At 33.2% G+C, this 106,394-nt stretch overlaps 7 protein-coding genes and 1 long non-coding RNA gene across 18 annotated transcripts; 2 read left to right on the top strand and 6 right to left on the bottom strand.

Annotated features, from left to right (window-relative positions):
• Positions 1–8,921: 8,921 nt before the first annotated feature.
• Positions 8,922–21,058, bottom strand: LOC135834316 (uncharacterized). Its single transcript, XM_065348171.1, has 4 exons — positions 16,437–21,058; positions 15,483–15,605; positions 15,142–15,315; positions 8,922–9,092 (listed from the first exon to the last, which is right to left on the bottom strand). Exons 1-4 carry the CDS (start codon positions 16,500–16,502, stop codon positions 9,033–9,035), a joined length of 423 nt encoding a protein of 140 aa, XP_065204243.1. The 5' UTR covers positions 16,503–21,058; the 3' UTR covers positions 8,922–9,032.
• A 1,304-nt stretch (positions 21,059–22,362) lies between these two features.
• LOC135834314 (trimethylguanosine synthase-like) lies at positions 22,363–27,124 on the bottom strand. The gene is made up of 6 exons (XM_065348169.1): positions 26,895–27,124; positions 26,614–26,736; positions 24,166–24,389; positions 23,948–24,088; positions 23,549–23,847; positions 22,363–23,452 (listed from the first exon to the last, which is right to left on the bottom strand). Exons 2-6 carry the CDS (start codon positions 26,733–26,735, stop codon positions 23,348–23,350), a joined length of 891 nt encoding a protein of 296 aa, XP_065204241.1. The 5' UTR covers position 26,736; positions 26,895–27,124; the 3' UTR covers positions 22,363–23,347.
• A 140-nt stretch (positions 27,125–27,264) lies between these two features.
• Positions 27,265–30,689, bottom strand: LOC135834310 (trimethylguanosine synthase-like). 5 transcript variants are annotated; one of them, XR_010556643.1, is made up of 11 exons: positions 30,527–30,689; positions 30,233–30,439; positions 30,087–30,144; positions 29,816–29,967; positions 29,550–29,708; positions 29,146–29,474; positions 28,927–29,058; positions 28,530–28,828; positions 28,240–28,445; positions 27,723–27,858; positions 27,265–27,449 (listed from the first exon to the last, which is right to left on the bottom strand). XR_010556643.1 is itself a non-coding variant. In XM_065348165.1 (9 exons), the coding sequence occupies exons 2-9, from the start codon at positions 30,334–30,336 to the stop codon at positions 28,320–28,322; spliced, it is 1,359 nt and encodes a 452-aa protein (XP_065204237.1). In that variant the 5' UTR covers positions 30,337–30,439; positions 30,527–30,689; the 3' UTR covers positions 27,879–28,319. The 5 variants fall into 5 exon arrangements, 1 of the variants encoding a protein (XP_065204237.1); XR_010556645.1 differs by having other exon boundaries at positions 27,691–27,846; XR_010556642.1 differs by having other exon boundaries at positions 27,723–27,846.
• Positions 30,690–30,786: 97 nt separating this feature from the next.
• LOC135834312 (uncharacterized) lies at positions 30,787–32,746 on the bottom strand. The gene is made up of 2 exons (XM_065348166.1): positions 32,234–32,746; positions 30,787–32,098 (listed from the first exon to the last, which is right to left on the bottom strand). The coding sequence occupies exons 1-2, from the start codon at positions 32,528–32,530 to the stop codon at positions 31,190–31,192; spliced, it is 1,206 nt and encodes a 401-aa protein (XP_065204238.1). The 5' UTR covers positions 32,531–32,746; the 3' UTR covers positions 30,787–31,189.
• A 135-nt stretch (positions 32,747–32,881) lies between these two features.
• Positions 32,882–34,325, top strand: ND-24 (NADH dehydrogenase ubiquinone). The gene is made up of 7 exons (XM_065348170.1): positions 32,882–33,036; positions 33,136–33,201; positions 33,272–33,334; positions 33,406–33,593; positions 33,668–33,875; positions 33,955–34,031; positions 34,121–34,325. Exons 1-7 carry the CDS (start codon positions 32,998–33,000, stop codon positions 34,212–34,214), a joined length of 735 nt encoding a protein of 244 aa, XP_065204242.1. The 5' UTR covers positions 32,882–32,997; the 3' UTR covers positions 34,215–34,325.
• Positions 34,266–93,015, bottom strand: LOC135834309 (longitudinals lacking protein, isoforms A/B/D/L-like). 7 transcript variants are annotated; one of them, XM_065348162.1, is made up of 4 exons: positions 92,300–92,992; positions 90,400–91,306; positions 82,972–83,034; positions 34,266–34,669 (listed from the first exon to the last, which is right to left on the bottom strand). In XM_065348162.1, the coding sequence occupies exons 1-4, from the start codon at positions 92,471–92,473 to the stop codon at positions 34,413–34,415; spliced, it is 1,401 nt and encodes a 466-aa protein (XP_065204234.1). In that variant the 5' UTR covers positions 92,474–92,992; the 3' UTR covers positions 34,266–34,412. The 7 variants fall into 7 exon arrangements, with proteins under 7 accessions (XP_065204234.1, XP_065204236.1, XP_065204232.1 ...); XM_065348164.1 differs by lacking the exon at positions 34,266–34,669 and adding an exon at positions 40,001–40,290 and having other exon boundaries at positions 92,300–92,993; XM_065348160.1 differs by lacking the exon at positions 34,266–34,669 and adding an exon at positions 40,950–47,229 and having other exon boundaries at positions 92,300–93,012.
• A 318-nt stretch (positions 93,016–93,333) lies between these two features.
• Positions 93,334–95,190, top strand: LOC135834318 (uncharacterized). The gene is made up of 5 exons (XR_010556646.1): positions 93,334–93,573; positions 93,652–93,776; positions 93,960–94,111; positions 94,458–94,675; positions 94,776–95,190. It is a non-coding gene; the product is annotated as an uncharacterized LOC135834318 (long non-coding RNA).
• A 303-nt stretch (positions 95,191–95,493) lies between these two features.
• LOC135834307 (uncharacterized) lies at positions 95,494–99,225 on the bottom strand. The gene is made up of 2 exons (XM_065348154.1): positions 97,928–99,225; positions 95,494–97,666 (listed from the first exon to the last, which is right to left on the bottom strand). Exon 2 carries the CDS (start codon positions 97,628–97,630, stop codon positions 95,642–95,644), a length of 1,989 nt encoding a protein of 662 aa, XP_065204226.1. The 5' UTR covers positions 97,631–97,666; positions 97,928–99,225; the 3' UTR covers positions 95,494–95,641.
• Between the last annotated feature and the right edge of the window lie 7,169 nt (positions 99,226–106,394).

Raw genomic sequence — 106,394 nt, 5'->3', positions numbered from 1 at the left:
GTCCGCTAGGAGCGGTAGTTTCGTTTTAATGATATAGTTGTTGTATTGTCCGCTAGGAGTGATAGTATTGATCTGTATTCATTTTAAACACAGTTAACGTATTCTTGAAGAGTAAAAATTCTCTTTTTTCCCTGTTTCTCGATTTTAACTTGAAAATTCCCTTTTTTTTTTCTCTTATTCCATGATTTTAACTTTATAATTGTTTTCTTTTGATTCAACATGATTGAATTATTCATTAGTATTCTAATGATTTTCCATCATGTTTTGTGTTATCATTGAAGAGAGAAATTTCCCTTTTTTTCTCTCTTAAGTTTCTTGATTTTAATTATTATTTTTTACTCAAACTGATTAAATGAAATGTCTACTAAAATCAATATTAAATCAATTAACGTGGTGATAATTTTTTATAAAAAAAATCTCATGAGGTCTCAGAGTTACCTATATTTATTGATGTAGTAAATCCATTTCTTGATCATCTTTATGTGAAGCCAAATTTTTTCTGTACATGGTTTCACATGAAGATGATAGAGAGTGGATTCGATCGCCTTACCTTCTGCTCCAAGTGCGACAACTCTATCACATAGACCAACATGAGAATTGAAATGAAGAGACAATTATTACAATTTAGCTGAATTGTATATCTAAGTATTTTCAAAATGAATGTGATAATGATGAAGCTTGGTAAAAAGTATAAATACAGAAGAATTGAATTTAAATAAGTCATTATGGTGTTATATTTCTTACAATGAGGTAGTTATGTTCATTCATCGTGATGAAAAAAATGAAGAGAATCAGTCAGCAGTAAAATATTATCAAGGTACTGGAGCAATTAATTGGATGATAGATAGATTACCCTTTGAATTACATGTACCAACTTACAGGTATGTACTAGTAGTATTATAAAAGGAAAATTTTTTCATTTGTCATCTCAACAAGTATACTAATCTTTCATATTTAATCATTTTAATATTTATTTAGATATTTAGGACCAGGAACTAAATTGATGGAAAAATTAGATAATAATATCCCAGGAATAAATCCTCTTGATGAAGCAGCCAAGCAGCATGATATAGCATATGCTCAATCATCTGATTTAACCAGCAGACATATTGCTGATCAAGTTTTAGAGAATCAAGCCTGGGAACGAGTCAAAGCCAAAGACTCATCAATAGGAGAAAAAGGTACTGCATGGATGGTTACCAACACTATGAAGCTAAAAAGAAAATTAGGAGCCGGTGTTTCAAACCGAAAAAAAAAATCTCAAAAGAAACCAAAACAAACTAAGAGGAAGTTAGGTGCTGGTGTTTCTAATCAAAAAAAGAAGTCTCAAAAGAAATCAAAACAAATGAAAAAAAAGTCAGGTGCTGGTGTTTCTGTTCGGAAAAGAAAATCTCAAAAGAAACCAAAACAAAAAGTGAAAGGTTGTGGAATCTCTTTTTCTCAATTATTAGCAAAGGCGAGAAAATCTATAAAAGGGAAAAAATTTAATCCAAAAAAACTAGAATCAGCAGTTAAACATACATTGTCTTCAATTAAGAAGTTCAAAGTAAAACCTCCTCCTGCAGGAAGAGTATTACCAATCCCAATAAGTGGAGGGGCAATACCTTTGATACCAATCTTATCAGCCTTAAAACACATTGGAACTATATTAGGTGGGATTGGTGCAGTGGTGGAAGGAGTTAAACAAGTGAAAGCGATTAAAGATCAGTTCAAAAAACAATCCTCAGTTCCAGAAACACGTTTAGGAAGTGGTGTATTGGTAGCTCCTCATAAAAAAGGTCTTGGTATTTTCTTACATTGAGTAAAAGCAATCTTAATCAAGAAAAAAAATGAGGTTACCACCAAGTAATAAACCACTGTATGATTTTCAAATCTTATATTATGTAGAAAAATTCAAAATTCCCAATTTTCGTGGTATTTTTTGTAGAGATAATTTACCCAAAGTACCTCGTTTTAAAGAATGTGGTATTATTAATCTAGATTCTAAGCAAGGAATTGGTACTCATTGGACTGCTTATTGGAAGATTGGATCTAGTGTCATTTATTTTGACCCATTAGGAAATGTACCTCCTCCTAAAAATTTTATAAAATACTTTAAGAAATGTAATATATATTATAATCACAATTCAACCCAGAAAATTAATGGTGTCAATTGTGGTCATCTCTGTATAAAATACCTTGTAAGCATGGTTAAAGATAAGAAAAAAAAACTATAAATTGAATTGCAATTGATAAATAAATATAGTCTTATTTCAGCTTTAACATGAGTTCATATCGTTTTTGTGTTCGAAGTGATCAAGCAAATATTCGTTATCAAATTTTTCAATCAATACATTTACCTCATCAAAAGTATGAACTTGGGTGTGTTTCATTCTCTGTGAAGAAAAACTTTAACAATGTCACTTTAGGTAATAATAAAATTTATTATCGTGATGGCGTGGATCAAGCTTTGAGATGTCTAACTCTCGAACAAGGTCAATATTTCGAAGTAGATAAATTAATTGGAAAAATTAATACTGAGTTTTCAAAATGGCTTAAAATTGCTTATGATGTAATATCAGAATCTTGTGTCTTGTTTTCTAATAAGCTAATTGAGTTCAATAAAGATGATAGTGTTTTACAACTGATCGGTTTTCCAAAAGATCACAATCAGCACTATACTTACACATGCTCTATTAATGACAGTATCCGCAGTAAATTAAATTTCAATTCATTTTCCAATCATACCACCGCTTCAACTCATTCAACTCCTCAGATTATAAGAGATGAAAACAACAACAATCTTATTTCAAATGAAAGTAATAAATATCAGGAGAAATATGGAAATCTTACCAGTATTATAACAGGAACCAGTCAGTTAACAACTCTAGATGATATGATAGCGAGTATGAAATATATATATGGAGGCACTGAGAAAACAAATTCTGTAAGATTATCAGTTTTTCCCAAGATTTTAAATATACATAGCAATTTGATTACAAATAGTTTCAGTAATCACGAAAACCTTCGAGTAATCCACTCTTTCCCAATTAATGTACCTCAAAATTCGATAATCAGGGAAGAACCGATCAATATAATTTACTTACCTTTGTCCCATGGAATACAGAATATTTTTGAAATCGATTTGGAACTAAGAGATGAAAATGGTAATTTCATCAACTTAAATCAAGAAGAAGCATTCATCACATTGCATTTACGTGAATCATCAAAAAAAATAATTTAAAATGATTCTCTTCAGTCATCCAAGAAAATTATCTAGACAAAATACAATGCCAAAACCCTATATAAAGGCTGGAAATATGATCAAAACTTCAGTTCGCAAGCGAAAGACAAATTGTAACAAAGTCTCTCAAGATAACAAAAATTTTCTTTCATCATTAGGATATCTTGTGAAGAAAGAATAATAACAGTTGTTAAAATGATTGACGAATTTAATTTGGATGTTTTACAACCTGTTCAATATGATACCAAAATAGAAGAAATATCTTATCACTCATACAAACCATTCAATCAATCTTGTGTGAATTATAATGACGAGATTCGTATTCCAATCAATAGTAAAGAAATCATTACTTTTCCTCATTCATCCTACATATTTATCAGCGGAAAAGTGGAGGAAGGAAATGGAACATTCGCATTTGATTATAATGGATTAGCTTATTTATTCAAGAGTTTATCATATGAACTGAATGGAGTATCAATAGATCATGTGACAGATGTTGGTATTACAAGTACTATGAAATCCTATTTATCCATATCATCTGTGGAGAAATCTTATTTCAACTCTTTGGGGTTCGATAGTTCCAGTACAGAACAATATACTGGAAGTTTCGATAAAAATAGTGGTCTTATCCAAATTCATTACCCTTTGAATAGATTGATGGGATACTTTGAAGATCATCGGAAAATCATTTTGAATGCCTCCCAGGAAATCATCATGGTAAGAGCAAGAGATGACAGTAATGTGTTTGTGTGGAATAGACCAGTTGCAGGAGCAGCAGCAGCAGGTGCAGACCAAGTAGCAGCACCACAAGGTATACCTCCAAAATTCATAATCAACGAAATTTCATGGAAAATTCCTCAAATCAAAGTTTCAGATGCAATGCGTATTCAGTTTTTGAGTATTATCAAACAAAACCGAGAATTATACATACCTTTTAGAACATGGGAGTTGTATGAATACCCTTCCTTACCTCTTTCAACCTCTCATACATGGTCTATAAAAACAACTACTTCACTTTTAAAACCTCGTTTCATAGTTGTTGGTTTTCAGACAAATCGAAAGAATAATTATTCATCATCTGCATCAAAATTTGATAGCATTAGACTACGATCATTTCAATTATTTCTGAATGATATATACATTCCTTATGAAACTCCATCTCTTGATACACAAAAAAATCAGTGTTCAATACTGTATGAAATGTTTGTGAAATTCTATTCTAGTTTCTATCAACAGTCTAATCTTTATCCATGTCATGATATGAAAACATTTTTAACAAATTTCCCATTGATTGTTCTAGATTGTAGTCGACAAAAAGAAACAATTTTATCAAAAAGTGTAGGAGGACCATTAAATGTAAGATTTGATTTTTCATGTGAAGACAATGTCCCTGCTGATACATCAGCAAGATGTTTAATTTTCTATGACAGAGCTTTTTCTTACAGATCCATGGATGGAATTGTAACTCAAATATTATAATTTAAAAAAATTGTAGATACTTTTATCATTATTATTAGGTATTACTGTTTATTTTTTAGAAATTATGAAATATAAATATTAGTTCATTCATCGAATGATTGTTATTTCTTTTCAAGCTTTGCTATAAGGTAGTAGTTCATTCTTGTAAAAATGAATGGGTTTGGTTTACCACCGAATGTTAAAATTGAAGAACAAGAACAAAAACTTTCTATAGATAAAAGTATATTTGAAAGTGTTGATGATCGTCAAGTTCATGGATCATTGTTTCCTAGTTCTATTCGAGGATTAATTGTGGGTAAATCTGGTTGTGGAAAAACCAATTTGATGATAACACTTCTTCATCATGCTAATGGTCTTAGATATCAGAATGTATATTTGGTTAGCAAAAGTTTGTTTCAAACAAAGTATGAAAAATTAAAACAAGCTTTCCAATTGGTACCTGAAATAGGCTTTTATTGCTTTACATCTTGTAACGATTTGAATGACCCTGAAGAATGTAAAGAAAACAGCATTGTTATATTTGATGATATTTCAGCTTCAAATGAGGGAAATGAAAAATTAAGAAAATTTTTTTCAATGTCAAGACATAAAGGCATCTCTTGTTTTTTATTGTGTCAAAGTTATGCAAGAATTTACAAATCTTTGATACGTGATAATGCAAATTTCATCATTTTATTCAGTCAAGATATGCTTAACATGAAGCATGTGTACGATGATCATTTGAGTTCTGATCTAACCTTTCTTTCTTTTCAGAGTATATGTAAATTTTCATGGAATAAGCCATTTGGATTTTTAATTATTGACACTGAAAAATCTATATATAAAGGAAAATTACGTTCTTCATTCCATCATTTCATTACTTTTGATTGAGAACATCAGTTGTGATTGAAGAAGATTGTCAGTCATGTCTAATAACGTAATTTCTAACATTGACAAGGAAATCAAACAAAAAGAAGAAATTGTTGAAATAGCGCAAAATATTCAAAAGAAATATAATGAGCTGAAAAGGTCTAAAGAAGATTCATATAGAGAAATAAATGAAACATTTCAACCAATAATCAAACCACTGAATGAAATTAGAAAAATTGGAGAATCAAGACTTCAAAAACAAACTGAAGAAGAAGAAGAAATAGACCATGTATATACTCAACCTCAACATAACATTCAAGAAGAATTGTTAATGAAACATGGTCTCCCGGCATTACGGGATACAATGTATGGTTTGAAAATTAGTCCCAGAAAGAAAATTTTTGTAATGGGAAATAAAAAAGTAGATGTCACCAAAAACTTTTTCATTTTAGGAAATCGATCTTTTCATCGTACCACTGGATTAGATAATTTGCTTACCCAAGATTATGTTGATAAAAGCTCATACACTAGTGAAGATCTGAAAAACTATGTTGAAATTTTAAAACAAACAAAATCTCATAAACGAAAAGACAAGTCTTGGAAATCATCAAACAGAGAAAAATATAATTTTTTACGAGACATTGTTAGACCAATTTTGGAAAAAAAAAACAACTTTTAATTGTTTTTCAGATGAAAATGAAATCAACTCAAATTCAAATGATGATAATTTGATACCAGAAGTACTTAATCAATCTTTCAAAACTAGTGAAATAAATGTGAAACACAAAAAAGGTGGAGGTATTAAAAAGAAAATGGAAAATCAAAAAAATAATAAAATTAAAACAAAAAACCAATTAAGAAAGAAACAGAAAAAAAAGTGTACTCCTCGAAGAAATGCTTCAATCCAGAACAAACAATTAATGAAACCATGTAATAGCAAATATCAAATAGTGTACTATGATGATGTCAATGAATTAATTGAAAGATTGAAATTATTAAAGGGTGAACAAATGGCTGGCAATGACTCTCCTCAAATTTTTAATGAAATACAATCTATTATTGAGGAGCTAGAAGAACGTAAAATAATTTAAAATAACTATAAATACATCTGTTTTATTACTAATATTTTCAGTCTGTTGGAGAGTATCATGGAACCATCTTTCAAAAAGGTAGTTGTACATGAGTTACACGGTCCAATTCGTAGACATTTTCCTCGTCGTAGAGTTGAAATTAGATCATTATACGATCTATTTGCTGCAGATCTTATTGAAATGAGAGAATATGCCAAAATAAACAAAAATTATAACTATATACTAGTAGTTATCAATTGTTTCTCAAAAATGGTATTTGTTGAACCTTTAAAAAAAAAACAAGGTAAAATTGTTTCGTTGGCTTTGGAAAACATTTTCAAAAAAAGTCCTCATCCACCAAAAAATTTTCAAACAGATGATGGTAAAGAATTTTGGAATAAGGACTGTAATCAAATTTACTCAAAGTATGGAATTAACCACTATAGCACATTTTCACCCATAAAATGTGGGATAGTAGAACGAGTCAATCGAACATTGAAGAATATGATATTCAAAGAGTGTAGTTTAAGAGGAGATTTTAAGTACCTTGATACTCTTCAAGATATTGTCAATAAGTATAATAATTCTTATCATCGCACAATCGAATGTAAACCTATTGAAGTAAATAAACAAAATGAGAGAGAAGTCCTTTCTAAAATTATTAAAAATACTGGTTCTCATCATCCATTAGAAAAGTTGATGAAAGAAAAATTTAAAATTAGTGATTTTGTTCGTGTAAGCAAATATAAAACAATTTTTGATAAATCTTATCATCAAAATTGGTCAAATGAAATATTTCGCATTGCTCATATCAGAAAAAGTATTCCTGTGACCTATTTGCTAGAAGATGAGCTTGGAGAACCAATTTTAGGATGTTTCTATGAACAAGAATTGAAAAAAGTTTCTTATCCTAATGTTTATTTGGTAGAAAAAATTATTAGAAAGAGAAGAGATGAATATTATGTGAAATGGTTAGGGTTATCTGAAAATCATAATTCATGGATTAAAAAATCAGATTTCACTTAGGTAATCATCTTTAAAACATATTTGATGACGGTCAAAGATATTATGGAAATGTCCTAGAAATACTCCTTAGGTAATCATTTTTTTAAAAAAAAGTATGTTTCTGAGAGATAATTTGAATGAATAATCATTTTTCAAAGTTGTGATGAAATGACCTAAAAAGAAAACTCCTTCATCATCAATTATTTGTAATAACCATCCATATCTGTTGACTCCTCTCACTCCAATAATCATTTTTAAATTGTAAGTGGGGATAGCATGAAAAATATTTCTTCTTCAATCAGTAACTGTCAATCTCAACTAAGCATTACATTGAGAAAGTGATTTATAATCAGTACTTACTTTCTATTTTTCAATTTTTTTTTTATCATTATTGAAATCAATTTTCCGAAGTAGTAAAAAATGAATTTTAACGATCTAATATGTGAAAGTCGTATCAATGTTGCGTGTATGAATTATTACATTGAAACTGGGATGTGTGTCAACTCCAGCTTTAAACCTATTATTCGGATAACCTCTTCTTATGGAAATCATCTGGACCAGATATCGTTATCAACAGATCAATGGCTTCTACTAATGAAACGTGAGTTTGGATCAATTTTCAAGTTTTTCAAACTAAAAGAATTATGTGATGAAAAAGAAAAAACTGTTTCCATTGATAAAAATCTTTCCATTCATTTCAACTTTGAAGGTAACAATGTAGTTCTTATGGAAGATAATGTTAAATTAATGATGATGACAGAAGAATTATTTCATGATTTGGTTCGATGGTATGATACTATCTCATTGAAACTTGAAATTCTTGGAAAATATCAAATCTACGCTGTTTATGTTTTTTCAAAATATGTTAATCATTTTGTAAAAAAAGTTGATATAGATGAGGTAGATGGTGCAATGACAGATTTAGATCATATTGATTATATATCCTCCCATGAATTACCAGATATTGATAATTTTTCTGTTAATTATAAACATTTGGATACACTACTCTGTATGATTATCCATTCTGAAATTCGAATTCTTTCAAAAGAAAAAATATTTGATAAAGTAGAGTTTATAAGGAAATTTCACTCAGAGTCATCTTGGTCTAATAGTAATTACTTACTTCTATGAGTTGAAATATGTGTAGAACATATGTACATATTTTTTTTATAAGTGGAAAAATTATTCTTCATTATAACTTAAGATTGTAAGACACCCTTTCAATTGAATAAATATAAATTGTTTTTTTTTATTTATTCTTTCCCATTTCTCATGTTGGAATAAAGAAATCACACTTCTCAGAAGTATTCATTATGTATTTTCAATGAAAAAAAAAAAAAATAATTTAAAGAAAACATGGAATTACAAGTTGAATAAAATCAGTAAGTAGATCAACAAATTTTTTTTCAGTTTCCATCATTGACTTCTTCTTCACCTCCTTCACGTATAAGCATTCTGTTCATCAACTGTAATAGAAACAATATCATAATGAACTTGACATAAATAAACTTATTTTCTAGGTATTTTAGGTATTCTAGGTTATGATATTGATAAACTAATATCAACAGGGATCAAAGTATTTGGAATTAATTTTTGGTAAGTAGCATAATTTATGTTTATTTGACGAGGCGGAGTAACATTTGTATACTTAAAATTACATTCTTCGATTAAAACTCCTTCCAGCCCATGAAGATTAATTCTAATTTCATTAGAAAAGTGGTGGAAAAGTCTAGAAGGTTCGTTAACGTTGTCGAAAGTGCAATTTCTCAAACAAATATATTCAACATTTTTATACAAACCAAGAATTGATAATAATAAATTCAAACCTTGAAACGAAACATGACGATATGAAATGTTAAAACAAATGATTTCGTATCCTCTTAGAAATTTTTTCACCACTTTTCTAATGGAATCTATTCCGCTAGAAAAATCAACTCCCTCGCCCTTTAACATCTTATCAATAGAGAATCCCAGGTGCTCTATTTCAAGTGATCCACATTGACCATGAAATAGAACCCGGGTATCTAGGTATAAATGATTGAGCGGGTATTGACCAAAAAGACGAATTCCAATAGAATAAAAGAGCCTTGAACTACAAAGAAAATTTACAATATCTATTTTAGATCTTAATATTCTTAATATATGATCATAAATTTCATCAGGTAATACAGGTATTACAATCTGAAAAAAAAAAAAAAAAAAAAAAAAAAAATTATACAACAAGTTTTACATCACAATGTACTACTCGGAACTGCTTTGAAGGAGTATTCATTGCAGTCATCATTGTTATTTTATAGTATACAAAATCTTCAAAGCATTTTTGTTTATAAACACAGTTTTGTATGTTAATCATTTTCAACAGATCATAATTTTTGAAATAACGAACTACTTCCCTCTCATAGCCATCTATTTCCTCAGTTGATTTTAATTTACAATTTTCAAATGTCAGAAATTCTAATTTTTGGAACAGAAATGTGTGCAAAATTAAAAAATCAATTATTTCTAAATTTATTCCTTTGGTTATGGAGTTATCTACCACCATAGAGTTAAAATTATGATTTTGTAAGGGTGATAGAATTCTATTTAATCTACATTTTATTTTCCGAAATGATGTGTCACCATATTCAATGTATTCAAAAATTGTTTTAAAACATTTTTCAAGGTTGATCGAGATATCTTTATATGATAAAATAAACTCATTTAAGATAATTAAGGATTCATTTTCTGGAATCTCCTGCAAAATAAAAAAAAATTGGGTTGCTAACAATTATGCATGAATCAAGTGGAAATGAAAAGTACATAAATCATGGAGAAAGTGATCTAAAAATTCAAATGTTATTTTCATAATCATCATCATCACAGTCACTATCTATTTGGTCATCAGAAGAAAGACTATCAATCTTATAGTGACCCCATGCAAAACTATCAATTTTGGAATGAAAAAATCGCTTATCACAGTGTGAATTTAAACATAGCTTCCTCTGTAGTACTGTAAAAATCTCGTGATTATGAGATCTAAAAGACATTTGATATTTTCTAATATCAACATCCTTAAAAAGAGAAAGTTCGTAGTCTGAAAATGTAATTTCATTTTTCAATACACTTTTTTTCACTCCTTTAGCTTTTTTTTTTACTTCTGTTTCTGATGTGGAATTGTTGTAGATTTCAAGAGCATAAACTTTTGGTCTTAAAGAAATAAATTTTGAACAATGATGAGATGACAATTCATTTTTGAAATAACCTGGAACCTGTTTCACTGTATTATTATAACATGCGTGATCTATAGGATAGTTGCTACAATCAAAAATTTGATTTTTTAAATATTGTTCAATATCATTAGTTGCAACAGAAAAAATGAAAGAATCTGTATCCATGTACAGTAATTTTGGAAATGAACAATCCGAAAAAATGTGACTTAATTTCTCATAATACACTTCATACATAAAATGACGCGAAATTTCCAAAATACTAATGCCTACAAAAATTGGTTTATTCAATTTAACAATACTTCTTAAGAAATGTATTCCTACTAAATTTTCGCTAAAAACAACTGATTTTTTGAAAGAAGATTTAGACACACTGGTGTAATATTTTCGAACATCATTTACTAACTTGAAATTTAATCTCTCTCTTTGATTTTCAATAAATTTTCCGAAGCAAGAATTGATCATTAATTTAAAAAAAGATTTATCAAACTCGTTAGTAGCATTCTGCCTCAGAACAGTATTTTTTTCAATATAAATTTTCAAGAAATCAGATTGATGAAATTGTATAGCCCTGTGTATTTTTTTCAAAATTAGACCATGATTGAGACATAATTGAAGATTTTTTAAATGAATAACATAATTTTTTTTATCTTCCAACGTACATAATAATTTTTCAGTTTTTGAATTTGGAGGACATTTCTTTTCCACACACATAGGAAAATCATTGTGTAAATCATGAATTTGTTTAGGATATTCCAGATCAACCTCAAAGTAATATGACAAATCACCATCATTGTTTAAATGAATGATGTAATCAGAAGTAAAATAGTCTAAATCATTTTGAGAAACCCATCGAAATTTTGAAGTTGGTAATTTTTGCTTCATGGCAAACCCATATAAGTTATTTACATCGATGTATAGGATGGAATTTGGAGGTTTATTTATATCATAATTAGGCAAGTGAATGTTGTTTCCTTCTGAAAATTTTCTTACTGTATTGACTATACCACCTCTGAGACCTCTTTCAAAAAACAAATACTGATCCATATCAGTAAGAAGTTCTAATTTTACTCCTGTCATTTTTAGCATTGCTTGGAAAGAAAATCCTGGCAATGAATAAAAGTGACAGGGGTCCAGACCATAATTTTTCAAACAAAGATTTCGAAAACTGACGAAGCAATCACATAAAAGAAGCACATCGGAAATGCAATAAACTACCAAATAATCTTCCAAAGTTCTGCAGTTAAATTTCTCCCAACAATTTTTTGCAAATTGATATTCTTCGTCAGTCAAGTCTGAATCATCTAAATCATTTCTAAAATAAATTTTTTCAGGAAGTTCTCTCAATTTAAGTTTTTCAAGATTGTCCAAAAAATTATAACAAAAATATCCTTTTTGGGTGATTATGTTTGTTAATTCTGAATTCTGAAAATATTTATTTGTATGTTTCAACTGTGTTGAAGGTAAATTTTCTGACAGTGTTCTAAGACCTGCTGAGAGAAATCTGAAAGAGTCTACGAATCGAATCCAAAAATTGTCAGTGATTTTTATGGAGAAGCTAATATAGTCTTCCTCAGAGTGAGGAATGACCGTTATATTTTCTGTTGGCAGAAAACATTGGAAAAGAAGGTGGCTATCGTAATGTGATAAATTATGGAAAAAAATGGGGAGAAAATTTGGGGTACGTAGTTTCAAGTTACATGAATCACAAGCTGCACCTATGAACATACCTGTTATATGGTCATGGTGTCTAACTTTTTTGTCTCCAAAAAAAAAACCATTTCCACAAATGCAACATTCTGTCGCATTTTTAAAATTTTGTATATCAGAAGGTGTCATAATAATTTGATTTTTATACTTTTGATATCTTTTGGCAATTATTTTACCAAATTTTGTTAATTTTTTGAAAAAAATTTCCACCGCATTAATTCCAGTGTAGGAAACAGGTTCCATAATTTTTGAATGATTTTTACCAACAAGGTAAAAACAAAATGAAATAGGAATGTGTTGGTTTAAAACCCTATTTTTAGATACCCAATCATAATCATTTTTGGACACTAACATAGTCTCAAAATCTGCGAATCCTATGTACTGAATTGGATCCATGAACTTAAATTGATCAAATTCCAAAATGTTTCCCCCCGCAGTTGGAAGAACATATTTAGCTGGTTCACTTATCATTTCAGTACACCAACGTTTATGATCTTCTAACTTAAATTCCTTGTTTGGACCAGAATAATGTATAAAACATCGTTTACACACTTCAATTGAACCATGGTGTTTCGTAATTTGTTCCCTTACTAAACTATTAAAATTTTTAATGTAAGCAAAATGATTTTTTTCACCTGAACTTAAAAAAAGTAGATCATAATGAAATCTTTTTTCAAGTTCGCACACCTTGATTGGAAATATTTCGTCGTTATTTTCAATGCCATAAACATTAACAGATACTTCATTGTTCTGTTTTTCAAATTTGGAAACATCACGAAGGGTAGTGGGAAAAGATATGTTTTGGAAATCAAATTTCAAGTTGTATTCCTTCAAAATTCTATTCTCAATGACAGGAAAAATATATGCCTTATATCCCTTTTCATTGGGAATTAGAAATTTTGCTAAAATACAGTACTTGAAACAAAAGTTATCATATGATTGAATGTTTATGATACATTTTTTATTTTGCAATTTTTTAGGGATAGGAATGTAGGTACCACATGATAATCTTAATGGATTATTTTTGTTTATTGTAAATTCAAGAAATTCGACATTTTTCAACACCCAACCACTGCCCTGCTTATTCAATTTTTCAAATTGAGGTAAAAATTGAGGAAAAAATTTATCTTTCAAAATTTTATGAATATCATCATTAATGAAGAAAGGTAATGTAGAGGTGCTTAAGAAGAAACACATCTCTTCTTCTACAATACCTTTCTTGCAAATAATTTTCATTTTCGAATGCATTTTTAATGCTTTGATTATAGATAATCTATCAGACAGTATACTATATATAATAGGTTCTATTTTAAATAAAAAACTTGTAATATCGAATATTATCTTATTTATAATTTTGATGACGCAAATCCTTTTTCTGAATGCTGATTTGCATTCGACAACATCAAACTCTTCTGTTGATACATTTTCTAGCTTTAAGAACAAAAAAAATTTAAAAAAAAATGAAAATTGAAACTAGAATTCTTATTTTATTGGGTAAAACCGCCACCAGAAAAAATTTACAATCACCATGGAAAAAAAAAATGAACAAGAAGACAGTTGGTTTGAATCTAGAGGACATGTTTTTTTCTTTTATGTCTTGAGTGTTACGTGTTGATTTGCGAGCACTGTTTTATTATTAGTTTAGACTTGGTTCCTGGATATTTAGAGAGATAGCGCTACATGTATGAATTCCCTTATAATTTGATAGTTATTTACATGGATATTATACTCGATCAACCTCCTGAGATCGAATTCTAACATTTCCCACTGATCTGTTGTCTCCAGCGTGATTTTAAAATTTCTCCAGAATTTTGAATTTGCTTCAGAAAGTATTTTTAGTTCAAAGTTCAATACTTACCGCTTGTATCTTGTTTTCACAACTTTAAACTTCGAAAACTTTGCACTCATTTTAAAGAGAATAAAAAAATACTTAGATATGTGTTCAATCTAAGTTTCAAGTATTCAAAGTTGACATTACGAAGAAACGGTGGATAAAAGTAATCATAATTTATAATCATTTTTTCAACTTATGCTGTTCGATCTAAGTTTTGAGTATTTTTAGATCAAAGTTGACATTACGAAGAAATGGTGGATAAAAGTAATCATAAAATCATTTTTTCAACTTAATCATAAAATCATTTTTTTCAACATATGAGAAGCTTCCCTTTTCGAGGAAAGTTTTGTAATTTGCACAAATCACTGTATTTCGACCACAACTAACCTTCCAAGATCAAATTCAATCATTTTTCCTACTGATCTCAATACTTCCATCTCTAACCAGATTTTTCAATCGCATACGGAAGATTTTTTGTTTGTATCATGAACCATTTTAAAGAGAATAAAATTATGAAAATTTTGCAATAATAAAATACCTATGTCTTCGATCAAAATTTTGAGTTTTTTTAGTTCAAAGTTGAATACTTACTGCTTGTATCTTGTTTTCTCAACTTTAAACTTCGAAAAATTTGCACTCATTTTCAAGAGAATAAAATTATGGACATTTTTATAAAAAAAATCATACAAAACTTTGAAACATTTAAACATGATAAGAAATCAATATCTTTTATTTACACATGTAGGCTAATACACATTACAATACCTTGCGTTTTTTTTGTTGCAGAGTTTTTAACTCTAAAAATCGTTTCCTGGACACTTCCGATACATTTATGGTATTAATTGATAGGTTTTCAAAACCTGCCTCTGTTACTTTTTTTATGACGGTCTGCAATTTAACCGGAAAAGGAATTGTAAATTCTACTGTATGTTCTCCTTTCTAAAAAATCAAAAAAAAAAAAAAAATGAACATTAATTTTTGAAACTAAGTATAAATGAAAAAAATTATGACTGATAAAAAAAAAACAAAAAAAACGAACATCAATTTTTGAAAATACATATAAATAAAAAAAATCAAAAGCAAGACAATTAAAAAAAAAAACTTACTTCCTCTATCTTGACATTCATCCATGACGATTCGTCAAATATATTTTCCAGTATGTAAATTATATCCTGCGCAACGAAATCGGGGCAGCTAGCAGTAAAACGATATTCAACTGGATTGTTTGTCTGCAAAAAAAATAACAAAATTTGAAAATTAAAAAATTTGAAAAACATCTTTCACTGGTAAGCATCCATTTTAAAGAGAATAAAATTACGAACACGATCATTTTGCAATAATAAAATACCTAAATCAATAGGGAAATTTCACTGTCTTTAATTTGAGACCATATTCAAGTTCATCAGGTAAGCATCCATTTTAAAGAGAATAAAATTACGAACCGATCATTTTTGCAATAATAAAATACCTAAATCGAAAGGGAATTTCATTGTCTTTAATTTGAGAACATATTCAAGTTCATCAGCATTCGCAAACAATCAAAAAAAATTGTATTTTTTTACGCAAAAAATTGGAAATCCATGTATTTTCAATAGCACAGTGATGTATGCTTTTTTTTTTTTAAAAAAAAAAAGTACGTACTTGATCAATAAAAAAAATGTTCAAAATAAGTCCTAAAACTGATGCGATCAAAATTTTGAGTATTTTTTAGTTCAAAATTCAATACTTGACGCTTACTTCTTGTTTCCTCAACTTTGAACTTCGAAAAATTTCGAACGGTAAAAGGTAGAGCTTTGGGTAAGCACCCATTTTAAAGAGAATAAAATTACGAACACCCGAACATTTTGCAATAATAATAATATACCTATGTGTTCGTTTTAAGTTTTTTTGCAATATGAGAAATGATAGAAATTATACATCAATCAATAGGGAATTTCACTGTCTTTAATTTGAGACCACATTCAAGTTCACCATCATCCGCAAACAATCAAAAAAGATGTAAAAAACCATACGACACAATTTTCAAAGTATAAGATAAAAAAATATAGGTATCTACTTACCATGGTTAAGCTTGAAGATGACGATGATGATGTAGACGTAGACGTAGAGGAATTATTTGAAGCCATTTTTTTCTTCTTCTTTAGAACACAGGAAATCAAAATCAAAAAAAAGTCGAGAAGAAACAAACACCTTCGATGAAAACAACACGAGATGAACCCTTGGGGAACAGGTAAAACAGTAGCAAATTTTCAAAAATGAATAATTCGCAAAATTCAAAAATCTTGTAACAAACGAAAACGTATCGAGATGAAAATTTTAAATAAAATTATCAATAAAAACGGAATCGATCAAAGCTTTGGTTTGCAAGCTAAGGACAAAAATTATTCTAATCAGTTACAATAACGAAACGAATACGGAGCGAGATGAAAAATGAAAATATTATAGTTGTTATTTGGACAAAAAAAATACGATCACAGTTCACAAGCGAAAGTCGAAATTATTGATGAAAACAGAACAGAACAACTGATATGAATTTCCGGGCAAATATCTGTTTTATAATGGTCAAAGTAACGGTTATAGAAAAAAAAAACGGTAAATATACATGCAAAATTTAATTTGCTGAATCGTCAATTCAGCATTTTAAAATCGAATGATGAAGCAAAACACTCATTTTACATGAATGAATTGACGATTAGACAAAAAAAAATTAATTTGAGTACCGTTATTTTTCCAATCACTTCTATTGTACCTACCTAAGCACCCACTTAAAAATAAAATACCTACCTATGTGTTCGATCAAAATTTCAGAGTTCGAAGTTCAATACACACCGCTTGTATCTGGATGAAGAACCATTTTGAAGAGAATAAAATTACGATCATTTTACAATAATATCGTACCTACCTAAGCATCCATTTTAAAGAGAATAAAATTACGTTCATTTTGTAATAATAAAATAGGTACCTATGAGGTGAATAACCATTTGAAGAGAATAAAATACCTATGTGTTCGATCAAAATTTCAATTATTTTTAGTTCAAAGTTCAATACCTGCTGTTTGCATCAGGATGAAGTACAGCTCCTATCAAAAAAAAATAAACACATTTTCTGAATCGTCTGAATTCATCTTCATATAGGATCGATCATGTATTCGAGTATGAAGATGAATTCATAAGAAAGAAAAAATAGTAAGAAGATGAATTCGTAAGAAAAAAAATAAATCATAAGAAATTCCTCCATCCTTCACTTCATTTATTTCTCACGATTCTAAGTAAAAAAAAAAATCAAATTTCAAGGGTTTAACGAACTCGTACGTGAAAAATAAACTCATTTTCCGAATTGTCATACATGAAAACATAACAATCGATATGTTGCACTTGCGATTTTTTTATGGTTTTAAAAAATTCAAAATTGATAATTTTATTAATCCCCCATCTAAAGAAAAAAAAAAAATCGTACCATTTAATTGACGTACTCGATGTACACCGCGTGGAGTATACCCCCCTCTGAACAACCAACACTTCCAACCCGCAAACCTCCATCGATCACGATCGTGATCGTAAAACCAACAAACGAAACTACCGCTCCTAGCGGACGATACGTGAAGGTGGCCAGGTTGCCCGTTTTAACCCTACTCCCACCTGACCTTAAAAAATGTATTAATTTAAGTACTTAGCCTCCAAAAAATATTTTTAAAGAAATTGAAAACTTCAATAGATACGTTGTTTAATTCGATGAAAGAAAAAAAACATTCTTAATTCAAAACTGGTAATTCAAAATCAAAAATTTTCACTTTTTTAAATTTTTTTTAGTATTTTTTCAGTTTTTGATCTTTGAAAACTGAATTCAAAAAGAGAAGAAAACATTTCATCGAAGAAAAATTGTTGGAAAAGTTTCGAGAATTGAAGCTTTTGAAAATTTACAATTTGAGAGGCACCAAAATAATAATTTTTGTTGGAAGGGAGGAGGTTTTAAGTAAATTTATTCAAGTCATAACTTTATCCATTTTCGAAAACTGGAAATTTTGGAAAAAATGAAATTTCCTTGACATAGAAAACCGATTTTTGTGGCAGTTTATGAGTTTAGGTAGGTATTGAAAAAAAACTTTATGAGAATTTTGAAGTAATGGTAGCTTTTTTTGGAGAGGGGAGCAATTTTGATTTTTTAAAAACGAGGGTTTCCTAATTATGCAACTTTGGAGAAAAAAACTGAACTTCTTGTTAGACAAAAATTATGACTTTTTTATGACAATGTTGATAAAAATTCCCGTTGATGTCTTGAGAATTCGAATGATTTTGGCCGCATAATAATTGCCATTTTCATTTTGTCAAGTCTGAACCGAGTGCAGAATCGTCTTGACAATCCTTGTTGATATCATTGTTGATATTATCGTTAGCATCATCGAATTTGTCATTCTCGAGCAAAGAACTAGGTATTCGATGATTTCGGTGAACTTTTCGGAGTTGATTTGGTCAAAGATTTCGACGTAACAGGCGATGACTTCGACATAGAAGGTGCACTTTTAGTATCCTTCTCATCGCTTATTTCGGTATTGGTATCATTATCAATCGGATCTAGCAAATCTCGATTGATCAGTAAGGTAACTCGTTGGTTGCAATCTTGAAGTTTCTTGTTGAAGGTGACATCTTTCGAAATAACAATGTCACATTTCGCTGGTATGTAAACTCGACATTGCTCGTCACCATCGTATCCGACGAGGTAACCTTCGAGAACCTTTTTATCCAGATTTTGACGTGACTGGATCGGAACGTTAATGTAACACTTCGAACTAACAATTCGAAGATGTTTTATTCGCGGTGGTATACCAAACCACATCTGGTAAGGAGTTGAACCATTAATCGATGATTTGCCTACTACATTCTGCAAATTCGAAGCAGATAATCGCGTTATGTTCACCAGTCCGAGATCGAAAAATGGTTCTCTTTTCAAAGCGTCGTTTGAGACCATCCGAATTCGAGGAAACATGATTAACGTTCATCATGTTAGATTTTTTGAGTAGTTTTGAATTTAGATTATTACTCGATAATTCTCGAATTAGGGAAAGTGTTGAAAATAATGTAAAATTCGCGTCATTATTTGTATGTATTTATTTATTTTGTCGTAAATACTCGTAATTTGTTGTATTATTGAGATACAATGTATGTATAAAGCCAACAAACATCAATTGTGACTTTTAGATTTTCTACTCAAATATCCGAGATTCTATTCGTTTAAGTAAGGTGCACCAGGGGAAGTTGGAATTCGGGGTAAGTTAGAAAACTTGCTCTAGCATGTAGAGGTTTATATCTGGCGAAGTGCCACTAAAGGTGACTTGAGGGTACTACCCCTACTTCATCACGGCGTACAAATTTTCGCGATTCAGTTTCATTTTAGATGTCTTTGGTTCAATTGTATTTTCTTGTTGTTTTGAACTTGTTTTGAATTTGTTCTAAAATGCAGACTTTTTATTTCTTAGTTTTTCGCATATAGCGGATGAACCGTGCGTCCTAGTGAAAATCTGATGAGAGTGATCTCAAAGAGAATTAAATTCTCTACAATTTTGTTTATATGCAATTTTTCTAGGACGCTCCGTTTGTGATCTACGCCTCTGCAAAGTTTTGCCTGTTCTGACTTCCCCCAATTGGGGGAAGTCAGAACCATTTATATTTTATTGCACTGGGCGAAAGCTACTGTGTCAATCGCGCTCAAATTTTCACCATAGGTTAAGAACCCTTATGGGAACCTACATAATAAATTTGATCCATATTGGTTCATTAGAAGGGGAGTAACAGCTGGTCAAAGTTGAAATTGCGAAAAATCATTCTGACTTGCCCCGGTGCACCTTATTACTGTTTATACGGTTCCGTTCGCATTACGGCGATTATATTTTTGTCAAAAAACCGGAATTTCTTGGCGATTTTTTAAAAAAATCAGAACTTTTTGACAATTTGGAGAAAAATGCAATTTTTTCGAATTTCATCAAAAATTAAGACCTTTTTTCAATTTTAGCAAAAAATGGAACTTTCTGGCAATTATTTGGTAATCTTGAAAAAAAACAAGACTTTGGAGGGAAAAAAACGGATTTTTTCAGCAATTTTGCTACAGATTAAAACTTTTTGGATATTTTGTCAAAAACGGGGTTTTCATTAGGCAATTTTGAAAAAAAACCTTTTCGAATAAAAATAAGGACTATTTTGACAATTTCATTAAAAACAAACAATTAAGGCAATAATCAATATTTTTTGGATAAGTATTTAGGCAAAAAATCAGGAATTTCTTGGCAATTTTGGTAGAAATTAGGACCTTCTGACAATTTTTACAAAAATGCGATTTTTTCCAGATTTATAAAAAATTAAGACTTTTGACAATTTTTACAAAAACTGCGACCATTTAGTAATTCTGACTAAAAACATGACATTCTAGACAACTACAATAAAAAATTACCACTTTTTGGAGAAATTTCCAAAATGGCACATTTAGAGCACTCTCCGAATACATAAGCTAAATTTCAGTAGGTATCCCGAGTCAATTAGGAGTACTGAGGGAGAGGGGCGTAAAACAAGGGGTTTCACCTCATATTCATTGATTTGAGAGAGAATCTCGTTCGAGTGGCTCCAGGTGAAATGTTTTTGAAATCCGAGGGAGGGAGAGAGAGCAGAATAAAAAAGTACAACTAAGTATGTACATATGTATAAAATATGATTTCACTCACCAAAATTTCACGTCATCGATTTTGAGTTTCTCGTGTCTACAACCGAGGTCAGCTTTTTATGAAATCATTGGCAGGAAAAGTTCACAGCTTAAACTGAAATCATAACAAAAACGTCTATATTGAGAACAGTAACACGAAATCTACATTACCTACGATAAAAATGCCTATAATAATGCATAATCTAATGTTGACGAAGTTGACGGAGGTGGGAGGGATTGTGCAAGTTTCGAGGTTCAGGTTTAGGTTAATCAGGTTAGGTTCAGTGAAAATAATTGGGATCTTTCGGGGTCAGGGTCGGATTCGGACCTCCACCACTAAAAAAAATATTGTATGGTGAAGATGCTGCCTATCTTTGAATTCGAAGGGGCAAATTGCATTCTACGAAACCAGCGGTCGAAATTATTCATTTTCAAGTACAGGAGTGTGAGCAGAACATCAAAAACTGAAAAAAATTACATATTATGATAATGACTTTTTGCCTAACTTGTAAATTGAAGGATGATCATTTCTTTTCAACTTTTAAATTTTAAAAAAATGCCAGAGCTTCAAAATAGATACATTTTCAAGAAATTTCAAAGTTTCATTTACATTGAAAATTTTTGAATTGGAAAAAATTTAATCGTACTTACCAAAATTTTTTCATTTCAAGGCGTATATAATACTATTCTTTTTCGTAATTACGTATTCAAAGAACGAAAATTTACCCTTCAAATTTCAAGATAGGCAACACCTTCACCTACATTTTTTTTGTGGTACCCGGTTGCATCCAAATCTGAAGTTTCGCTGACCACTCACTGGAGAGTGGACACCTTGCGTTGACAAAGATCGACGACATTATTTGTAAATAAATTTTTCCTCATTTTACAACACGTTCGATTCATCACCAAAATATTTATTCTGGTAATGAAAAAAGAGAACTTCAATTTGAATTAATCGAAGTCACCACACAAGACATTGAAAGAAGATGAAAGAGTTGAAAATTCCATTAAAAAGGGACATTGATCAGTATCGACTTTCTTCCGGAATGTTGCAAATGCATAAAAGGGAATAAGGAAATTGGATCCTTCTCCTGCTTCTCCATAGTTGATGACACATGGTATCAGGGGAAAAAATTCATTCCTGGGAATCCCAATCCTTACAGCACGTTGCCCGTGACATTGGTCTCCAGTTCCAAACCCAATAAAAAGACTGCAATATTATTGGTCGAAAACTCGATGATGACCTGAATCCATAGCTGTACCGGTCCATATCAAGAGAGAGATCCCTCCATACAAAAATACAACTCGAGGAAATATTTATTTGTAAAAAAAAAAAAACAAAAAATGTTAAAATATTACAAAAATCGTAATAAAAAGATAAACATATGAAATGTATATCTAAGCATTGGCACTATGAACTTGATAGGGATCAATAAACCCCCACTACTCCTTCATGTCACGCAATTTTTTCAATTTTCAGGAAATTTCGAAGATCGTTAGAGTTTTAGAGAGGTCGAATCAAAAAAAAATAATCTTAAATTCGTACTCAGCGCTCACGAAAACATACGAAACGATACGTCACACGATATTCAACCATTTTCTACATTTTGACCAGAATTTGGGCTCTTTGCACCCCTCCCCCCATTTTTTTTTCAAATTTTCAAACTATAGTTCCGAAATTCCGCGAACTTTTGAAAATTGATCATTTTAAAAAAGCTCAACTTTAAATTTTTGAAAATGTGACTCTAAAGCTGGGCACCACGACGAAAAATTTCAAGTTTTGCTCAAAGACAGAAATTTTCGATATATATTGCCAATGTCGTGCTGTATGGAGGGGTTTACAGGGGCGAACTAGCGATCTGAACATTTTTCGAGGACTATTTCGGACCACTAACGTAAAATTAACTTCCACGAGTCAATTTCGAAACCTGAGCAGGTGGCTCATTCGTCATTTTCAACAAGCTACGTTCATACGTTTTTTTTTTTCAATCGAAAACTTCAAATAGAAATTGATCTCTGTAATCTTCACCCAGACCAAACATTTTTTCATCAAGGATAACGTCATCAACACTTATCCATGTAGGAAATATCTAACTTCCTTATTCCTTAACATAAGTAATAATCATCTCATCTATACATGCGAGTAATGTTACGTACTCTAGAACATCGTATTAAAAATTAATTACATCTTACTATAATAATATGTACATATGTACCTGTCCAGGATCTACTATCGTCGACGAATCGTTGAAAGGAAAATTCCACTATAAACTCATACGTAGAATCAGCTCTTCGACCAGTCTCCAAAATACGCGTTAATGGCGAATAATTCGTCGTCGAGATAAATTCTTTCAATTTCAACGTGACCTTCTGGTTCCAATGCTTTTAACTAAATACATAAAAAAAACCAATTAATACCTCGGTACTTTATTGTCGGATGAACACGTTCAACATTACATTTGAAAAGCACGTTGAATTCACGTACCTCCGATATATCGATATTTCTGGGTAAAAAATAAATTATACGATCGCTGATTTGTTTCGCAGCTCTGTAAACGCGATCACCGCCGTACGGTTCGAAAATCTGACTCAACGAATAAACATCGTACTTCAGACAAGGGGGACCACCCCAAGGAGGAGACAGGAAAACCGCATCCGCTTTCAGAGACGACGCTATTTCGAAGAAATCTCCTACCATGAATTCTATTCTGTCAGCAACTCCGTAAATTTCGCTATTACGCTTAGCTAATTTTATTCTTTCCGGATCGATATCGGTAGTAATGACTGCAAACATTACAATCAATATACAAAATGGTTGAGTCGACGATCAAGATCAAAAGCTCGCCATCAAGTACGTAACTACGTATTGCATTCAGCTGCTTACCTTTTTTGCAAGTAAGTGCGAATTGAATCGCGTTTCCTCCGGCTCCACAAAATGCGTCGACTACAACGCTACACCCACAACGGGCAACACGTTCGGCGTGTTCTTTGGCAATTTTTTCCGGCGTTACCGAATACCACATTGCTATAAAAACGAAAGAAATTATTCGAGTTTCATTCTAAGGCATGTTTCTTACACGTTCGATTAAGAAACCAGCATACCTGTGTCTAATTTGATTCCTTCGTCGTATTTGGAAAACAATTTGTAACGATTTGCCCAATACTTTTCGTATCCAGGATTATTGCGTATTTCTGCGGGTTTTTCAGCTCGCTGAATTCTATCGACTACATCGGAAGCATCGATTGGCTGCGAAGTGGAATGATCTTCGTGACTAACAAGCTGCTGTTCGGAGACAGGATCGATAACAGGTGTATCCGCCGATTCGCTGAAAACATCAATAATACTGAGTTAATATTCACTGTTGGACGTTTACAAATCACAACGGATAGATCTAAACTGACGGAAATTTTTTAGATCTGGACAATGCTTAATCGAAAGAGAATGCAAAAATACACCACCAGCTAAAATTTCAAATACTCGATGCATTTTTCGATTTTTTTTTTTTTTTTTGGTAAATTTTCAAAAATACAATTTGAATTAAAAATGAAAAAAAATTAATATTTTAGCAAACTAACCTAGAAAGCTGGAATTTGGTGAGTATACCATATTTTCGATCCCCCTCCCCCTTCTTATAGTTTTGAGCCGTTTTGAGCAGTTCGGGAGTCGCTAGGAAATTTTTTAAAGTTGAAATTTCCAAAAAAATTGTACTTATGAACTTGGAAAGTTGAGATTTACTTTAGGGAGTTCTGGAACCTCTGGCCATATTTTGAAGAACCAACCAAAAGTGACAAGAAAAAAAATGACCAAAAAAAAACAGAACATTGCAAATAAAAATGTTCTAGTTTTGAACTGTTTGGGAAATTTCTGACAATCATTGCAATTCTTGGCAAAGAAATCAGGGCTGACAATTTTGACAAAAGGAAGAAATTTTTGGTAATTTCAGTCAAAAGAGCAAGACTTTTGGATAATTTTATGAAAAAAGTGACTTTCCGAAATTCTTTGAAAAAAACAATGACAAACAGACCACTTCAGGAATTGAAAGCGAGACCTAATTTGGGACAATTTTTGACAACAAAGATAGGCTTTCAGATAAATTTTTAAAAAAATTGAAAATCATTAGCAATGGCGAGAATGTTTCCAACAAGCAAAAAATTTGACACTACTTAACTTTTAGAAAATAATGGCAAAGAAATAATCACATTTTTTTTCAATATGTAACACTTTTTTTTGGTTGCAATTTTCAGGTGGAAGCACGACACTTAAAATTGTAATTCTTTGCAATTTTAGATGAAAAAAGATTGCAAAAAAGCTAGAATTTTCAACAAAAATCAACAATTTTGGTGATTTTTTGGAAAAAAAGTACAACTTTTTGGATTTTTTCGCAAAAAATCGAGAATTTTCGACAAAAAGCAATACTGACAATATTTCAGCAAAAAGCACGACTTTTTGGCAACTGTTGGCAAAAAAATGATACTTTCGGAAAATTTCTGCTCAGAAAATCGATCGAGGCTTTTGGATGATTTTTGAAAGTAAAGTAAAATTCTTCAGCAATCGCGAAGACTTTTTCAAAAAGCATGAAAATTAAACAATTTCAGCAAAAAATCAGAACTTTGTAGGAAATATTGGCAAAGACATAATCACTTTTTTTCGATAAGACTTATATTTTTGCACTTTTTCAGGTAAAAGGATAACATTTTATTGTAATTCTTGACAAATTTTGGATGAGAAAGGAATTGCCAAAAAGCTAAAATTATCAATAAAAAACACTTTGGATCAATTTTTGGAAAAAAAGTAAGACTTTTAGGAATTTTTTACAAAAAAAACGAGAATTTTTGACAGTTTTTGAAAAAAAGCACGACTGACAATATTTTAGCAGAAAGCAGGACTTTTTGGCAAATTTTGGCAATTGTGAGAATTTTTTTCAAAAAGCGAACACTTGGCAATTTTAGCAGAAATTAGCAATTTTGAGTTATTAAAATATCAACAAAGAGATTTGACATTTTTTTTTCTTTCGAAAAGCGACATTTTTTGCATTTTTTAGGACAAAGAATAATACATACTTTTTTGTAATCTTTGGCAATTTTAGGTCAAAAAACATTACTACAAAGTATTATGGCCAATTTATGGGAAAAAGTGAGACTTTTAATTTTTTTTTCACTTTTAACGCGAGAACTTTTGACAATTTTTTTTGGAAAAAGCAAAATATTGACAATTTAAAATCGACTCGTCATGTCGATGAGAATGGGGCATAAACTGAATCTCAGCTTTTACAAAAGTGGTAAATTTTTTTTAATGACACAAATCAAACAATCAAAGTCTATTCGTTAAAAATGAAAAAAAAAACTTTCTCTCTTCTAAACAATGGTAGTCTCCTTATAATATGTATTATTGAGCCTCCTAAAGTTGGAAAAATTGAAAATGAACAATTTTTGAAAACTTTTCATTTCTGGTCAAAACTCAAATAATCCATTTTTCAAAAAAAAACCTTACAGTTGAGAAAAAAATCAAAAATACAATAAATCTTTGAAATTTGAATGAAATAGATATACCTGCGTTGGATCGTAGAAGATACAAAAATAGCTTCAGTTTCACCATCGTTTGATTCGGTATGTTTCTCTTTAGGAGAGAACGTTTCTTCAAAGAATAGCTTTCTTTTCAGGGATCCGAACATTCTGCAAAAACAACCACACCTATCAATATATGAACCTATATTGTAAAGTCGAATATACATTTAAAAAAACTTCTGAAGCAAATAATGAGTAAGTACGTAATTCATTACAATTTATGATAATATGATAAAAAGCATTTTAAAAAAAGAAAAAAACCGTACCTAGATATACTAGAAAAAAAAAGTGCTTATCAGAACCGCACAAACGACATTCGACTACTAAGAGATCATAAAATTTGAAAGTTGAACTTCACCGTACAATCAGGAAATATTTAAAATTTTCCTATATTCGATTTTTTATGCAATCTGAGAACCTTTCTAAAGCTCATAAGACAAGCGCAGTGATAATAAAACCTGGTGTTCAAGTTTTTAAGATAACTACTTCCACAAATTATAGATTATTTTGTGAGTAAGTTTGCTATCATAGTTAAGATGAAGGCTGACGCTTTTGATTAAATATAATATTTCGTCCTACTTCTACTTTCACTAATTATATAGTAATTTGTAAATAAGTTTACCATCATAATCACAGATGAAGGCTGACGCCCTTGATTAGACATAATTTCGTTCTATTTGAACATCTCCGCTAGTCGTATTTATTCGCTCACATAATGCTCCAATTGAATCACGTTTTTTTCGAATGAGCATCGTCTGTACACGTGCCCAGATTTATAATAAAAGATAAGCAGAATCGCTCACTCAACGCAGATGGTCTTCCTGAAACAATAAATCACAACGAACTATGAATATTATCATCTGTACTACTTTGTTAGTCGTTGAGTAATATTTATGGGTCGTTATTTTAAAATGAATTCTTTCTTTGTGTTAAATTTTCAGAACGCGTCACAACCTAATCAATTTACAAACATTTCGAAAGATATACAGTAAGTAGAAATTTTCGCCGAAAATCAAAATTAAAAAAAGGGATAGATGAAGAAGAATGCCGAGCTAGACGCACTTGGGAACGATAAAATGATTCATTTCCCTTACTGAGTATATTTTTAATTTCTTTTGATCCTTTCCTCGGGTATCCTAGTCCACAGCACGTCACTCTCCAGGTCCAAACCAACAATAGTCAGTCACAATGTGAATCCACCGATGTACTTGTCCAGACCTAAAGAGAATGCTTTACACAAGTTCAACCCGTGGAATTGAAAACATTTATTTGTAAAAAAAATTAAATTCATACCCTTAGAAAAATGTATAAAAAATATCACAAAAAATCATAAAGGATAAAAATATGAATAGGTAAGCATTCGTATGGTGAAACGATATCAATAAAATCATAACTCCTCTGATTAAAAATGACTCAAAAAAAAAAGAGGGAAAAACCCCAACTAATAATGCAACAATAAAACAATCTCGTAAGCCATATTCTTAAAAATATTCAACTTCCTTAAGGTAGACTACTCGAGTAATAATTATCACATTTCCACGAGTTGATTCACTCTTAAGTAGTACGACAGTGAAAAAAAAATTATCATCGTTCAAATTACAACAATAATACCTGTACAGTATCGTCGACTCGTTGAAAGTTGATTCTGATAAATACAAAACCGAACGTAAAATCAGCAACTGCGAAACACCTCAATCATTCCATTCGTCACCGTAATCCTCGACCAAGTCACCAAAATACGCTGTAATCGCGATCAACCTATTATCAAGATAGTTCCGGTCAATTTTAACATACTCTTCGGGTTCCAGCGCAGTCACCTAAAAAACACGTACACCATTAAATCAATTCTAGCATAAAATTCACACTCGAAATTGACAATTCGAAACACGAATCGAAGTTACCTCCGGTATATTAATATTTCTCGGTAAAAAATAAGCGATATGTTCGCTAATTCGTTTAGCAACCGCGTACAAACGCTCTCCGCCGTACGGTTCCATAACCTGACTGAGTGAAAACTCACGAACAGCGTTGTAAGAAGGTCCACCCCAAGGAGGAGACAAAAACACCACATCGGCGTACAAAGATTCGGCCAATTCGAAGAAATCTCCTACGATGAATTCTATTCTTTCAGCAACTCCGTAAATTTCAGCGTTATGCTTCGCTAGTTTGATTTTCTCCGGATCTATGTCGATAGCGATAACTGTAAGTAGAACATAAAAACAAAAAACAGTCAAGAATTTCGCTGAATTGACAAGAGTAAAAAACATGCACGTGTTTGATGGTGTTTTCAATACGTGCCTCTTTCGCAAACGAACGCGAATTGAATTGTGTTTCCTCCTGCTCCACAAAATGCGTCGATTATAACGTCGCATTGGCAACGACGAGCTATCTCTATGCTTATTTTTTCCGGCGTCACCGAATACCAACTTTCTATCAATATAAACAAACAACAAACCAGGTTAATTATACGAAGGTATTCTTTCGTTTGATTCGAAAAGCTTGTTGAAGGGAACATACCAGCGTCTAATTTGATTCCTTCGTCGTATCTAGAAAATAATCTGTAACGATTCAACCAATACTTCTTCAATTTTACGTTATTTCGTATCTCTTCGGGTTTTTCGATATCGTCGGTGTCTATTTCCAACTTATTCTGCGATTTCTTCTTCTTCTTTTTCTTACGATTACGTTTTTGAGCTCGTTGAATTTCGTCGACTAGATCACAAGTATCGAGTTTTTCTTCGTCGTTTGATTGCGCAGACGTACGATCTTCGTGACTAACGAACTGTTGTTGTTGTTCGGAGACGACATCGACTACAGGCGTATCAGTAACGATGGCTACAGAATCGCTGAAAAATTTCGAACAATGTCGAATTTATTTAGAATATCATTCCATTATCATAGTCAGAATGAATCAAACATACTTGTTGATCTGAGTCGATGATTGAGTCGTAACAGACGAGTCGTTCGCTTCGGTTTTATCATCGTTTAATCTGGCACGTTTCGTTTGAGGAGACTGCGGCGTTCGTTTCCAGAATATTTTCCTTTTCAGATATCTGAACATGTTACCGAAACAACCAAATCTGTAATAAACAACCACGTACAGTCGAATATGCTATTAAAATTACTTGAGATCTCAACGAAGCAAATTACAGCAACTTTTATGTAACTAATAAGAAATAAAACGAACCTAGAACTCGAAGTATTCTCTGCAACTTCACTATCGATTAAATTCTCATCAGTATTACGTTCACCGGATTCACTCGTAACATTCACATCGGTGTTTAGCTCAGCTTCGAGATTATTCGCCGGATTCGTACACTTCGGTAGAACATTACCAGTCTACATAAATAAACACTCGTATTAGACATATATATGCAATTCTAGAACGTTCACACGATTAATGATCAAGGTCGTGAAAATTCATCGATATAAATAAAAAACAAAATACTAATATTTACATCATCACTGAGATGCTTCGAGTCCGGTGTTTTGCGGCGATTTTTTTGGCGGGATTTCCTGTAATAACGATCGAGATTAGTTAATGGTGCCATTTCTCAACTAAAAAGAATCAATTATACGGTTCTATAATGAAAAATAAACATACTTCGATGTATTAGAGCGTTTTTTCTGGTTCAAGAGTGTTTCATTGTCTTCGCATTTCGAAGATTGGGTTTCGTCAGTTCTGGATGAATCTTCTGTCGCAGACATTTCAGTTCACTACGAAGCTTTCGTAAATAATAATACACGTCCAACTTGCTCAGAAATTCAGCACGAATGCGAAACGAATGGAAAATCGCTTTCGAGAGCTAATCTGAATAGCGAATATCGTTAGAGAATTACATTACATGGTATTGACTATTGAACCAAAAGAGAAATAAAATTTGAACTGAAATCTCACCTGATGTGTTTCATAACTTAGCTGGACATCTTCGGATCGAATATACATTCTAATAACACTAAATAATCATAATTAATTATAATAATCTACCTTTACCGGCATTCTCGTCTCAAAAGTGAACAAGAAAAAGAATGAACGAGTCAACGAGATGACTAACGCAGTCACCACACCACACCGCAGACCGCATGTGAAAAGAAAAGAAACACCGTTGACTCACCACGAAAAAATGGCGACTGAAAAAATCAAAATAAAAATTAAAATATAACACTAATCGTTAGCCGCCGCAAAATTAGATTTTACTCCGACCAATGAAAACGAGCTGTACGTTTCCATAGCAACCCATTGAAAATAGTGATAACACTGTAGTGTGTTTGAAAACGTAGATCTTAGGATTGAGATGATTTTCACTTTCTATTTTCTACTCTATGAATTGTATGGAGAAAAGGAGTGAAAAAAGTGATTGTTTTATTACGAAAAGCACCAAAAACATTATTCATCACATAATGAATGGTAAAAACCTTACAAATAAAATATTTCAATAATACAACATGTCAAGAAATTAATATCTAAGACTCTAGAGTTTCTTTCTTTGGACTCTTTTTCATCAATCTTTTTCGTAACTACATAATAATAGGTACCTTAATACATATTTTCATCTTTTTTTCATTCATTCACATCTTTCTGACTTAGCAAAATTACGTTTCCAGTCTTCTGCGGTCCTTGAAGTGACGGAATTAAAAAATTTACGGAAGAAACAGCAGCTTTTTCTGCCAACGTTGGCTTTTTGATAATTTTTTTACGTTTAGATGTGGTTTTTTTCTTAGTAGAGTACAGTCGGCGCTGAGGAATAATATTTGAACTGCTATCGGCTTTCTTTTGAATTTTTGTCTTCTTTTCACCATCCGTTGGCTTCGACATCAGAACAGGTATTTGTACAGCAGAGTTTTTCAACAAGAAATGGTTTTTCAACTTGATCAATTCATTGGTAAAGTACGTGTTATCTTCCAGCGTTTTTATCATTTCCGTGATTTCTTCGATTAATAATGATTGCGCTCCGGCTGCGTCATTTTTCCGCAGTTGCTGTACTAGTAAGTCAACGCTAATGGCATCATTCTCATCTTTTTTCGAATCATCAATGGGAATTTTAAATTCGCGACGAATGTTGTACAGATCTTGTTTGGTCAATAAATGTACTCGTTGAATGTCATCGGTCACAGATTCTTGGATATCTTCGATAATAACATTATCAGGAATTTTTAGCAACATTTTTTGAGCTAATTGCTTCTTAGTATTGGGAGATATGGTCAAATGGGCCACATCGTGTTGGTGCCCTACATGAGTAGAAACAAATGTGACGTTGAACTTCCCACAATCCGATATTTTAGCACAAATCTTGGCAGGACAATAAGAACCAAATTTACATGAACCTTGGGTTTTCAAAAATCGTTTTCCTGTGCGTTCACTCGTAAATCGACCTGACCGATGGCAGTAATAATATTCATACTTCGCTGTTCGTCCAGTATGAATAACGAATCGACACTTATTCTGTTTCTCCACCGAAGATTTCCAGGTCTATAAAGGAGAAAACACGGATACATGAGAGAATTATAATTTTATTAGAAATTACTCCTGAAATGGAGGGGAAAACGAAAAAAAAAGTAAGTAAAGTACAGCAGAGTAAGAATACAAATCATTTTTCATTTTTACCATAAACTCTTCCACATTTTGAAAACTCATTTCTTTCTTATCAATTTCTAGGTTCGGGTGATCATTTGTAAAATGTAAATCAAAATTTTTGGTTTTATTGCCCACAAAATCACACTCTTGGATCGGGCATGAGTAAGATTCCGATGATTTATTTGGGTTTGCATGTTTTTCAGGTTCTTTCTCTTTATTATTGTTCTTCTGAGTTTGAAGAATTATATCATGAGCATTTTTACAGTGTCTTTGCAAGTTAAAGAATCGCGAGAAAGATTTACCACAATTATCACAAATGAATGACATGATGTCATATTTTAATTTTTAATCAACAAATTAGATTAGTACTCAACAAATACGTGAAATCGGGAAACTTGAATAATTTATTTTCAAAAAAATTGTAAGTTTGTTATCAGGAATCAGGATTTATCAAAACACCTTCAGCTGGGTGGTGTAGAGGGTGTGGTAAAACCATTTTGATTGGTCGGAGTAAAATCTAATTTTGCGGCGGCTAACGATTAGTAATATAACTTCCTGAAAGCGACCTCTAGTGGCGAAATTCAGAACTAATCTGTAAACAGAAAAAAATGAACGAATTTTGATTGGTTAACATTAACGTTACTTAGCGACCCTACAGGATAAAGTATGAACTACATACATACTTTTTTTTTCGAAGGTGAAATTCGATTTGTGATAAGCTTTATTGAAAATTTCGTTTTTCAACTAAATATTTCTTATTTTAAATACTTTCTTCGTTAATTAAATTAAATAAAATGCATAGTTTGAAGAAATTATCGTTCCTGAATAATTTGGTAATTAATATATTCTCGATCGAGTCATTTTCCCATCAACTTTTGTACCCATTTTCAGCAATCTTTTCAAACCGTAATTGTGTTTTTTCTGTCCAACAGGCTAAAAATATAAACTCAAGATGTATACAGACAACTGCCATCAGAGGTCACGATTCCCTATTTGTCGTAAGTACTCCCAGAGTAATTAATAACCCGATAATTTAGCAAACTCCTTCACCGATCTGTTTGATTACAGCATCGAGACACTAAAGAAAACAACCTAGATGTGAAATTCGAATTCACCGCCGAAAACCAAAAAGTACGTATATTCCAGCACATCCATAACTGTTCAGCTATGCTTTACTGTACTAATAAAATCTATCATTCTAGAGAGCTGAAGCTCTAATGGCTATATACCCCGAAGGCCACAAACGAGCTGCCATGATTCCGTTACTAGATTTAGCTCAACGTCAACACGGTTGGTTACCAATATCCGCTATGCATAAGGTCGCCGAATTATTGAATTTACCAAAAATGAGAGTCTACGAAGTAGCTACTTTTTACACCATGTTCATGAGGTAATCATAACCATTCTCTCTACTCATCTTACTCGATTTCTGTTACTTTAACGATTGCTGGGATCATTTTGCAGAAATCCTACCGGTAAATACCACGTTCAAGTTTGCACCACTACTCCGTGCTGGTTACGAGGATCGGATGAAATATTAAACTGTATCAAATCTAAATTGAATATCGAAGTGGGTCAGACTACCAAAGATGGTAAATTCACGTTATCCGAAGTCGAATGTTTAGGTGCTTGTGTAAACGCACCCATGATTCAAGTCAACGATGATTACTACGTAAGTTGATCTATTCGCTTCTCTGTATATAACTATGTTATCGTCACTGGTTCTGATTTCATTCGTTCATCGATTACAGGAAGATTTAACTGAAAAAGACGTCAACGAAATCATCGAAGATTTAAAAGCAGACAAGAAGCCTACTCCAGGCCCCAAGTACGTATATTCTTCCCATCGAACACACACCTTCGATCACTTCTACAACAACTCATTCTAATACACGTTTGTATTTATTTATTCCGCAGAAGTGGAAGATTCGCCTGCGAACCAATCGACGGTCTTACCAGTCTAACCGAAGAACCTTACGGTCCTGGTTTCGGAGTAAAACCAGATCTCTAGTTACGCTTCCCATTAGTTGAAAAAAAAATTGTTGAAAATAAAACGAGCGAGTTACGCTTACACGTGTATTTATGTTTATATAGAATAAAACGAAATTATACATACAAGAAATTCGTAATAATTATTTTAATAATTGGTCACACCTCTCTATTAACCAGCTGGATTTGATTCGTATTTTCTTTCGGTTTTTTTTTTCTTTTACCTATGCGTTCTCATATGCAATAGTAAATTATGTTTGTGTTTAGATTTCTTATGACAAATAGGACATTCGAACTGAGGATCGACTCCGCATTCGAATCGGATATGTCGGCTGAGGCTATGATGCCTGGCGTAACAATTACCACATTTGGGACACTTAAAAAACCCATTATGCGAGGATACTCGACTAATCGTCGTCACCGGACTAGAATATTGTTCGTAATCTTCTTCGTAAACCGTTTGATATCTTAGGTAATCTGAAATCATACCAAAATCGTTCGAATTTTATCGTCTTTCCGGTTAGATTCTCTCATATCGAGGAGGTGATTTATAAACTAAAACACTGAAGTAACTTAAAGAACATACTACATAGAAATATGGAAGACGCCAATAAAAAAAATGAAAAAATTCGAAATAAAAAATCACAATACAATTCGCAACTGAAGTACTACTAAGCGAAAATCACAGTGATCTGTCACATGCAGTACTACAGAGTAGCGAAAATATTTTCACCAATTCTACGATACGTACGTACGAATAAATAAAAAGATATTTCACGAAATTATAAAATAATGTGTATTCGGTATGATAGAGTAATCAACTGGTACTTACGTTATTGAGAAAGTCATTTTAAAAACAACACTCTTGATAATCGCACGTTATCAATGATTTTATTTTATTAAAGGTTTCATATATTCAGAATCAATATTCGAATGAACAAAAATTACAAACGAATATATTTAAAGAAGAATCATTATCCAATCTGAACATTGGATTGAAAGAAAAAATTGTGTTCACCAAGTAAGTATTATGAAATTCTGAGTATAACATTTGTATAGTAATTATGTTTCATACCAATAAACGAGTAATTTAATCATACTAATACTTATAATAGAAAAAAAAATTGCAAATAAAAACAATATTAATGATTTATAAATAGATTTTTGAACATTTACCTACACGTTTATTCTCAAAGTGCAAAAAGTATTCAATTTGGTAACATATTGATTAAAAAAAAAAATTTAAGGAAAAAAAACACACAAAAACGAAATTTAATACGAATTATGTTTCAATTTGCATACAATTTGATACTTCTTTCGTTCAAAATTATTCGATAAAAGGGAGGTTGAATAATGAATACTTTTTTGTTATAAAATATAGTACTTAATTATTAAAAAATAATGCTTTGTTCCGATGAGATCTTTATAACGATTATTGCATCTATTTAATTTGAAAAATATTATGAATTTAAAAAAAAAAAAAATTTATTCCTAAAGCAACAATCGATAACAAAAGACTAAAAAATACGATTCGAATAAGTCGATAAAAATAATTTTGGCAAAATTGTCACCGTTGTTCGTTAATAAAGATAAACAGCTTCAAAGTTTTCATAAAGCTATCGTGATAAAATAAATGATGAAATATTTTATGAAAAGAAAAAGATGTTCAAGGTGTTAATCATCAATTTTTTAAAAATTTTTCCAAAATCTAATTAATAATTAACAGTGTGGGCGCACTTTTTTTAAATCCTTTTTTCAGCAACCGATTTTCAAAATGGCATCTCAATAACCCTCTCAGAAGATGAAGTTAGAGGGTTCATAATTTTGATGAAAATTTGAAAAAGCCACAAAGTGAAATAGCAGATTGATTATCAGTTATCACTGATTCGAAGATGCTGAGGTCAAATATTCGCCTATTTTTCTTTGATTTGACACTTCTGCCCTCTCTTTCCCTGAGCCAAATTTGGTCAAAATTTTAAATAATAATGAATAAAATGGCCTCTGACATTTTTTTTCAAAGGTTTTCGAAGGTGTTACGTTCAAATATCCATATTCTTTTTGAATACATCCTCTCGGCTCTCAGAGCGACCTTCTTGACCCCCCCCTTAATTTTGAAAAAAAAGAGACAAAAAACGTTAGGAAAGTTAGGCGTGGCACATCGATTCCTGCTCGAGGAATCAAAATTGCAAGAAATTAACGTGCTAATTCATATTTTTGACATACTTTGCAGTTTTGCACCTTTTTTTTTTTTTTTTTTTTTTTTCAAAATTCGAGAACAGAATGCCAAAAAAATGACAGGAATTCAAAATTAACACTTTCAGAATTGGTAAAAATAATTATGTTTGTGCTTTGGAGCTTTGAGAGATCGTATAAGAAATGTAGGAGGATGTTCGAATTAGGTACTCCCCCCCCCCCGGGCCTCGAAACCCTATAACAAACAATAGATCACACGTCATTCAAAATTTTTGAATAATTTGATCATGTTCGGAGGACGGGGGGGGGCAAAGATGACTGCGGGGTTGTATTCAAAAAATTACTGGATATTCGAACTCAGCACCCTCGAAAACCTAAAAAAAAATGCGTTCACGTCATTCAAAATTTTTGGAAATTTTCGTCATTTTGGGGCACCGGGGGAAGGGGCTAATCTGAGAGGTTGGATCCAACAATTGAGTAAATTTTCGACCTCAGCACCCTTGAAAACCTAACAAAAAAAAATAGATCACACATCAACATCATTTTCAATTTTTTGGGATTTTGGGGAAGAAAGGAGGGGGGGGGGGTTCAAAATGGTCGTATCAAAAAAGTGAACAGATATTCGAACTCAGCACACCTGAAACTCTAACAAACGATATGACACATGTGATTTGAAATTTTTTGGGATTTTGGCCACGTTTGGGCACTGGTGGAGGGAAAGGGTGGTACTGAAGGGTTGAAGGGTTTTATTTAAAAAGTAAGCGAATATTTGAACTCAGCACCCTTGAAAACCTAACAAACGATACGTCACACGTCATTCGAAATTTTTGGGTATTTTTGTCATTTTGGGGCACTCGGGGGAAGGGGTTGATCTGAGGGGGTGGATCCAAAAATTGAGTAGATTTTCGACCTCAACACCTTGAAAACCCAACAAACAATAGATCACACATCATTTTCAATTTTTTGGGATTTTGATCATATTTGGATTTTGGATGAAGAAAGGTGAGGGGGGAGAGGGTTCAAAATGGTCGTATCAAAAAAGTGAGCAGATATACGAACTCAGCACTCCTGAAAACCTAACAAACGATATGACACATGTCATTGGAAATTTTTTGGGATTTTGACCATGTTTGGGACACTGGGGGAGGGAAAGGGGGGTACTGAAGAGTTTTATTTAAAAAGTAAGCGAATATTTGAACTCAGCATCCTCGAAAACCTAACAAACGATACGTCACACATCATTCAAAATGTTTGGGAATTTTCGTAATTTTGGGGCAACGAAGGGGGGAGGGGTTAGATAAAAAAACTGAGCAGATTTTCGACCTCAGCACTCTTGAAAACCTAACAAACAATAGATCACACATCATTTTCAATTTTTTGGGAGTTTGATCATATTTGGACTTTGAAGGGAGAAAGGAGGGGGGAGAGTTAGAATGGTCGTATCAAAAAAGTGAACAGATACTCGACATAAGCACTGCTGAAACCCTAACAAACGATATGACACATGTGATTTGAAATTTTTTGGGATTTTGACCATGTTTGGGGCACTGGGGGAGGGAAAGGTTGGTACTGAAGGGTTTTAATCAAAAATTAAGCAAATATTCGAACTCAGCACCCTCGAAAACCTAACAAACGATACGTCACACGTCATTCAAAATTTTTGGGAATTTTCGTAATTTAGGGGCAACGTGGGGGGGGGGTGGATCTAAAAATTGAGTCGATTTTCGACCTCAGCACTCTTGAAAACCTAACAAACAATGGATCACACATAATTTACAATTTTTTGGGATTTTGATCATATTTGGATTTTGGAGGGGGGAAGGGAGGGGGAGTTCAAAATGGTCGTATCAAAAAAGTGAACAGATATTCGAACTCAGCACTCCTGAAAACTTAACAAACGATATGACACACGTCATTAGAATTTTTTTGGGATTTTGCTCATGTTTGGGGCACTGGGGGAGAAGAAGGGTGGTACTGAAGGGTTTTAATCAAAAATTAAGCGAATATTCGAACTCAGCACACTCGAAAACCTAACAAACGATACGTCACACGTCATTCAAAATTTTTGGGAATTTTCGTAATTTTTGGGGCAACGAAGGGGGGAGGGGTTGGATCCAAAAACTGAGTAGATTTTCGACCTCAGCACTCCTGAAAACCTAACAAACGATATGACACATGTGATTTGAAATTTTTTGGGATTTCGACCATGTTTGGGGCACTGGGGGAGGGAAAGGGTGGTACTGAAGGGTTTTTATCAAAAATTAAGTGAATATTCGAACTCAGCACCCTCGAAAACCTAACAAACGATACGTTACACGTAATTCAAGATTTTTTAAATTTTCTATCATGTTTAGGGGATCGAAGGAGGGAGGGGTCAGGGGGTTTAGATCGAAAAAATGAATAAATATTTTAAATCTGTACATTTGAATTAGCAACAATCAATTTACTACTTCACTCTATAAGTTTTTTTTTTTTCATTTTCATCGAAATTGTAAACACTTGAATCATCACCCCCCCCCCCTCCCTCCAGCCTGAAGTATTGAAAATTGAGATATCTCATAATGAAAATTGGTTTGTCGATGAAAAAGTTTAAAAAATATTCAAACCTGAGTTTTCAGTTTCACTGTGAAAGTTCAACTGAGCATCGTCTCCCCCCCCCCCCCTTAACCCATAAAAATGTTGACCAATTTAACCACATCATTGAGGGAAATCTACTTGATAATTCTAGCGAAATCTCTTGAAACCGAACTTCATTTTTGATTTGAATTATTTCACATAGAAAAGCCACCAATTTTTTGGGATTCAAAAAAAATAAAATAAAATAAAAAAGGCACAGATTTTTTTGGGATTTAAAAAAAATAAAAAAGCCACCGATTTTTTGGGATTTAAAAAAAATAAAAAATTTGACTAAATTAAAAATAAATAAAAATCGTTCAAAATTTTCCAAAAAAAAAAAAAAAAAAAAAAATTGAAAAACTAAACATAGTATTCACACATTGAAAAATTGAATAAAATCTAAAAAATGGCCAATCAATAAATTACATACAAGCAAAATTCAACTAATAACAAATCACACACTCGGAGTAATAATGCTACATATTTATGTATCTCAAAAAAGGTTTTTTTTTGCATTTTGCCTCCAATTTTACAACTCTATTGATCTAAGATGACATTTTTTTTTTTTAATTTCAACGTTTTCGTTCAAAAACGCTGATTTTGTTAATTTTTAAAAATTTGTTCTTTCGAGACACAACATCAATACTCCAAGTGTGCAAAATAATTCTAAAAAATAAATTATAAAAAAATCACAAAAAACACACGAAACTTACGTACACACATTTTTCGCGTTTTAAAACACAATAAAAAAAATTATGTTCAAATTATCAAAATCTAAATAAAAATAAAAATAATAATAATAAAAATAATGGAAAACAAAAACAACGAACAAAAAAAAAATGATAAACACAGTTTTCGATAACATATTTAAACATTGAAAACACAACTTTTCAGCATTCTGCATTCATCATCATTGATTAAAAAAAAAAAGAAAAGAAAAAACAACACTAACGAAGGTAAAAAAAATTTCGATATCTTAAAACTCGAGAATTGAAAGCCACAACCCCCTTCCCTCCCTGCTATGCTAAAAAACCCACAACATTAAAAAGTATCTCGAGCATTTGATCGTTATTCTCGAAGAATATCTACATAGATAAATTAATCATTCGGCATTACAGTCTTGTAACATAATCTTTTCAGCGTCGAGAACACCGAGCACGTGGTAATATGTTCTTCCAGCTCCAATTTATGGCTACAAAAATCTATTTTGCAATACGGACATCTGGTTTGAACACACGTCGAACGTCCTTTGCAACAATTTTTTTTTAATATTCTCAATTTAGCTAAACCTGCAATAAGACACGTTAAAAAATTAACCTCGATTAATTATTACACAGGTGTCTCTGAATATCGTACTACCTACAGGTACTCGTATCTATCTATCTATCTATCTATACCTAAGGAATAATAAATTAAAGTGTAATACTTAAGTAAGAGGGTGATGAGAAGATCAAAAGGGAAAAGGGGGCGAGGGAGTGTGTGAGCTGAAAAACCGAACACATTCCATAGACTAGACCGTCTGTTTAAAAGCTCGACGCGCGTTAATTCCTCAAAAAATATAGTGGGTGCGGTATTAGTAGACATTAAAAGCATACACCATTGCCACAATATAAAATGATTCGCGTACATTAGAATGATGAACGAAAGTAGAACGGCCATTCGAAATATAATAATAATATTGTTATCGAGTAGGTAATAAATACTTGATCGAGTGTTCGATTTGTTAGCCTAAAAAAATTATACAAATATATACCTTTAAAAATATGTACTTACAATTTGTTACAAACGTTAATTCTGCATTATTCAAAGTAGATACTCGAAATTCAAAATGGAAAATTTATTCAAACTTAAACCACTACCACAAAAATTTCTACATTATTTTCTCGAACGGAAATAAAAATAAAAGTGCAAAGAGGAGGGGAGGGGACTTAAACAAAACAATCGAGACTCACTTTTCAAAAATTTATTACATCAAAATTCGTATTTATATAATAATTTGGCACACAAAAATGACTAATAAGTTTACAAGTAAATAAATAAATAATAAAATTAATCAAGCAATTGTATAGTAAGTTATTGCAAACTAAATTTACATTTTGTAAATGCAAACAAAATTATTTATCATTACATATTTTTTTTTTTTTTTTTTAATAATTCAATTTTATTAAATTAATTTTGGCAACAAGACAAGTGTTTAAAAAGAGAAGCACAATATGTCAAAAAAAAAAAATGAAAAAAAAAACATAATATAAAATCGAGTTAGTTCTGGTACACGTGAATAATCTTCTCATTCTTAAACCATATTTTGAAGACAAATAAACGTACAAACACTAGTATAGGAAGATGTTTACCAAGGAAATGGCATAATTTTTAAATAAAAACAAAGAGTTAGAGGTTGATTAAAAATGTACATTTTAATTAATCGTTTTATAGGTAGGCATAAAAAAATTACTGTTCTTATTGAACAGCACCTCAAAGGATACCAGTTTCGTTTTCAGCTTGTGTAATAATATCGTGTCTTTGCTTCAGAAACGTTTACTTTTTTCTTTGGTGAGGGGATGAGGACGAATCCTCTCTCTCTCCACTATACATATTATCGAACACAAGCAGCAGAATTGTATACTATATATGCTATTTCCTAAACTCACACAAACATTCAAAATAAGCTCCTCTTTCTTAAAAGAAAAAATTAATGATTTACATACGATTGAAATTCATAGACGAATCATTCACTAGAAGAGGTGGAGGGGGGGGGGTCGTCATATAAATTTGAACGGAACTCACTTAGGTAAGACTTGTACAACTTCAAAAAAAAAAAAAACACCCCGAACCGCACAAAGCATTCTGAGGTCAAAACTATTTTCTTTTCAGAACAGAAATTAATTATTAATGAACAGTCTCAATATAATCGTACTCAAGATTGTTGAAAACGAAGTCGAAAGTTAAAAAGGGAAGAGATCAAGATTAAAGAATCAACAGTTCAAATTCAAATGTAATGAATCTTCAGGTAAGCAGATGGATTTTGTCAACTATTTTAATGAATCTGTCAAGTTCCTTGGAACAAAAACCAAAAAAATGGGAGTGAAAAATTTTCTAGAGCATGAATATGGTTCTAAAGTACATTATGTATGTATACATTTTTCTAATAATGAATAGCTAAAAATAATCAGGAATATTTCCACCGGGGTGAGATTGAAATTGAAAATTTTGGTTGGAATGAACACCGTTTTGTACTTTTCAACATTCGTTTATCATCACAGAAAAAAGCAAGATTTTTGTTTTTAATGAACATGGTAGCAGAGCAGCGGTTTACAGGAATTTTGCAGCCTCTATAGCATTACTCATCAGTAAAGAAATAATACAAAATTCATCAATTTTTCAAGGAGCGAGCAGAATTTAAATTTAAAAAATAACCAGAGAGGTGTTTAAAACAAAACATGGTAGCAGAGCAGTGGTTTACCGGAATTTTGTACATCCTGCAGTACTTGTTATTTGCAAACAAAGGTAATCTCGTACAATATTTGACTACTTTCTTTCAAAATTTGGAAAGGAGCCAGAGGGGTTTGAAACATAACATGGTAGCAGAGCAGTGGTTTTCGCTGGTGTACAATATTTACCCATGTTAAATTCAAACAGTGCTTTTTAATCAGAATCTTGGAACCAAAAATTGCTTCAACTCGATGCATAACTGAAACCGAAACCAAAATCAGAACCATAATAGTTTTTTTAAGAAAGGGTTTGATTCCAGAATTTGTTTTTCAATGCCCCTCAAATTATAAGAAAACAAAATACAAGTTCTCAAAATCTTGGTGCCTACATATTTGAGAGTATACCTAAGTAAATTTAATCTCAACTTGGCAAAATTTTGCTGAATTTGGTAAAACTTTACAAGCTGACAAAAAATGGCACCCATAAAAAAAATAATAAAATAAAAACTAGAAATCAAATCAAAATGTTGAAATCAAAACCTGAACCAAAACGAGAGGAATCAGAACTGGGATCAAAACCAGGATCACAATCAGAGAATTGAACTTTTTGAGTCTAAACCTGAACTCTTGATATCAATTTGGTTTTACTTCCCTCAACCCTGCTTCAAATTATGCAGAAGGGTAACCGAACTACGCAGTTCCATTGATAAATTGTAACCATGAAGAAAAAACCACAGCTCTGCTACCATATTGCATTTGAAGAAAACCATTGCACTTCTCACTGTCGTACGAGTAAAAACAATAATTTCAAATTTTTTGGTATTAATTAAATTTTTTTTAGGACTTGGAACATTTTTTGGGAGTTGTTTTTGTTGAAAAAATTCCAAAAAAGATAATTCAATTTTTTTTCTTCAAGTTTTTCATTTTGGTAACTAACTAATTGAAAAAGAAAAATTTTGCACATCTATTAAAAAAATTTTGGAACGTTTATTTGTTTACTCATTTCAGAGAAAAATGTTTGTGTATTTGATTGAAATAGCTGTTGAAAAAAAAGGCTCTGCTACCATGTCACATTTGAAAAACCACAGCTCTGCTACCATGTTGCATGTGGAGAAAAACTGCAGCATTTCTTATGATCTTTTTTCGGGCTGTTTTCACTTGAAAAATTCCAAGATGCAACATTTTCATTTTCAATTTAGGTTATTTCTATCACATAATTATTTAGAAACAAAGTTTCAAAAACCCAAAAAATATTCTCAAACAAAAATTTTGCATTATTTTTGAAAATTATCTAAATCAGTTTTTTATAATCAATTTTAGAGAAGAAATTTTGTATTTTAGATTAAAATGGCCGTGTTAAAAAATAATAATTTATAACTCATGACTAAAAACAAAAAAAAACAAAAAAATTGAAAAATGTGTAATTTTTTTTTGGTTTTACCAGAGAAAAAAATAGGTAGCTTGAGGAGGACTATTTCCAGTTTTTGCTAATTTTTGTGGTTTTTTTTTTCTATTTACAATACTGGCTTTGCTACAATGTTTCGGCTATCATGTCATATTTGAAAAACCACAGCTCTGCTACCATGTTGCATTTGAAAAAACCACTGCTCTGCTACCATGTAACATTATCTTTTCCATTGATGGTAGATTTTGAGTAAAATTTTGTCTCAAAGTATGATATTATGAAGTTTCCAAATGATATCCTACTAATAGAAATGGGGTATAAAATCAAAGAAGTGTTTTTCTACAAAAAAATCACAAGTCGAAAAAAATTTTTAAATGAAAGAAAAAGAAACAAGATTCAATATTCAAGGTGGAAATTCGGATCTGATCAGATCGGGAAATCAAGCAGATCTGAGCAGATCTGATCAAACCTATCAGGATAAATTTGATCAGATCGAATCAGATCAGATCCCTGCACATTTCTGGGATTCAATTTGATCTGATCAAACCTCATCAGATTTAATCATATCCAAACAGGTTTGATTAGATTTGATCAGACCTCTTTGATGATATCAGATCAGATCAGATCCGGACATTTCTTGAATCCAATTCGATTTCAGTAGACCTGATCAGATTTGATTATTTTCCTCTTAGATCAGATTTGATCAGATCCAGATATATCCTGGATCCAATTTGATCTGACCAAACTTGACCAGATTCAAACATCTTCCCTTCAGACAATTAGGTAATACCTATTCAATCAATACAAAAGTTACCAAGAAAAATTAGTATAAAATATTGAGTTCAAAATTTTACAAGTTTTTTAAATGGGAAAGTCTTCCAAAACCTCAATTTTCAATTCGAATTATTCCTAACTAAACTATCATGAACCGTTAAACCAGTTTCAAAAACGCAAACCTGGTAAGAATTACAAGCTCAATACCTCTCTCTCTTCTGATCTGATGAAATAGGTTAAATAATTACTTACATATAAAGACGTGATTGTTACACAATATTTCAAATTCAACTCACCCCCCCCCCCACCAATATTGAATTAACAGATAAACATGACTATAAAAATTTGGCACATAAGTTCACCTTCGACTAGCGATAGGATAATATTTCCCCCATTTCAAATCACGAAGAATACCTGAAATACATTTATACAAGAGGGTAACACACAACTCCACTACCCTCGATTTTTTTCCTGCTCTCGCAATGACCAAAAAAAAAAATACTAACATTATCTAAATAACATTACATAATAATAAATACCTATATAACTTACACACGTAAAATATTTACATTTTTTTTTCTTTCTACAGATACATTATAGTAAATAATATCGCGAAGCTTTTTTTTTTTTTTCATCACTTCACTAACGAAAGTTGATTTTGCCTCGTTGACTAGATTTTTTTTTCTTTCAAATCATTCGATAATTTCATCTTCATCGTACACTTTTAGAGGAGGAGGAAGAGGAGGAGGACGTGTGATTTCATCAAACCTTATAATATTTATAAATATCAAATTCAGTACCCACAATTCTCCTCGTCAACAATTTTGTCTATCTTTTTCTCGACAGCCATGCTCGAAATTATACATTTAAAAATAGGTACATATAATTTATAAGGTAGGTAGGTAGGTAATGACTACATTTTTTAGGTAGGTAGAGGTATCGTGATAGCCGCTATTATGACTAGAAAAAACAGACTTGGCTAACAACAACAAAAAAAAAAAAATTCGTTAAATGTGATGGCAAAAAAATAGGAGGGGGGGGGGGGGTAAGGAAGTACTCTACGAGTCGCCTCACACATCACACAATAATCAGTCATAAAATTCAACTTTTCGGTGGGTGGGGGAGTTTTTTTTTCGAGATCATAATAGCCATACTTCTTAGGTATCGACTTTCGTTAATCAATTTTTTAAAAAAATGCTAATAATTTGTCATTTATATAAATCAAACATACACACACAGGGAACAACATACTCTTATTTACATTATTTTTAGTCGATTAAAAAAGAGGGTAATTTCTCAAAAAAAAAAACCACACGAACAAAAAAAAAATAAATAAATTGGTTAAATAGTACGAAGAAAAGGAAAAAAAACAAAAGCTATACATGTGGATGAAGAAGGTGGTGAGGTGATCCAAGATCGCCAGAAAGGGATAGTGAATTGGTTCAACAAACGAAAAATGCTGCGTGACGCCTGACTGAGACATACAGGACGGGGGGAGGGGCGAAGGGGTATGTGAGGTGGGCAGGTAAACAGGGAAATCTGTTTCCGAGGGGTAAATGTTTTTTCACGAAGCATAAATTTAGGTTTGTTGGTCTTGGTAGGTAGAGAAGAGAAAATGGTTGGCATATGTGCGATTACGACGTAACGACGTGGTGTGTTTGTGTGTGGTAGTAAAGTAGAGTAAAGCACAGCAGAGAGGTTGCGCATGTCGAGGGTCTATATGAACAAGAGTAAGAGCAAGAGCCGCAGCAGCAGTAACCATGGCAACACCTTTTGAAATAGCACGTTGCAGCGTCAGTGTGCACATTTCACATTTTCCGTTACACGGGTATCCTTTTTCGAAGGTTTTTATCTTTGCATCAGCCTCCTAGCCTCTTCATAGCCTCACAGATCGGCGCACATTTCTAAAAATACACCGGCTACTCTACTACACACACAGCACAGCATCTGACAGAGCCTGCGAATGAGGGAGAGCTAGTACAGTACGAGAAGAGAAGAAGAAAAATATGCTATACAGGGATAAGTATATTGTACTTGTGTGTAGAGAGAGGTAGGTACATGGTAAGAAGAAAAACAGACTGCAGACAGTGACAGTGAGAGTGAGTGAGAGAGAGAGAAAGACATCATCGTATGGGACAATGTAGACTGCTTTTACTTCACACACACACACACACACGTATCAAGTGCAGCATCATCATCATCATCATCATCCTCATCATCATCATCATCATCACACGTAACAACACAACACATACACAGTCACAGTCTCCTCTAAGATGAAGTGGTCGTTTGCGAGATGAATTGCGGCGGCGGCGACGACGACATAGGATCCGAGTAGACCTGAGACAATGAACTCTGCGTCTGCGAGATGATACTTTCGGCGACGCTGGCAACCGAGCTGGATTCGGTGGCGTTTAATTGGACGCTGGGGCAAAACAATATATGCCTGTTTAGGCGAGTCGTGTGCTTGAAGATGATGCCACACCGAGGGCACGCGTGCTGGGGACCTTTATCGCAGCGATCTTCTCGAATATGACGGGTTAAGCTTTGCTTCCATTGGTACAATTTGCCGCATAGTCTGCATACGAATCGGTGCTCGGCCAATGGATCCGTTACCGGTTCTGTAAACGAGAAAAAAAATTCGAAAACCGATATAGCGATGACTGCATTGTAGAGGTACATTGTACAACGAGGGGTGGAAAAAAAATAGCTATAAAACTGAGCCACATAATAGTGCCACGCACGCCCGTACTTAAGATTATTATTTTTAAAACATAATACAGCCCTCGATTCGATCGTTACGTTAAAATGTTACCATAATATCAATTCCTGTACGATGCTCACTGAGACATCTCTTGATCCCAATTTTCAAGGTAAAGGAACTGATTTAAATTTTTTTTACGATTTAGGTGTTCGTTTTTTTTTTTAGATAAATAATGAAGGTATGCTTAGCGGTCGCGATAATTTCAACGAAAAAAAAAAATAAAAACTCAAAATTTTATAATAGATACCATGTCAGCAGAAGCGAAGCGGAAATAAGGCCCAATAGCGATAACAAAATCGTTTACTATCAAAGTCCACAACATATAGATACTGGTACTCATCATTATTACTGCCTGGTTTATCATTTTAAAACGCAACACGATAACGTATCCTAACCCAAAATTTGCCCCAGCACGATTTGAAAAATGGGAAAATCGCAATTTAATACCAACTGGTTCGACTAACGACTATAAAAATACCCATCGATTGTTTTCGAAATCGAGATAAGCGAATAAAATCAAAAATATATACCAACAATTTCCCAAAATTAACCCAAATGATGCAATCCTTTGGCTAAATGACCACAAAAAAAAATCAAATCAAAATTTACATTAGCACGAGTCATACCTTACAAAATATATTCCATAATTTTAAAACTTGACTCATTTTCACAACATAGGAATTCGATACTACAGTCTCAAATCCCCCCCCCCACTTCAAAAAATACCCACATTTAAACGACTCTTCAGTACCTTGTACGACCCAAAAAAAAAATTATACGACAGTACAAATACAACAAACTTTCAAAAAACACGAGTTAATCGGCACACACACGATATGGTATGTATGATTTCATAAAGATTTCCAATTTAAAAAAAATAAATAATAATAATGAAAAAAAAAACCAAGGAAAAAAAGGCGATGAAACGAAACAAAAATATAAAAAATCATAAAAAACAAAATCAGGTATAAAAAAGGGGTAGAACCTAAGAAAATAAGTAATCAAACCGATCTCAACAACTCAACACTACTGTAGAAAAAACAAACTAGTGCACAAAAAATTAATACAAGCTAAAAATACGAATAAAAAGCTTAATCAGCGACAAACAAAAAAAAAACTACAAAAATGAAAAAACAACAACAACAACGGATTATTAAATAATTATTCATACTTACAGTGCTCGCGGCGTTACTCACTAGTGCGCATACTTTTTTTAATACTGGTTTTAACTAAAAAAAAACAACTGCTATATACCAAAATATAAAAAAATTAAACGAAATGAAAATTTACGAATATAAAATAATTTTATTAATTTATAAAATTATTGATCTAAGACTATTTATCGAGGAGGGTTTTTCGAAAAATCAAATCGAATGTGTAGTTCATTCACTCTCGAGTACTAAATATCGATTCCAGGATTATGGTGAGTGGGAGGAGAGCATGGAAACTGGTTCATTTGTTTATCGATCCCGCAAGTCGTTCACTTCTGGTTCAAATTGGAAATCAATTTCTCCACCAAAATAAACTACCTATAGTCCCATTCAATTTCTAAAAAAACGTTGTGACTGAGGCTGAGCGGAAGCTGAGGCGTTAAATCCAAAAAATATACAGATATTCGAACTCAGCGACCTCGAATTAATAAAATCGACATGTCACACCGTGTTTTCATAATTTACAAAGTGGGGGAGGGGGGCTTGGGGAGGAAGGATGGGGGAGGGGACCGCTGGAAAAAATGTTTGAAATCAGCGCCACAACGAGATCTCACATATCGTGCAGTTGGCCTCGATCAAACTCAAAAACCAGAAAAGAACGATATTTATCTTGGTCAAAACTCAAATAAATAAAAGTGACCTGAACCGGAAAAAAAAAACAAAAACAAATTGAACCCGCTTAAATCTTAAATCGAATCCTAACCCGAAATTCGAGCCCAATACCAAAACTAGGACTGTAAACCCGAAATAATTTTTGATTTGGTTTTGGTTTTGAGTCGATATTTGAAAAAAAGATGAAATCCATTTTACTGAAAGGGTTCGGTTTAGATTCATTTTGAGTTGTAATTTGAATCAGATTTCAAGAAGATTCAGTTCTGGGTCTGTTTTGGACCTACAGTCCAAATTTAAAACCAGGACCCCCCTCCCTACCACATTCTTGGTGAAATTCGAACCAATCAAACCAGACCAAAGCTGCATTAAATTGAACCATCTTGTCTAGAACTCACACCTGAAACAGAACTGGAATCAGAAGCAGAACCTAAAACCAAATCCGAACCCAAACCAGAGCCAAACCTTGAGCCCAACTCAAAGCCTGAATCCAACCCTGAACTGAACTCAGTACCATTGGCAGGGGAGGGGCAAGTGGGGCAATTTGCCCCATCTCGCGTTAAAACAAATGTATTTTATTTATGTACTTTATTTTTGGAGGAGAAATTTCAATTACCATTTTTGAAAATAATAAAGAAAACTTCATTTTTGGAAATAATGAGGAAAACTTTATTTTTGAAGAAGAATAAAAAATGAAAACTTCATTTCTGAACAAAAAATGAAAACTTTATTTTTGACAGGAAAAATATGAAAACTTCATTTTTGGAAAACACAAAACCATCATTTTTGAAAAAAAAACTTAATTTTTGAATGAAAAAATATAAAAATTGCATTTCTGACAAAACAAATAATATAAAAACTTCATTTTAGAAGGAAAAAATATGAAAACTTCATTTTTGAACAAAAAGTGAAAACTTCATTTTTGAACAGAAAATGAAAACTTCATTTTTGAAAAAGAAAAAATGAAGTTTTCATTTTTGAAGAAGAAAAAAAATGAAAACTTCATCTTTGAACAAAAATTGAAAACTTTAACTTTGAAGAAGAAAAATTGAAAAATTCATTTTTGAAGAAAAAAACTTTGCTCTTGAAGGAAAAAAATATAAAAACTTCATTTTTGACAGAAAAAATATGAAAACTTCATTTTCGAACAGAAAATAAAAACGTTATCTTCGAAGAAGAAAAATTGAAAAATTCATTTTTGAAGAAAAAACTTCGCTCTTGAAGGAAAAAATATAAAAACTTCATTTTTGACAGAAAAAATATAAAAACTTTATTTTTAACAAAAAAAAATATGAAAACTTCATTTTTGAAGAAAAAATAAAAACTTTATTTCTAAAGAAAAAAACAAAAACTTCATTTTTGTAAAACACGAAACCATCATTTTTGAAAAAAAACTTAATTTTTGAAAGAAAAAATATAAAAATTGCATTTTTGACAAAACAAATATAAAAACTTCATTTTTGAACAAAAAATGAAAACTTCATTTTTGAACAGAAAAATAAAACTTCATTTTTGAAAAAGAAAAAATGAAGTTTTCATTTTTGAAGAAGAAAAAAAAATGAAAACTTCATCTTTGAACAAAAAATGAAAACTTCAACTTTGAAGCAGAAAAATTGAAAAATTCATTTTTGAAGAAAAAACTTCGCTCTTGAAGGAAAAAATATAAAAACTTCATTTTTGACAGAAAAAATATGAAAACTTCATTTTTGAACAGAAAATGAAAACGTTATCTTTGAAGAAAAAAAAAAACAAAAACTTCATTTTTGAAAGAAAAAATATAATGACTGCATTTTTGGCAGACCAAATATGAAAACTTCATTGTTGAATGAAAAAATATGAAAACTTCATTTTTGAAGAAAAAAAAATAAAAACATTATTTTAGGAAAGAAAATGTTAATTTCATTTTAAAAATAAAAAGGAAACCTTTATTTCGTTTTCAAAGAAACAAAAATGAAAACTTTGTTTTTGGACAGAATTTTTAGGGGAAAAAATATAAATCATTATCTATTACAAAAAAAATTGCAACCTTCATAGTCGACGAAAAAAACCAAAAACATGATTTTTCAAGAGAGAAAAATGAAAACTTCATTCAAGAAATGAATAATGCAATCTTCACTGTCGAAAAAAAAATTGATTTTTAAGATAGGAAAAAGAAAACTTCATTTAATTTTTGGAAAGAATAAACTGACCTAGGTACATTTTAGAGGGGGAAAAATATGAAAACTTCGTTTTTGATGATGAAAAAAATAAAAACTTGGAAAATGGCAAAAAACCATTTCACATTTTGCTTTTAAAAAAAGTCTCCTGTAAAAAACGTTCTCAAAAAAAAAAAACAAGAGAAGCTCTTTCTAAAAATTAATTTTTGCGAAACAAAATCTGCTCCTGAAATACTTTTAATTTTTGAAAAACACTTTTGATTTCAGAAAACGTCTCCAATAAATCTTTTTTTTTATTGTTTTGAGAAAACGAAATTATGATTTTTTGGAGGGGGGAGGGAACATTCACACAAAGGAAAACTTGTAGAAACATTCTATTATGCAAGAAAATCATTTCAGACCGCATCTTGAAGAAAAAAACATACTACAGGAGGAAGCAGGTGTAAAGAATTTTCAGCAAACCCTCATCTTCTTCCCACCCTACATTATCTAAACCTGATACTCTTTGAGAAGCCTGAACCGAACTAAACCAAACCAAAATTGAATCAAATCAAACAGAACTGAACTGAAACGAACTCATCTCAAAACTCTAATATATTTTCCAATACTTAATACTTTGGTATTTAATCTGACGATTGCCAAGCCCATCTGGCTTGGAAAAGGCTCGAAGGGGGGGGGGGGGGTTCCCACAGGGATCAGATTGAAAAAGTTGAGCTTATTTCCTCCCCCCCCCCAGGGTATGTTGTTCAAATTTTCACCTCGATACTTTTCACATTTCAAATTCCCAATTTTCTTTCTCTGAAACCTCGCAAACATGTGTGACCTTCAGTTCATCTATAGTCTCAGAATATGATCCTTTCAAAGTTCAGAGCCTAATGAATCATTACGTACCGTACAAATCAAGAATAAAAAAGACAATTTAAAATGACAACAAACAACATTATAATTTAAGCTTCACCTATTAAAAGGTAAAATCACAACGCATTAGAAAAACATCGATCAAGGTTAAACATACCAGTATAAAAGTAAACGCGAATAAATGAAACAAAAAAGGGGATCCTTAAATACATAAAAAAAGTAACATACTTTTGTAAAAGTTACATGAGCTATATCGTAAGTTTACGAGAAATGCGAACAAAGATTTTGTCATAACACAGAACAATAATTTACTTTTTTTTTTCATTCTAGAAAATTATAAAAATACAAACAAACACTTCGAAATTTGAGTACATTCATAGTCAGACTAATTAAAGATCTAAAAACAATAGAAAAAGGGTAGGTAAGCTCGTATAGTCAGATCCACAGAATTTCGACACAGAAAATATAGAGTGGGTAAGTACAGTGAAGGAGGGGCAGTAAGTACTAAGTACAGTACACTATGTGATGATTTGAGGGGAAAAGACGAATGGGCAGGGGGATGGGGAGGGGGAAGAAAAATCACGAGTATATTAAAAAAAAAATAAGAGAGACTAGCATCATTTCGATGAGGTAAGATTAAGACACGTCGTAGTACTAGTTTCGGTTTTATGATAATTACGAACATGTTTCAACAGATTGGATCGTACTTTACATCGATACGGGCAATGCGGGCAAATACAACTCGGTTCCTTTCCGCACTCGTTTTGTAAATGACTTTTCAACGAGCTGCGCCACTTGTAGGTACGTCCGCATTTTGGGCACGCGTGTCTGAAGCACTCAGAAAGCCTTTTACTCGATCCGGTCAACGGGAACAGTAGAGCTGAAACAAACGCAAAATAATCCGATAGGTTTCACGCCGAAATTTTCCATTATTAAAATATAGCTTTTCCAACATAGGCGGTGGGGGGAGGGGGGTTTGGGGGCAGCAGGGTGAACACGACAGACATGCATGACCACGTGTCTACACTACGGGTTAATTATTGTAATTTTAGTTCCCAATTTAATAAGTGAAACAAAAATATAAAAAAAAATCGCTGTACCTGGGTTAGACATTATATCTCCAAATAAAAATGAAAAAATTATAACAAAATCTTTAATTTCACATCCAAGCTTGGTTAAATTTATACATGGAATTTGAAAATTGATTATGAAAATTCCCACAATTAGGTAAAGAAAAAAAATTATTAAATTACGCAATTATGACCATAATATATTTCAAGCCGATGATTTCGTTACAAAATTTTCCAATTTTTTTTCGCGCTTCGTCCGCATATTAGCTCGCAATTCGTCGATATAATTTTTTCCACTAAGGTTTCGTAACTCGAGAGTTCTCGAATCGCAGAAATGATATTGCCAAAGCTATGGAAAATAATAACTGGAATAAAGCATTTTTTTTTTGTAAATTCGAGTAAGTACTTACTTAGTTATTCGATTCTTTTTTTTTATTTTTCGCGTAACGAACACAACATAATGAATCACCGTAGTAAGTATATTAAACAAAACACACACACACACAGATGTCACATGCTTTGAAAAAATAAAAATGAAAAATTATAAAACCACAAATAATATCCCAGTTCACTTCGTACATATGTATCAAAATTATAAAAATAATGAACAAATATGAGAGAGTTAGATAAAAATTTAATCGTAATTCAAGATAATATGAGTGATATACGATCCTTAGGAGTAATTCGTAACTTGTGAAATCGTGATGGAAAAATTATAGGATTTTATCTCATACATATAAGCTTATGAGTTGGTATCTTCAACTTCAAATATGTATTTCAATCAAGTAAAATAATTTTTTCATAACAAAGATTTGTTGCTAACTCGAGAAATTGGCTGGGTTGAAAAATACAACGCGACGTTGCCAATATTCGACTTTTTAGGGAACAATGCGGTGTTGCCGATGTTTACTTTTTCAAAGAGCCGAATTTCGTTTCCAATTTTCATTTTTTTTTTTTACACACTCGCTTATTGCACAGTTTGTTCCGCTGTGATATATTCACAATTCAATGTTGATTCATATATTGTGAATCGAATTCTTGTTCGAATTGTAATTGATAAGAGGGAGGGGGTAATAGGGGGGCAGGGGGTAGGGAAAAACATCACTCAAGTTTTCAAAAAATATCTATAAAAGTAGGTACGTAGGTATGTTTGTTTGTATCATCAGCATAAAAACACTCCTTTAGTGACCGAGTAATGCGTTGCGGCGTTGCCAATATTCTGTTCCTTATGCAAATATACATAAACAATGTACAACCCCTTTTCCCACAAATAATAAGTTTTCAAAAGTTTGATACAGAGTTTTAAAATGATTGGGAATTTAAAAAAGGGACTTGAAAATGAAGATATTGAAAATTGAAAAAAGAAAATCAATCATATAAAACCCTCAGGGGAAAAGATTACATCTGATGAGGTCTGAACAAATCAATTTCAATCACCAAATAGCAAATTAAATTGAGGAATTCTTAGATTCCGACCTGATATGATTCGATCACACAGCTCTGATCGAAACCAAACTTATTTGATCAGATCATATCAATTCAAAATCACTGATCAGATCAAATCGAAACTTCGATCAGATCAGATCAGGTCAACGGGATAAAGTCAAAAGAAATGTCAGAATATGAGTGAACCTGACTTCGATCACACAATTCTCAGGTTTAATCAGATTAGATTAAAAACAAATCAAATCAGAACTCTGATCAAATTTGATCTGATCAACTACATACAGGAAATTACTGAATTTTTAGTAATCCTGATTTAGGTTGCACAGTTCTGATCAGAACTCAGATCAAATCAGATCAAAATCAGAACTTCAGATCAATTCCGGTCAAAACACTGATTTAATCAGATCAAATCCGGTGCACCTGAATAAAGCCAAAGGAAACGTCCGAATTTGAATAAACATTATTTCAATCACACAGTCCTGATCATTATCCAATGACACCTCTGATGAAATCTGATCAGATCAATCGGATTGAATCAGATCAAAATCAAAACACTGATCAGATCAAATCAAATCAGAACTTTAATCAGCTCGAATGGAAACTCTGATTCAATCAGATCAGATATCAGATCAGGTCAACTGGAAATAGCCAAAGAAAATGTCAGAATTTTAGTGAAACTTGATTTCGATCACACAGTTCTGTTCAAATTCAGATCAACTGGATACAGGAAATTCCAGAATTTCAGTAATCCTGATTCTAATTGCTCAGTTCTGATCAAAGATCAAATAAAAAACTCGAATCAAATCGAAATAAATCAAAACTCTGATCAAATCTGATCAATATCTAATCAAACCTCTGATTAAATCAGATAAGATCAATCGGATTGAATCAGATCAAAATCCAAACACTGATCAGATCAAATCAAATCAGAACTCTAATATCAGATGAAAACTCTGATTAAATCAGATCACATCAGGTCAACTGGATATAGCCAAAGGAAATATCAGAATTTTAGTGAACCTGATTTCAATCAACTCAGTTCTGCTCAAAATATGAGCTAATTTGATCAAATCAGATGAAAAATTCTTTAAAATGAATCAAAACTTTGATGAGATTGGATCAAATCAAAATCAAAACTCTGATCAAATTTGATTTGGTCAGAACAGATCAGATCAACAGGATACAGGAAATTCCAGAATTTCAGTAATCCTGATTTTAATTGCAGTTCTGATCAAATTTGAACAGATTTGATCAGATCAGATGAAAAAACTCTGACCAAATCAGATCAAAATAAATCAAAACTCTGATCAAATTTGATCTAGTCAGAACAGATCAGATCAACTGGATTCAAGAAATGTCAGAATTTTAGTAATCCTGATTTTGATTGCACAATTTTGATCAGAACTCAGATTGAGTCACCTGATCAGATCAATTTAAAACTCTGATTGAATCAGGCCACATCACGTTAACTGGATACAGCCAAAGGAAATGTCAGAATTTTAGTGAACGAACCTGATTTTGATCACACAGTTTTGATCAAATATGAACAAATTGGATCAGATGAGATGAAAAACTTTTTAAAATGAATCAAAATTTTGATAAGATCAGAGCATTATCAAAATCAAAACTCTGATCAAATTTTTCTGGTCAGAACAGATCAGATCAGAATTTCAGAATTTCAGCGATCCTAATTCTGCTTGCACAGCTCTTGTCAAATCCGAACAGATTTGATCAGATCAGATAAAAAACTCTGATCAAATCAGATCAAAATAAATCAAAACTCTGATCAGATTGGATCAAAATCAAAACTCTGATCAAAAATTTGATCTAGTCAGAACAGATCAGATTAGCTGGATTCAAGAAACGTCAGAATTTTAGTAAGCTCAATCCTGATTTTGATCGCACAATTTTGATCAGAACTCAGATTCAGTCACCTAATCAGATCAGTTTGAAACTCTGATTGAATCAGGTCAGATCAGGTCAACTGGATAAAGCCCAAGGAAATGTCCAAATTTGTGTAGACATTATTTCGATCACATGATTCTGATCAAATCCAAACAGATTTGATCGGATCATATAAAAACTCCAATTAAATCAGATCTGATCGCACCAAAATCAAAACTCTGATCAGTATCAGAACAAAAGTTTGCACACTTGCACAGTCTTCAGATCAACTGGATACAGAGGATGTTAGAATTTGAGTAAACCTGATTGTAATAAGATATCACACAGACCTAATCAGATCTGAACAGATGTACTCTGATCAAATTGGATTGATGGAATGTCTGAAATCATTTTCAGCTGATCCCATAAAAAAGTTGTCTTTTGACCGAAGTTTTGAGTACCTAATTCGCTAAAGGATTCTTTTCAAAAGATCTTCAATTCTAAACAGTAAACTCAATCAAGAAAACAATAATGCATTGTCCCAAGGGTAAAATGCAACGTTGCCACATTTCATTTTTATATGGGCTTTATCGAGGCATTTGAAACATGGTACCTAGACTACTTTTCTCCTCCCTACCCTAAAAAGCATTGCTTTTTCCAAAATTTTTTGCATCACTTCTGTGGTTTCAGAAGTGTTAGAAAAGCCCTCACACCATAAATTAGGAACTAAAAATAGTTGAACTCTAAAAAGAAGAAAATACATACGAGAAAACATGACTCGTTCACTTTAGTACCAATTATTGGAAATTTGAACAAAATTTGCTATTTTTGGACTGGATACCCAAATTTGAGGGCCTTTCATTACCTCCCCTCCCCCCTTTGCTCTTCCACCAGGTCATCTTACACAACCCCCAACACCCCAACATTCCCACACCCTGCAAAACATTACGTCGCAACTAAAAATAATATTTTTATTAACATAATACATTATAATATTGAAAGTAATGAAAATTAAACATAAATTTGATTTAAGTACAAAAAAAAAATGTATAAAAATTCAAATTCTAAACAATAATTACATTTAGGTTAATTTAAAATCTTACGTAAATAATATTAAGTGCTGTTTAAAGAGAAAAAAAAATTGTTTAAATGTTAAGTATACATGGTTAGGTAATTTTCAAGCGAAACAAAAATACATTTTTGATCAATTTCATCTCGTATAAAAAAAAAAAAAGAAAAAAGAAAAGAAAAAAAGGTACACTGATAACAATCCAGAAAATTCTAACAATAAAACAACAAATTTGAGTAAAAATTTCGCACAACGAACCGTTCGTTGTTCGTACAGGTAAGAAAGAAAGAAAGAGAAAAAACAAGCAGAAATAAAAAACAAAACTACATAAAAAATAGAAAGAAAAACTCTAACATTACAACAAAAATATTACATTACATCCAAGTGACACGACCTAAACACTGGGTAAAAAGTATGAAATTTTTTTTTCATAGTAACAAATTATCACTTCAAATCGTTCATCTTGCTACAGCCTTAGGTTTTCATGCAACTACTAAAAAAAGTTCATCATTCACTGCGAGAATACAAAATACAAACAAAACTCGAGAAAGATTTCGTAAAATATATAAATACGAGGTTATTTATAATGTATTACGAAAACACAACGAAACAAGAAAAAAATGGCACAATATATGACTAATAGCATTTTGAAGTTTTTTTCACTTTAAATTAACCGCAATTACTATCATATTACAATAAGAAAGTATACAAAAATTACATACGAAAAAAAGAAAAAAATTCGTAATATTTTGATATATTTTTACTCGCAACCTTATTTTTTCCCCCAAATTGCTAACAAATTTTACAGCAATTTGATAAACACGAGAATACTAATTCATGATGTGGTAACAAGGTGTTTGAAAAATTTTGATTTCAATTGCGTATTTTTAAAAAATTTTTTGAGGTGATTAGGTAAACAAAATAGACATAAAATAATATTAAAAGCACTTAGCACCAATCGCGATATTAAAAATCAAAATTTTTGATTATTTTGTACAAGTTTTTTTTTTTTTGATTGTTAATGTTGCGCGTTTAATCGAAATTACAGCTATTCCCCTTCAGTAGGGAATTTTAATCTTTTATTTCTTCCTTACACACAAAAAAAATAAATAAATAAAAATTACACTATATACAAAATTACAAAATAGAGGTTAAAAAAATACGAGAAAAAAAAGAATAACCTCGTTAAAATATATATATAATACGTATAAAAGAAAAAAAAAACCATTATGTAAAAAAAAGAGTAAGAAAATAAATAAATAAATATCTATATTACAAACACGAAAAAATATGGCAGTTTTACTTTGATTAAAAATTCATTCGTTTTAGTATTTTGATATCGAAATTACTTACAAGAAATAATAGATAAATTAACAGGCACTTTATTCTACATCACATTAAATGTTACGTCATATAGAAAGAGAAAAAAAGAAACGAAATAAAAACAAAGAAAGTTGAAAAAAATCGACAACTAACAACACTATAAAGGAAAAAAATAATTCTACAAAAAAATATATAAGGCACTATTTTGAGCCAATCGGCCTTGAGTAATTTTGTACATGAAGAAAGGGGGCAATACGTGATGAATTACATAAGAAAAGTGATGTTTCTCGAGAAAGAAAATAGCATCGAAAGTAAATAGAAAAAAAATATTATGATATGAAATGCATCGTTATATTATGTGACGAATCCTGCCAATGAAAATATTCGGCGATGGAAGGCAGTAAGAATGATTACAATGCTACGAGGAACTAAAGAAAAAATACAACACGAAAAGATCAACCTGTGAAACAAAACGCTAAATCTCATTCAGGGCAAGGGTTTTTTTTCGGTCATCAATCAAGATGAAGATAAATAAAGATAACACAGGCTAAAATGGTTCAACTATAATACTGATAGTGATAATGTTCCGTCAATACCTTCAACAGAACAAAGATTTTTTATCACGCGATTTTGAAATTGTCTCATCAAGAGATATATGAATAGAATAAGAATGGAAATTCATCAAAGTCAATTAGCCTCGATAGGAAACAAAGAAGATAAAAAAGAACCCCCGCAGAATACCTACAACTATTTTGATAAAAAATGGTCGAAGAAAAATCAGCATCTTGCTCGAATCTTTTCGTATCGATGAATTATTCGAAATTTGCAGACATGATGAGAATTTATGAAAACCACCGGTAGAACGAAATCCGTAATAAATTATTAAAAATATCCTTAAATTATAATTATAATACCGAAAATTTTCGATGAAAGTTACAGCGATGAATATTGTACGATAATGATTTCCATAAAACGGAATTTTACGATGAGTTTGACAATATAAAAGGTCAATTGAGTAAAAAGGAGAAGAGGTTTGATAAAAATGAGAATAATCGTTTGATTCAAACCATTAGTGTAACATGAGTTGAGGAGATGAAACAGAAGCAAGACAAGATCAATAAAAAGTTTCAAAAAGCTGGAGTATAAAATTCAAAATTGAAAAAATTGGGGATTTTATGCCTTAGACAACCTAGCAAAACTTCAACTATCTGACAACCCCCCCCCCCTGCATGATGACTTTGTGACGATCTTATTAAATCAGCAAAAAAAACTTAGGATTCTATTTCTCGAGAAATTCGTCATCTGATTCATGCCTCTGATAATCACAATTTGAGGATCTTATTTCCAAAACAATCTTTTTGAGATTTCGATGAATGCTTTCCTCAGGAATTGAATCCTGATTTTTTTTCTCTGAATTACCTAATCAGTGATGAAATCCTCAAATTTTAGATAGATGATGTCTCTGATGATCACAATAAAAATGTGAAGATCTCATTTCCAAAACAATCTTGCTGAGATTTGAGGATTTCATCGCTTATTTGACAATTCAGGGTGGAAAAAAAATCAGGATTCATTTCCTGAGGAAATTCAGTACAACATTCATCATCTGATTCATGTCTCTGATGATCACAATAAAAACCTGAAGATCTTCCTGAACAATTTTGCTAAGATTTTGATAAATAGTTTTCTGAGTTTCCTGAGGTATTCAATCCGGACTTCTTTTTGTTGAATGAGCTAATCAGGAATAAAATCCTCATATTATAGGTATATGGTGTCTCTGATGATCAGAAAAAAATTGGATGATCTCATTTTCAAAACAATCTTGCTGAAATTTGAGGATTAATTACCTATTAGGCAATTCAGCAAAAAGAAACCCGGGTTCGATTCCTGAGGAAATTCAGAAAAAATTCATCATCTGATTCATGTTTCTGACGATTGTCATGGAAATTTAAAAATCCGATTATCTTATTCCCAAAAATTATTAATCAACCAAAAATCTGAAAATTTTATTGCTCATTAGGCAATTTAGCAAAAAAAAATAATCAGGATTCAAATTCCTGAGGAAACTCAGAAAAACGATGTTTCTGATCATTTCATTTCCAAAACCATCTACCTAAAATTTCAAAATTTGGTTGCTTACTAGACAATTCAGCAAAAAAAAAAATCAGGATTCAATTACTCAGGAAACTCAGAAAAACATTCATCATATGAATCATGTTCCTGATGATCACCATGAAAATTGGATCTGATTTAAATTCCTGATGATCATTGTAAAAATTTCCAAATTCAATTCCTCAGACAATCCAGCAAAATATCAATCATCAGATTCATGGTCCTGATGGCCACCATAAAAATTCAAAGATCTTATTCCTGAGGCACCACAACGAAACACTGAAAACCTGATTCATGTGCATGATGATTATCATGATTATTCATCAGGCAACTCTAATAACACATCAATCATCTCAATAATAAGCCTGATGATCTCTCACACATCAGACAACTCAGTAAAAACAACTCAGGATTTAGTTCCTCACACAATCCAGCAAAGTATCAATCATCAGATTGAAGTTCCTGATGATTACTATACTTAAACTCTGAAGACCTTATCTCTCAGGAAATTCAGAAAAACATTAGGTGAGTGATTCCTGTCTCAGAATTCCTGATACTCATCAGAAAATTTCATCAAGGAAGATGACATCAAATAAGGCATCTTGTCAGGACACAGTTAAAAAAAGAAAAGAAAATAAGTAGAAAAAAAAACATAGTCATCACATAAACCTTTCGAAAAACCATTTCGAACTTTCAGATCAAAATCAAGAAAATTGTAAAATCTACAATCTTTCGCCTACAAGGCCCAATAAAATGATGGAAAACCTCCATGGAATAAAAAAAAAACCATGATCAAGTCAAAAAAAAAATTGAAAGGAAATACCTATCCCTGAGCTCATTTAAAAACCAATTATACGTTTTCGGGCGAGGTTTTGATAATTATTATTTTAAATGCCAAATTATCCGCAACAAAATGACCTAAAAATATACTCCGTAAAGAAAAAAAAAAAAGGATTCGTCACAAAAAAAAAGTCACATAAAGAAAAATGGAAAACTCCAAAATTAGTTACAAAATAAAAAAGAAAGTATTTGGTTCGCAATAACAGGCAGTAGGTATAATAGAGTTGCATGCAACAACTATGTAATAATAAAATATAAACGAAAATTAATGTAAAAATGACACATGCATTCTAAAATCATGGCAGCTTTAACGAATGATTAAGTACAATTTAAAAAACAAAAAAATCTCCCACACGATGATCATTTTTTTCTCAATCACGTCTATAAGCTCGCGTAAAAAACAAACATTTCGTTGCATACAACAACAAAAAAGGTCAATGAAAAAAAAAATAGAAAAAAAAACAATGAATAGGGAGGTGATGCATGCGTTGCCAAAAACAAAAAACCACAAACTTGAACAAACCAATCACTTACTCAAACAGCAACGTTAACAATAAGACATTTGAAAAAAAAATGTCTACGTACAAATGACAAAAACAGAAGAAAAATTTGAGAACGATACATTACTTCAAAAAAAAAAAAAAAATTTAAAAATTCTCAACAATACCATCGATTATCATATGGTAGCGTTGTTATTATTATTACTATTATTTATACTGTTATTATTGATCATACACGATTCGACCATTGTTAATTTTTCGCGATGCATACGTTCGATATGTCGAGCCACGTGCATTTTCTGTTTAGCTCGGTAATTACAGTACGGGCACTGGAATTGGGGCTCTTTACCACATTCCCACTTTTGATGATTACGTAACGAGCTTTTCAACTTGTAATGGCGACCGCAATCCGGACACTCGACACCTTTCGGATAATCCATACTGGTTGGCGAGCCTCCTCCAACAGAGAAGCCAGCCTGATTACCTCCTCCGCCGCCACTTTGTATCGGCGATATACCGGGATATTGCATTGACCACGATTCCCAATTACTCAGGTAATGCAATTTCCATTTACCTAAAATTAACAGAAAAAAACAAAAAACAAAAAAATCACCGCTCGTGTTTCACTCTTATTCATGGGGGGAGTGTAGGTATTTTAACAATCTATAGACAAATTTTCCGTTTTCACAAAAACCAATTCGCACCAATCCCCTTCACTATGAGGGAGTTTTTATTGGCGGTAAATGAAATTTCATTTTAAAAAATTTCCTATACTTTTTTTTTCTTTGATTCTTTTTTTGGTTTTATTTTGGTGAGTCATGCACAAAACGCAGCAGAGGTTAAGAGAAAGGATCGTCATCTTTCGGTAAGAAAAATGCTAACATTCTAAAGAAAAAAGATTCGAAAGAAGTATGTTAACATTAATTGGAAAAAAAAACAGTCGTTTGTCAGAGAGCAAAAAGACAAGCACAGTACTTGTTAAATATATAGTGAGAAGAAGCTTAACTGTCACCAAAACAATATATATAAAGTTATACAATACACGTTCCAAAATTTTCAAACAGTAGAAAATCCCCCATCCCTACAATCCTACCTATACTGAGACCTTAATTCAATGTCAAATTATCATAGCACATTTACCTCTTCGATAGATAAACCGATACTCATTTATCGAACAAATAATATTTCACGATAATATAATGATAAATCAGAATTAAAACTATAAAAGACCAAAAAATCATGTTCCTCGAATCAAAATCTTGAAAAGGGTTCATTTTTATAGCACTGAATTGAAAACCGACTCGAATTTTTCACAAAGATTCTCTCTAATACAGAGTTAAATGAAAACTACACCTAGATTTGCATTATGTGACATATGTTCACATCCTCATCCAAACTACGATAACTTTGTGTACTTAGAGTAATCACACGAGGTGATAATTTTGATAAAATTAAAACATTAAATCTCATCTTTGTAAATATTTTTCATAATGCCCAAAGATTTGGTGAAGGAATAATACAATTTTTCAATCGTGTATATACACTTTTAAAATTATTCATATTTTTTTGACGTTAAAGGAGACGTTATTTTTAAAAGAAATTATGTAATATTATGTACGCATATCAATATTAGGTAATAAAGTACTTGCACAAGAAAATGGTTAAATTCACGCTTCGTTTTAGTTTGTTAAAATCCATCACCAAGCAAAAATAGTTATGCTTTAATAATACATTTATATATAAAGAAAGAAAACATGCTTTAAACATTTCCACAACAAAATTTCATATGTAAATATAATCATTTTTTAAAATAAAATCAACTTCGGATGCGGAACGCTTAATAATCTGAAAAACTTTCATTTGTCAATAAAACAGAAAAAAAATTAATTATAAATATAAAACGAGTTAACTGATGAGGAACAAAAAAAGAGGTAAAAGATGAAACCGAATTAAAATGGAATTAAATTCCTGCTACGCTGTTCAGCGTTATTCAGTAAAATAGGAGCAGAACGTAACGGCAAGGCTCCTCAACTAGGTAGCTAATCCCCCTCTCCGCACCACACTGCTCACAAATGGAATGCCACGCCCACACCACTCCGTTTCCGTTGATCTAGGGTGGTATCAGACAAAGTGGGGAAGGGGTTCACTCCACTAACATGCGTAACACATCACAACGGATAATTCCATTAGCGTTACACTCTTTAGCATACTTCAGCGTTATTCCATTTTATTTTATTTCATTTCCATTTTTTTTTAATCAACTATTTTGTTTTAATTTGATGTAACTGAATCTCGAGAAGCATGAAAAAAGCAATGACTTTTAATTCATGGCAACCAATATTAAATTAAATAGGAAATAAATACGTGTAATATGTCATTAAAATAATTTCAAATGAAAGTAATGAAAAATTAACGAATATCGACAAAAATGAATGAAAAAAATGCTCTCAAAAAGTGAGATAAAAATGATATTCCCGTAAAAATTAATCGACGTTTATGCAGAAAACCTGATCTTTAGATATCAAAGACTCTTGTAACAGATCCTTAAGATTTGGATATTTGTTTGGTGACTTCCTCGTGTGCCATTCAACTGAACTTGGCAGCAGAGTACCATGCAATCTCCGCCTGCTTGCTCTGAACATATTCATTTTTGGTTTTTTTAATCATTCGAACAAAATGCATACGTTTTGTTACATGTTTACCAACCAATACACGATAAAAATATTCGATCTTTTACCACACATGAGTACGATTAACGCGAAATATGTTTACATAAAATCATTATAAAAACTGATTTACTTACCAGTTTATCGAGTAAGTTAATAAAATAGCAATAGCAACATAAAACGTAACATTATAACACCACTTTTTCTATATTATTCAAAATTGGAAGGAAAAATGTGAGGATTAAAACAAATGTAAATAATTCACGACCAATTTAATGAATAACATTTAATATAAAATTACAAAAAATTTGAAACAATCAGTAAGTATTCGATATTGCAGCTGAAAATTTTGTCGTAAAAATTTATAAAACAGTTGTCATTTCACAGAATAACAATAAAGAAGCATTTGCTGTCTTATATCACAGTCAATATAAAGTAAAGAGAGAGAAAACATTTATAACATACTACTAGGTAAGTAAAAAAAAAAAACAACGGATATTATTCGTCGAATAAGCCATTACATCACTGGTTAATTCCATTTCAATCCCCTCCCCTAAGAAAAAATCCAACCCACATTATCGTCGAATATTATCCGATAAAAAATATTCAACCACTACAGCGAAGAAAAAAAAACTAGGATACCACTTAAGCGAATAAAATGTCAAAAACTAAAAAAATACAAAAAAAAAATTATACGAGAAGCGTACTTTGAAACACTTAGCAAAAAAAAAAGGAAACCTTTATGAATTTAAAAGGAAAAGTAAAACAAATACTACTAAATAATAAAAATATATAAAAAAAATTCAAAAGCATCGTAAAAAGATCACTTAAATAATGATACTAGGAAAAATACTAAACTCGAGAAAGAGAGAGAGAGAGACAGAGAGACAAAGGCATATAGAATCAGAACCAATCACTTGATACTTTGCATTCCAACTTTGGCAACATCATCGAGAGCTTTTTCACTCGTGAGGGGGGTGGGTATGATCTGCAGTGGAGCAGATCATTGTGAATCTAGGAAACGGGTTCACTTTAGCGTGAATACATCCGGTTTTAAGGCGTGCTTATATCTCATATGTGTAACCAAATGCACCTTCTGTTTGGCCTTATAGTTACACAGTACGCATTTAAATTGCGGCTCTTTGCCGCACTCCCAGCGTTGATGATTCAACAGCGAGCTTTTTAGTTTATACTGTCGGCCGCATTTAGCGCACGTGATAAATTTACTAGCGTCCGATTTCGAGGTGGGATTTTGCATTAGATCGGGCATTTGTAAAAGTGGCGGCTTCGAGAGAGCCGCTTTTAAAGGAGACGCTGACGTAATGCTGTAAATTTCATTCTCATTTTCTCCCTCATCTTCGATGCTGGGCCAGTGGTACGAGTCGTCATTCATCATAATAAACTGATCGGCTATAAAAAAAATTCACACAAAAATTTTAATTACAACTCGAACGAACCAACCTAACATACTAATTTTCAAAAATCAAAATTGCACACACGCAAAAGTCTTAATAACCAAAATGTCCGAATTTAAAACGAGAAACTAAAAAAAAAAAAAATCAAGAACCAAAAGTACCGCTTGCTGTACCCACACCTCAATGCCTTACTTAACTTTTCAAATTTCCCTCAAGCTATTCAACGTGGGTATTTATGATTTATATAAAACGTTTTTTGGCTTATATATTCATTTCATGCAGCGTTTTGTTAGTGAAAAAAAAATATATATGCGGCAACAGCAGCGAAAAATGCGCGTGTCTTTGTTCCTCGATTGCCAACACAGTTCTAAAAGATTGTTCAGCGTGTAATGATTTCCATATATATTTATAATATCCGGCCCAGCAACAACAATTAAGTGTAAGGAAGAAAACGCCACCTCGAATTTTTCTATTCCATTTATGTATTTATAAAAATAGAAGATAAAGCCCATCTCCAATTAGTGTTCAAGTAACTAATAATTGTAATATAATTCAGAGATAACAACAAAAATAAAATATAGGCGGTGCATTATACAGCGTACATGTCATGCGATGATGGTGAACACTGATGTACCCCTTTCCTCTCAACCTTTTTCAACTTGCCATTCTGTTTTCCATCCAACACGTTCATCTTCAATTGTGCAGTCCAAACACGCTTTTGATAGCAATAATGGTCCAAGGAGGCCATTCAAATGGAATATTGGGCAAATGGGTTCACAATAAATTGCCTGCTACCAAATTTGACAATTTCCACAATTTCATCTATAAAAAATGATCAATGGAATTGACAAATGGTCCCTCAACTCATTTGATACCAATAACAAAAAAAAACTGATTATTGTGGGACAGAGGATCACTATAAGGGGTCAGTGACCTCCACCATGGTTTAAAATACCTCCTTACATTACAACAAATTGACTCCTTTCACAATTTTTTCCGTAAAGAACAATGGATGGAATTGAAAAGGTGTGCTCCATTTGAAACCGATAACAAAAACCCCAGTTATTGATGTGAGAGGACAGATGGTTATTATTGGGGGTCAGTAACCTCTATGGTTTGAAAGGATGTCAAATCAAAACAGTCTTCATGATAATCTGACCAATGATGGTGAAATGATATGTACTTCAAAACATTGTGAAGTAGATTTGAAGAAGTTATAGGGATTCCAGAAGTTGCAGGCTGAAATGGGAGCCTTATCGTGAAATGATATTTGTAAAATGATTAATAATTTTCAACTAATTATCATTATCAGTATGGAAAATCATTCGAATTGACCCCCAAAAAATGTCAGAAAAATAAGAAAGATAAGCATGAAATTGAAAAAATATCAACTTGCGAACAAAATCACCAAAATGAAATAAAACTGGCATAAACAACTTGGGAACCCAACCTCAAAAAAGCTACCAACTTTTGAAAATACTTAACACCCTGATTTGAACCAAACTTGAGCAATTTCATAGTCGGGTTTCAAAAAAAATTGCAACATCAAACCTCTCACTTCCTGAACACCCTGAAACTCTTTCATACAAACACAAAACAAATCAACATCTACGTAACACCGAACAACGCGCGCATATGTTCAGATATCACTGCGCATGCGCCATACCCTTTTTACCCTGTTTGAATCAGACGTGATGATGAACTTGCCACAGCAACACGTGTTTTCCTGTGAACATCTACATAACACCAACCAACGCGCGCATATGTTCAGATATCACTGCGCATGCGTCACTTCCATTTTACCCCGTTTGAATCAGACACAAAGATGAACTCGCCGCAGCAACACGTGTTTTCCTGCGCTGACCGTAAATTTTTATGCCCTCAGCGGTGATTGTTTTCTCCATCGTATAAAAAACAAGGCATCATTAATCAAATTATTGTGTTTAATGACAAAAAGAGGAAAGTACAGGTCAAAGGTCGCTAATGAAAAACAACAAAACATTTTAAAAATTGACTATCAACTATAATCGATTGCTTTACAACATCGAGTCGTGTTAATAAGTAGAAAAAAATGAACACTATTTATAATCTAGTCATAAAATACATTACTGAAATTTTTAATCGTGTGGTAAATCAAAATAAAAAACACTTCTAGAGACATAAACAAAAAATAATTACCAAAGTAAAAAAAAAAACTCGATAAAAATTAAAAAACAAAAAAAACAAAAGTTTGTGTACTTATTAAAAATAAATACCTACAATGAAACAAAAAAAAAAAAGGTGAAGTCTCTTACGTAACATGTCATCTCTATTATTAAATAATGTTTAAAAAATTTTAAAAAGAAGGAAAATAAAAACAAAAAAAAAGGTAGCTTGGCACAACCCCGCACCCAAAATTTTTTTTCCAGGCAATCAAAACGGAAAATGACAAATTGTTCAATTTGTTTTTCCACAACATCTTAAAAACTACTATCAGGCATTTTGAAAGATCTGGGCGTATTGTAATGAAAGTTTTGATATTTTTTTTCACATTTCGCAAGCCTCAAATTAGCAAATTGATCAAACTAACGCGTGATGTTTCCTAATATGAGACTGTATGTTGAACCTTCCAGTATGCGAGCAGAACGGACATCGTTGGACATGTCGTTCGCACGAATACTTTTCATGCCTAATCAACGTGCTCTTCGAATTAAACGACTGCATACAATGTTTGCATTTGTAACCAGTGTCCGGTTTAGGAAGCTTTCGTTTTAGTACAATACTCGAATTTTTCACTGGAGAACACACAGAAAAAAATAATACCGTTCGCATTAATCATCAAAATCGATAAAATGCCATTTCACTAGCCTATATGTACGAGTAAACAAGATATAATAATTCAACAGAAGGGGAAACATATTATACGTATTTTAAATAAGAGAAATAAATAAATAAAAGAAAGCTAACGAAATATTATAGACTAAAAAAAAAAAATCATAAATCGATACAATACGATGAATATGATCGAGAAAGCAGCGATATGACCGGTTAAAATAGTATGGGGAAGGCAAAGGCGTGAAGGTAATTTCTCGCGATGATCCCAATTTCTAATTTCGTGTCGGTTCCAAAAAAAAGGTACGCATTTTGATCGAAATAGGATAATATAAACGAGACCTGATTGATTTTTCACGTGATTTTCAAATATCACGTAGCATGCAAGTTGAAATTTACAGTGAAGTATTGATGACTTAATCTTGAAGAGAAAAGGAAGACGTCCAAAGTGCTACAAGGTTGAATTTTTCACCTCAAGGTAAATCAATGAAAAGAAAAATAGTTTGAAAAAATTGATTTATTCAGAATTCTGTATCGATAAAAAATACAAATACATGCGATAGAATGAGAAAATGCTTCAGAACAGTGTTTTCTGGGCATACGGTATTCTTGGATCGTCTAACTGACCAAATTTTCGAATTCAGCGTATTCAAAAACCTAGAAATCGATATGCATGAAAGGTTTTTATCACTTTTTGAATTTTCAACCCCATCCCCCACCACCTCACCCCCAATTAAATCAGCTAGCTTGCAAAATCATACAAACAGATTCATGGTAGAATAGTCTTTCCTAGAAATCTATTCTCAAAATTTGATTCATCAATGAACAATTTCGAAAAGTAGAGTGGAAGTCATAGAAGCGGGGGGGGGGGGGGGGGTGATGGAGGGGGGGTCTGAACAATGATAAAATATCGTCATGTATATCGAGTTCATGGTTTTCGACGTCGCTGATGCCGAATCTGGGGGTTATTTCAGCCTCGGATGAGAAACAGAAGCTCTAGAAGCATATTTTCAAATGAATAACGAGTCAAAATCTGTACAGTGATGATACCTGAAGGGACCAAAACTTTTCAAGCTCCATATAACGTATTCCCAGTAAATGGAAGTACACAGTTCGTTAAATGATCGTTTTCTAATAGATTCTCGCATTAATTTAGAAAATCACATTCGAAGCCTCGACACAGACATCTGAAATCGTGTTCATATATCAAGTTAGTGGCGAAAAGTGAGCAAGAACAATAAAAACATCGGTGTTTACAACAATGTTGCGAGTTAATATCATTTTTTTTTTTTTTTTTTTTTTTGGAATCATGGGACAAAAAATTCTCATCTTGCAAAAGCTTCCTCTTTTCGAAAATTTTGTAAAAGAAAATAATAAACTGCAAAGAATAAATGATAATAAAAAAAAAGGTACACTACCAAGGCGCAATTCTACACATAAAGTTAGTTCGTCAAAATACCCGCAGGTAAGGTAAACGTATATATAGGAGAAAAACATAGGGTGAAAAATGGCCATTGTTAGTCGGACACATACATATAGAAAAATGTTTAAATTATAAAGAGAAATTGATAAAGAGAAAAAACACGCCGCCGTCAAAATGTATCGCCCAATCAGAACACCAGCCCAAAAAATTGACGCAATTGCTATTTTTTCGTTGCAAAATTTGAGAAAAAAAAAAAACAAAAAGGCTTTAATTCATCGTCATCCACCGCCACAACCTAAAACAATCGAGTAATCATAATCGCCATGCTTCTTTTTTCCTTTCAATAACAGAAAAAGCACACATTTTAATCGTTATTTTAAAACAGTATAAAACTAAACGTAAACGTGTATTATGAAAGAACAAAATTAAGATTTTATGATTCCAGTTTCACAAAAAAATTTACTCAATTTCAATCATGACTAGTAGATCCAAATTCAAGTCATCGAACCTCCCCTCTCACCCATTTAAAGCGTCAATTCGTGGTCCCTTTCAACACTCTTATTCTCTTCTTTCTCCCTTATCAAAAACCATAGAATTCGACATTTTATGTTCGAGGAGCAACATGAGAATATAAATTCATTACCTTTCAATACCAATAGCGATGTCTAAACAACGAGGTGATCGTTTCGTTAGCCAGGTCTAGGTACCTCATACTTATACCTACAAAGGTACGAGAAAAATTGCCATACCACACCTCCATCTTCCTAATACCTCTCCCTTGTGACCACGTCAGACAGCCATCATCTGACTATGCGAGTAAATATTTGATACGGTACCGATGATAATCACCAAAAGAAAAAAAACCACCGATCTTTTGTTGTACAAATAATGCAAGCGTGCAGTGGCGCTGGCGACGGCCAATTTCCGAGAAAAAAATTCTTCTCGGGTCGTTTTCGTATGACCGCGTAATATCCATAATTCGACAGGACAGGCGTAATGCGAACGTCCAGCTATAAATGATTATAAACACGATAGATTTGCGTTTAAAAGAAGCGAAGACGGGTTATATTTAGTTGTACGCGGGGAAGGGGCCACGATATCGTATAATCCAGAAAACGGCGAATAGAGAAGAGGTGTGAACGTAAAGGTCACTGCAAGAGAGAAATTTCATTGGAAAAATATCGAAAATTCAAATCGAAGAATATTTAATTGGCAGAAAAAAACATCAGAAACAAGCAACGAAACACACACATTCAATAATATTAATATCTCCCAATTTGAGCAGGCAAAAGAAATGCGTATCAATGAAAGCTTGGAAGAAAAATTTTTAAAAATGAAATAAAAAACCTGAAAAATGTTTGAAAATTGACAAAAAATTATTCGTTTGCGAACGATTTGATAAAAGGTGAAAACCCGAGAGATCCATCAAATCAGATAAACGATGGTACCAACTTAGCACTACAAATCGATTAAATTAAGAAATTTGAAGCTGATTCGTTCGCGAATGATTTGTTCAGGAACGATGAATAAATTCGAGAACGATACTGAATTATTTGGAAATGAAATCAGATGATATACGACCTACAAAACGAAAACATTCTTCAAAATATCAATAAAAATGGGAAATGATTCATTCGCGAACGATTTCTCACTTCTGAGCAAATCGTTCGCGAACGAATGAATCGCTCGAAAATCAACTTGGGCAGGTATAGATGACACGACAAATCTGAACAGTTTTATTCTCATCAATAAAAACCCAGGTTCGGGGCATTCGTTCGCGAATGATTTGATCAGAAACGATGAACAGATACGAGAACGACTGAATCATTTAGAAGTGCTATCAACTGATACACGACCAGACAAAACGAAACGTTTTTCAACACATCCAAAAAAATTGGAAATGATTCATTCGCGAACGATTTGTTCAAAATGGAGAAATCGGTCGCGAACGAATGAATCACTCAAAAATCAACTTAGGCAGGTACAGCTGACACGACAAAACGTGAAAGTTTCAATCTGATCATCAAAAACCTCAAACCTGGGCTCAGGTGTGATTCGTTCGCGAATGATTTGTTCAAAAACGATGACTAAAAAATTCGAGAACGACTGAATCATTTGGAAATGAAATCACATGATATGTACCTACACGACAAGATGAAACAAAATCGAAAATATTTTTTAATGTACCAAAAAAAATTGAAAATGATTCATTCGCAAACGATTCCTCTCTTCTGAGCAAATCGTTCGCGAACGAATGAATCACTCGAACATCAACTTGGGCAGGTATAGATGACGCGACAAAACTTGGCAGTTTCAATCTGATCATCAAAAACGTGGGCTCAGGTGATTCGTTCACGAATGATTAGTTCAAAAACGATGACTGAATTCGAGAACGACTGAATCATTTGGAAATGAAATCAGATGATATGTTCACGACAAGATGAAACCAATTGAAACGAAATCGAAAATATTTTTTTAATGTACCTAGACCTACCAAAAAAATTGGAAATGATTCATTTGCGAACGATTTCTCACTTTTGAGCAAATCGTTCGCGAACGAATGAATCGCTTGAAAATCAACTTGGACAGGTATAGATGACACGACCAATCCAAACAGTTTTAAATGTTATCCTCATCATCAAAAACCTACGCTCAGGTGATTCGTTCGTGAACGATTTGTTCAGAAACGACGAATGAATTAGAGAACGACTGAATCATTTGGAAATGAAATCAGATGATATGTACACGACAAGATAAAACGAAATTGGAAATGATTTTTCAATGTATCAAAAAAAATTGGAAATGATTCCTTCGCGAACGATTTCTCACTTCTGAGCAAATCGTTCGCGAACGAATGAATCGCTTGAAAATCAACTTGGACCCGGTATAGATGACACGACAAATCTGAACACAGTTTTAAATTCCAATCTCATCATCAAAACCCTACGTTCAAGTAATTCGTTCGCGAACGATTCGTTCAGAAACGATAAATGAATTCGAGAACGACTGAATCATTCGGAAAGGAAATCAGATGATATACGACAAGATAAAACGAAACATTCTTCAATACATAAAAAAAATTGGATAAGATTCATTTGCGAATGATTTGCTCAGAATTGAGAAATCGTTCGCGAACGAATGAATCACTCGAAATTCAAATCAGGCAGGAACCTGGACTCAGGCAATTAAATCAGAATTGACAAATAATTCGAGAACGGCTGAATTTCTCCTTGGTTGAATACAGTCTAGGAAAACTATTTTCTTCCCTCTCTCCCCTTCCCAAAAAGTTGTGAGAATCAAGAACAAATTCCCAAAAATAGACAAAACGTTTTCAAAAACAAACCCAATCCCACAAAAATTGAGCAAAAACGATAAAATCTCGCGACTGAAAACAAGTACACGACGAAAATTACATATAAATGTATACAAATCATCTAAAACTTAATCGAACCACTCCCCCCCTCCCAAAACACGAGCTCCAAATTCGATAACAATACCAAACCACAGTGCTATCGCAATATTACACATTGCACAATACGATACCCTCCAATTACTATAAAATTTTAGTTTGAAATCATAAAATCTAATTTTCCATCGATCGATTAAAAATAAACAATAAAAAGTAATCACTATGTAAGTATGGTAGAAAAAAAAAAGGTACAAAAATACAAATAAACATAAACATCTAGGCACATACAAACGAAAAAATGTCACTTACTGCGATTTGAATTATTCCTTGCCTGCCTTTCTTATATATTGTATATTTTCGGGCGAGTACATCGAACCGAAAAACAAACTGATTAGAAACCACCAAAATTCACACATGTGATCACGTTTTCAAAACACAATTTCACCCCATGTAAGTAATAAACATATCATCTCTAGCAACCTATCCCACACCTAACTCCCTTTTTTTCTTTTCTTTTTAATAAATCCATACTCCAACTTCCTCTTCCTTCACTATTCTCATGATAAAAAGTCCCTCATTTTTATATCCACACGTTGGTGAAATCAAAAAGCACAGGATAATTTACTTGACAAGTGAAATATACATATTTTTAACATACTTTATAGTATACAACTACATAAATAATAATCTCGTAAGTTTGCAATATCATCAATAAAAACATCATCGTTAAAATACACAGACGATTTTTTTTTTTTTACTAATCTTACAAAATATATTGTAACCTCATTCCTGGCAAAATATATTCCTAACCAAGGGAACTAAGTAATATTTTCCAAACACTCCAATATTTGCAAAAAAAAAATCAAAACCGCGACAACAAAACGAAAAAAATTTTCAACATCGAGAGATCCCACATTGAGAAAAAAACCGAACAAAAAAACATAGAAATAGAAAAAAAAAAAGGTAAATTATATCGTACCTACCTATTGGAAAAAAGCACTACAATCGACTCGCATTAGCCATCGATTGTATGCTCCGGTCGTGTGTGCGCTTTTCTCTTTCGTGATTCTTCAAAAGCTTCGTTCGTGCGTCGCGGTAAATAACCGGTAAATACCGATTTATTTCACCGCCACATGGTAAAGGTAAAGGTAAGTATTGTACATACGAGGTATATAATTTTCACACACACTATTACACATACACGACTATATAGAGTGCATGAATAATACATACTACAAGTACAGTACAACATATGCGTTAGTCAGTCGTTCATTCATATACAAAGTAGTATAGTACAAACATATCACATTGTACATACAACGTCGTTTCGAAAAAGAGAGAAAAAAAAATATTATAGATTAATTAGAAAGAAGAATAAGAGATAGAGAAAAAAAACCGACGACGACGAAATTAAAAATAAGCATGCAAAAAGCCAATAATACATAGAAGCGAGCATGCAATCGTGAAAACAACAAACTACCCCGAAATACCACAAAAAGCCATGAAAATGAATCAAGCTAATAAAAAGAAGTAACGGAAAATTAAACAAACGAAAAAAAAAAAAAACGAGAATATTCGGAATACTAAATTTTCAATATTGAATTATTTTTTCAAAAAAAAAAAAAAATTCCGTATCAAATACGAAATGAAAATACAAAAAAAAAATTACGTATGACCATACACGATAATAATAAATAAGTGTCTATATCTGAAGTATCTCTCCTTTTATACCACTTTTTTTATTCAATTTTTTTTTTCTTCAAAATAATCAAGATATACGTGCTTTTGATCGTTTCAAAATACAAAGAAAAAAAAAGATACTCCATGTCGAGACCACGAAAAAAAAACACATAAAAAAGGAAACATCTAAAGAATAATAAAATATACCGGCCAAAGGTCATGATTAATTCGTCTTGGTGTTGGCAAGTTTACATTGTACAGCAGGAAATTTTCGACCCAAATGTTAGGTAAATGTTCACGATAATAATATGATTATCGATGACAAAATTTAATTGATTATAATGACTGTAAGTACATACACTACACATGAGTAGGTAGATATATCTGAAACGTGTTATGTACGAGTACGACAAAGACAATAATAAATGTTATGTCACGTGCTTCTGTGTGTGAATACGATAAGTCGATATACGAGTATTTATTATGTAATACATAGTACTTTTTGACTTGGATTTTTATTTCCATCTTCTGATTCTTTTATTGTTTCGAATACTAGTAAATCATGCAGACAGAAACTTGCGCTTAAAATTCAGCCAACAGAGTTTTAATAACGAAAATTGATAATTTAGATGCAGTGTTGCCAATAAAAATGCATTCGAAATCAGCCAGCGTGTTTTGAAGACCTTTACGGAGAGGAGGGAAGGATGAGGGGGCAAGGGCAGAGCGTACTCGAATCGCGTTTAGAAAAACAACAAATTATAATGATGTGAAAGTGAAAATAGAGATAAGAACCTTGTAAATTTTCAACTTGAAATTTAAAAATTGTTATAAAATAATTTCAAAAAAAATAAAATTGTGAAAAATATTATTTTCAAGGATTCATTTCTAAATTTTTTTTCCAGTTTAGTGATTCGCAATCGATAATTTGAAATAGGAAAAATTCGAAAAACGAATCTGAGCATTGCACCTTTGAACGAGACCCTCCCTAGTAAATCTTAAAGTTCGACCAAAACATTCCAAAAAAAAAAACACCCAGAATTATTTGAAAATTATTCTCATAAACGTCTTTCAAAATGGAAATATCCCCACAAATGAATAATTTCAAAGAAAAATTCTAGAATAGAGAATTAATGATTACTCGACTTTCTGAACTCACCTTCGAAGTCTGAAGTTATCGAACCAGTTTTAAAAAACTCAAATTTTATTTATTCCACACGATGAAATGATCTCAAACATCTAAACTTACTCAGAGATGGGACCAGTTTGGCACCTCACAACCAGTTTCAAAACATAGTTACGATTTGAAAATAAAATTTCTTTTGAAATCAGTGCTGCGATAAAAATGTCAAAAATTTCAAAAAAACGTAAAATTTGCTCTTTTTCGAAGCTATTTTTAAAAATATTTCGCGTTCGATTTTTTTAATGCATCAAAATCTTGAGTGGGGGGGGGGGGGAGGCAGATGGTTACCAAGGAAGTCTTTGGGAACGTTTTATTTATTGCACGAAATGAGTTGATATTTGTTGTCTATACCACGAAAAACACTACACAAAGTACAAAAATGTCATATCATTTTTTCTGACGGAGAGGGGGAGGGGGAGAAGAGGGGCCCGATCCCGAAAATTACTTGATAATCGAACTCGGCGTAACTGGAAACGTAACAATCCGTATATTACAGGACTTTGTTAAAAAAAAAACAAACATTCATGTTCAAAATTAACGAGACGTCGAATAGGGGGGGGGGGGGTCAAAACCAGAGCTTTCATATTAGCGAGTTGAATTTTCAACTAATGAAAATTTTCAAAAAAGACTCTCGAGTTTTACACAGGAATAAAAAGTGGGGTAATTAGACTTTTGCATATAAAAAGTCAAAACTTTATTCTAGAAGGGGGGGGGGGGGGCACAGTGGGCTGTGAGACCCCTCAAAACGGGCGTAATTCAAAAACTTACAATGAACTCTAAAACAATGGTACTTACAATGATATCCTCCCTTATGTTTTTGGGGTCGCAGAATACGAATTTGACAATATTTTTTTTGAAGGGGTGGGAGGTGAGGGGGTGAAGGGGGCGAAAAATTCAAAATTTGATTATAATGATGTGTGATAAGTCGAAATGTATGTTTTTGAGGGTGTAGATCACGAATCTGACGATATTTTTTTCATAGGGGTCAATGGTGGGGGCTGAAGGGGGTGAAAACGGTGAAAAATACAAAATTTGACAATAATGATGTGTGATATGTCGAAATGTACCGAATATGAATAATTCAACTAAAAGTGAGTAATAATTTTCATCAATTTACTCGATTTTAGTTGTTATAAAGTAATTATAGAGGTATAATTTACGTTAAAACTCCGTTTTTTGCCTACTCTGCTGCATAAATAGGAATAGAAAAAATGTTTGCACGTAGATGCACGGGAAATTCCAGTGGCTGGTAATACTTAAGATAGTGTATTTCAAGATGTTAATTGCCATTTTTGCCCTATAAAGTGCCCCCGCGACCGCCACAGTCGATTATAGTGAAAAATCTTGGTGAATTTCGTTAAAATGTGACAAATTTTTTCTTCCAGGGACTTTGACGGCTCCCCAATAGAAAATTCTTCATCCCCCACCCTTCACCCCTTCTACACCCTCGAAAACGTACATTTTGACATATCACACGTAATTATGGTCAAATTTTGAATTTTTCACCGTTTTTACCCCGTTCATCCCCCACCATTCACCCCTACGAAAAAAATATTGTCAAATTCGTGATCTACACCCTCAAAAACATACAATTCGATATATCACACATCATTATGGTCAAAATTTGAATTTTCCACCCCCTTCATCCCCCACCATTCACCCCTACGAAAAAAATATTGTCAAATTCGTGATCTACAACCTCGAAAACATACATTTCGACATATCACACATCATTATAGTCAAATTTTGAATTTTCAAACATTTTCACCCCCTCAGCCCCCACCATTGACCCCTATGAAAAAAATATTGTCAGATTCGTGATCTACACCCTCAAAAACATACATTTCGATATATCACACATCATTATAGTCAAATTTTGAATTTTTCGCTCCCCTCACCCCCTCACCCCAACCCCTACAAAAAAAATATTGTCAAATTCGTATTCTGCGACCCCAAAAACATAAGGGAGGATATCATTGTACCATTTTTTTAGGGTTCATTGTAAGTTTTTGAATTACGCCCGTTTTGAGGGTGCTCACAGCCCACTGTGGGGGTGGGGGGGGGGTGGTGGGGGGGGGTTAAAAAAAGGTGCAAAATTGAAAAGTGTCGAAAAATAAAATATTGGAATCGTAATGTAGGTTATCAAAAAACGCAGAATCCTCTATTGAAGATCATTCGATGCCAAATCCCGAAATTATCACCGAGGTGAATTCATTTTGGAAGACTATTTGACCCCAAACTTCAAAATAAGCTCAAAGAGGAGGGGGGGGGGTACAAAGCCACAAATTTACAAAATTTGGCATCAAAACGTAGCTTTTCAAAGGCGCAAAATCCTCGAAATGGTCTTCAGCAGGCAGCAAGGATGTACTAAACTGAAAATTTTCAAAATGAAGAGGTAGAATCTTGATCAAAAATCACAAAATGAGGGGGTTTTGAGGGCGCAGAATTCATTTCTGAAGACTATTTGACGACCCTAACCCCTAAAATGGGCTCGAAAGGAGAGGAACAAAATGAAAAATTTTGCAATTTTCTACAAACGGATCTTCGTGGAAAATGTACACTTTCATCTTCTCAATCGATAACTTTCTTCAAAGGTGCAATTGCAAAAAAAATTATCTCGTTTGATTGTATTCACATCAGAATTTTTCAAATGAGAGCAAAACATTCAGAAATGCAAAAAAAAAAAATGCTGCCAATTAGCCAATACACGACGTACTATTTCGAGTACTAGTCTAGAAACGGTGATTTCCACTTGCGCTTTTCCTTCAATTTATTTTGACCAGTTGCGCTTTTCCAAGCCTGCTTCTTTAAATACCACTTGCGCTTCTTAAAAACCAATTTCAGGGGTTCTCAAAGTTTGGAAATTTTGATAGTACGAGTATGTTTGTGCAAAGTCGTTCTTTTATGGCGTTGATATTGGATTACTGTGCGGAAGAGGAACATTCTCATGATGTTACGAATGCCAAAACAACGAATCGAGGCTTTTTTTTTTTAAAATAATGAAAAAAATCTGTAGGTAATGTGTTGCATGAATTCATGTTTTATTCCTTTTTTTTTGTTTTCTTGAGCAAGGAGCAAGAATATGCCATAAAATACAAAGTATAACATTCTATAGCTGCAGTTACCAATGCTTTTTAAAAGCAAACTTGAAGTACCTAGTTAGATACTGTTCCAAATGCCATGGGGTGACCATCATAGAATCTAACTACCTCATTTTTTGCTATAAACAAAGCTTAATACATATGTGTGTGTAGGGATGGTGCAGATGCAAGGCGATAGTCCCGGCGCGCCCGCAGCCCCCCCGCGACCGGCGCCCCACGAAATTCCCCCGAGCGAAGCGAGGGGGAATTTCGTGGGGCGCCGGTCGCGGGGGGGCTGCGGGCGCGCGCCGCGCAAGCGCGGCGCATCTCTTCTACCCCTTCAGTCACATTGTCTCAAATTCCTGAATTTTTTTTGGTCATGAATACTTGAACAGAGTTCATATTGGTCTGTCTAGATGTAAGGAGATAGCACCGGTCCACCGGCGCCCCCCGTAATTCCCCCGAGCGAAGCGAGGGGGAAATACGAGGGGCGCCGGGCACGGGAAGGCTGGGGGCGCACCTCTTCAAGGTCGCTTTTCTTAAATTTTAGCCTCATTACTTATTCGAAATTTCTGATATTTTTGGTTATGAACAGAGTTCAGCATATGTGTCAGTCCTCTCCGTGTGGATGTAAGGAGATGGTCTCAGCCCCTCCGCAGCCTCCCCGTGACCGATACCCCTCAAAATTCTCACGAGCAAACGTGAACTTGACATCAATTCATAGTTTTACTCAGTATTTCTTCAAAAAAAAAAAAATGAATAAAAGTATAATTAATCACGTAATGCTGAAATACAGCGTAATTAGATTCATTTTTCCAGTACATATATTGAATATTCACGTATGAATCAAGGTAGTTAGATATTATGATAGATACCCATGGTGCATAGAACAGTATGTAACTACCTCAATTTTTTCTTTGATTGATCACAGGTAACAGCTATTCACATTATATGCGTCTCTGTTCCTCATTTTCTACTAGTTTACATCAAAAAACACGTAAGAAATGCAATAAATTGCTTCAAATCTAGTGTTCACACTCTGCTCGAATATTCCCCAAAATTATAATAGGTATGTAAAAAGCCTCGACTCGTTGTTTTGGCATTCGTAACATCACGAGAATGTTCCTCGTCATTAAGGAGAATCACCGTACACATCCTCCCGCGATTTAAAGCAAAAAAAGTAAGGTAGGTAGATATTGTGACGCGTACCAATGGTTAACATCACAGTATCGAACTACCTGAGTATTTTCCTCAAAATTGAGGGAACCGTAAAAATTCTGTTCCCTCACCACATTTCTGGCAATTTTACATTTTCAAAAAAAAAATTGCAAAAATTGCGGGTAGTTAGATTCTGTTATATTACCCCATTACCGTGTATGTAGGTAGACAGTACCTACGAGAGTATAATAATAAAAAATGCTCCCCTTGGTGAGATCAGACGGATTAGGTATGTTAGGTATGTAATAAAAATAATTCGTTCGTTCGTTCATCAGTTTGTATCTTTCAATCCTTTCAATTTTGGGAACACTTTCGGAATTTTAAACAACCGAAAAGCGCAAGTGGGTAAAAATTATTGCTTCTACTGAAAAGCGCAACTGACCAAAAAAAAATCGAAAAAATAGGGGGAAAAGCGCAACTGGTATAGAGCCTCTAGAAATGAATTTTAGATCGGTGAGTCACCCGGGAATCTTACAATTGAGCGATTTGAACGTTCTAATGAAAATAGTAGAATGGGGAAAATTCACGATAGGGGTGGGGAGGGGGGGGGCTCGAACACAGGCGATAAAAATTGAAATATTTTCTCATCGAACAAAAAAATCAATATCGCGTCTTTACAATTCCCTTTCCTCTCCATTTCCCTATAGCTAGTCGCAGGACAACACAGTTGATGATTTCATCGACGAAAAATTCGCAAAATTTTCACACGTTCAACCTCTTCAACAAATATCAAATCGGTACGAATTTTTCCACCATTTTCTGCGGCTTTTTAATAATTTCAATTCGCACGCTTCTAAATAAAAATGCACGAAAATTTTACACGGGAGGGCTTTCCGGAAACGAAGAAAACCGCTCTCGAGTGTTGTGTAGTTTGACAAAAAAATGTCGGCTGAATTTTCGAATCATCATGACCTTGGCCACATAAACAACGCATCAAAGTATTTACACGACTGTACCACAGCACCAACCAACCAACCGTCATCATCGAAGTACACAGACATACACAAAATACATACATATACTCGTATGTATCCATCTATTCGTCCAACGAACGTATGTAGTTTACTAAGTTACACGAATGTAAATGAAAATGTACTATTTTGTACCAGCACAGTACAGTACAAGTTGAAATTATTGTCATTGGGTCACATTTATTCGCCTCTTGTCCGATTATATGAATGAGTCGACCATCGAAGTGTAAGGTAGGCTACAGTTAGGCTACAAAATATACCATACGTTTTCTCATCATGTTGTAGCCTATCACTATACTAGACATACGTACGTCTATGTACTGTAAATGAATACGTAATTACGTAAAACTTCATCATCAACCCAAGCTCGACAAACACACAAATCGTATCCGCACAATAAACACATCGTACAATTGTGTATATTTTATCCAATTCTTTCGTACGTGAACGTGCTATCATTGGTCAAAACGTAAAGAAAATTTTAGAGCTACGTCACACACACTCCTAATCCTCTTGCACACCTTTCTCCCATCCTAATACGAGCCACGATACAGATGTCTGCGAAGAAGATAGGCACAGTGAAAATACGTTGATGCGTTGTTGGTGATTAGAGAGAGACTTAATAATACCAGGTACGTCGGTCAGTAAAAAGGTTTTGCAAATCTTACCTTGACAATCCAATTGACCAGAAGATCCATCGTTTACTGACGAAAGCGGGTATGAACTTGAACCTGAAACACCACGTGTAACGAGTTACATTAGCCATTACAGTACAGACTGCTGTTGACAGTGATAGTAAAGTTATAGGTAACTAGACAAGGCAATCGCTAGACCAGCAGCTAAAAAATAGTCTAAAATATCCACGAGTAATGAAGTAGGTCACACTTTTCACGAATAAAGAAGACAATTTAGCCCGTTTGGGCCAATTAGGCGATGAACACGTGTTAAAATTTTCAAGAAATGTAGTCGGTGTCTAATTTTCGTAGAACGATATGTTATACCTAATAATAGATGTTGGTTGAACATTTTTTTCAATTCGTTTGGTGGGGGAGGGGAGGGAAGGGGGCGGAGAGGCTTGAAATATACGCAGGACACAATTTTTATTCGTGAAATTATATTTTCTAAGAAATCAGGAAAATGAAATAGCTCTTCGCTAAATTTTTATCAAATAGCTCAATCTGGAAGTCAAAATTTTTCTATTTTCAACGAGATGGAAAAAAGCAAGATCTACAGGACCTGGAAAGAGACTTCAACGACTCAAAAATTAGGCTGTGAATAAAATTCTAATCATTGAAAATTTTTCCAATTTTATTTTTTCAATTTTTTCAAGAGACTTTTACAGGGAAATTCAAACACGGAATTTTATTCCTTTTTTTAGACTGCCTCAACTATATTCTACCTAATTGCTCACAAGGAAAAATTTTCGCAACACGAAAAAATTAGAATGAAACGGGATCACATGTAGAGGGTTTGCAAGTTCGAGAAAACTTCATTTTAAAATTTTATAAAGTTCAGTTGACAAATTTGAAAAAAAAATAACAGAAATTTAGTAAATTTGTTGAAATTTTATTTTGGAATTTGAAGGGAAAACGGAGGTGCAGGTAAACTTCTCATTACAACGTAAAAATCAAGAAATCGCCAACTTATTAAAAATCAAATTCCAAAAATTTGGCAAAAAACAGCACTTGATTGCATCCGGCAAAAAAACACAACTTCTATGAGAGATTCTGAAATTTGAAAGAAAAGAAAAATGACAACTGCTCTTTCCATTCCTTCCTACCAAATTTTCGCAAAAATTGCACAAAGTACACTCAAAACTGCGAAATCGACATGAAAATTATCGAAAATGGCCAAAAATTGATGAAATTCCAGTCAATGAAAAAAAAAAAGCTACTTCTGGCGAGAATGGCCTGGAGAGTAAAAGAAGTGACCAAAAACCAACCAAATATTCTTAAATCGACTTCCACAATATCCAAAAAGTAAGACTTTTTTATGGAAATTATTGACTAAGAAGTGACACTTGATCGCAATTTTTATCAGAGAAGTTCGATTATTTCGTAACTTTTGGGTTTAAAAAAGAGACTCGACAGTTTTCAGGAAAAAAGAGACAATTTACGATGAAAGGGAGACTGACAATTCCGCAAAAACCATGACTTTTCGCCAACAGCTGGCAAAATAGCGAGATTTGGGTAAATTTTGGAAAAAAATAACACTATCTGTTTGAGTTCTTGCAGAAAGTGAGACATTGACAGTTCTGGCAAAAAGGATGACTTTTAGTAATTTTGGCAAAAAAGTGAGAGATGGAAAACAACAAAAACTTTTGGAAAGAAAGCAAGAATTCCTAGCACTGTTTGAAAACGTTGAAAGTTCTGTCGAAGAAGATGACCTTTTTGCAAATTTTTAGAGAAAAAAGACTTTTTTAACAATTTTTGGCAAGAAGCAAGACTTGGGACAGTTTTGGAAAAAGACAGGGCTTTTTAGCAATTTTTAGGGGGGAAAAAATAAGAATTTCGGGCAGTTTTTGAAAACGATACTCTTTTGGAATTTATAGAATAAAAGCGAAAAGGTTTAACAGTTTTCAGCAAAAAAACGAGAATTTTTGAAAATTTTGGTAAGTGAGACTTTTTTTTTGCAATTTTCAGCAAAAAAGTGAGGTTTATTTTTAAAATTGTTGACAATTTTCAACAAAAAGCGTTTTTTTAAATGCAATTAATGGCAAAAAAAATGAGACTACCCATCGCAATTTTGGGCAAAAATCGAGACTGAAATTTTATTAAAAGGAACTTTTGGCTATTTCTGGCAAAAAAAAGCGATATTTTTGGGCATTTTGTCACAAAACTTTTTGGAATTTTTTTTGAAAAAAAGTGGCAGAATAGATGTGTAAATATTTTCAAAATTTAATAAAATGCTGCAAAAATTACACGAGTTATCAGAAAAACATTGTAGAATTATCGAAAAACGATTGAATATACTAACTAAAAAAATATAAAATTTCAATAAAATCGAAACAATTTGCACGAAACTCATAATACATCATCACTGATAAATTGAGAAACAAACAACAAAACCACCTTAAAAGTTACGATTCTCCGATTAGGTAACGTTGTTTTTTTTTTTTTTAAATTACCCTGATGTGATTTTCCCTCATTTCCAACACACAAATTTTACATGTTTTCGTTACTTAAAAATTTTGATCGATTGATTGAAAACTACCAACAATCGATGAAATTCAACAAGTGAAAGGTCACTCAGTCATCCATTTTCATAGTTTATTCGCCACTTTTTCTAGAAATTTAATTTTCTATTCACGCTGTTCTTGATAATTAAGCTTGAAATGTGACAACCCCCCCTTTTTTCGGAGCTCTATTATAGATCATTTCGCATCAAGTATTGTATCAAATTGTGAAGACTTTGATGGGGAATTCATATAATTCAGGTCCAGTATTTTCCCTCATAAATATCACTACAGATTTACAAAAAAAAACCTCGATGCGCCAATTTTTCCTTTTTTGAACTTTTACTGTCCTATCTTAATAAAGAAAGCTGACGAAATTTGCCTACTCAATTTCAGCAAGCTGACGAAATTTGCGTACTCCATTTCAGCAATTCCTTTTCAAAAAGATTACAAGAATACGCGAGTTACACAATGCAATATTTTCATCGTTACATTCATTTTGATTCTTATATGTATTACGTAAATTACCTACCATTGTGTGTGTTTTAAAAACATTCAAGAAAACATTTTCAGCTGTTGGTAAACAATTTTACACACAGTTTATAGGTTTAAAATCCAAAAATAAACTCTTTGCATAAAAAACATCGTTTTTAGTTCTCTCAAAATACAAATTTTTAGAAGTTTTCGTTCTCGTTTCGCTTTGACTTGTCCTGTTTTTTTTTTCAAACTTGAAATTCATTTTTAAAAAAACATCTTTTTTAGGTCTCTCGAAACCAAATTTTCAAAAACTTTTGTCCTTGTTTCGCTTGGACAAATTTCTAATTCATGTTTTTATTTCAAATTCAAAATGAAGAAAATTCACATTTGAGCCCCCCCCCCCACAAAAAAATTCAAAATAGAAAATTAAAATTTTTATATCATATGAATATTATATTGAAGATATCAATAGGCAAAATTGCAATTTCTTCCCTATATCAGTCGGCAAATTTTCAGTCAGACCCCCTCCCCTTCTAAAAATCCCTCTATATAGTTTTGTTCTTAGAAATGGAGCAAATTTACCCCCCCCCCCCCCAAATTGGAAAAAAACATCCAAAACAAAAATTGAAATCCTACAAAATTTTCAAATTTTTTCAACATTTCGTTTTTTATTCTTCCAAAAATGAAGGGGGAGGGGGGTGCCTCCATACAAGAGGGCGAATATTACTGGGACAGCGAGAGAGGTTTTTCTAAAAAGAGGATTATTTCGAAATATTCTGATCAGAAATGAAAAATGTTCAAAAAATTTTGACAGATGGCAATTTTTGCATTTTCATTTAATGTCAGTGGCTTTACAGGAGAAAGCAAACATTGTTTGGGGTACAGGGGGGGATTTGTTGGATCAGGAGGTTATTTGGAAGAATTTCAACACACAAAACGATAAATTTTCAACAAAAATTGACTTACTATGATAACTTTCATTTTTCTTGTTTATTCATTTCAAAGTTAGGGCCTCCGTATAAGTAAGAGAACCAAAATAGTTCAGTGGTCAGGAGGAAGATTTTTTTTTCAATAAGAAGGTTATTTACAAGATTAAGAAATATTTTGACACAAATACAGGAAATTTCTAAAAAAAATTGACCTACTTTGATGAATTCCCATTTTTTTTTCAACATTTGAGGCGTTCCATACAAAAAACCCAGTCTGGTGGACGAGATGAATAATCTTTTCTTCAAAAATTGTTATGTGAAAGATTTAGGCATGACACAGAAATGAGAAAGTTTTCGATAAATCAGAATTTTCTCATTCGCTTCGTTTTTCTTTACCCATGGAAGGAGGAGGGGGGGGGGGGGTATTCCTCGACATAAATTCATCAAAACTTGGATAAAAATCAAAAAAATGGAATAATTTTCTCATAAAATATCCAACAACTTCAGGGGATGATAGGGTAGAAAGTCAAACTTCAAAACAAGAACCACTCTACAGTTCAATGACCACACATAGGCAGACACTTTCGATACAAAAACAAATACACACAAGGGTTCTCAAAATTTGGAATTGGAAATATTGAAGGGGGAGTCCTAAGGAACACTACTAGCACTGGTCCTCAAAAAAAAGTAGCCCTACTTACAAAATGGCGGCCATTTTGATTGACAGATCAGCCGAAATCGCAGATTTTGCATTTTAACATAGGACTTGCACGAACTTTTCCAAACTTTACAAAGGTAGATCGAATGATCATGCAAAAATTTATCACATGTCAAAATTTCAAGTGCTAAAGTGCGTTTTTCGATTTTTGGTGGATTTTTGAAAATTCAATTTAGGCCAAAAATGAGGGAAAAAATCAAAATTTTACCAAATTGACCAAGAAAGCTGAAATTTGGGATATACCCTACTTTCGACACGCCAAATCGATTGGAAACGGTTTCAAACCGTTTTGAGCAGTTCTGGAGCCTCCAGCAGATTTTTGAAACTCGAAATTCCCACAAAATTGCATCAAATGGAGTTGAAAATCTGAAATTCATTCTGCATACTAATTTCAATACGCTAAGAAGTCGATTGCAGGTGGATTTCAAGTCGTTTTGAAGCCTCTAGCGACTGTTTGAAAATTACTGGAGCCTCCAGTAGATTTTTGAAACTTGAAATTTCCTAAAATCTCATCAAATGGAGATGGAAAGCCGAAATTCATTCTGTAAACTACTTTCAATACACTACGAAGGCAACTGCTGGTGGGTTTGAAGTCGTTTTGGAGCCTCCAGCGACTTTTTGAAAGATTTTATGGCGTTTTTTGGAAAATTGAAATTTCCAAACAGTAGCTGGAAGCTTCAAAACCATTTGAAACCACCACGCAGTCGACTTCATATCGTATCAACTTGCAAACTACATTTTAATGAAATGTTGTGGGAATTTCAAGCTTCAAAAATCTTGTGACTCCAGTAATTTTCAAAAAGTCACTGGAGGCTCCAAAACGACTTGAAATCCACCTGCAGTCGACTTCGTAGCGCATTGAAATTAGTTCGCAGAATGAATTTCGGCTTTCAAACTCTATTTGATGCAATTTTGTGGGAATTTCGAGTTTCGAAAATCTGCTGGAGGCTCCAAAACTGCTCAAAACGGATTGAAACAGTTTCCAATCGATTTGGCGTGTCGAAAATAGGGTATATCCCAAATTTCAGCTTTCTTGGTCAATTTGGTAAAATTTTGAATTTTTTTCCTCATTTTTGGCCTAAATTTGATTTTCAAAAATTCACCAAAAATCGAAAATCTTTTTTACACGACAAATGTTTAAAAAAAGTGACCAAGGTCACTTTTTTTCACCTTTTTTTGACAAAAGTGACTTGCAAGTGAAATAGTGAATAAGTCACTTTTGAAGTGACCGAATTTCATGTCTGTCAAAAAATTATTAACTTTCATTTTTCTAAATTTTTCATTTCAAAGTTAAGGTCTCCATATAAGAGAACCAAAATAGTTCGGTGGTCATGAGGACATTTTTTTCCAGTAAGGAGGTTACTTACAAGAAATCTTTTGACACAAATACAGGAAATTTAAAAAATTGACCCACTTTGATAAATTCCCATTTTTTTGTTTTTTTTTTCAACTTTTGAAACGTTCCATACAAAAGAAAACCAGTCTGATGGACGAGAGGTAATTTTTTCATCAAAAATGAATTATTTTGAAGAATTAGGCATGACTCAGAAATGAATTTTTTTTCGAGAAATCAGAATTTCTCATTCGCTTCGCGTTCATTTCAACCCATGGGAGGGGGGGGGGGTTCTCTACATACATTCTTCTAAACTTGGATAAAAATTTAAAAAATGGAATAATTTTCGCATAAAATCCAACAACAACGTCAGGGGATGATAGGGTAAGAAGTCAAACTTCAAAACAAGAACCACTCTACAGTTCAATGACCACACATAGGCAGACACTTTCGATACGAAAACAAAAAAATACATACAATATACATGCAAGGGTTCTCAAAATTTGGAATTGGAAATACGAATGATGACCACCATCTGCCTAAATAATCAATTTTAGAACCACGAATAAATTGAGGATTACTGGAACAGCCACGTATTCCTCGTCCCTTCCCCCTCCCCTCATCACACTTCACCAGAGCCAAAATGAATTGAAAGTGACATTACTCCAGGAAAAATAATTTAAAAAAAACACCTCAACAATCACTCTTCTCCTCTTATCAAAATTTCTACTTCGCAAGGAAAACCTAACGCTAAACTACAACGATGCAATGTAATGGATACCTCAGCATTCAGCAGCAGCATTAATAATATAAAGTAAGTAATCACAGAACATTAACACCGTTTGCATCACGACTCCACGTGCATTCACCTTAACCTTCTATTAATTAACTGAACCGAATCGAAAAATTAACAATGTACACTTGACCCAAATATTTTTCCACTGTTTAGACCGCTGATTGCTAAACTTTAGTAATATGCTGGTAAACATTCGTCGTCGTCGAAGTCTATTTATTTACACTCTTGTCAACGAGTAAGTGAGAGACAGAGAGAAAAAAACCCAACGTCGAGAGAGAGAGAAAAAAAAAGTTGGAATTTATCGATTGTATGTATAAATTATTCTCTGTTCGCATAATACATATATAACTCTGTACAATGATAACCAATCTTGTACGAGACTGAAGACTCTCACGAACCTGGGCGATGATTTAAAAATAAAAAAAAACCTAGAAGATATCAAAGGCCTAATGAGTTTATTACGACTACGACTCGACTACTACTACTACTACGACGATGAGCTGGATTGCGAAATAATTTGGAACTGTGTCCTACTTCGGTGTTTGGAGGAAATTTTTTAGCACGTGGCAACATAGCTCGACGACGACGAGCTACACTACGTACTCTAGCTATGGAAAACTAGTTACAAGATAGGCGAATATAATCGTACATAGTGAATTTAGACTCACCATAATTTTGACTATCATCACTATGAGAAGGGCCCGGCCGGGATAAATCATTTTCGTCGATTTCTTCTTCTTCGTCTTCTATGGTCATCTCTTCGACGCTATCTTCGTACGCGGCATCGACGTCGTCCGAATGTCTATCGTCGAACTTTGGTTCGGTTTTTGGAATTACTGCGTTGTCTAACTTATTACTCGAATTCGTACTACTGGAATCTGTACATCTGTCGTTATCGATAGCGATGGTGGTCTTATCGAGGGTAGAGTTGCTTTCGGTTTTAATATTATTTAACGTTAACGAATTCGACGACGAAGCGTTATTCGTACTGGAAACTGGATTTATAGCGGCGTCGTGCGAATCTACAGACGAATCTTGATGGTTTTCTATCGCTATCATATTCGTACCTCCGGAATCTTCGACGCTCGATTGAGGATGCTGTTGTTTCCTTCGTTTTCTAGCCGTAGGCGATAAGCTACCGTCTCGAAGACGATGCGAAGGGGGCGAATTTGATCGGAAATTTGAAGAATATTTCTGGTTCCACGATTCTGCGGCCGAGTTTATCGTGTTCGACGGAGGCGATCTGGTTCTGCTGGCACTATGATTAGGAATCTGTTGTTGTTGTTGCTGCTGTTGTTGTTGTTGTTGCTGCTGTTGAGGTGTCGAGGTACATTTACGGTCGTATCTTTTGACCAAACGGTCTTCGAAATCTTTCGTTTCCGGGTTCAGTCCGGCGCTCTCTGTTAAGCCTTTGATTTGTAAAGATTCGGCTGCTTTTAGAAACGTGCATAGTTGTTCTTGCGATATATTCACTTCGCCTCGGTACATGTAATCTAGCATAGCTTTTAGTTCTTGAAATTTTATGTCTTTTAGTATCAGTATAGGATGTTTCTCATGGTGCTGGCTTAATAATACCTGCGAGCAAAACAGACAAAGAATAGACGATTAGTGATACAATTTATATATTACTTAGAGAATCAAATATGTAGGTATCTAATTACTACAGAGAGATAGAGATATTGGTATAATCTTTCGAAACGCAGAGAATACTGTGCATAATATTAATTTCCTATTACAGATAAAAATTTTTATTTTAAAACCCAGGTTCAAAGATCTATCGATGTGGCCGGCTGCGTAACCCGAAATCAAGGCAAACCTAACGTAAGATAACACTAAGTAAACTTATACAATGGAATTTGACTCAAGATTATGATGAAGTGAATTTCTTCTTCGTTACCGAACGAGTACAAGATTAATAACGCAGCCTAAATAAAAATCTATCTAATGGGTCGATTCGTTCTTCGGTTTCAGCTCGCCCATGATAATTTATCGAACATTTGGTCGATAACGGATTTCCCTGCTGACCGTAGAAGCCGAAATGAAACTAGCCAAGTATCACGACGTGAATTTTTTTCAGGTAACTTGGCCCTGGCCTGGCGGAGTAGAATACCGAATATGCCTGGTAGCGAAATGAAAGCAGTTTTTCTTCTCATTTCCCACATTCGATGAATTCCATTCATTCAATTCAACTCGAACTCGGCGTCGTCGTTCGTCTTCGTACACGTTGTTGGTCAATATAGACGAAAAAATTAGGTTAATCGAAGCACAGCGAATAAAGTAGAAAGTGTTTGGAAAAATCCGACCTAACGTACCAACTTGGACACAACCAGGACGGTGATTCGTTTCGCGGGGGGGAAATCAGAGGAGAATAAACGAGTGAGTGAGAGAGAGAGAGCGAGACAGAACGACAGACAGAACGAGAGTGAGTGAGAGAGAGAGAGAAAGAGAAAAAGACGTTCTCGGATTTTCTAATATTATATACAGCATTAGTCACACAAAGAAACTTTTTCCAAAGACGAAGAATTTTTCACTACGACGAATTAGAAAGTATACGTGAATAATACTTACTCCTAGGTAAGGACTGCAGGCGGATAAAACTACTTTGTGAGCTTTTAAGTATTGTCCCTCAGCTGCCAAAGTGCAATCTACTAGTGTTCCACTTTCCAATAGACTATCAAACACGGAAATCAACGTACGCTGATGGTTATTCCACCTTAAACAAAACTGCTGATTGGCAGCCATTACACTAAATAGAATATAAAACTAGTTTGATTTTTTGTACTTTATAAGTCGTCGAGTATCGAATTTTAATAAAACTTTTACACAGCGTACGGTAAACGGTTGTTATACTCGAGAATTTTTCACTTGGACGAACGAAAACAAAAATAGAAACGCACGGCCGCCATTATAAATTCATGACGTACACTTGACACCGATCAACACCACACGGCAACGGAAGCCCGTAAATAAGTAGTTCACTTCTGCTTCCACTGGTTACTGTAGAATCGGTTCGAAGATCCCGTTTCTATTTTCTAGTTCGGACGGCAGGGGGAAGGATGGCGGGAGGACATTGCATAAAAGAAGGGTGAAGGGAGACAGCAACGACGACGACGACGACGGGAAAGATGAAAATGAAACTTCGTACGATGCGAACGGAACGCTAGCGACGATGGAAACTCACTTTTCGGGCGTATTTCACACGAGTGGAATTTTCACGAGAAAATCGAAGCGGTTTTTGGTGAGATTGAGGCGAAAGTATGGCGAGAATTGGCGATATATGGAGCTAGAGTGATCGAAATTGCCCGAGGTGCGATGTAAAATTGTACCGGATATGAATTTTGATCGTTTCGTCATTAATATGTTGCAAATTTCCACTTCATTAGTGTAATGACGCTTGTGAACTTTCATTAAAGGAAAAAGTGCCTGGTGAGTGGTACAGTGCCTGACTGGTGAGGGAAAAACTCGAATCGATTGAATGAGTAGGTGAATTGGGTAGGTAATGTGGTTGAAAGTGTGTAGGAATTGCGATATTACGAAGGCATTTGAAATTTCATCGACGGCCGCTAGACTGCGGGATGGTAGCAGAGGATGTTTTTGTTTTTTTTTTATTATCAGAAATTTTTATCAATAAAAATAAAAACTAGAAAATTGAAATTGAAATTTGAAATCGAATAATATTCAATATTCATCTTCATTAAATCCCCGAGCTTGATACAAAATCCATTTCAGAGCGATGTATCATCATCGAGTCAAGTATAGAGATACCGAAACCAAGATCACCTGAGAGCTGAAAAATGTTCCAGTATCAACTCGAAAGTATCGAGATGGAGACTGGAGTTCAAGTAATAAACACATCGTTGAATACTTATTTAAAATTCAGCATACAACAAGTTGCTCAGAATACCTTCTGATGTGTACAGATAATCCCAGAGCTAAACAGCTAAAGCCTCGAAACAAAAATATAACGAGTTCTGCATCGAACATCTCCTAAGAATTCCTTCCAAAGCTGCCGAAGAATCGTTCTAAAATATGAAACCGAATACCGGTATTATGGCTGAATATATTTCACTAATCTAACACATACATATGTGCCAACTGATGTAGCTAATATTTCAAATCTTGGTTGACTGAATTATTTCTCATTCAAGAGTTAGATAAGATGATAATAAGATAGATGTTCTCTTACCACGAGTAGTCGAGTACTAATTTACTGCTTTCCACATTCCAGCTTTGCAGATCGAATTGGCAACTCGAAGACGTATTTTTGCACCTCACATGATGTAATTATCTGTTGGACGATTTAATCCCAAGGTACTCCGGTTGAAGTCTGAAGAATTTCCTCATCTTCCAAATCTATCACTGAAAAAAAAAAAACCCTTGGTAATTGTCTTTGAAAAAGCTTTCTCTATAAGATTTGATTAATTCACCTGATGATTGAATATAATATCTAGATTTTTAGTAAATCGAAGCGTTTTGGGGGGGGGGGGAAATACCGAAACTTGTGAGTTCAAAAAAACGTTGCCAGTATTTTAAATGGATACTTTTATTTCTCATCCTGGTCCTTGGCGTTTTTTTTTTTCATTGCCATTTCTGTAAAATCTATTAATTAGATCTTCGCCTAGTAAACGAGTTACTACTTATACTTTTACGTTACCTACGAATTATTTAATCTGATCTCCTCGTACTCGTAATATCGTTCATTAATTTACTCACACGTTGATTACAGATTTCCAATTAGAAACGATATCGAATGACGAACATGATAGATCGCTAAAGGAATAGTAAATGCAGTAGCCAACAGCACAAACCGGTACCTAAGAATGGAACGTGGATAAGGATTAATTTAATATGTATCATTATTGGAGCATTGAGTTTAATTTCGTATGAATTTTGTTCATCACGACGTAATTCTTTCGATGAAAGTTGATGTGCCATCGTGAAGAGGTTCGTGATGATTTGATCAGATTATACATCGCTGAATTCAGATAGAATATCATCTAATTTCTAAAATCTCATTCTGTCAAATTTTTTTTCAAATTTTCAGATGCTACTTCGAATAACGTTTCCAACGACTAGGGTACTTGAGCACTACTGAACAGTGAACACTGCTCGTGTCTAGATGGGACCAGATAGGTGCAGAAAAAAGTATCAATCTAAGATCTGTTCGAAAAAGGATTTTTTAAAACAGTTTTACAAATGTAATTTTTGATCGATTCACTTTTAGCACATCTCATGGGGAACTTCCGCATGATTAAGAATGTTGACAGGGATTTTATGACTTGATCAAAATCTAGGACATATTATTATTATTTTTTTAATGAGCTGGATGTCCAATTTTTTTAAAGCTTTCCTCTCTTTTCCTAGGGTTCATCTCTATTTCCAAAAGAAATTGCTATCTTTGTACGTACTTATATGACCCACGATGAAATAATTTTTAAAATAAAATCTGTACATTGAAATCTTGTGAATCATTTTTGTTATTAGAAAACCCCCATCTCATATTTTCTAAACACATCAGACATAGACACCTACGTAGCCTTCGTATTCAGGTTTTTTTTTGTTGTAATTTTCATCAAATAAGTAAACGCAAAATCAAACCTCATTTTAGGGGATGAAAATTGTTCAAAATCAAAAAAGTGGCCCATACATCCCAAGTCTCCCCCACCAACCTCTATCAGAGAACATTTTTTCAATCAAAATTTCTAGTTATGAAAAATGGACAAAGCGATACTACATACGGGATACAATAAAATGGACGATAATAATTTATAATAAATTATTTTAATTATCAATGAAAATTTACTCAGAAAAGTAACAAAAAAAAACGAACAATAATTTCTTCATAAAATACATACTTATGTTAATATAGAAAAACAGATATAAAAATAAAATGAAAATGCAAAACCACTTTCACTTCGAAGCGTACTGTTCGAACCTATCAAACTTTTTTTTGACCTCCGCGATTTTCTCAGGCGAGGAAAACAACCATTCTAAAAATTTAGCGAGATCAGAGTACAACCGGATCAAATGTTCTGGTCCAACAGACCCATCACCCTCATCAAAAACACGTTGCTCTTCGCATTGTGTTATATTTCGAACGATTTCATCAATAGTGACAGTTCGTTTAAATTCTGAGATTTTGTCGTCACTTACTAGACACCATCGCACGAAACTTGCAAAGCTGTCCGTATCAAATGTAAAGTAAAGTTTAGCTCCAGTTGACAGGACATTTACCAGAGAAGGCATAATATGAAGTTTAAAATTGATCGCCGCTTGCTCAGACTTCGCAAATAAGTCGACAAATTGCATCGCTTCCTTAATTTTATTCGTAGCGACACATCTAGCCAGAAGTAACATCGTTCGAGGTGCCAACAAGATCTGATTTTTAAAATCAGCGGCGAGGTCGACATCGTTACAAGTATTCTCGATAAATGTACTCAGCGAATCAATATTTTTGATGAGGTCGATCGTTCCGAAATAGTCCACACGATCAGTGTTATGGAGAAAATTTACATAATCAGTTAATAACTTGAGCTGCGAAGCGAAAACAATTTGCTTTTCTATTTCGAAGTAGCAAAAGTTGCAATATTCGTTCAATTTTTCGAACTCGTACGTTTTCAGGTATTGCAAACATATTTGACTTATGTTTTCGTACTTGGATAAATTATTTTTTCTAAACAGAAGCATTTCCGTTTCGTTCTGGCAGCATAAGGTGATAAATCGTTGCAAATCTTCTGTACTCGTACCGGGCAATATTATACGCCAATTTTTGTACCAAAAAGTACTTCTGGCTTCCAATGGTGCATCTTTCAGCACACACCATATGAGCCAATTATCTCTATCAATGGTCCTATTTTCGACATTCCTTCTTATAAATAAAGATTGGTCAAGTAAAACATCTTGTATAGCAATCTGTTTTAAATGATCTGCAGAAGTGTTCCAAAAGTCGCGAGAAAAATTCTGATCCGTCCAAATGCCACCGGAGCCTTCAGTCTGTTTTTTAATAATCTCCCGTACTGCGCAAATGAAATCTGTATGGCTTACTTTATGTTTAACATATTCCCATCCTGCTAAAATGCTCAGGCTTCGAATATTATCCCAAGAATAATCAGGATCAAATGAACTATTCAATAAAGTACACATGAAACTATCACCACTTTCAGTCGTTAATGTTATCAATGTTTTCAATTCTTCCTCGCTCAATGTGGCAAGTATATACCTGCAGAATAAATGCCCGTTCCATCTGAGTAAATATACTGCACTTGGTATTCGATTTCCAACTTTCAAACGGTTCCAAAAGTACTCTACGGGTGGCCAATTGTAAAAATTAAGACATTCTAGTTCATTTCCATCGATAGCAGCGTAACCATAGTCGAGGGGGACTTTATGCAGCTGATTTCTTAAACGGCAAATCCAGTAATACAGTAGAGGATCATCGCGAAAAACAATATCACTCAGGTTGAAGTGTTCTGAGACTGATGGCCAAATTTGTATTATATGATCCTCGAGGCAATATCTACAAGCTATCTTGAACTTCTGCACATCGCTGATTTCTTCGCAGAATATGGCTTGTTTCGCAACTCTGTCGTAATTTATATTTCCATTAAAATCGCAAAATATTCCATCAAAATTAACATCCTCCGTGCCGTCGAGGGGTCCATTATACCATGAATATTGAATGTTATCAAAATATCTTTGGACGATGGGAAGAAGGGTAGCTGGTAGGTTAGGGAGTTCGCAACGTACTGAAATCGCTTCCGAAGCGTCACTTGAAGTTGAAGCATTTTCATTGATTGTTTTACGAAATAATTTCGCTGCAACTGCGATGGATGCAATATCTCTCAGAGCTGGCGGACTTGGAAAAACAAGGTCGTAGATATTGGCCAATACATTAGCCATTTCGAGATCAAATTACCACCGAGCGAAAAGTGAACCCTAAAACAGAAATGAATCATTGATTTAATACATGAAGAAACCAAAGTATTGAAATCCGTTCAAAACTGATTATTTGAGAGGGAGTTGATGATTGAAAATGTGAACACCAACATTTCCAATCCATCTCAAATAATCAGTTCAGAACGGATTTTGATCGCAAATAGCTCAAAATGATCGTAAAATGTTCAATTTTTCAAAAATGAAATCTTCGTAGCTCATTTTTGCTTCATTTTAGAAGTACAGGCTATTTTAGCGACTTACTTTTCGCATGAAAATTGACAAATCTCAGCTAAACATTTCAACTGAAATATCAGATGAATAATTATAATATTAGCTTTATTTCAAAGCTTGAAGTTTCTATTTTCGAAATATTATCAATTTATTTCAAAGTATATCCTAGAAATAAGAGTAAATCGAATTTAAAAATTATGAATTTTGAAAAAAAAAAAGTCAATCTGTTATCAGTGGTGTAGACCAATACCACCTATAGTAAAAGGCCTGAGCGCTGTTTTGTGACGTCATCACTAATAGATAGTATGTACTCCGATAACGCTATAGAAATGAATGAAATATTAATGCACTATAATGAAATAAATACTGAGAACATTTTATTTTGCGTTTTGAATCACATTCTGATACTTAATAATCAATTTGAGATCAAGAGGGAATGATTTGAATGGAAAAATAAGTAAATATAAGCTCATAATCAACACCGTTTTTATCATTAAAGATGAGAACTACACTCGTTTATGATCTAATTTCTAAAAGAATATCAAGAAAAACTCTGGAGGATGACAGCTGACAATGAGGAATATAGCAAAGAAGTACAACACATACAAATTATTGTAAATATTATCGAATATACGCGAACATAATCTCCAACTCAAAGACTAAGGTATACAAAACGATCACCAAACATTGCATACATGACGGAGATTTCTCTCGAAAATTCGAAATTCTTTGCAAACATAGTATTTATGCCTGTTGAAATCCATCCTAAGTATTTTGGATTGGAATTTAAAGCTGCTTCAATTGGTTTGAGATACTGATGATTTCTTGTTTAATATCCATTATCCATCATAGCAGCTTTAGCATGGCTGGTCTAAGAAGTAGATTTGAAAATTAAAATGTATTGTAGATTTTTCTCCAACTTGATGCGATTGCATTGTTCACTAACTACTTATTTCATTACAACATCATTCCGGTACAACACACTAGTACACATTAATTTTCATTTTAATCTACAGTTTACATCACTATTCATTCAAATTACACAACACGAATGAGTCGCAAAAAATTCATTTTTGTACACAAATCAAATAAACCAACACCATCTGTGATTGAAAACATCAGTACTACATTACTAGAACACATTTTATGACAAATAATAATTGAATTTCATAATTTAAATAACTTTTTTAACGAAAGTTTTACTCAATTTCACGAATTCGCCATTTAAACATACGTTAAAATTCAAATGGTAAACACAATCGAGTCATCTACTTGTGGTGACGTCAGAGCTGATAAGAATTCAGCGCTCAGGCCTTTTACTATAGGTGGTATTGTGTAGACTGTAGAATCAACTTATTGATAATGAAACCGACCAATCACAGCACAGCTGTCCGTCAAGTGACGTCACTGTGACGTTTGATTGATTGAAATCGTCTGGTTCGATGAATCAAAGAAGTTCGTGATTACTGATTTTTAGAGTCTCATTCTGTCAATTTTTTTTTTTAAATTTTCAGATGCCACTTCGAATAACGTTTCCAACGACTAGGGTACCTACTTGAGCACTACTGAACACTGCTCGTGTCTAGATGGGACCAGACCAGATAGGCGCAGAAAAAAGTATCAATCTAAGATCTGCTCGAAAAAAGGATTATTTTTAAAACCAGTTTTACAAAATGTAATTTTTGATCGATTCACTATTAGCATATCTATAGGGAACTTCCGCACGATTAAGAATGTTGACAGTGATTTTATGACTTGATCAAAATCTAGGACTTGATATTATTTTTTTTAAATGAGGTGGATGTCCAATATTTTTCAAGGGTCCATCTCTAATTCCAAAAGAAATTGCTACCTTTGTACGTATGACCCCCAATGAAATAATTTTTAAAATAAAATCTGTTCATTGAAATCTTGTGAATCATTTTTGTTATTAGGAAACTCCCATCTCATATTTTCTAAACACATTATAGACACCTAAGTAGCCTTCCTATTCGGTTTTTTTTTTTTTTTTTTGTAATTTTTATCAGATAAGTAAACTTAAAATCAACCCTCATTTTAGGGGATGAAAATTGTTCAAAATAAAAAAGAGGCCCATACTTCCCAAGTCTTTCCCCCCCCCTCCCCCCGAACATTTATCAGAGAACATTTTTTCAATCACAATTTTTAGCAATGAAAATTTGTTTGTGATCCGGCCTCTCTCTCCTCATGAATTGTACAAACGGTCTTTCAGATTCGAAATTATATATCGAATTTTTTTAGTTTTAGCCAAAAATCCGCAATCGTTTGAAATAATAGAGCGGGCAAATAGCGGTTTTAAAAAGGAAAAAATTGGCACATCAATTTTTTCTTCGGGAATGTGTTCGGATGGACCCTCTGAACCACCAAAAAAAAGCCGACTCTCCTATCCCTGGAGGAAAATTTTTTAGGGGGCTGAAACCGGTTCCGATTCACGTTTTTTGCGTTTTACTCCGTAAATATTAGGTTTTTGAGAAAAACTACCATGAAGAAAAATGTTCCCCTTTCAATTCTCGACAATTTGATGCTACGCTCGATATCCATTGCTCAAGGGGGGTGTCCAAAAAAAGGGGTGAAAAGAGTAGGTGTTTCAAAAAAGGTCAGTCCAATAAATTAATCAAAATTACCACTTAAAATCATTCGTTTTGGCTCAAATTTTTTTTACAAAGTCTACTCACCCAACTACTAATCAAACTATCGTTGGTTTGTCTTCAACCCTCCTCGGGGGTTCGTGAGGGTTGCTTGATTTTTCAAGTAACACACTACTGAATCATATATTTGAAAAACAAATCTGGACGTGCGATATATCGAATAGTATGTTTTCGAGGTCGCTGAATACGAATATGAACTCATTTTTTGCATACAACCCCTCAAAGCCCCTCTGTGCCCCAAAATGGGGGTCAAAATTTTGAAAAATCGTGAAAAGTCGAGTGATATATCGAATGGTACGTTTTCGAGGTCGCCGAGTGCGAATATGAACTTATTTTTAGGGTCCCACCCCCCAATGTCCCTCTGTGCCCCAAAATGAGGGTGAAAATTTTGAAAAATCGTGAAAAGTCGAGTAATATATCGAATTGCATGTTTTAAAAGTCGCTGAGCACGAATATGACCTTATTTTTTGGGCCCAACCCCGCACAGCTCCCAACTGCTCCCAAAAAATACCAAAATTTTGAAAAAATGTGAAAAGTCGAGTGACATATTGAATGGTATGTTTTCGAAATCACTTTTTTCCTGCTCTACTTACGATCCCTCAAAATCCCCTTACGCCCACTAAATAGGATAAAATTTCGAAAAGTCACCAAAACGCCCCCCAAATAGGATAAAATTTCGAAACGTCACCAAAAAACGTGTAATACGTCGAATAGTATGTTTTCAAGATCGCTGAATACGACTACAGACTCATTTTTATTATTTCACTCATTTTACTATTCGAACGTCTTATACTAACGCCACAAAATTATCCTCAATGTCTTTAGTAGGTAAAATGTCAATCTTCTTGTCTATCTCAGTGTTTTCATTTCGATTGTTTTCCTGTAAAGTTTTCGATTTCATTTTTTACAGTAGACTCCCAATTATCCGACTTTCAGGTTATCCGACTCACTTTTCGCATTATCCGACCCACCAAGGTCGGATAATCCAAAAAACATCTAATTTTTGATTTTGGAGTGTAAATAATGATGCAGGATTCAGCATTTTGTATTCTAACAGTGTTATTTTCCTTGAAATCGATCCAACTTATCTCAAAAAATTATAATTTGAGTCAGTATTTCATTGTCTTATGTACAAAAGTACGTTATTTTTGTTTATTAGATATTTTTTCGATTCTTTGTTCCTGTTTTGAGCCAAAACTTGATTTTCTGAATGAAAGCTTGTCGTCACAAGCTTATGCACTTCATTTTTACGCTTAAAACATCAATTTTGGATTATCCGACTTTTTTGATATCCGACCCACCTTACACCCCCGATTAGGTCGGATAATCGGGAGTCTACTGTATTGGCTACCAATCGAAAACAAAATGAAATCATTTTTTTTTTATGTAAGAAAACATCGAAAATTAGTAGTTCGTAGTTCGTGTTTTTTAAAAAAAAACATGCCATTCGATATATCAGTCGACTTTTCACGAGTTATCAAAATTTTGACCTTAATTTTGAGGCACAGAGGGGCTTTGCGGGGCTGTAGGCAAAAAATAAGTTCATATTCGTACTCAGCGATTTCGAAAACATACCATTCAATATGTCACTCGACTTTTCACATTTTTTCAAAATTTTGGTATTTTTTGGGGGCAGTTGGGAGCTGTGCGGGGTTGGGCCCAAAAAATAAGGTCATATTCGTGCTCAGCGACTTTTAAAACATGCAATTCGATATATCACTCGACTTTTCACGATTTTTCAAAATTTTCACCCTCATTTTGGGGCACAGAGGGACATTGGGGGGTGGGACCCTAAAAATAAGTTCATATTCGCACTCGGCGACCTCGAAAACGTACCATTCGATATATCACTCGACTTTTCACGATTTTTCAAAATTTTGACCCCCATTTTGGGGCACAGAGGGGCTTTGAGGGGTTGTATGCAAAAAATGAGTTCATATTCGTATTCAGCGACCTCGAAAACATACTATTCGATATATCGCACGTCCAGATTTGTTTTTCAAATATATGATTCAGTAGTGTGTTACTTGAAAAATCAAGCAACCCTCACGAACCCCCGAGGAGGGTTGAAGACAAACCAACGATAGTTTGATTAGTAGTTGGGTGAGTAGACTTTGTAAAAAAAATTTGAGCCAAAACGAATGATTTTAAGTGGTAATTTTGATTAATTTATTGGACTGACCTTTTTTGAAACACCTACTCTTTCCACCCCTTTTTTTGGACACCCCCCTTGAGCAATGGATATCGAGCGTAGCATCAAATTGTCGAGAATTGAAAGGGGAACATTTTTCGTCATGGTAGTTTTTCTCAAAAACCTAATATTTACGGAGTAAAACGCAAAAAACGTGAATCGGAACCGGTTTCAGCCCCCTAAAAAATTTTCCTCCAGGGATAGGAGAGTCGGCTTTTTTTTGGTGGTTCAGAGGGTCCATCCGAACACATTCCCGAAGAAAAAATTGATGTGCCAATTTTTTCCTTTTTGCCGCTGCTTTTTTACGTTATTTTCCCGCTCTAATAACCTGAAAGACGTGAGAAAAAATAGATTTCTGGATCAAGATCAACAAAACAAAAAATTTATAGTTTTGAGTTTCATGTTTGGATTTTTGAAAATTTGAGATCCCATGAAAGGTGTATATTAGAATTTTGATAAGATATAAATACAAAGTTAAAACACGGCGAAAAATGACCAAAAAAATGAACGTTTTTTGTAAGATTTAGATTTTTTTGAGCATGTTACTTACGCCGATTTTTGAGCTCCACAAAAAATATAGGTACCTACGTACATTATACCTGAGCGTGTAACTAAATTTCTGAAAAAATTTCGCAGCCCCCCTCCTCGTATTGTTTCTACGAATTTTTGAACTTTTCAACCCCGCTACCCCTTCAAAAACAACCCTCACAGTACGATGAAAATGGGAGCTCGACTCAAAACGTGATTTTTGTACCTAATAGTCCGGCATATGACAATAGGAGTAATTGCACCCCCCCGCCCGATCATCCGGGACAACTTTTTTCTTAAAGGGGACATCCTAAAGAACATTTTAAAGCAATCTTGCCAAACAAAAAGTTGGCCTTACTTACAAAATGGTGGCCATTTTGATTGACAGGTCAGCCGAAATCGCAGATTTTTGCGTTTCGACATAGGGCTTGCACGAAATTTTTCAAACTTTACAAAGGTAGATCGAAAGATCATGCAAAAATTTATCACCTGTCAAAATTTCAAGTGCTAAAGTGCGTTTTTCGATTTTTGGTGAATTTTTGAAAATCGAATTTAGGCCAAAAATGAGGGAAAAAATCAAAATTTTACCAAATTGACCAAGAAAGCTGAAATTTGAGACATACCCTATTTTCGACATGCCAAATCGATTGGAAACGGGTTCAACCCGTTTTGAGCAGTTCTGGAACCTCCGGCAGATTTTTGAAACTTGAAATTCCCACAAAATTCCATCAAATTGGAGTTGTAAAGCTAAAATTTATTCTAAAAACTAATTTCAATACGCTACGAAGTACTGCAGGTGAATTTCAAGTCGTTTTGGATCCTCCAGCGACTTTTTGAAAATTCCTGAAGCCTCCAGCAGATTTTTGAAACTTCAAATTTTCACAAAATTTCATCAAATGGAGATAGCCCAGGCAAATTGCAGAAAAAAATGGGCGAACCCAAACATAATTGCAAACAAAGGTTTTTTTGGTGAATATTGTCTAGGGTGGTGTGCTGAACAACATACTAAAAGTCCCTGCCCCTACCCCACGAGCTAACCCCCCCCCCCACAGTGGATCAAAGCCCCCCAAAATCAGTTTTTCATCAAGAACTCCTGAAATATTGAATTTTGAGTAAAATGAGCCCAGTGATCATTTCATCTCCTCCCCAATACCTATCAAATGAGCTATCGACCAACTCCCTAGCCTCAAGGGGGTGGCGCTACGACCCCTCAAAGTGATCTGATTTCAATAATTTTACATTTTATGATTTGGGACTTGTAACCTGTTCTAATTGATAAAATAAAGTCAAACTTGGGGAATGGGATTCTTTTGAGAGCTAGAGTTGACCTCTGGAATGGGGAGGGTCAAAGTTGAAAATTACAGAAAGGTCATTTTTTGGAGGGGCATAAATGACCACAAATGGATGAAAAGGATCCAAAATCATACCATCGGACAGTACCCTATCTGTGATCAACATATCCAAATTTTAGCTTCCTAGGTCATCCCCACTCCTTTTAAGATGAAAAAAACCGAAAATATGGGCAAAATAAGGGGATTTTTAGCTTAATTCCGTTTTAAATGAGATGGGGATGACCTAGGAAGCTGAAATTTGGATATGTTGATCACAGATAGGGTACTGTCCGATGGTATGATTTTGGACCCTTTTCATCCATTTGGGGTCATGTTATGCCCCTCCAAAAAATGACCTTTCTGTAATTTTCAACTTTGAACCTCCCCACTCCAGAGGTCAACTCTAGCTCTCAAAAGAATCCCGTTCCCCAAGTTTGACTTAATTTTATCAATTAGAACAGGTTACAAGTCCCAAATCATAAAATGTAAAATTATTGAAATCAGATCACTTTGAGGGGTCGTAGCGCCACCCCCTTGAGGCTAGGGAGTTGGTCGATAGCTCATTTGATAGGTATTGGGGAAGAGATGAAATGATCACTGGGCTCATTTTACTCAAAATTCAATATTTCAGGAGTTCTTGATGAAAAACTGATTTTGGGGGGCTTTGATCCACTGTGGGAGGGGGGGGGGGGGTTAGCTCGTGGGGTAGGGGCGGGGACTTTTAGTATGTTGTTCAGCACACCACCCTAGACAATATTCACCAAAAAACCCTTTGTTTGTAATTATGTTTGGGTCAAATTGCATATTCACTGCGCTAAGATGAAAAGCTGAAATTTACTCTACACTCTAATTTTAACACCCTCTAAAAACGACTTCTGATGGATTTGAAGTCATTTTAGAGCCTCCAACGACTTTTTTGAAAATTACTGGCTCCTCCACTAGATTTTTGAAACTTGAAATTTCCCCAAAATTTCATCAAACTAAGATGGAGAGTCGAAATTCATTCTGCAAACTAATTTAAATACTCTACGAAGTTGACTGCTGGTGAATTTCAAGTCGTTTTGGAGCCTCCGGCAACTTTTTGAAAAGTTGTACGACGTTTTCTTGGAAAATTGAAATTTCCTAAAAGTAGCTGGAAGCTTCAAAACTATTTGAAACCACCATGTAGTCTGCCAAGTAAATTTCAGCTTGCCAACTCCATTTGATGAATTAATGTTGGGGAAATTTTAAGTTTCAAAAATCTACTGGAGGCTCCAGTAATTTTCAAAAAAGCCGCTGGAGGCCCTAAAATGACTTGAACCCACTTGAAGTCGTCTTCAGAGGGTGTTAAAATTGGAGTGTAGAGTAAATTTCAGTTCTCTATCTCCATTTCATGTTTCAAAAATCTACTGGAGGCTCCAGTAATTCTCAAAAAAGTCGTTGGAGGCTCTAAAATGACTTGAAATCCACCAGAAGTCGTTTTCAGAGGGTGTTAAAATGAGAGTGTAGAGTAAATTTCAGCTTTCCATCTCCATTTGATGAAATTTTGTGAAAATTTGAAGTTTCAAAAATCTGCTGGAGGATCCAAAACGACTTGAAGTTCACCTGCAGTACTTCGTAGCGTATTGAAATTAGTTTTTAGAATCAATTTTAGCTTTACAACTCCAATTTGATGGAATTTTGTGGGAATTTCGAGTTTCAAAAATCTGCTGGAGGCTCCACAACTGCTCAAAACGGGTTGAAACCGTTTCCAATCGATTTGGCATGTCGAAAATAGGGTATATCCCAAATTTCAGCTTTCT

This window comes from Planococcus citri, chromosome 2 (assembly GCF_950023065.1).
Source record: "Planococcus citri chromosome 2, ihPlaCitr1.1, whole genome shotgun sequence".
NCBI classification, from domain to species: Eukaryota; Metazoa; Arthropoda; class Insecta; order Hemiptera; family Pseudococcidae; genus Planococcus; species Planococcus citri.
This window is presented reverse-complemented; position numbering and strand designations above follow the sequence as displayed.

Coding starts and splice junctions, on each gene's coding strand:
- LOC135834316 (XM_065348171.1), bottom strand. CDS start 16,502: ATGGCTTCAAATAATTCCTCTACGTCTACGTCTACATCATCATCGTCA. Junction 15,316..15,482: donor TGAATGTCAAGATAGAGGAA/GTAAGTTTTTTT, acceptor TTGATTTTTTAG/AAAGGAGAACATACAGTAGA. Junction 9,093..15,141: donor TGCAACAAAAAAAACGCAAG/GTATTGTAATGT, acceptor TTTCTATTACAG/TTGATGAACAGAATGCTTAT.
- LOC135834307 (XM_065348154.1), bottom strand. CDS start 97,630: ATGGCTAATGTATTGGCCAATATCTACGACCTTGTTTTTCCAAGTCCG.
- LOC135834310 (XM_065348165.1), bottom strand. CDS start 30,336: ATGTCTGCGACAGAAGATTCATCCAGAACTGACGAAACCCAATCTTCG. Junction 30,145..30,232: donor AAACGCTCTAATACATCGAA/GTATGTTTATTT, acceptor TCGTTATTACAG/GAAATCCCGCCAAAAAAATC. Junction 28,446..28,529: donor GAAATATTAATATACCGGAG/GTAACTTCGATT, acceptor CGTGTTTTTTAG/GTGACTGCGCTGGAACCCGA.
- ND-24 (XM_065348170.1), top strand. CDS start 32,998: ATGCATAGTTTGAAGAAATTATCGTTCCTGAATAATTTG. Junction 33,202..33,271: donor GTCACGATTCCCTATTTGTC/GTAAGTACTCCC, acceptor GTTTGATTACAG/CATCGAGACACTAAAGAAAA. Junction 33,335..33,405: donor TCACCGCCGAAAACCAAAAA/GTACGTATATTC, acceptor CTATCATTCTAG/AGAGCTGAAGCTCTAATGGC.
- LOC135834312 (XM_065348166.1), bottom strand. CDS start 32,530: ATGTCATTCATTTGTGATAATTGTGGTAAATCTTTCTCGCGATTCTTT. Junction 32,099..32,233: donor AAAATGTGGAAGAGTTTATG/GTAAAAATGAAA, acceptor TCTCCTTTATAG/ACCTGGAAATCTTCGGTGGA.
- LOC135834309 (XM_065348158.1), bottom strand. CDS start 92,473: ATGGCTGCCAATCAGCAGTTTTGTTTAAGGTGGAATAACCATCAGCGT. Junction 91,307..92,299: donor CCTGCAGTCCTTACCTAGGA/GTAAGTATTATT, acceptor TTTTGCTCGCAG/GTATTATTAAGCCAGCACCA. Junction 83,035..90,399: donor TGATGATAGTCAAAATTATG/GTGAGTCTAAAT, acceptor GTGGTGTTTCAG/GTTCAAGTTCATACCCGCTT.
- LOC135834314 (XM_065348169.1), bottom strand. CDS start 26,735: ATGTTCGGATCCCTGAAAAGAAAGCTATTCTTTGAAGAAACGTTCTCT. Junction 24,089..24,165: donor AGGAATCAAATTAGACACAG/GTATGCTGGTTT, acceptor TCGTTTTTATAG/CAATGTGGTATTCGGTAACG. Junction 23,453..23,548: donor GAAATATCGATATATCGGAG/GTACGTGAATTC, acceptor TTATGTATTTAG/TTAAAAGCATTGGAACCAGA.